The sequence below is a fragment of the Mytilus trossulus genome, chromosome 6 (assembly GCF_036588685.1).
Source record: "Mytilus trossulus isolate FHL-02 chromosome 6, PNRI_Mtr1.1.1.hap1, whole genome shotgun sequence".
In the NCBI taxonomy this organism is placed as follows: Eukaryota; Metazoa; Mollusca; class Bivalvia; order Mytilida; family Mytilidae; genus Mytilus; species Mytilus trossulus.
The window spans coordinates 82,760,721-82,904,899 of NC_086378.1; the positions used below are offsets into that span (position 1 = coordinate 82,760,721).

The 144,179-nt window shown below is 33.2% G+C and overlaps 3 protein-coding genes and 1 long non-coding RNA gene across 4 annotated transcripts; 3 read left to right on the forward strand and 1 right to left on the reverse strand.

Annotated features, from left to right (window-relative positions):
• Positions 1-35,820: 35,820 nt before the first annotated feature.
• LOC134723810 (zinc finger protein 568-like) lies at positions 35,821-37,276 on the forward strand. Its single transcript, XM_063587359.1, has 3 exons — positions 35,821-35,916; positions 36,338-36,502; positions 36,925-37,276. The coding sequence occupies exons 2-3, from the start codon at positions 36,345-36,347 to the stop codon at positions 37,196-37,198; spliced, it is 432 nt and encodes a 143-aa protein (XP_063443429.1). The 5' UTR covers positions 35,821-35,916; positions 36,338-36,344; the 3' UTR covers positions 37,199-37,276.
• LOC134723811 (uncharacterized) lies at positions 37,269-42,936 on the reverse strand. Its single transcript, XR_010108184.1, has 3 exons — positions 42,846-42,936; positions 37,728-37,865; positions 37,269-37,481 (listed from the first exon to the last, which is right to left on the reverse strand). It is a non-coding gene; the product is annotated as an uncharacterized LOC134723811 (long non-coding RNA).
• Positions 42,937-59,348: 16,412 nt separating this feature from the next.
• Positions 59,349-64,371, forward strand: LOC134723812 (GLIPR1-like protein 1). The gene is made up of 4 exons (XM_063587360.1): positions 59,349-59,464; positions 60,590-60,711; positions 62,352-62,464; positions 64,255-64,371. The coding sequence occupies exons 1-3, from the start codon at positions 59,354-59,356 to the stop codon at positions 62,449-62,451; spliced, it is 333 nt and encodes a 110-aa protein (XP_063443430.1). The 5' UTR covers positions 59,349-59,353; the 3' UTR covers positions 62,452-62,464; positions 64,255-64,371.
• Positions 64,372-85,273: 20,902 nt separating this feature from the next.
• On the forward strand, positions 85,274-96,983 carry LOC134723062 (GLIPR1-like protein 1). Its single transcript, XM_063586699.1, has 5 exons — positions 85,274-85,600; positions 89,005-89,134; positions 89,685-89,800; positions 91,896-92,017; positions 96,884-96,983. Exons 1-5 carry the CDS (start codon positions 85,274-85,276, stop codon positions 96,981-96,983), a joined length of 795 nt encoding a protein of 264 aa, XP_063442769.1.
• The last annotated feature ends 47,196 nt before the right edge of the window (positions 96,984-144,179 follow it).

Below are 144,179 nucleotides of genomic sequence, written 5' to 3' on the forward strand. Positions count from 1 at the left end.
ATTTACTGTAACCAATTTTTATGCACTGGAAGTATTTCAAAGAGTAACATTGAACTTTTTTTACCTTTATCAAAATCTTTCTTTTATTTTCTATTCTAAAAGTCTCTAGATATTCAACTGCCCTAAGGAAAAGGTTTTTGTGCAATTCTTAAAATCAAGAACAATTTTAAAAGACCTTAAATAAATATATATGAAATGTACCACGAATAATATTTCATTATTTAAAGACTCCATGACCACACAAATTAGGCATTCTGGCAATACAGATATCATCCTCAACTCTCATGAAGAACAGTTTCTCTTGTATTTTGTCCACCTCTACCACGACCTGATCTGTGTATTTTTCCACTTTAACAATGTGTCTTCCAATATTTTCTTTCAAAAAGCAGCTACTTGTAGGAACCATCTGGTTACCTACAGCAAATACAATGCCAGTTGTAGTGTTTAATACAAAGTATTCAATGCTAACAATGCTTCCTTCTTTAGTACACACTATGTAGCATACCCTCCTCTTCATTCTGGAATATTCCTTGCTGTAAAGTTTTTCACCGTTGACACGCACCCTAAGAACTACACACAACTCTGTTGCAGATATTGCACCTGAAGAACAAAGTAATTGTTCCATATTTCTGCGCTCTCCAATAACAGTTTTGCGACCTGTTATTTCACAGTTATTGACAGCAGTTTTTTTCCATGGTCTTGAGGAATTGGTTAGTTTACCGATAAATCTTTTATCACTTCCTGAAGGAATTAGGTTTAAATCAACACTTCTTAACCGCATTTCTACTTCCTTCATTCTTATGCATTGTTGTGTTACATCTCCAGTCCCGTGCACAGAGTTTAAGATGGCCGCATTTGCATCTTCAAATGGGAAAATCTCCATGCCCATAGAGGGCCCCATTGTCTTACAAAAGATGTTAGGTGTGAGCCAACATTGTGAAAATTGAGGCCACATGAACCCTTATTGTACAATAGTGGAAATGACTTATAGAATTCCTCAAGCAGACATTCTGCTCTGGTTATTTCCTCTTCAGTGATGGTTTGTCCTAGCAAAAGATATACTCCCTCAGAGAGCAGACACAGACGAGAGTGGTATTCCTCTGCAAGTATATCTTTCATGCATGGAATTGAGTAAAATAATAACCAGGTTTGCAGCTCTGTAGCCTTGAAATTAGAATAGTGTTTTTCAATGTCCCTTGGTAAACGTTCAACATAATCTGGAGGTTGATTGTTGTAAAGTCTTGCAGAAATTGTTTTCAAATGATTCCCAACGAAATATTGTTGTCTAGATGAAGTAGGTGAAAACCATAAATAAAGTAACTTCTTCGTTACCCCCATCAAAACACCATGCATGTAATCTGGTAAGATTCCCCAAACTACATCAAACCAAGGCATAGCATTTAATCCAGATATGCCACATATACCTTTCAGACGTTTACATTTCGTTGCATTTGGACCTTTAACATACTTCACATCCTCAGAGCTTCGTATTTGAGGTTTAACATTAGATTCTCTGTAAGGGTAAAACCTGGCATATCCTTTACCTTGCCTTTCTGTCACACCAGGTTCTTCACAAGTGGAACAACCATATTCTCCATTAAACATTGTCATGTTCAAAATATAGGCTTTAGCCTGTAAATCCACAAAACCAAAATTTGATGCCACACTTTATGACACCTTAGTGTCAATAGCTTTAAAAAAATACCAAAAAGCAACTAAATGTGAAGTAACAAAGAGAGTGCAAGCTGTTCAAAAAAAGTACTTGCTAAAAGAGAAAAAGATAGAGAAATAAAAAAATAATTGTTTATTTTTTTTTTCTTCTTTTCTTTAAGGTCTCTGAGACAACTGAATTTTGACTGTTAGAATCATGATGTTTCATATTTATCAATGCTATAACGAATGAATTGAGACTGTGGCAGACTAGCCAGTTTCCCTTGAGTGACGATGGCCTGGTAAACCAATATTTTCCACTTCTGAGTATGATCAAAGACTAGAGGGCTCAGAGTATGAATAACCATGGTTAACCCATCGATAGATACCATGGTTGTTACATCGTTGACCATGATTTGACAAAACTGTTCATTGGCTGACCATGGTTATTCTATCAATAACCATGGTTGTAACCATGGTTGTTACCACGGTTAACCATGTAAGCATGGTTGACCATGTTTCTTACCATGGTCATCAAAACCATGGTTAACCATGGTCGGCCAATTAACAATTTTGTCAAACCATGGTTAACCATGGTTATACCATGGTTAGAACTTGCACATTAACAGGGGTATAACCATGACCTTATTTTATGGTTCATTGGTTAATATTGAATTTCTCTGATTTTGGTCTGTTCTGAAGATACTGTAGTGATAGTAGAACTATATTTGGTGTATTGAATAATTTAAAGGTGTGTATGTAGCAGTTGTCATCTGACCTTGGCCTAATTTTCATGGTTCAAAACTTTACAACAAGGGCCTGGGTGAAAATTGTTTGAAAAAACACCAAAAAAAAACCAATATTAAATAAAAGGCTATTTATAGGGAATATACTCATGACTCTAATAGTGATCTTTTTGTTCAAACCAAATACAATTTTTTATGAAAAATCTATTCATTATTCTGCATTAAAGTTTTGAATAATTTACCACTCGAAATAAAAAAAAATGGCGTAATGTTGAATTATTCAAGAAACATTGTTATAATAATTTTCTTGAAATATGCGAGTCAAAAAATTTGTTTTCCTTTAACAAAACTTTATCAAATATTGCGATTTATTAATTTGAATGATTGAATTGTGTATATACTAGTAATATATATTGAATTTGAATGTATGAATGTTAACTGAATGCATGCATTTTGTTAGAGAGCCACAATGAAAATTAGACTATAGTCGCCGTCAGCTAAAATTCGTAGCGGTTATCGGTTAAAATAATCTAAACTATCAATCGCGTTCACTCGAGATATAGATTTTATCATTCCATTCATAAATCGCGAAAAGAAAAACCACTACTGACCTACCTTTTAAGTGATCACACTGTAATAATCCTGACCTTCACATTTTCTAGAATGTTTTACATTGTAATTCCGCCATCTTCGTTTCTATGAGGATCATTTGTTTACATGTGAAATTCGTCACTTGCGCAGTTTCCTGAAATGTTCTTTTCATTGATGTGATGCGGTTTCCCGCGCTTTATGCAAATGTTATGAAATTGAACTCCACGGAAACACTTCCGGGAAAAACAATAGCGGATTCCACCATTCAAAATAGTCGGAAAATGTGAAGGTCAGGATTATCACAGTGCAATCACTTAAAAGGTAGGTCAGTAGTGGTTTTTCTTTTGGCGATTTATGAATGGAATGTAAAAAACTATATCTCGAGCGAACGTGGTTGATAGTTTAGATTATTTTTACTGATAACCGCTACGAATTTCAGCTGACGGCGACTATAGTTCGAATTGAGTTACCCTCTTTAAATAAAGAATTTATACAAATCTTTGAATTTGTGAAAAAAAATAAGGATTTTTTTATCCCAGGCATAGATTACCTTCGCCGTATTTGGCACATTTTTTTCTCTCGGAATTTTGGATCCTCAATGCTCTTCAACTTTGTACTTATTCAGCTTTCAAAATATTTTGATTTGAGCGTCAATGATAAGTCTTATGTAGACGAAACGCGCGTCTGGCGTACTAAATTATAATCCCGGTACTGTTGATAACTATTATTATATTAATTATTATCAGTCACGCGCGAATCAAAACATGGTTATAAATGCCAAATTAATACAAAGTTGAGCATTGAGGACCAAAATTCCTAAAGGTTTTGCCAAATACAGCTAAGGTTATGTATTCCTGAGGTAGAAAAGCCTTAGTATTTCAAATATTCAAAACATATTATGACAATATCAAAGATATTCGTGACGGCACAGAAGTAATATTCAGTACAAAAATGTATATTATTCAAGATTATCATCAACTCTTCAGAGATGCCTCTTAGAATGCATATAACGTCACAGTTTCCATTGAAAAGGCATAAATAGTACGGACTCATAGACAATAGGCAATATTTATTAGCACAAACACATTTACTATACATGGTCATGTTATGGCATACAAAATTAAAGATAATAAATTGACAATAGTTAAATTGATTATAATAAGCGAGTTCGGAGTTCTGTAATGCGCAGGTGCGAAAAAATTCAAGGGAGATCACCCACTAAGGTCGAAAGGTCATTGCAGATAAACAAACGGCATAAACACACAACGGATATCGTGAACAGTATGCTTTAAAACGTTAGTAATCGTTGCGCAGGTAGAAAAATATTTATTGTTACGCAACAAACGGTAGTATTGAATGATGAACATAAGGTTTTTAAATGAGTTTCACGGAAAAAACTTCTAGAAAAATAAAAAACGGAGATACTGGACGGTCATGTCTATCGTCTACTCACTACTGGTCTACCGATGGCAATAATGCATCTTGTAAAGCTTTTTTCTTTATATTTTTTCATGACAAGTGTCAACTGTAAACGGAATGCATTTATTTGTCTTCCATGTTGAATGATTCTACGTTGGGTCCGGTTATGGCCTTTATCAGTCATATAACTAAGTCATAACTGGCTTATTTTAATTCAAAGTTCCAAAGGCGCTGTAGGCAGTTAAGTAAAAAAAGTAGAGGCAAACTTGGCAGAAGCTAAGACGAATATTGTGGAAAAATTGGTCAAAATATTTATCTCTGCTATTTCTCAATTATTGAATAATGTTTGTACCCAAAAGTTTTCACTATCTAATCCTGCCACTTTCAAAAGTTATGTCAAATTTTTTTTTTTAAATATTCAATATCTGTGATCATGCACATACATGTGCTGTACACTGTCCCATGTAAGGGGAGAGTTTGTGCATGTCCATATTGAGGACCTAGTAATTTGGTAATTGTTGCTTTTTATCATATCCATTTTTCATAATTGTTTTGTACATAAATCAGGCTGCTTTAGTTTTATTGTTTTACATTTGTAATTTCTTGGTCTTTTAAAGCTTACAATGCAGTATACATGTAGGTTTTGCTAATAGTTACAAGCTGCATGGAGGAATATTCTTTCAGAATAATAATTTCAATAATGGGGTCCAGCAGTGGTGTATGGTTTAATTCAACTATATTCTAGAGTATGAATATGCCATATAAGCAGTTTTAGTTGCATCAGCTGGTGCACCTACATTGTATGCAAGATCATCAAATCATAGCTGAAACTATCTGAAGTGGTGTAATTTTCTTGTAAGTTATATTACCATAAATGCAATTGTTGTTGTAATGGCCTAGCAATGATACAACATTTTTTGAAGCCTGTAAGATTGCCTAACCATAACTGCTTACTTTCTTCATTTGAATTTTGTCGGATATATAGTTGTCTCATAATGATGCATTGGCTATCATTCCACATCTTCTTATCTTTATAATAATTGTGCATGTCTTATCTATAAACAGCTGTTAATGCAGAGGCATGTTTTGTCTATTTGTTATTTTGATAATGCAAATAATACAATTAAAATAGAAATGCATTAACATGTAAAATATATTCAAAGACAATGATCCATGACTGATTGTACAGGGCTGAACAATCCCTATAGAAATAAGCTGCCAACACTTATACAACTGCTTACCAATGCAAATACCATTAACTTTTCATAAGTTGTCTCCTTTAAACAAACCTTAACACATATTTAATTTCTATGTTAATCAATGAACAATAATGAGAGGGTGGGGTTATACAAATGTATAATATCCATGGAAATGAAACTTTTAAATACGTTTGCATACCAAATGGCTTTGACTTAAGATTACTGGTATCTTAAACTGACATAATTATGATAATAACAAACTAATTCAAGTAAACTAGTTAAAAGTTCTAAGTCAATAGATCATGCATATGACTGAGGGGTAAGGACCAAATATCCTCTATGGAACTGAGATGTACAAAAAAGATGTACTAATGTAATTTCACTGGCATGGTAATCATCATTGACTTACGACGATTGGTTTCGATTCCCTCATAGTAAAATAATCAAAGGCTATATGAAATTTCAAAGTAACATAAGTTTCCAAGTGAAAAGAGAATAATTGAGGGGGCAGGGTCAAATATCCTCAATAGAAATTGAAAGTTTTATACAACTGCACACCAAAATATCATTGACCATTCACTAGTGGTTCCCAAATAACTGACCTAATCAAAAACTAATGCATGTTAACATGGTAAACTAAGTTTCAAAGTCAATAGACAATGTCAAAGGGGGTGGGGATAAATATTCTTGTAATGATATACCTATGCTAACACAACTGCTGACCAAATATCATAGACCTCCCATAAACTAGACCTAATCACAAAATCACAAACTATATTTTTATTAAACATAGTTGATGCTGCCAAAACAACACACCTTTATATATATATATATATATATATATATATATGCCTCTCTTTTTGACTGCCATCTTTGGCAAGACAAAAATTCAAACAAATTTAATACAAATATTTTGTCCATCTCTTTTTTAATATTTCTATATTCTCAATTTCTTAAATAAATTAATGCTGCATATGCATGATATGCATTTACACATAATTTTATATGAATTTGAATATTTAACATGTTTAATGTCTACTCCAATACATGTCAAAATCACTTCACTGTCCACATGAGTTTAATTTTTAACTCAATTAACAATATTCATTTATTGTAACTGCTGACAAGTTTATAAATAATTCCTGTCAGAAAGCTGAATCAAAACTTGTTGTACTAGTCAACATGATTACCCTGGCATAAACAATCTTCAAAATTATTCATATATGTAGATGAACTTGTAGGTATATGTAAATGTAAATAACTTCCTATCATCCTACATGTAGTAGTCTAGAGTTTCATTGTTGTTGTGAAACTACATTTATAGGGGTGAATAGACAATCCAATTGCTACAGAGAATCATGTATTGTACATATACCATGTACACGTATGCCTTGCCTCTTCTTGTATAAGCCATTGCCAAAGATTGGAATCAAGCTGAAATAAAAACAAATACAAATGCATGTAGGTGTAATATTATTGCTTTAAAATTTTAACATATATATGCAATGCAGCAAAAGGGCTTCATGTCTAAAATCTTTATAGTTTTGTCCATGTTCATTGAGGCCCTTATTCAGAAGAATATAGCTTCTTTGTGTCAGATCATTTAGATTAACATATTTGAATATATTTTTTTTATTAACTTCCTTACTTTAGTTATCATGGTTATAGTCTTACTACATGTAGATTTACCATTTTTTTTTTGGGGTGACATTTTCGATGTGTATGTAACTGCGTTTTGCTTACGGGTTGCTATGTAAGCCAAAAAAGTGTCCCATGAGATTGTGTCTTCTTGAACTATACTTCACAGTTCATCTGTGAAATTTCGTTCACGGGACAGAATATCACATTTGTAAACTATAAAATAGTGTCTCCCTTTGTGAAATATTGTCCCTAGTACATTGTAGTACTTGGACATAACTTCATGGATATTTTATATAAATATGTCACAAGGGACAATTTTTCATAGAGTAGCTATTTTTTTTCTGTCCCTAAAGAAGGAAAATAATTTAGCAATCATTGAAATGTTTTAATCAATTAGTTTAATCATAATTGACATTTAAATCAAGACAACACAGGTGTAAACAAACAAAAAAGTGGTGAATATAAACAGCTATATGACTTTTTGTGTTATGGTCAATACCCTCTAGAGTTACTCAAACCATAACACAAAAAGTCATATCCAGTTTAATAATAATGAAAGAAGATCATTTAGAAGGAAGGCCAAGCAATTTGAAATTAAAAACAATGAAATGTTTTATATACATTTCTAGCCTGGAGGAATTGGCTTGTTTTAATCTCGTGGCACTTAACTATATAATTGTCATATTGCACTTTTGAAATACCTTAGTAATTTAACATAAACATAATGAATCCTTAACAAACAGTTGTTATATATGTTAATGTAGTGTAGAGAGCATAGAGAAGGTCAGACGCAGTACCGAAATTTCTAAAAATTGCATATTATGTTTACTGTCATGAATCATTAAAAGAATACTATTGATTAAAAAAATGCAAGATATAAAACATAACTGTTATTTATTTACCATGTGGTTTTTTTCGATTTTAATTTAATGTTATTTCGCCATTCATTCTTCTGTCAATGTTTCTTCTATCTTTTCTTCAACTTCTGAAATAAAAATTAATTGATGTTATGTTGATGTATATTTAGATTTATATAGAATATTCGTAATTTGAAATATATACAACAAAACGCAAATTAATTTTAGGAAGTTTGTTATAAGTACTCATTCAGCTCTTTTTATCAATTTTTTTTTTCAATAAAAACAAATATATTTGTAAATAATTTGTCTTTAATTGCTATTTAGTTCTTCTTAGTTGATCACCACATATGCTGGTCTGTTGAAACTCAACTTCTAATTAATAGAAGCCTGCACATTTTTTTTCTCACTAAAAGAGAATGTCTACTAACAAGAATTTTTGCACGAGGAGCTGTTTGTTTCTTATTCAGAATCCTTCTTTACCAGACAATTCCAAATCTATTACAAAATAGTTAAAACAATAATGTATAAGTTCAGTATCCATGGAAACATAAAGGGTTAGTTTTCTGATTTTTTCTTCAAAAATGGAGTTGGGACCCTCTCATTCAAGCTATAAAACATATATGAACTATCAGATATACAATTTTTTAACACTGATGTTTAGCCCTTTAAAAAAATAGAAAAACAAAATTGGGGTCTTTCGCCTCATTTTCTCGCAAATTAACTTTCAAAAGTTCGTGCTAAAAGAGTAGGTTCAGCAAGGCCACTTTTAGGCCCAAAAATATAGCAGATATATTTCTATTATGAATTACTATATACGTTGAACCACAAACGTCAAAATCATTCGATGGCGTAGTGGAATTAACAATTTTTAGATTCTCATAAATTCTATGTATAACTTTTGGACTAGTTTGAATATCGGTCTATTTCTGTAATTTATTCTTACATACTTTTTGATTTTTTAACCCTGTAAGCGTATATTGCCTATGTAAATTTTAAAATTGTTTGTATGTACACTGAACGACAAATTTATGTGATGTATATAATTTTTCTGACGTCAGACACTCAAATCAATCCATGTGTTTGTAGATAGTAGATGTTTTTGTGTTCTGTTAAATTGATCCTGTTAAAAGTTTTGGATTCTCATAAATTCTATGTATAACTTTTGGACTAGTTTGAATCTCGGTCTATTTCTGTAATTTATTCTTACATACTTTTGATTTTTTAACCCTGTATGCGTACATTGCCTTTGTAAATTTTAAAATTGTTTGTATGCACATTGAACGACAAATTTATGTGACGTATACAATTTTTTCTCACGTCAGACACTCAAATCAATCCATGTGTTCGTAGATGGTAGATGTTTTTGTGTCCTGTTAAATTGTTCCTTTTAAAATTGTTATACGATGATGACTGATGTATTTTATTAATTGTGACTGTTTATTTAACGCATGATGTAAATGTAGCGGAATTTGATGAGACTGTTATTAAAGTGAGAGGGTTAGCGCTATAGAACCAGGGTTAATCCACCATTTTCTACATTTGAAAATGCCTGTACCAAGTCAGGAATATAACAGTTCTTGTCCATTCGTTTTTGATGCGTTATGTTTTTGATTTTGCCATGTGATTATGGACTTTACAAATTGATTTTCCTCTGAGTTCAGTATTTTTGTGATTTTACAATCTTTCACAGAAACTAATTGAATCAATTGAAATAGACATTTAAGTGTTTAAAAAGTGTCCAAAATATTTCGTTAGATGAACCTGAAATTTAGGGCCAAAATCAGCCCTTACTCCTTTACACCTTACCCAAATAGTCAACAAATGCTGATATAATTTTAAAGTCATTGCTGGAACGAACACTAATTTGAGCCCGAAATTTACACTTTTACTGAACACAACATGGCTCAATCTCTTCTTTGGAGTCATATCTTTCCATTAAAACCACTAATTTATTATTTGTTGTTACTAATTTTAACTGCATTTACCAAGTTTATTTGTTTTAGAAATAATTCCACAGGGGCCATAATGCGAAACTAACAATCCTAACTGTAGAGTGTGCTACCTTAAAGATTTATAAAACTTTTTTGTACTTAAATTAATGTCTTTCTATCAATGGTACAACGTTTCGAGCATTTTGGTGTTCTATTTTTCTAATTCGAGCGAAAATAGCCACAGCTATGCTAGTTTTAACATAACATGCTATTTGAAAATATTGTTGAAGTTTTTAAGGTAAAATTGTTGTGATTTTAGTTATTGATGACGTATAAAATCTAAGATAAAAGTAAATTGATCCAATGAGAGGAGGTTTGAAGTACTTGGTATTTATGCTAAGTGCATATACAAATTTTGAAGACAATTTTTTTTTCTGAAACAAATGTGTTGCTATGGGCAACAATAGGGGAAAAAAAAAATTGCAAAACTTTTGAAGATTTTTATATTTTCCAAGCTACACACTATGAGAGAAATACATTTTATTTTCCTTAAAGTGGATTTTCTAAGCTTTGGCTTATTCTTGTATGAAAATATACCAAGCTTTCTTGTAGAATTGTACCTTGATTTGAAAAAATACACTGCAAAGATTAAAGGTCAAAGGGCAGATAAGTCTCAAATAAAATAATTTTAAATGCTTTTCAATTGATTTTTTTTACCTGTACAGATGAGATAGTTAGCATCGATACTAATGTTAACATTCAAATTGGATCATTTACAAATGACTTTGTTGAAAATGTTTTTAAATATATTATGGTTTTATCTGCTCTTTCAATTATGATGACGTCATAAAGGGTATTGTGATGTCACAATTAATGATTAGCAACATCAAAGCTTAAAGCAACCATATGTTAACTAAATAAAATGGTTGGAACAAGAGAATCAACAAAAGGCAAGTGTACTTTTAAAAATGGAAACATACCATGGAATAAGGGTATAAAGGATGAAGTTCTTCAAAATGAGACTGCAATACCAGAATAACTCTTCTTTATGTCACGAACTTTCTTCTGATGTTTTTGCACTTAATTTACAATCCATTAATCTTTCAAGACCAGATAAGTCTATTTTGGTCGAAGCTTTACAAACAGAGGCTAAATTGGCCGGTTGTAAACCAGATGATGTAACGATACTGCCAACTAAACTGCGACCTGTTAAACAGGAGTCCCAGTATCATTTTGGAATAGATTTTGTCGATACAAATGATACTTTCTTGCGAATGTTACTCAAGTATCAAGTGCAATTGCTGACTTTTTACCACACATGAATATTAAATGTAGACCGCCAAAGCCTGCAGTTCACATAGCAGAAAGGATTGGTGTCTGTGTTTTCATTGCTGTGATGTGTGAAAACTGTACTTTTAAATCAGTAAATGTAGACATGATGTGTATGAAAAAATACAGAATAACAACATGCCTGAACCAAATCCTGGTGCATTGAATGAGGCCCTGGTTATTCCAGTTTTGAAGACAAAATGCGGACCGAGTGACATTGTTTTTTGTCTTTCATGTCTTAATTTAAGACCACCATCTCAAAGTCCTATTTATCCTTTGATCAGTAGCACCTGTGATAAAATGGTAAAAATTAATTGAAAATCAACATTTTGTTAAAAATGTAAATAATATGCTAGGTCATGATAACTTTATAGATGTTGAGACTGATACATCCTACAAAAACAGACCGCAGGCTGGTGGTAAAGCTAGTGCTCAACTCGCAAAAACAATCCGCGAAACTTCAGAAAATGTTGGCTACACCATACAGCATTATACCTGTTTTGTTCACAAGATGCTCACAGTTAAAAAAAAATGTAAAAAAATTGAAATTGACTCGCACTCCACCCCAAACAAACAGACATAGTTTTACAGAGATGAGCTACTTGTGTTCGAACAAGAGTGCGTTTAGAAATAGTGCACATTAAGAAATCCTTTCCCTTTGAGGAAACTTTTAATGAAAAAGCTTTGACAGCAATAGAAAATATAGCTTCATGTTTTAAAGGTAGACATACAAATTGTTAAAATATTTCAATGGTCTGCATCGCACATTTTGCAGCATATAACACAATTTTTTGCCGTATATGAGACATTTAGAATAAGGCATAGAAGACGAGCTTAAATTAAGAAACGCGATACAAAGTCTCTGTCTTTGGAAAACATGGATAAAATTTCTCGTCTATTTAAAACAAATAAGTCTGAGAACCTTCATCACAGATTTTTCTCTTATGCCCCCAAAAATACCTTACTAAGCAGAAATTTTTCGGCACTTTGACACTCGGCAGTATATTCAGCATCTGTTGACACAGGGAAATCTGCTTTTTTGATTGCAAGGCAAACTGGGATTAAATATACCAAATTTGATACATTCTTTAGGTTCATGGTGAAACGGGATGACAAAGGCCGTTATCATCTTGAAAGGAAAAAGACTCCTCGGTACAAAACAAATCGTTTTATAAACAGAAAAAGAAAATATATCCATACACCTCTGCCGAATGAAATGAACAATTAATAAACATATGATAAAAAAAATATTCTTACCGCATGCATAATGTTTATTTTTATAAAATGCATTTTTTTCGCCTGTATGTCCAGTACATTCACCATTCTTTTTACAAATATTTCTTGATTCATTGACCGCTTAGATTCAAATGATAAATGTTTAAAATTAATACAGATCTCGAGCTTTGTATTATTTTGGTTGCAAGTCGAACTGGTATTAAATATACCAAATTTGATACATTCTTTAGGTTCATGGTGAAACGGGATGACCAAGACCGTTATCACCTTGAAAGGAAAACGACTTCTCGGTACCAAAAAAAAATTTAATTATATATCCGTACACCTCTGCCGAATGAAATCAACAATTAATAAACATATGATCAAAAAAATATTCTTACCACATGCATAATGTGTATTTTTATAAAATGCATTTTATATAGCCTTTTTGGCCAGTACATTCACCTTTCTTTTTTTTACAAATATTTCTCGATTCATTGACCGGTTAAGATTCGTATGATAAATGTTTAAAATTAATACATTGCTTTGTATGAAAAACCATTCTTATTGTACCGTATCCATAAGTAGATACATTTCGACCAGTCCATATATGACACCAAGACTGAACTTCAAAATTAACTAATTTTGTTTCAATTTTTAATTGTTCACGAATAGTTTAGTCACACTCGTTTATTTCTGACATACTGCTGGCATGAAAGCTATAAGAAATATAATTCACAGTTAAACCTGCAAAAAATTATGAATACAATTATCAGTATACAATCATGATGGTTAATAACATTATATATCCCCTGTAAATAGGTCTTTTCTTTGTTATTTAATCAGTTTTTTTGTTGTTGTGCCAAACATAGAATTGTATAAACCTTCACAACTAATGACTTCTATATACTGTAGTTGACTTCATTGCAAAACAATAAGCTCTAAAACGCTATGTAAAAATCTCAATTATAGTATGATAAGCAAAATGTTGTGGAAAAGATAGGTCACATACACTATAGTAAACTTGGTCGGTAAAAATTTCTACCAAACATGTAGTGTTTTCAATTTTATGATCAGTACCTTGAGAAATTCCATAGTGCTATAAGGTAGCACTCCACAGTTAGAATCTAAAAGTAAAATTGCATCTAAAAGTGCAGGGACATGAACATGCATTTTGAAATGCTTAAAGCCACTTTTACATTGATACCCAAATATGTATACATATTTAGAATCCTTTTTTTTCAGACAATTCCAAATATGTTACAAAATAGTTAAAACAATAATGTATAAGTTCAGTATCAATGGAAACATAAAGGGTTTGTTTTCTGATTTTTTCTTCAAAAATGGCGTTGGGACCCTCTCATTCAAGCTATAAAATATATATAAACTAAAATTTCAATGCATATCAGATATACAATACTTCAACACTGATGTAAAGTCCTTTCAAAAACAAAATAAAAAAGTTTGGGGTCTTTCGCCTCATTTTCTCGCAAATTAACTTTTAAAAGTTCGTGCTAAATATTTACACCTTACCAAAATAGTCAACAAATGCTGATATAATTTTTGAGTCATTGCTGGAACGGACACTAATCTGATACTGTACAAAACATGGCTCAATCTCTTCTCTGGAGTCATTATCTATCCATTAAAACCACTTACAAAGCTGTATTATTTGTTTGTCCTAATTTTGAACTACTTTTACCAGGTTAATTTGTTTTAGAAAATAAATCCACAGGGGCCATAATGCGAACAATCCTAACTGTGGAGTGGTACCAAAATCTTCTCCTCTGAAACTATAGGGTCAAATTAAACCAAACTTGGATACAATCAACATTAAGGTATCTTGTTGAAAAAATGTGTCCGGTGACCCGGCCAACCAACCAAGATGGCCGCCATGGCTAAATATAGAACATAGGGGTAGAATGCAGTTTTTGGCTTATAACTCCAAAACCAAAGCATTTAGAGCAAATCTGACATGGGTTAAAATTGTTAATCAGGTCAAGATCTATATGCCCTTAAAATTTCAGATGAATCGGGTTGCTGCCCCTTAATTGGTAATTTAAAGGCAATTTTACTATTTTTGGTTATTATCTTAAATATTATTATAGATAGAGATAAACTGTAATCAGCAATAATGTTCAGCACAGTGAGATTTACAAATAAGTCAACCTGACCGAAATGGTTTCTTAAAATTTGTAATTTTCCACTAAAACAACTGAGCGAAGACCATTATATATAGAGTTAATTGTAAGCAGCAAGAATATTCAGTACAGTAAGATGTACAAACACATCACCAACACACATTTTTGTCATGAATCCATCTTCCTTTGTTTAATATTCACATAGACCAAGGTGAGCGACACAGGCACTTTTAATAGAGCCTCTTGTTTTTTTCTTCATGCATTTAAACATGCTGTAATATTGCACTCTTTAAACTAGATCTGCATAACTCAACACAAATAAATCAGTGAATGTTCAGTTCAATCTGAAGATATATATTACTTATATTGATTAGTTTGTGTTAGACTTGCTATTTCAACAAGGCAACATATACCAACATTCAATGCATTTGTTTTATGAGTTATAAATATCACAGATATTTATTTTCTAACTTTTTTTTTATACGAGAACCAATTAAACAATAATAATAATATAAAACAAATCAAGACGTGTAGCATGTTATGATATCGGAATTTACTATGAACATAAAGCTTGTCACGAACAAGTGATGGAATCATTCAACTTTATTTTCTGCTTGAGAACGGGGTATAATGTTTTGCGTCTATCTTCGATTCATTTTGTGAATGGTTCTCGTATTAAAAAATTCCTTCGTTTGAGCAAGAGCACTAATTTAAGATCTAACCTGACAATAACTTTTCGATGCGATCGTTCGATTGCCAGTTCTATCACACTTGCCGAATCTATGGACATTTACAAACTGTGTGCGTTCACTTATCCAAGTTCTTTGAAGAAGTAACGGATACCAAGTTCGGTACCCTCATTTTGTTGATATCCTATATCCGTGGAGATCAGACCATTTTTTCTATATAGAAAGCCACTTCAAGTCGGTCATGTCCTCTTCCAAGCGCATAACTTTTCAACACAATGAAATACTTTTTTTTTGGAATTGCAAAGTGTTCTAAAACGACTATTTGAGCTTTGTTATCAGAACATTTGTTTTAACTGACTTGACGATATGACCGATATCTTCAGCGCTTTTATTCAACCATTCTATTTACTGTGCTAACGAGTCTCGCTGGGACTTGATGGCCTTTGTTTTGCTGCATCTTTCTAGTGTTGAAACTATAATTAACTTTTGCATAACTTTGAAGTTTTGAAATACTAAACCTGCTCTTCCTCAGGGATAGATTACCAAGCTGTATTTGACAAAAACATTAGGGTTTTTTGGTCCTCAATGCTTCTCATCTTCGTCTTTATTAGGCCTTTAAACTTTTTTAGATTGTCTTTTTTTTTTTTTTTTTTTTCATATGATTTTGGTCTTTCACTTTTGAATTTTCTTCGAAGGTCAGTATTTTTGTGATTATACTTTTTATATAGGAATATAACTGGCCAAGTCTTTGCTTGGAGATAACCATTTGACGTGGCTCTGTACTCTAACATCCCGTCTTTGTGTTTGATTTAGTGAACTATCGTCAAATTTTGTATTATTTTCTCATATGTGCGAAATTAATGGTCCTTGAGTTTAAGAATTATTATGTTGTTTTTTTTTTTAGGTCACATATGACGTTGTTCTGTACATCCAATCATTGTGCTATGGTAATATCTTGTTTTCTTGTCTCATGTTTAGCAATGAGCTTACATGTTTTTTGCGTTTCTTAGCTACTAATATGTTTGTTTTTACAGTGATAAGTATATAGCACAATGTTGACTGCGTTACCCATATTTTTGAAATGTTAACCTATTATATCTGTTTGTTTTGGTCACAACGGATGGACAGAATAACACGCACTTGTAAAACGTTCAACGACTGTTTTATCACACCCTAGTATACAAGGTGTGTCAGCTATTGCCTTCACTTAGCTTCCACAATTCGTCTAATGACTATATTTATATTTTAATCTTGTTGAGAACCAGCTCATACAATATTTACTAAACAGATATATGTTCCTATCAAAGTCCTTTCTAAGTGCTGATACTTTGTTATTGATCGTGAGGTACCAAATAGAAAAAAGAGTTGAAGCTTCTCTTCATTCGGAGAACCCGACAAAGGTTCCGATCCTATCATAACACAAATGAGAAAAACACTGTCGCATAGGAGTAACGGACTAATGGACAATTAAATTGACCTTTTATTCGAATAAATGAAGTATAAAATTGAGAATGGAAATGGGGAATGCGTCAAAGAGACAACAACCTGACCAAATAAAAAACAACAGCAGAAGGTCACCAACAGGTCTTCAATGTAGCGCAGATTTCTTGTTTTGATATATAGTTTTATTGAATCTATTATAATAATTATTGATGTTTTGTTTTCATGTGTATATTAAAATTTAAAAGACCGTGCATAGCTCAGACACATATATTCTGTGCCACTGTGCACGACATCCATATGTATCTGCATAACTCAAGACACATGTATATTCTCTTGCCTCTGTGAACGACATCCATATGTATCTGCAGAGTTCAGACACATGTATATTCTCTTGCCACTGTGTACGACATCCATATGTATCTGCATAGCTCAGACACATATATATTCTCTTGCCACTGTGCACGACATCCATATGTATCTGCATAGCCCAGACACATATATATTCTCTTGCCACTGTGCACGACATCCATATGTATCTGCATAGCTCAGACACATATATATTCTGTTGCCACTGTGCACGACATCCATATGTATCTGCATAGCTCAGACACATATATATTCTGTTGCCACTGTGCACGACATCCATATGTATCTGCATAGCTCAGACACATATATATTCTGTTGGCACTGTGCACGACATCCATATGTATCTGCATAGCTCAGACACATATATTTTCTGTTGCCACTGTGCACGACATCCATATGTATCTGCATAGCTCAGACACATATATATTCTGTTGCCACTGTGCACGACATCCATATGAATCTGCATAGCTCAGACACATATATATTCTGTTGCCACTGGGCACGACATCCATATGTATCTGCATAGCTCAGACACATATATATTCTGTTGCCACTGTGCACGACATCCATATGTATCTGCATAGCTCAGACACATATATATTCTCTTGCCACTGTGCACGACATCCATATGTATCTGCATAGCTCAGACACATATATATTCTCTTGCCACTGTGTACGACATCCATATGTATCTGCATAGCTCAGACACATATATTCTGTTGCCACTGTGCACGACATCCATATGAATCTGCATAGCTCAGATACATATATATTCTCTTGCCACTGTGTACGACATCCATATGTATCTGCATAGCTTAGACACATATATATTATCTTTCCACTGTGCACGACATCCATATGTATCTGCATAGCTCAGACACATCCATATGTATCCTTACGGACTTTTGATAAGCAAATGTTTGACAGCATTTTTCACACGAAAAAACATTTTCACGATGCTGTGCAGTAATATGGTTTTCCAGGTCTTTTTTGTGTAAATATTCTATTCTACAATCTTTGCAGTTAATCCCCCCCCCTGAAATAATAATTAAAAACAAATGTAATTGACGTGTGAAGTATTCTCTGAAAGATGTTGTTCCACATGATTTAATTTTAGTCAAGATAATGCCTTCAAGATACCTGGGCAATCAATGTTTTAGTTTATAATTGTATGTTAAAAAGTAGACTAAATTCTTACTATATATACACGAGTCTAAATTTAAAACTAAATAAATGTCTCTTCAGTGAAGTTAGGGATCGAAACGATATTTGGAAGGCCATATAAAAAGTACTCTCATTTTTAGAAAAAGTACCCTCAGTGTTAGAAAGACTATTGAATTTAAGAGTCAATATAGGATGAACGGATCATATAAACCGGAGGGAAAATATGATACAAGCCCTAACGAAAAAATGTAAACGAGTCTAAATTGAAAACTACGTTCAAACCTATGATTGCGTTGGATAAAAACCGCAATTTTTATACGTGTTCATGTAAAACAAATTTCGTTGTAGAAGGGTCTAAAAACAGCACAAACAACATTTTGCAAAAGACCAAAAACGACCACCTGCCGTCTCCAGGAAGATTCCAATTTTTACGGCATGTTCTTATTGCATATCTTTTTTTCAAAAGTAACTAATAGTACATAATATGTTAACCTAGCAAGATGTGTGATTTAAATAATGCTTTGGACATAAAACCTTGATGACACTGCCCACATGCATAACCTTATTGCCCCATGTTCCCTCTGTTTGTTTCTGAGCCCAGACCTTGATATGAAAGTCTTGCTAGAATCATCACACACTGAAAGATTAATAGATGGTTTCTTACCTGCCCCAAGCTTAGTATTCACAGAGAAGCTTGGCATTTCCTTTGACCTTGGGTTTTCTTTGTGGGTTGACCCATATAGAATCCTGTTCAATTAATGCACGATATGCTCTTGATATATAGATAAACACCCAGTCCACATTTCATTTGTCCTTTTAGAGTGACAGTCTGATGGTTTAGTAAAAGAGGGCCGTTTAAACACATCGTACAAAATTTAAGATTATCTAGCAGCGTTCCCTATTCCACTAATCCTCTCTCCGAATGCCAAGAGGTAATGGTGTTTATCTTTGAACTCTCAAAAAGTTTGTCAATGCCGGGGCAGAAAATTGCACAGTCTGTTTCTCCGGCTAAAAATATGTGTCCCACACCATAACTGTGGTCAATTTCGATGTTTTCTATACAATCAAGTTCACTTTTTCTTCTATATCCCTGGAAAACCGCCCATGTTTATCCCGACAGACGACCGAGTCGGCCATTTTGTGTTATTGTTTACATTGGATATGATTATAACGTTACTTTCAAAACACATATCCGTACTAAACATTTTATATTTCAATTTAATGATTCAATTAAAATTAAATTATTGAAATCGCCGTACAAAACCGAGGTGAAAAGATAAAACTGAACTCGGTACACTTCGACTTATTTTAGTCACGTGGTCTATAATGGGTCCGATACCTTCATATCAAAATAGGGAGATGTTGCATGACTGCCACTGTCATAGTTACATCTCCAAGCGAGTTGAAATAACAAAATTCAACAATAGGAAACACATACCGTATAGTTGGCAATAAAAGGCCCTGACATAAAAAAAAATAAATATAAAATAATTCATACGAGAAAACTAACGGCCGAAGTAATAAATAGTACAGGCACGCACCAACAGCATGGACCCCCCTGACTTGATTGATAAGGAGTGCTCGACCCTTCCCCTGGGGTGGCTTCACTTCGTACAATTGTATTAAAGAACTTGATACAAACTCTAAAAAACAGTTGTAATTGGATGAACGCAAAATATTGGCACGACGGACAAAAACAGCTATGTGCTTAGTGAATTAGTTTTAAATTATCATAAACCCTATTCATAAAGCATCTATACTAGAGTAATAATTGTTTCTGAAAGCAAGTTCAAAGCCAATGTCATGTAAATTCGTATCGCTTTTAGACGTGGCACCGTACTTATCCATCCCAAATTAATTTGTTGTAATCGGATTTTTTCATGTTCAACTTTTGTTATTGTCATCGTTTTTTTTCTTCAAATGTTTTAACATTTGTAGTTGTAAATCTTTTTTTTTATGTATTATTGTGTTGTATTGGGGGATATTAACTACTCATCCAGTTAATTTGGTAGATTTAATTTTAGATCAACGAAATTTACACTATATATTTGGTTTGCAGTTTGATCAAAAGAAACAACCACAAAGTAAGATTATACAATTATTTATCCCAATTACTACTTCAATTAAATATTAATAAGTATTATAATTTTCACTGTTATTAGTATCAGTTAGATGAGTCATCCAAATTCGCTTAATTTTCGGCACACGTTTTAAAAGGTAAAAGGTTAAAAAAGTTTAAAGGTTATCCTAAATTTATGTGTTTGGTTTTGATGTTATATTTGTTATTCTCGTGGTGGTTTGTCTGTTGCTTGGTCCGTTTCGGTGTTGTGTCGTTGTTCTCCTCTTATATTTAATGCGTTTCCCTCGGTTTTAGTTTGTTACCCCCATTTTGTTTTTTGTCCATGGATTTATGAGTTTTGAACAGCGGTATACTACTGTTGCCTTTATTTAGAAAATAACATGCGACTTCACTTTGGGCGTTGCATTGACTATGGCTAACAGGGCTTTGATTTTGTAATGTAGTAGTCTATTTTATTTCATAGCTAGTCACCACTTCAGTTTAGTCATGTATATTTATTATATAGTAATTTTATAAAATTTACTGTTTGCAAAACTTTGTTTTATTCTTGATAATAATGATGTTTTTGTCCCCGGCGGATAACCCTGGCCTCAAAACTTTTTGGAACTTTTGGTCCTTTGCAATATTCAACTTGGAGTTGTTATGGCTGTCAAACTTTTTACATCTGAGCAAAGTTTTGGGTCGACGTAGCGCGTCTGGTGTATAAAAATATTTTTTAACCTTTTACCTTTGGATGGCTATTATTCGTTTGATTCTCTATTCTATATTTTCTCCATTTATCTGTTTATTTAGTGTAACCCTGTCGTGTAATGTTGTCATTTTAATGTTATTATTATTACTTCTATTACAGCGGGAGGTCTGGCATGCCACAAACCAGGTTCAACCCACCATTGCTTTTATAAAATGCCCTGTATCAAGTCGGGAAAATGGCCATTGTTTCATTATAGACCTTTTCTGCGTGTGTTACGTTTCGGTGTTGTGTCGTAGTTCTCTTATATTTGATATGTTTCCCTCAGTTTTAGTTTGTGACCCGGATTTGTTTTTTTTCGATCAATTTATTTATTATGAACAGCGGTTTACTACTGTTGCCTTTATTTACTACCGATAAAAATAATATTTAAAAATAACACTACTGTGTCAAATTGAAAACCTTTACAAAAAAGCGTTTTCAAAAGACCAATGATTGACAGTAACCGTAACTTATGTCGTGCTTCATAAACAACATTGCCTTCCTAATAAAGATGTTGTATTCCGTTTGTGTGTGTTTTATTTAAACAGCCATTTTTTGTATGAATGAAAGATTTTGGTCGAAGTGTTAGTAAATTGGTTGTATTACAATCTATACAATTCGTTGGAAGTGGCAAGATCAACATATCACCTTCCAAAAGTATAAATACGTAACAAATGGAAACGAAAAATCGAAAAAAAATCGTCTGTTTCGTCGTAACTGTTTTTATAATTTCTTGAACATTGATTCCATAACAGAGAAGACAACCACAGTCATGTCTTTTAAACGAGTTGATGTAACTGATAAATCGTCAGAAACTAAACATCCAACATAAAAATTCTTCTATATTTGACGCCTTCATTATAATGTATTTTATTGCTTTTTCTCCAGAATATCACCAGAAGATGTCCAGATTCAATTTGTTGGTTTTTACCGGTTTTGATGAACTACCGTCATTATTTACTAAAGAAAGCAAAAACTATTGTAGGATTGCATTTGATAATATCTAGTATGGTTTTTGTTTTATAGTTTTGAATATAGAAAAATAAAACGAAGAATAATATTGGCTATTTAGTAACTCTCGATTGTATTGTTATACATAGTTTCTGCTGCATTGTACTTTTGAAATAATCAATTAGGTAAATTTTTAACCATTTCCTGTCACATATTGCCCCTTTGTTTCCTATAAATTTTTATTGTAATAATGTCTTACAAATTACTCCTCATCACGACTTCTCTATTCTTAATGTCATTAGGCACTTCAGTATTACCTACATACCAAGTATAATACTCATATTATGCATCAATATAATACCAGTTTCCTTCTTCAACCGCTGTGTGTGTGATCCACAAAAAGACTTCACACGTTAGGAATATTTTTGATCAACATTTTGAAGATTTTAAAGATACATTCAAAAGTTTTTTTTTTGTTTTTTTTTTTATATATATTTCAAAATATAGACACAAAATATTGAGTCGATGTGCCCTAACAAGACAGAATGGATTAATGGATATGATCTGCCATATTTGGGAGGCGGATCACACCTTTCAGTCTTTCTAGAATATTCCTCCGGGATTTTAATGCTTGGAAGTTTTTTGGTAGCTATTGGCACAAATGTTTTGTTATTTAAACTGAATAAGAAGAAGTTTGAAAAGTGGAGACGTATAGAGCGTTTTATAGTGTACGAGGCCATCAATGACGTGCTGTACTATTTTTTACAGGTCTGTTACGTTATTCATGTCACAGTTATTCAGGAACATTTTCCAAAACCCAAAATATGTACGATATACGCATTTTTTTCTAATGCTTTTGGAATGTCACAGACATGTTTGACCGCCGCCACATCAACTATTGCGTTTATGTTGATTTTCCGAAACAAGGAACTGTCTCTAGGACCCAAGGATTGTATTTTACTAATTGTTACATTTGGTATTCCCGTTTTTATTTTCGCCATTGTTGCAGCATTTGGACAGTTTGGACCAAATGGTTTGTAGTAAGTCAGTTATATTAATTATTATGGTTTTCTTTTAATCCATAGCTATATTTTGGAAAGGATAATCACTTTAGAGTTGATATATCCCAGAGCTTGCACATCCTATCATGAATTTATTGATAAATGATTGCTGCTTACAAGTAAGCTATTAAACCAAAATGTTCAAGAGTTGAAACTGAAATCATACTGTTGAATTTAAGGACCCCATCGATAGTTATTTGACTGTTAGGCAGCTCAGGAAGGTGTCATAGATCACGACGGATATGTTCCAAAATGGCCATTGTTATTATAGTTCGTTTCGTGTCTGTGTTACATTTTATTGTTGTGTTTCGGTCCTGTCGTAGTTCTCTTATATGTGATATGTTTCCCTCAGTTTTAGTTTGTAACCCGGATTGGTTTATTCTCTCAATCGATTTATGGATTTCGAACAGCGGTATACTACTGTTTTACAACAATTCCCTTCCTCTTTTCATTGAATGTGACCTACCGAAGTAAACATATCACCAGCAAACCATTTGTTCATTAGTTGAGCAGAATCTGCTTACTCTTTTGGAGCATCTGATATCAACCCTCGTTTATTCTATAAAAGGGACGAAAGATACCAGAGAGACAATCAAACTCATCAATCGAAAATAAACTGACAACACTATGGTTAAAAATGAAAAAGACAAACACATTTTGGAACTCTTGGTATAAAATATTTCTTGGGAGCAATCGTATCAATTGGGTTATATATATATATATATACCCTGTATGCAAGTGTTGCTGGAATGTTGCGACTTAGAAATGGAAAGTTCATAATTGGAAAGCTGAAATCATTTCTTTTGTAGTTAGAATATATTTTTCAACCGACAGTCACCAAATTTTGAATTATTTAGTGAGAGAACATCATCTATGAAGGGGAAAATAAAGTAACCTTTGATAACTAACCAATTAAAAATGTTGCTAACTTTTTACCCTTCTTCCTAAAAAATTCCCGTATGAAGTCGGCCTCATAATAATAAAGAAACAAGTCGGCAAGAGGAGGGGCACTGATAAAGATGAGTTTATTTGTACGTTGGCCATTTTTTTTATGAAACAAAGCAATATCAACTCTTTTAATTTGTCTTTTAGTTAGGATGTGGAATACTTGTTTAAAATGTAGAAAAAGTCAAATAGTTTACTACTATTGTAAGATGAAAGAGAGTTAGATTGTTTGTAAGAGGGAGGAGTCGGCGTGTTCCGTCTTATGTCAGTGTTACTTAGGCTGAAGTGTTTTATTTTTTGTTTGAATGTCTTTTGCCTTTGATTTTTTTTTTCTCGATTTTTTGCTCTTACATTTTTAGTAAGGAGTAGACAAATGATCACTGCATGTCCTTTTCCGTTCATTAGCAATTACACCCATGCCACAGTTCAGCGTTCACTTGGTTGTGCGGGATGTATAAGAACACATACACGTCTGTTCAGAAAATAGACGTTAAAGTCTAAGCCACCTGGCAAGAATGTCGCGTTATCTGCACGTTTAGAACCTTTGCATCAAGTCTTTGAGGGGCCTTTGTTTGGTCTATTGCAATGTCACATGTCTTTCCCTATCCATAGATCCTGCATTTTCCATGTGCATTCTAAATTTTACCCGACATAGAGCATCTGTTAAAGGCCTACCTTTTGTATTTATTTTTAATTTGTTATCGTCCTGAAATGCAAAAAAAGATTTGTCACTGGACATTGCGCAACCAACAATCAATCATCTTGTGAATAAAGATTGATAAGAGGGGTTGAATCAACAAGATTAATAAACAGATCGACAAATTGTGTGAATTCTATTGTTTTATAAATTGATCATTATACTAGTGTGCTATGTAATGATAATTTTAATTCATTAGACCGCTCATTTAAACTGTTGATGACCTACATTGTATTTATAAATGCAATATCGGTAAATGCATTTAAAATAAGCCACTCCGGAGTAGTCGATATTTTCACATTTTAATTTCAAATACATTGTTATTCCCTATATACAAGTCCATTAGCATCTATAGCATGTATAATTAACTATGTTCTATTTGCTTAGAGTGTAATTATTTTCGCTATCATATTATGTATCATAAATAATATGACATCCGGTAATAATTTTAATTCATTGATGTCTCATACAAAGAAAAGATGTTATATTTGATTCCTAGGTTATACTTAAAAGTCAAAAATATTTTTGCTTGGCACACATAAAATCGAGTTTGTTGAGAATTTGAGATATAATATAAAAAAGAATATGTGGTATGATTGCTAATGAGACAACTCTTTTTGATTGCTAATGAGACAACTGTTTTTAAAGAGACCATATGACACAAAAAAAAAGTTAACAACCATAGGTCATCGTACGGCCTTCAACAATGATCAAAACACATACCGCATAATCAGCTATAAAAGTCCCCGAAATGACAAATATAAAACAATTCAAATTAGAAAAACAAGTCTCATTTATGTTTGACTCGGATAAAAAAGAATGCACATCTGGGCATTTGTTTTCTTAAGTTATATTAAAATATTGTTTTGACTTACGAGGATATCGACGTTGACAGCAATCAGCCAATGTTAAATATAGTCACAAGTGTTTTATATATTATTTTTATCTGTTATATGCGTCTGTCTATTCGTAGGACATTTATCTATGGTTAGTTACTGTTACGGCCAGAAATCGCCTATAAATTGTAGCCAACAAAAGACACAAATCAATAGTAAAATTTAACAATATTTAATATACAAAAGGTATTACACAAATATTATTGTCAACTTAACTGTAAATATGTATCCAATCTTTTATCTTTATCTGTATCCGGAAATCTTTCGGAATCCAATTTAAATATTACATTCACTACTAATGTCACAATCCAGTATGATGTTATTTGTAGAATAAAACTGTCAATCCAAATGCTGTGAATACTAATGTCTATCGATGTCTAAGTCCAAGTCAAATTCTAATTATGAGAGTTTAACTTTAGTGTCTGTATATATAGTGTTGTCATGGAAAATTCTAGAACACTCTATAATGGAACATTGTGGAAAGTCCTAGAAATTACAACGGAAGTTTCTAGTAAAATGTAGAAGTTTATATAACGCATCTTTTATTAGGATCATTCTGGAATCGTCAAATAGAAAGTTCCAATCATTCCATAAGTTTCTGTGATTGTTCCAGTGATTTCTAAACTGCACAGTTATAAAATTATTTGGTAAACAACTATCAGGCCATACAACACAAATTAGGCCAACATAAATAAATACAATAATTACAATATCATAACAGTTACTCTGTCGGTTGTTGCTTTCATATTTCGATTTCCCAAATTCCTCTCTGTATTTATCCATCACGAATAAATAAAAAAAAGGTAAAATAACAATAATACTAAACTCCGAGATAATTTTTTCTTCATTTCTTAAAATATGATATTGTCCCATACAACATCATCTGATAGCTACATTCCTATATGGTTGCCAGACTCGTGTAACAAAATTGAAAAGAATGACTATTTCTGATTTCAGCTGTAACTATGATGGTATTACAGGAAGTCTTTCCCACCTTATTATAACATCAATCATCGGAACAATGGTCATATTTGTTACATCATTACTTTATATTTTGATATGCATCAAGATATACAAACAGTCCAAAATTTTGGAAGTTGTCTTGGGAAGAAAAGCATTAGCCGAAAAAAGAGCACTTGCAATGACAAAGAACTTTTCACTCTTCATACTTGCATTTTTAGTGCAATTCGGAGTGTTTATTCTGGATGGAATATGGTTTGCCTTTGAAGTACCGCCACCAGAAGTTCATCATGTTATTGTATTTGTAAGTAGTTGTGGTGGCATTGTTACTGGAATCGTATCTTATATAATTCGCAAAAGGGAAAGAGTGATTCTGCCTACAAAATCGAGCTTTGAGAAATCAAAAAATAAAAACAAGACTGAAATCGTTACTGTCAGCCATTTATGAGTAAAAGTGAGCCAACAATTTAATTTGAAAAAATCAAATTAATTTAAATAAAACAATGACAGTGTTACAGAAATACAAAGGCAAAGTCGTCCCCTAAATCCTCAAAATAAAAACTGACTGTTGATATTGTAACTCTCTTGTTCATTACTTAGATCAATGTAGAATATTCCTTATTAATTTTTCTATATTGAGATATCCAAATAATTATCCATACAAATAGAATATTGGAATATAAAAAATGTGCACTGCAATACAATATAAAAACAGCGGTCTGAGGATATTCCACGGTATACAAAGTTACATACCAGTTAAAAATATTGACTACGAAACCTTTTTATACTAAAATGTATGAAAAGTTTTTTGTGGTGCATAAAATTTCACTATATGATACGGAGTTCATGTTCGATTAGCAAAAAAGTGAACAGAGTGACAGACAGTGTGATTTCTAATAGTGAAGGGTATTTTCATACAAACATTACACCAATTTTCTTGTATGGCTTTCAGTGTTGAACTTTTAGATCAGTAGCATGATGATCTAGAAGTCATACAGACATGTTTCTAACATTATCATTCTAGTCATTGATGTTAGCCAAATTAAGAATTTAATCCTAGTTGTCTGGTTAATGTTAACACTAATTGCAATACAAGAATTTGTTATTGTAAATCATTGTGTTGTATTTGAAAAAGAATTTAAAAATTATATATTTTGCGGAATTTTCACAGAACTCTCATAACACCAGATATCATTGATTAGGCAGTAGAGAACAAAGGAGTATTGTATGTTTCGCCACGTTCTTAAGCTCATGGATGTTGGTGGTTTCGTCTTTCGCAAGAATCTAAAATGTCATTAATTTCAACGTACCCATTTAGCAGTTATTATGAAATACAAGTTGTACTCTATTGCCTGAAAATCCTACAATTCTGCTAATTCTCTTTCAAATTTGCAGTCTGTTTTCAGTTAATCTGGTATTTACCCGTTAGATAGACATGCTTTAGACCAGTTATTGTTTTTAATTTCTGCTGCTATTCATAAACAAAAGCTAATCAGAGGGAAATATCAAATATGATGATATCCCTGCCGTTGAAAATTTAACAACAGAACTAGTTTGTGTAATGTCAAATTCAGAGATCAATGCCTATATTATAAAAAAAAAATAAAAAAAATAAAAACACCCCGATATGTATTGCAGAAAATTTAATGACGAAAACACAAATGAAAACATAACTATCTTCAAAGCAAAATCAACAAATTTGTCCATGAAAAACAGGATAGACGTTTCGTGGCATCTACAAGCTAGAAGCAGAAAAAGCAAGTTGAGAACCAGAGTCTAAAAATAATGGAGTATTAAGTATAGTCAAAGCCAAGGACTAAGTCTAAAACAACAATAATGAAACAAACTTACATTTTTTTTTTTATCAAAATGCTAAGAAACAACAACTAAGCGCTTCCAAAATTGTTATCTTCAAGTTCAACAACCACAAACAAGAAATTCAAACAGAACCAACAAGGTGTTTGTTTATTTTTGTACCTTCTGCAGAAAGGAAAAAAACTTTTGTATATCTAGTGGATGATAGACGTTACAACTTTCCAAACAGCACAGGTAAGTCTGTACACAGACTGTTTTTTTAGGTGAAAATACGGCCATATTTGTCCATTTGTTATGATGACCATATTGTAGTTATAAGCCTGGTGAAATACACGAGAGTATTCCCATGCCATGAAAGGTATTGTTTCCGTCGATGGAATTAATGTTGTAATCTATGTTGTCAGCGTTGTATTGGAAACAATGTGAAATATCAAATTTATTGGTTGTTTTTCTTGTTTCGAATTTCTGAACCTCTGAATACGATGAACAAAAGCCCATGTTGCGTAGTGTATCACTTAAAAATATCGAGCCAATCATATGATTCATTTACTTTTGGTGTTTTAACGCCACTCATTAGCACCGCGTTAAGGCTATTTCGTGGCGATCAGTTTTTTCACCCGACATTCAATAGGAAAACTGAAAACCCTAGTAAATTAAGATTTGAGACGAGAGCACCTGCATTTAAATTCAAATTTTCAAATTCAAATTCAAATTCAAATATTTTATTGGACAAAGCACATATGATACAATGCGTATTCCAAGATATAAACACATTAAACATGACAATTTATGCAAATACAACATAAAGAAAACATTTGAAGTACCAATTATATATATAATATCACAGTATTACATAGTATTATACTTATGGTAGACCAACTGACATTAGATTATTATTACGAGCTTCAAAAGCTTGACTTAAATAACTACATATTTGTCTGGTGTTAACTAGATTTACTGGATTAAGTAAATAGATCGTTGATTTAATATCATCATCATTATTAAGGTTTTTGAAAATATCAAACTTCTCTCGAAGGTCTTTATATAGAGGACAATGTAAAAGAAAATGAACTTCATCTTCCACTTTATCTTTACAAAGTTTGCAGTATCTTTCACTTGCTAAAATTTTTGGTTTGCTATACCTCCCAGTTTCAATTGCAAGTGAATGTGCACTTATTCTAATTTTTGTAAGCAGTGACCTATCATATTTTTTAATATCAAATCTGAAGTAAGCTTTCAAGTCAAATGATGAGCACATTTTACTATAAAATCTTAGTTTACCTGTGTTATTAGATTTAATATTCTCAAGTTGACCCAAAATCTTGCATTTATAAAAGTTTTTCAGTGAGTCCTCAAACATATTATGTGATATTTGAAGTGAATCAAAGTTGATTAACTTTTTTAGTTTATGTAAGGACTGTACCCAGCATTAGCAGGGTTCGAACTCACAACCCCAGTGTAAATTGCTAGTGATTACTACTTGCACCAGTCGGCCACCCCCTTTGGTGCATTTGTGAGTCGTGGTCTTGTTGTTTGCCAGTCCTATCGAGCGTCCTTTTCAACTTTGAACTTGAAATTAAAGATACTACCATTCTTGTCCACCGGCATAGATCTTTTTCGGTTTTAATGAGTGTTGCTGTTGTTTTCATTTAGAAAAGTTTGTCTTCGTCCGATAACTTGAGCATAGATTTTTTTGTAGAAGTTGTGTATAATAGATGACACAGTTTATCGGAATGTAACTACATTTTCTTTTCCATTGCGCTCTGTTATTTAAACGGGTGTCCCATAATGTTCTTGTACCTTCTGCTTCATGTATTGTTAAAATTGAGAATGGAAATGTGTCAAGGAGACAACAAACCGACCAAATTGAAGAGCAGACAACAGCCTAATGCCGCCTGTGGGTCTTCAATGCAGCGAGAAACTTCCGCACGCGAAGTCATAGCAACTCCAAAATATAAACAAGAAACTAAAATGAAAAATCATACTAACAAAAGCCAGAGGCATCTAACTTGGGATTGGCGCAAATAGTTTTGCGGGGTTAAACATGATTTGTAAGATCTCAACCATCCAACTAAGTCTGGTCAATCAAGCAAAAATTTGCAACAGAATATTGTTTTGCCCCACCTTATATATGCTTCACCTACGATAGTAGAGGGGCATTATGTTTTCTGGTCTGTTCGTCCCGCTTCAGGTGAAAGTTTTTGGTCAAGGTAGTTTTAGATGAAGCTGAAGTCCAATCAACTTAAAACTTAGTACACATGTTCCTTATGATATGATCTTTCTAATTTTAGGGCCAAAGTAGACTTTTGACCCCAATTTCACAGTCCACTGAACATAGAAAATGAAAGTGAGAGTTTCAGGTTAAAGTTTTTTGTCAAGGTAGTTTTTGATGAAGTTGGGAGTCCAATCTTTAAACTAAGAACACATATTCCCTGTGGTATGATCTTTCTAACTTTAATGCCAAATTAGATTGTTTATCTAATTTTACGGTCCATTGTTTTTGGAAAATGATAGTGCGAGTGGGACATCCGTGTTCTTTGAACACATTCTTGTACAGTTTTTAATCTTTAGCATTATACCTCAAATATACACAGAAAAAAGTTCCATTAAATAAAGACAACAGTAGTATACCGCTGTTCAAAACTCATAAATCCATGGACAAAAAACAAAATCGGAGTAACAAACCAAAACCGAGCGAAACGCATTAAATATAAGAGGGGAACAACGATACAACGCCGACACGCAACACACACAGGAACGGACAAAACACCACGAGAATAACAAATATAACATGAAAACCAAATACATGAATTTGGGATAGATAAGTACCGTGCCACGTCTTATCTCAAAAATAAGAGAAAACACAAACGACTCAACGTTAAAATGCAACACACAGAGAAACGAACAATAATATAACAATGACCATCTTCCTGACTTGGTACAGGACACTTTTAAAGGGGAATAAAAGTGGTGGGTTGAACCTGGTTTTATGGCATGCCAAACCGTACTTTAATGGCAAAGTTAAATATAACATTCAAATGACAACATAATATTACAGCACTACAATACAAATAAATAGGAGAACATGATTAATAGATAACAAAAAGCATCAGGTTTAAAATTCAATACGCCAAAAGCGCGCCTTGTCCACACAAGACTCACCAGTGACGCCCAGATATAAAAGATCGAAAGTGAAAATAGTACAAAGTTGTACAGCACTGAAGATCAAAAGTTGAAAAGGTTTCGCCAAATACGGCATTGTTTTTATGCCCGGGATAAGAACATTCTTATTATATAGAACAATTCATGCTATTGCAAACAGTAAATTTTATCAAATGGATATGAAAGAGATATACACAAAGAAACTGAAGTATTAACTAATTACAGAAAGATTCTTGAAAGGGTTAGAAACTCTTGTACTCATATTACATCTTAGTTTTTGTATGCGCCTCTGAATGCATGATCGAATAGCTTTGATCCATTCAGACAAAGTGTCCAGTTCGTTTCGTCTGGTTCGCGCTTTATCCATTTTCTTGCATAGTCATCAACTGCATCCATCAATTCTTTTTCCAGTTGATGGGCTGGGGGATTCTATACTTTGGTCCCTTGGCTAGCAACTCTCTTAGTTGTTTATTGGTAACAATACCAAGGTCACCAGTAATAATATGACCAGCTGGACTATAATTGTATTGAGAAGATGCACATGAGCAATCCGGAGGCTTGGATTTTGTATCTTTGAGGTTAAAATCCTCTAAAACTCTCTTGTGGTTGAAAATCTTTGATGCAATAGACTTGGTGTAAGTATAAGAAATAACAGGTGTAGCTTTATTTTTGAAGTAATCAGGTATAGTTTTTTGTACAGATTTTTGATGAAAAATATTGCCAATATTTACAGCATCTAAACCTTTATTGGCGAATTCTACCTTAAAAAAGTAACGCTTTTCCTCACTATTGGATGTAGTCAATACGGGTTTAAATAGTCTATGGTTAGCAATGTCCATGATAATTGCAACTAATCTATACAAAACAGAACGAGAATCAGTAACGGAAGTATTTTTGGCATCTTGAAATAGTAAAGAAAGTTTTTACAATGAAATGGAGTATAATTTAGTTCTAATATGATGAATTCCTAAAGGTTTTTGAACAGACGTTAATAGACTATCAATTTTCACGGTGTGTACAGCAGGTGGTACACATGTGACCATGACTGCTATTTCGTCGAGCAGAAGTATTAAATAATTTTAATGTATTGACAGTACTACACCTGGGACTAGATAAAATACCTACACCATCAATTTTGTCATTGCATCCATAGGGAATGGCTGTTCCCAACTCTCTAATCCAAAAGTCTTCTCTTTGTAAACGATATGGTGTACTCAATATGGGGTCATTTGTTGGATGACATATTTTCTCTATAATCCGGACTTTCATTGAAACAATAGAATGGTCAGGCTGATTAAAATGTTTATAGAGAAATTTGTTGTTATTAGGATCATTAACATTAGACCGAACTTGAGGAAGACTAAAATAAGCACCATTTAAAATTCCTTTGGAGATTTGCATTTAAAAGGGAGATAACTCTTGCGAATAAAGGCAGAAGTAGCAATAAAAATTATACAAAATTATACCTTTTCCGCTTCTATTCATCAGAATGTATTATTTCTTGATTAAAAAACAGCTCTAAAAATGTTTTATTATCTTTTATCAAGCTATAATCTAGACTTCGTAATTCATTAGTTGACCATTTATTGATTTTTTCAATATGTCAAGAATCTCAAATTTAATCAAAATAATTAAGCATGTATTCTTCTTTTTGTGGTTTAAAGTTTCTTTCGATAAGTTGCTGAAAAAATATAATATACAGATTTAAACAATACCAAATTTTCACATTATATTTTTGAAATGGTCACAAAGCTTCAAATTTGCTATTTTTTTAATGAAAAATGCATGACAAATATAAAACTACCCATAACACTTCGGTTTTGTACATTTCATGCGCAGTAGATTATATAATTTAGTCAAATACAAACTTATAACCCCATTAAAGTATCATACTTCACATAAACACCAAAACTGACCAAAAAAGACTAACTTTTGCAAGAGTTATCTCCCCTTCCAATGTAAATTTCCATAGGAAATTAAAAATGCTGATTTTGAGTTTTCCTCAAGTTAGATTTTATGGGAGTTTTTTTCTATGTATATAAAGGGCATAATGCTATAGATTATAACTAAAACATTTTCTGTTGCAATTAAGTTGAGGTTAAATCTTAGTTTGACTGGACTACTATACCTCTAGCCGAAGTAGAAAAAACAAACACATCAATACGCACAGTTAAACTCAGTTCAAAAGAAGTCCGAGTCCGACGTCAAAAAAGGTAACAAAAGAAAATGACAATGATACTATAACGCTGCCTCCCTGGTGTTAGAGTCGGACACCAGAGATAACAGGTTACAAATAAAAGGGATTTCTTTAACTGGTATGATTTATAATACTATAAAATGTACAGCCCGACGTCTAATCGGAATACCGTCGAACCAACACACTTTACAGCTTCATAAACCTAGACTCCAGAAGTCTATCAAATGTTATATAATTATCATTTATAAATAAAGACAAATCATATAATAGTTTTGATCATTTGTTTGACAATCTTAAAATGGCAGAGAGAATGGCTGTGAAGGCTCTAGCTGTAACTGGTTTGGTTGGGTTCCCGGTATGGTTGGTCTATCTTATTAAATATATGTATACACGTACATATATAGCAATCCAGAGTAACTACTCTGTAGATTCAGTCGACAAGTTTAAAAACTATCATTAGCATATAGCTCATTCAGGCTTACAAAGGGTCTCAATAAAAGAACACCTATAAAATTATGTAGCCTTAATTCAACAACATCTATTTAAAATAACTATCTGTATAAAAATACCGTAATGGTTATAACTGTGACCAAGACAATCTATTTCTTTAATACTTAAAGAAATATATTTACTCCCATATAGGCTCCCAACTTTATCTCCAAACTTTACTCCCACAGCTCCTTAAGCTCCTTAAGCTCCTAACTTTGCTCGCACAGCTCCTTAAGCTCCTAAAGCTCTTAACTGTGCTCCCACAGCTCCTTAGGCTCCCAACTTTGCTCCCACAGCTCCTTAAGCTCCTAACTTTACCCCCACAGCTCCTTAAGCTCCTAACTTTGCTCCCACAGCTCCTTAAGCTCCTAACTTTACTCCCACAGCTCCTTAAGCTCCTAACTTTGCTCCCACAGCTCCTTAATTTCCTCCTAAATTCTCCGAGCTTTCAAGTTTGGTGTTTCATAACATTCAATTCCAAACTACAACAATTACTGCTTTCCGTAGCTGATCATTTTAGTTTTATAAGAAAATCAGCCAATCACAGACTCTCTTATATAAGTCGGACCGATCAGCAACCATCTCTCTAATTAGGGAAATTCCCGAAATGGCAATTCAAAATGTAAACACTGGACATTTTATGTAAATAAAGATGTTTTCCAGCTTAAACTCATTAAGAACTAACATATATATTCATCATGAAGGTTATTACACCAACAGGATAACTTAGGAACACATGAAAAAGGTTAATATCTCAAATAAACAACAAAACTAAAGGTACCGGCACTCCGGGAACAAACTTTGTCACCGCGAGTAAATTAAACTCATAACATCACTTTAAACACAATAGAATTAAATCCATTTTAGTGTAATCAGCATATCAAATACATTCATATGTAAAGCATATCATCTCACAGACATCCTCGTATTATTATTTATACTTAATAACACAGCATATTCAAAAAGGGGGGTTGACGGTATTACAATACATTAAATTAACAAAGGTCTACTAGCAGTTACTTACATGCCAGCTCCAGACCGCAATTCAATGCTCTTCAACTTCGTACTTTATTTGGCCTTTTAAAGTTTTTGGGATTCGAGCGTCACTGAGGAGTTTTTTTGTAGAAGAAACGCGCGTCTGGCGTATATACTAAATTTAGTCCTGGTATCTATGATGAGTTTATTTACATGCCAGCTCCAGACCGCAATTCAACTGATTGAAAATAAACTCATCATAAATACCAGGGATAAAATTTCATATAAACGCCAGACGCGTGTTTCGTCTATAAAAGACTCATCAGTGACGCTTGAATAAAAAAATGGTTAAAAGGCCAAAATGAAGTAGATGCTGGATGGTGGTGTCACTTTTGTTAACGTCGTATGTTAACCTCAAAATCATGTTATATTGATGTTTTGTGATATTGACGTCCAGGAGATTCGTTAAAAACTTAAGTCACGGTCGCGAAACACGTGACTTGCTTGTGATAAGTTTCACGGAAAAATGGCGCCTGAATGAAAAAACAAGTTCGCTTGGTGGCAAATTTTGAACGTAAGTATTTACATATCATCGTATTCATACTATAGGACCCCCCTCATCATATGCAGCGTTTTGTACCGAATATTTTGATGCCCATTAAGTTATATTTCACTGTTGGTTTCATAGAGAACATTCACAGAATATTTCAGATCTGCCGAAGATTGATCAGGATTGTGTACACGATATGTCCGTAAAATCACTATAAATCCATTTATGTATCTTATTTTCGCCAATCGTGTACAGAAACTTGCCCACGTTTACTTATTCATTCATACAAACTAGCGTCAGTGTATATTTTTGACATTTTTGTCAGTTGAACGCAATAATATTTTTTTTTCAAAAAATGATCAGTATCCACGGTATGAAAATATATGATCAGTTCCACGGTATGAATCTGAAAGTTATAGATCATTTCCCATTACTTTATATTTAGGTTTTAAATGGATGCTGAGAAGGCAGAAAAGCTGTGTAAAATTTGTGGAAAGTCATTCCGGAGTATTTCAGCAGTGTATGATCACGAAAGGAGGCATGCCAAGAAGGGGCCATACAAGTGTTGTGGGAAAGATTTTTTCAGTAAAGCCAATATCAAAAGACACAGGTAAATTTTCATTTCATGGAATTCTTATCATATTACTGTCACTAAATTTTTGAAAATAACATAAGCCACGGAAATAGAGAAGTTGTCTATAAACAAAATCAGTAAAATGAAAATACGAACTAGGAATATATCATTTCTGTAATAATGCCTGTGTCCTCTGTGAATATGTACATTTATTCAAGGAACATTATGTATAATCAAATCAGCATTTAAAAATCTAGGGAATTGCAAAACCCGAAAACCAAGACAAATTTGTACAATCAATCAACACTAACACTTTAAAATACATAACCGCGATGGAACCCACCACAACATGGGCAAAATAGGTACCAGTAATCATGGCCTGCCTACGAGCCTTGTCTAGGAAATTACTTACTGGGCACTATTAACCATATGTTAATTCTTGATCTTTAAACATTCAGGTGTGCAGTGCATGGTGAAGAAAAAACATTTGCATGTGAACAGTGTGATAAAAGATTTTCAATTATGGCTGATCTCACCCGTCACCTCAAGATTCACGAGGAACACCCTGTAAAATTTAAATGTACAGTATGTGGTTTAGAGTTTAAGAAAGCACATGATTGTGGTGATCACGAGGCTAGTCACAGGGGTGACAAACAGCATAGGTGCACATGTGGAAAGGCATACATCCACCAGACAAACCTTTACAGACATAAGAGAAAATGTAATCATTGACAATCAGGATTCATCTTGAATTTATTATTTATTTTACGTTTGGTACTTTGATCTCAAAGATGAGATACATACTGGTTTTGACAAATAAAGATTTATTTCTATGAAAAATATTTATTCAATGCCCATTTTAACAGTTGGTAGAAGTTTGGCCTGGTTGCATCTAGCTTTTTCCCAACGAATTCCAAGTTCCCCTTTACATAGAGCATTTCTGTCAGTTGAAATCGTTGCCTCTCGCTTTCGTCCATTCAACCGTTTCCTCCCGGCAGAGTCGAATGTATGATTTCTGAAAATAAAGGAAAATACAAAGTGTACAAATTTATTCTACACTGGGGAAAACCTGGAGACCGTAATTCGATTCATGGTCAGCCGTAGGGCCATATGCATATAAGAAATTGCTGTGAGGATGAAAATATTTTTCATAGACGAAATTCTTAGCACAAAATGTATCTTGCGTTACATGTGGAAACTACCATTGTCACATATCAGTACCGAAACGTTCATTATACAAGTGCAAATTAACTAAATTTACCTGAATGCTTTATCCAAAGGCAGTTCATTTACCAAACCTAGGCAAACCCTGCAGTTCACATGGTGAGTATCAATATCTGTAAATGTCTCTTCAACCAGATTGTACATGCTTTTCCTTTTAGTGCTGTACGAAAACTGCCTGAAACAAGAATAGTGTACGCATAAAATATTATCAAACTATACGAAGTTTATGTTATATATATAGTATATATTTACTGCAAAACCGTATAATACCTTTCGGGATCCAGTCGGATCTGAACTTGTTCAATGGTATTTCCAATAAATTGTCCAAACTCTTGGCACGACACAGTACCATGGCCCCTGCGATCATTCTGAGTGACTTCTGAGAAAAAAGTTTCTCCAACCATACTTCTAAACGCCCTGACGTTGTACGTGCTTCCATGACATAGGGCATAAAGCCAAATCTTAGCATCGATACTTGCAAGTAGGGCTTCCCATAACTGTGATGGCCAACCGTTGACATACATGGTCTTTGGTGGAAACATGCGAAAGTCTATGTAGCTCAAGAGACGTCTTCTTAAGCCCTCGCGTCTTTCTTGAGATCCAATTCCAGGTGTATCATCAGCTTGCCACCAAGATCTTATGTCATGACAAAGATTTGCACTATCGATATCACCGTTCGACCTCATCATATTTTCGACTTCTGGTGAAAAATGCGTTATTGCCATTGACATTGACATCGGATCGATGATTTCCTGTATCATTGCTGGTGTCAAAAGTGTTTTCCCCGACCCAGCTACCTTTAACCAGCTCTCGTTAGTCAATCCTTCTATTCCTCCTTTGCATACTTTTGTTCTAGTTCTTGTCAATAAATGGGTAGCATCAATGCATCTTTTTTCGTATTGATTCCGTATCTCACTAAAATCAGGCTTATAAAACCAGTCGTGTTTCATACCATTGACAGTAACCGTTCTTATCTTGGATATCCAATTGTCGTAACGATTTTCCCATATCAATTCAGCGTGTATTACATTTAAAGTCAATTTTGGTAACTTCTGAATGGTTTGGGTTGCAAGTTCTGACAACAATTTTACCTGTTGTGGCTTCTTTTTTCTTTTTACCAGTCCAGATATTTCCATATCAAAATTAATGTTTAACAGAGCGGCTAGTTCTTCTAACTTTTTACCCTTCGTTGATGATTCTTTTATTTTGCATGCCTTTGTTTTCTTTAAATATCTGACTACACTACGCAGTTCAACATCAAGAAAAGACCGAAGCTTGTCAATTGATGAAAATTGTAAAAGTAAATCTTCTGGTGAAGTGTTGTCCCATTTACCTTTTTTATTGCAGTCGTTTGTTGTTTTGAACATGGCAAGCAAACAATTCATGTCGTTAATACTTAGCTGGATGACACTACTTGGCATTCCCTGAGAAATCTTTCGCTTTGAACTATTGTCGTTTGACTCGCACTGTATTTCCTTGTTTTCGGATGTTAACTGTTGGTTAGAATCTGATTCTTGTTCGACGTGCGATTCTATATCAACACTTTCAAGGTCATCCTGACACTTATCCAATTCATTTTCCCATTCGTCATCAAACACATTTATTGCAAATGCCTCTATTTCTATCTGGTCTTCTACTGATGTTAAAGCTAAAACTCTGTCATCTAAATTATTTGCACTTTTAACACTTTCAGGAATCACATCTGCAAGAGTGGCTTGTGTGATACTTTCAACCGTTGCTACTTCATCTAAAACAATACGTTTTGAATTGAGATGTACCGGGAATCGAGGTAAACGGATATTTCCATTGGATAATTCGATTATTCTACCACTTGGTCCTATCTGTGAACTGTTATGAACTACCTTATTCATTGTACGTAACAGAGAAACTATATCAGCTTTTTTCATTTGTTCAGTCTCTTTCCATGTGTCCTTCTGTAGTTGGAAAACGGTTAGTGGTTGTCCATTTTTGTTTCTGGTTACAATTCCGTGCCATTGACCATCAAATGACTGGCAAGGTATATGTATCCCCTCCCTGTGGCAAAGTGTATGTACTTGTTCTGTTATATTCCGAAGATTTTCTGTTGATAAACTATGACCTCGAGGGAACCATGACACAGGCGCACATCGTAACTGATCCTTTTCCCAACTTCTGTCCAAATCAGCAACAAGGAACACCATAGCCTCAGATGCTCTCTCCCTTTTTAATTGATAATGTGTGTTTATCAAATTTTTGACTTTACTAAGTAAGTTTTGGGTTTCATTTACATTAATAGTACTTCGGTGATAAACATTTTGTACTTGCTCAAAAACTAGTGACGGAAACCTTCCAATTAACTCTATTTCTTTGCTTTTCTTTATTATTTTCTTTTTCAGTTCTTTTTGATCATCACTAAGCTTCGTTGGCTTTTTAGGCTTTGCCTCACCATACAGGTTCATAGCAATATTCATTGCTTCTCCAAATAAATCTTGATCCCTATCAACTTTAAACACTGTAGTGTCTTCTTTTGTCCAACTAATGTACAACAAGCTGTCAACATCCATCGATTCAATTTCGCTTAGACACTGAAGTAAATATCTGGGAGGAAACCTAGTGTGAACTTGATTTATAGGACATTTTATTTCAATGGCAATTTCAGAAGACTCGAGTGAATTTCCTTTTCTCAGACTTCCATCCGGAGAAACTATCATAAATGGCAAATCTCCACCACTTGAAATAATTATAAACCCTTCCTCATAAAATTTGAGGTCTGGATATAACACGGGAAGTAGTATTCCAACTATTGTAGCAACCCCGTTATTTTCTTTATCTGTACCATGCTGCATAGCTTTTTTGGTGAAATCACTTGGTTCTTTTCCTTCGATTCCACATATAACTTTTTCAAAATGATCTTTTTGACGATTAAGACCATCACATCCAACTGCAGAATAAAATGTACTGCCAGTTATTCTAGCCTTTTTTCTAAGGGCGAACCATTCAACACTTTTTTGTTTCAAATATCTTGAATTTTCACCCGTGTTAGAAAAAGAATCATCATCTAAACATTGGTGAAGTGGACTTGTTTCAAGATTTATGGAATTTCCTTTATTTTGGTCAACCCCATTTATGTATGATATGAAAATTGATAACGTTTGGGTCAATTCTCTTCCGGCTGACAAGAAGTTATCAACGTCATAAATAAACGCTATGACTGCGCTTATAGCGTAGACATATCTTCCTTTCCTCCAGTCTGTGTCACCCCCTCGTTCAATCAGCTTTGCTTTGCAGTATTCTTTCTTTGTCTTTATTTCTTTCAACTGAAAGATATTAATAGACAGCTCTTTCAATGCATGAAGTAAAACCTCTTTCAGTTCCGCTTTCAAAAGTTCTGGCAATTTTTGTATATTTCCTCCATATAACCCAATACTTGTCATGATTTCATTAATTGAGGTTTCTCTTTTCAAAAGATGTTCCCTTTTCTCTTTTAATGATTCTCCCTCTTCAAATCCCATCAGATCGACGTCACCTGAACCTTTTGAAAGTCCTTGTTTCAGTTTTTTACCATCGTAGGTTAAACATGATGATTTCTTTAACAAATTCTTTCCTAAAACTGATATTATGTCTTCGAAAATACCCGGCTCACGTTCTCCATTTACTCGATATGGATCGTAGTAACTCAAAATGTTTTCGTCAGGTACTGCAAAATTTATTTCAGATTGTTCAGGAATATAAGTAGATAAGCCGTGTTTTACTTTATCACCTTGGTTTTTGTACCCACTCATGAAGTGTGTAAATCTGCCACCAAACAGTCGCCACCCTAATTTCCAGAAAAGTTTAGTTTGTTCTGAATAACGCATATTGACAGTTGTTTTACAGTTGTACCATTTGACAACGTCACACCACAAAAGGAATGACGTGTTTGAAAGGGGGAACTTTTTCTCGACAACTAATTTGAAAAACTGAACTAACACGTCTGCTCCTACATCAGATTCAGACATTTCCTCCATTACATATGGGGCAAGATTGATGAGTTCGTTAGTTAGTTTATCAAAATTTTCCTTCTCTGTTGAAGTGGATGCATCGCTAGTTACACATTTATGACTATCACCAAGGTGAGTATCTAAGGAAGTAGTATCCGGTTGCATTGACATATGTGTGTACAATGGCAAGGTGCCGACATTCATTTCAAAGTCGGAATTTTCGATATTTTGTATCAAAGGTATATCACTGTTAAAAACTTGCCATTCATCATATTTTTGTTGTTGTAATTTTGCTGGACTGTGTTGACTGTACAGTGCACGTTTTGTTTTCCCTTTTTTAGGTGAAGGAGAGTATGTTATTTTAAACGGACTTTTTGTTGGGCTGAAAAGTGTGAGCTTTGAGTGCCCTTTTACCTTCCCACGTTTTGGAGAAGGAGAATACTTTACTGTGTATGGCGATTTCGAAAATACCCTCTTTATTCCTGTCTCTAAGGTTGGGATTTCCTTATTTGGCTGCCTGACAGTAGAATTTTTCCGATATTTTGGCAGTTGCAGGGAAAGCCTGGTTTTTTTCCGCATGACGGGACCTATAATAAGATAAAAATAACTGAATTAGAATTTAACTGTGTCGAAAAAAAGGACAGGTAGTTTAATTCCAAATAGGGTCGAAAATATATTGTAAAAGTCTGACAGAAAGTATATTATTTATGTGTCAGGCAGTACTACTTTTGCATAAAATTATAAATTATATTCTGCATGTATTTTCTGTCCATAAAAACCGTTTTTGGGATCTTATATATAATTATTATATCGATTCAGATTCATACCGTGGAACTGATCATATAATGTTCATACCGTGGATACTGATCATTTTTTGAAAAAAAAATATTATTGCGTTCAGCTGACAAAAATGTCAAAAATATACACTGACGCTAGTTTGTGTGAATGAATAAGTAAACGTGGGCAAGTTTCTGTACACGATTGGCGAAAATAAGATACATAAATGGATTTATAGTGATTTTACGGACATATCGTGTACACAATCCTGATCAATCTTCGGCAGATCTGAAATATTCTGTGAATGTTCTCTATGAAACCAACAGTGAAATATAACTTAATGGGCATCAAAATATTCGAAACGCTGCATATGATGAGGGGGTCCTATAGTATGAATACGATGATATGTAAATACTTACGTTCAAAATTTGCCACCAAGCGAACTTGTTTTTTCATTCAGGCGCCATTTTTCCGTGAAACTGATCACAAGCAAGTCACGTGTTTCGCGACCGTGTAAGTTTTCTGTTAATAATTACATTAGATGTATGTTTCATTATAATACGTTATTCTGATTGGCTAACAGAACATCACATGTTATTCCGTAAACAATTGCATTAGACAATAACATTTATCATGCATGATGACACGAGGTCCCACAATAAAGTGCACAGGTGAATTAAATAAAACTGGATAAAAAAAAAAAAGCGTTGACCGTGCGTACATTTTTAGAATGAAGCGCTTCCGCGCTTCATACAAAATGTACTTCGGTCAACGCTTTTACACCCCAATAAATTTACAAAAAGAAGCATTCAATTCTTAAATGAAAGGAGATATGGGTGTATTCAAGGTGACATATAGATTAACTGGACCCCTGCTGTTGTTTCAATCTTATCTACACAAACTTTTGTGTCGAAGTATCAATCAGTGGGTGGCCAGTTAAACATATAGACAAATGGAAATATAAGATAAATGCGTATGGTGTTTTGTGAAAATGACGGAAATTGCGGGATTTACGTTACATTCAAATACACGCGTATGCATTCATGCACAATTTGTTTTAAAATAATGTTTATCGGTTGAAAAAAACCTTAAGATTCTTTTTATTATGAAAATCGTACTGTCAGAAGAGGAGATACGCCTTACAATTTTAGATTTTTTAAAACTTAATTTAAATATGACTGTAGGGAGGCCCGGTTTAATTTTTTTATATCAACCTTTAACAAATCAACTTTTGCGTATTTTCAATGATTTTAAGATTTTAAGGTTTGTCAAAATTCTGCGATGACAATATTCGATTGTCAAGTTTGATTTTTTGGGGAATGGGGTGGTTATAAAAGGTCGCCTCCGGTTGAAGGATTTTCTCGCTGCATGTATGGCCTTCGGCTGCTGTCTGCTCTTTAATTTGGTCGGGTTGTTTTCTATTTGACATATTACCCGTATCCATTCTCAATATTATATTTTATGTTTACTTTGTTCTGTATTTGTGTTGCTGTTATTTTAAGCTCTCTCTCTCTCTCTCTCTCTCTCTCTCTCTCTCTCATTTTCCTGTTTTTGTTGTTGAAGGTATCTTATTTTTAAATTGTTCTTATTTGGCGCATTCCTTATTTCTCAACGAAATGATTTTCTGTTCCTTAGAATACAATTTTAGTAAAGATGTACTTTCTTAGAGTCATGTGATTTTCTCCCGAGTAAAGTTTTTAATTTTCAATTTTGCATTTCTCTAAAATATACTCATTGTTTAATGCAAGATTTATCTAACGCGAGAAAAAAAAGATGAATTACGCATCATACATATCCATATTATTTTTTTTTTATATCAATGGGAGAAATAAAATAATAATAAAAAAAACCTTCAATGTAACAGATATTATTGCTTTGGACAATATGGATACAATATTGAGAAAGTTCTATAGTCCTTGCCGTGACACAATATAAATGTCAACTGAAAATCGATGAAGCAGTTTACATAAATTAACACATTCCAAAATATCTATACTCTCTTCTTCGGTTAAAATGAGCGTATTTCTTTTCAAAATATTGTCTTTGCATACATACAACATGGAAGCGCTTGGAACAATTGCTTTTTGATTTTTCAAAAGACTGTACTGTAAAACGTGATGCTTTTTCTTTATGAAATACTGTCCATTGATTACAGATGTTCCTTCAGGGAAAGTCAACCCCGACTCATCAGTTTCTCCTCCTGTTAACACAATTATGACTCCCTGGTGTAGCTTTAAGGAGGAAGAAACAATTTTCCTCATCATCACATAAAACTGAAAAAAAATTGACAGGTCTACTTTGACTTCCAACGAAATGCCAACTAGACCAGTAAACAAACAATAGTCACGCTCAAGGCACCCGTCGCAATAACACGACACGGGTCGAAATAGTACTGGTTGTAGATTTTTTGTTTGTACTCGATGAATGGTATCGTATTCCCTTTATTGGTTTAAACGATTTTCTATCTCTAGGAGTTCTACATATCTAAAAATTCTTCGTTTGCAAGCATATTACCATGGTGTTGTTAATCGTGACTGCGCGAATTGAAATAGTTATACAGCCGAACGTATCTGAAATTTTCCGTGTATAACGGCAATATCTGCTTGATTTTTGACAACTTTTATATTTTGGTAGACACCCTTCCAACGCATCAGTAATCGACATAAATTGACAAAAACATTAACGAATGCATATTACCTATTCTTTTTTATTAGGAATTTATCATCTTGGCTTCATTTCTGCATTCTGAAATGCACAATCCTTTTTTTCTTCGTTTTCTTTAAAAAAAAAAAAAAATCAACATCGAAATTACTAACGTTAAACGTTTTAACGTTAGTAAAAGGTTTTGTGACGGGAGCCCAGTGGGGACTCGTATACATAATATGATTTTATGTAATGCTAACAAAGAGACTGCGATATGAATAAATGCCGTTCAGATGTTCTAGATTGCCGGACATGTAGTATTTTGTGACTTGATAACATGCTTTACATATTTTCACTCGGTATTGATAATTTCAAGAAGAGCATGTTTGTTTAAACGTTGTTGTGACAGTGTTTTTTGGGGCTTTGATTTTGATTATGATGTCGAAGTTCTCATTGAATTCGTTCTTTTAAATTGAGAATCAATGTTTTAAAGCATTTTCCAATAAAATTGAGAATGCAAATTGGGAATGTGTCAAAGAGACAACAACCCGACCAAATAAAAAAACAACAGCAGAAGGTCACCAACAGGTGTTTTACATAATGATATTTGATATAAAGACTTTGATGACAAATAATCTCGCTATCGATGGATTCTCACCTGTTATGCCGTAAAGGGCTTATATTTTTCGTTCAGTGTCTACAAGCTGAAATTAAGACTTCCAAGGTATTCTCGATTCGAAAATGGTGTCAATTACATCACAAAGCCCTAACGTTCCTCTTCTAAATAGTATACAATTTTTATATTTTATTTACTTGTGGGTATCCGCAATTAGGAGGAACCCTCAAAAACATTATTAGTATGTTACCCGTCTACATATTATTTGTCTCGTTTCTTTTTGGAAAGCTTATTGATAAAAGTTAAGAAATACTAATAAGCCACCGTAAAAGTAATGTTCTAAGTGCTCCAAAGATTTATAGACAAAAAAAACATTTGATCTTCCCGGTATTTTTCTTATTTTAAGCCGATTATTGGTCAGAGGTACATGAAATCAGAAAACGTCACCAACATCGAATTTGTACGAATTTGAAGAGCATTGAGGACCAAAAATTACTTTAAATTTTGCCAAATATTTAAGGTAATCTATTCTTGTGGTAGATTTATTTCTTCATCATATGAATATCAAGTACAATCCCTAGCGTTAATATGTGTCTAGTATTATACTATCATAAAATGAATGAGAATATAATTGTCTAGTATATGCTTTACCACCACACAAATATTTCATTCGATCCACTACAAATGTAGGTCTTTGGTGGTTATTTATCATCGTCATTATCTCCCAAAAACAATCAAGCACTTTACAGAAATGTTGACATTATTTGGATTGAATTGAAGTGATAGAAATTAATGCTGCTTAAGGAAAATGGTCCGTGTAACACTTATCAATTCAAAGTTTTAAAAAGTTTTGAAATTTTAGATTTTTGGAATTTTGATCAAAGTTTTAAAATATCAAAATTTCAAATTGTGTTAAAGTTTTGAAATTTTGAAATTTTAACCAAATTATTAAAATATCAAAATTCTAAATATCGTTTATAAATTTGATATTTTAGAAACTTGATCAAACTTTTAAAATACTAAACCTAATGTGCAATTTTGATTATTTCACTTTTTGAAAGTTTAATTTTTTAAATGTTTGCTTAAAATATCAAAAATATAAAGGGGCGACAAGAGGGGTACCTGTAATCACTGATGTAAACACGGCTCTGATAAGAACTATTCTTAGTTATAAATAAATAGCATGAAATATATCAAATCATTCTTAATAACAAAATAAATAATGAAAAGAAAAAGTCGGGTTTTTTTTATGAAACATATTAGACATCACATGGGATAACAGTATCCTGAAATTTTAAGGTTGTGCATCTATCAAAAAAAAATATAATTAAACCTATTTAAACCGGAATCAACTACGTTGATTTAAATCTCTTATATAAGGTTAGCGTTTGAGATAAATAATTCAAAGCTATTTTGTGTTCCCAGTGCCCAACATTTAGAAGTATCAGTGAAAAATGACCAACTCGCAGTAAACCATATAGTATTATTCGCCTTTTTGACGTTCCTGATGAAGGTAGATCCAGAAAAAGCGCCTCGGTGGGCTGGCATACAACTTAAAACGTTTTCCTTTCTTGTTTATTGATTGCATGATGATAATATATTGCCTTTTATGATGTATTTCAGTTCCAAGAAATGATACGGAAGGAATACTTAAATAAAGCGTCGCAATAAAAGTTGTGCTAGGCGTATTTCAGCTGGCCCCTCGACAAAAAAGTGTAATGGTTCAGCGATTATAGACGTAATACTAAACTCCGAAACATAACAATGAACTAAAATCAAAATCATACAAGTAACGTAGAAGGACAGAGGCTCCTGGATTGGGACAGGCGCACAAATGCGGCGGGGTTTAACATGTTTCGTGAGATCACAACCCTCCCCTATACCTCTAGCCAATAAAGAATGAAAAACACATAGTAATACGAACAGTAAAACGCACTTCAATAGGAAATACAAGTCCTATGTCAGAATAGGAAACAAACTAAGAAACTAATTAACATGCATGACAATGATAATAAAATAACAAAGGACTACTATACATAAGGCTAGCAGTTACTGTCATACGCCAGCTCCAGACCTCAAATAAACTAATTGAAAGGTTTTATATGTCCTCATTATGCACTCTCTTCCTGTTGCATTTATTGCTAATTTGTTCCAGAACATTCATGAAATATTTGTCACTGACAACAACAAAAAATCGATAATTTAATATAGGTTGTTTACATACAAATTACGAGGAAACGTAAGATTCAACTTCCGAGGACAAAGTTGCCCTTATAGATGGATTTAAATATGTTTTAACTTCACTTTGGTCAAACACCTCTTTAGTTGTTTCGTTCTTATTTTGCTTGAATTTCAAATTTCAGTTTCAGCGTTCCGTATGTGAATTCTTTACTTCAAATTCTGCGTTTAACCTTGTACTGGTTTTTCGAGAGTGACATTGGTGTACGGCCAAAAATGGAAAAAATCCATCATGCAGCTGACAGTTAGGCTTTTCTTTGCACGCCCCATTCTGACTGGGTGTACATGTGAACTTTTAGTTTGCTAAAAGTCGATTGTCGTACGATAACTTCAAATATAAATAACAAAATAACAAAATGCAAATACGGGACAGTAATATCCTTTAATACAAAAAAATCTATTCCTTTTGTTTACTATAATAAAACAGTGGTTGTTTAAGAACCTATAATGGAGCTACGTGTATGATAACCAGTCCAAACGTTTAAGGTAGCAACCATGTATAACTTTAAAAGTGGGGTGAGGTTGCTTTGTCGAAGCGCTAACAATTTTATTAAGTTTTTCATCACCATTAATCAACTTGTCTGGTTCAAATTTAACACTAAAAGGCATGGATAATTTTTCTTTTGTCCTCTTCTGGCACAGAATATTATATCATCAAATTAGGGATCAGAATATTTTAATGTACCATTATCGAAGCCCCTAGTGGTAGTATCAAGTAAAAAACAGGGACATTCTAAATATTGGTTCCCCAGACGATTACCATTTATCGCTGATAAAAACTTTTGAAGACAATTTTCAACTTTCAAAATGCCGACACCTACAACTGGATAGATGGGTGCTTAATGTAGTACAGCGGCAACTATTACATAAACATGAATGCAAGTTGGGTGCTTAATGTAGTACAGCGGTAATTATTACATAAATATAAATGCTCGTGAAAATAATGTTTATGGCATACGTTTATATATGGTATGAAAGGTTTCAACTTTTACAAAACCAGAGCTATACGTTGGATTTAAAAGTTTATTTTATTTGGCCTTTTCAATTTTATTTGACTTTATTTGCCTTTTTAACTTAATTTGGTTCGAGTGTCAATGATAAGTCTTTTGTATTAACGAAACGCGCGTCTGGCGCAAAAACCGGCAAAATTTATATTCCGGTATCCATCTATGATGATTTTTTGTAGATACCTTGTAACAGTATCTTGGCTCCAATTTGCTGATATTGGATCCTATTACCGTCTTAATTTCAGCGTAAAAAAGATTATATTAAAAACCTCCCATACTGTGGACTAGCACAACCTTAAACCATGCATTCAGTATCATGAAGCGCTTTTCTTGATCGACCTCCTTACGGAACGCTTTAAGCTGAATATTTAGGGCAAACAACTTACAAAGAACAGATAAAAACGTTTAAGATGATCTGAAATTCTGTACATGAAATGATATATTCTTTAGCCAACATGATTGCAGAAAGTAAGAAGTCGTAAAGCAAAACAGAAAAAAATGAAATCAAAAGAGATAATACATCGTGTATTGGGCCTTTTTATGGCTTAGAGTTTAGTAGAAAATGTATATACATGCTCAACATAACCATACTATTTGACCTACTGCGAGTTGTTCAGTTTTTACTGTTACTCCTGTTTCTCCTAAAATATGGGTGCTAGAAAAACCAGCAGGTAAAATGGTCAATATCAGAGCCGTACGTCTGGTTTTTAAATGAATTATCTTCTTTTAAGAAATATTAATTTTGTCATCCAATTTTTCACCGCTTTCAACTGTCCGTTTTATTTCATACATAAACTTTTAAGTGTCAGTATGTTTTTAATTCATATTGTTTCGTTTCGTTCCGCTTTTATTTCGTTTCGCTTTTTCATGTATCCCTCTTATTGCCCCTTTTCTATTTTGATATTTTAAGCAAACATTTAAAAAATCAAACTTTCAAAAAGTGAAATAATAAAAATTGCGCGTTAGGTTTAGTATTTTAATAGTTTGGTCAAATTTCTAAACTATCAAATTTATAAACGATATTGAGAATTTTGATATTTTAATAATTTGGTTAAAATTTCAAAATTTCAAAACGTTAACACAATTTGAAATTTTGATATTTTAAAACTTTGATCAAAATTCCAAAAATCTAAAATTTCAAAACTTTTTAAAACTTTGAATTGATAAGTCTTACACGGACCGAAAATCTATCAGTATTGTTATAATAAGTGAAGGTCGGCAATCCGATTACGGTGTACATTTTCTAAAATATATGTTATACATTTGCATATACAAAAACGAAACTTAAACATAAAAGAAAAAAACCTCATGTTAATCTTGTGGTTAAGGCCAGTCAAACTCATAAATCATAAATCAAATATGTCTCAATATATACTAACATAAAGGAAAATCACAAAAATTCCGAACTCCGAGAAAAATTCAAAACGGAAAGTCCCTAATCAAATAATAGAACACATCATATTCCTGACTTGATACATGCATTTTCAAATGTAAAATCTGGTTTTAAGGTTTAGCACTTTGCTCCAAGTCAGGAATTTGACAGTTGTATTCTATTCGTTTGATGTGTAGAGCTTTAAATTTTGCCATTTGATGAAAATTCTGATTTTGATTTTTTTTCCGTTTCCAAGGCACTATTGTCTTAAATCGTTGAAATTTTTAGCAATAATTAGTTTCATTATAAAAATAAGAAGATGCGATCTGATTGCCAATGAGACAGTGATCAACAGAGATCAAACAGAATGACGAAGATGCTAACACCAACCTCGCACAGTAAGATCCCAAAGGGACCGCGATGACATATATAAATTCAAACTAGAAACTTAAAAGCTTAATTTAAAATCAATATACCTTTTTGCAATTCTGATTACACCAATTTTGTTTGTCTGCTCTACATAAAAACTTTGTCCACTTTTAAAAATAATTTATTTTTAATCATGACATAGCTTAAAAGCTATAATTAATTCGACACTAACAACTGGTGATCAACGCACTGCATGTTATATTTGCTTAACCCTGGAATTTGTGCAATTTTGAAAAAGGCGTGGCCGGCTTTATTGTCTATTTAAGATTTAATTGTCAATTTAAGTTGAAGAAAACCGTGAGAACTATAACGTATTTTTTTAATAATAACTAAAAAGTGCAATTGGTTAGGTTGACGTTAAATTGATGAACGTCAGTTTATAAAGAATCTTATACTTCTAATGTATTCGTCAGTGCATTATCAGACAAACGTGACATAGTGTTAAAAAAGGAAAGTTTAGATTTAATTTCACTTTTTTTAATTACTATTTGAATAAACGAAATGAAATATAAACTAGCAATGCATTGAAGACCTATTGATGACCTTCTGCTGTTGTCTGTTCTATGGTCGAGTTGTTGTCTCTTTGACACATTTCCCATTTCCATTCTCAATTCTATTTTATATTCGATGCGAGAAAGCAAATACATGAAAACGGAAAAAAGCGCAATCAGCATAAATTCCTTTCACAACATATGGTATAAATATTCCAATTTTAACCTACTTTTAATAGAACATACAGAGCAAGCTTAGACGGTTGTTTGCCATACTATTAAGATGAAGTTGTATGCCTCTGCAATCGTCATTTCCATATGTTTAATGCCAGCGTTAAGTGTATCCAATAATACGTTTGTTAGAAAATTAGGAAATCCTATTTTGCGATTAGAAAAAGAGAACAAACCTACGACAAATGGTGAAGTTATAAAAACCGGAGAAGGGGTTAAGCACACAGGCCCAGCAGTCAACGTACCACGTCTACTAAAGTTGTATCGTAGAAGTACCGGGAGTGGTTTGTCTGTATCACAAAGCGAGCAAATCGTGAATCTTCACAATGTTGCACGACAACAGGTTCAACCTCCAGCTTCGAATATGGCAAACATGGTAAGTAATTATTGTATCTCAGTAAAGTAGGAATAGTAACCACATGGACACAAACAATGATACATGTGCTGCTGAAAAAATATAATGAAGACCAACAATATCAGAAACTAAAGACCATTAAAAACTGTCCCCCTACAATAAATGTTGTAAAATATCAGCTGCTTGTCAATATGTAGACAACTTGATAATTGGTACTTATATGTACTTCATATTGTCCCAACATAGTAAGTTTACAACTTACAAGACTCGCGATAGATTGCAGGAAATAAATAACGATGCATAATACGAGCTATTTATTCCGACCATTTCTTGTAAGTCAAATATATGTACATGTAGTATTATTTTAAGTTTAATAAATTCGATGGTCAGTCTACTTGTAATATAAATTGAGGCCATCGTTGTCAGGGGATTATTTGAGTGAATTATAATGCTAATGACAAATACATTTTCAGCATGCATGAACAGTGCCCATCTTAAAAAAGATTTGATTGTGACTGTCATTAAAGTGAGCGGGTTCTCGCTATAGAACCAGGTTTAATCCACCATTTTCTACATTTGAAAATGCCTGTACCAAGTCAGGAATATGACAGTTATTGTCCATTCGTTTTTGATGCGTTTAGTTATTTCATTTTGCCATGTGATTATGGACTTTCCGAATTGATTTTCCTCTAAGTTCAGTATTTTTGTGATTTTACTTTTTAAACACATTTCTAATAAAATCTGGTAAAAATTTAATTATGTCATATAACAATGACAAAATTTGGGTTACAAATTCAGCTACTAAATCTTGATATGAATTAATTGTAATTTAATTCTTACGAGTTATAGGGATAAAGAGCTAGTGGAACAGTTGTTTTTAATAATTATTCAAGCGTAAAAAATGTGATCATTAATTTTTCATTTTCAGACCAAAAATCATCAAGGCATTCAAATTAGACTGCACGCACGACATTACTAAATGTGTCATTATTCAAAGTATTATACGTACTGCGCGTTACGTTTGCGCGAAATAGCCCTTCATTCGACATCAATGCAACTTCCCACCTTTGGGCTTATAAATACATTACGATTGATTTACCCTTTATCAAATTTAAAATATCATAGAATTTTTGGAATGACAAATATGAAAACTGCAAAGATATAATTAAGACAAAATGCATTTTTTTTTAATCTCCGCGAGCGGATATTCTACCTTGCAACAGGCAACCTAGGGACATATAAAGGATTAACACTCCCTATACCCGTTATAATCGTACGTAGCTGCGTACTTATACATTTTTTTTTTTGTACATCCCGCACAATATCGTTCACAATATTTCAATGTTTATTACAGGGATAATGAACAATGTTATGATAGAGTAGTTGAGTTGATTTGATAAAAATCCCTTTAGTGCTCTTGAATAATATAAAGGTATACTTAAAAGTTAAAATAGGTCCGTATTTATGGTACATGGGCATATAGGAAAGGATCAAAATTTCAGGACTGTTTCTTGTTGTTTTGGACTTCTGAAACCGATTTTGGCGAATCAGAAGTCTTCATAGCTTTAATGAACATTACATTGAATAAAAAACCGCAAGAAATAACCCATTTGTAATGGGTATCTAAGCTTCACACTTTTCCGTACAAACAACGGTACATTGCCGATTCATCTAAAGAGTTGTCCATTTGAATGACAAAATGTCTGTCTGCAGTGAAAGAGGGTCTTCAGAAATACAACGAAACTGTTTACTTGCGTAGTGGTATTCCCCTTATATTGATTAAAAAAAAAGACAGCTCAAAAAGCATTTCTGGATAATTTTAAATCTTGATCCTTTTCTGACATAAGTTCAATCAAACTTAACATTTTTCAAAGTGTATACCACTTTTTACATTAAAGCGGGAGGTTCGCTAAAAAAAACACCCCAGATTCAACCCACATTTCTTCCCTGAAATGTCCAGTACTATGTGAGGAAAATGGCAATTGTTATCTTATAGCTCGTTTATGTTTATGTGTGTGTTGCATTGTCGTTCGTAAGGAAAGGTGATTTCTTGTACTGTTGACATCTTTTTCGACAGACACATTTTTGTTGCTGTGTATTAGAGCACGGTTCAAAGCATGTGCCTAACAGCGGTTATAATTTGCTTCTGGATTTCGTTGAAAGGTCCTCGTTTGTACTCCGCTGTACTTGCCTGCCTTGTTTGCAACCCCGTCATAGTACACGAATTTTGTTAATATCAAGGTCGAGATCTGCTTAAAATCGAATAGCATCAGAGATCGAAGTCCCCTTTACAGATTCGACATGTGACCGGAGCCTACAAATTCCAATCTTATTATACCCGTGTTGTTATTTTAGAGATCTACAAAAAACGGAAGGATATATAATGACATTTGTTCATTGGTTGCCTTGTCTGAACACTCTTGCACTCGGTGACAGCAAAGCAGGATACACGCTCACGCATGCATCAATAACTTGACTAAAAAAAACCTCTCCACCACTAACGCATTGTGAATGTCTGGTCCTTAACGCAACACTTAAAGATGAAGGATGTGATAATGTGTCGTCTCCTTTCAGTTTACTCTAACACAATTGCCATGAAATTGCTCCGGAGCACCTGAGATCACCCACAGTTTTTTTTTGTTGGGTTTGTGTTGCTTAGTCTTAAGTTTTCTATGTTGTGTCTTCTGTACTATTATTTAGATATAGGAAGATGTGGTGTGAGTGCCAATGAGACAACTCTCCATCCAAATAACAATTTAAAAAGTAAATTGTCGGCATGTCTTATTACTTTTAGCCATGGGGATGTCAATTTAATTTCAGTATACGAGTTTGACGGTCTCTCTGTTATCTTTCTCCCTCTTTAGTTCCTTTCTGCAACGTGTACTCGCATATGTACATTCTACCTTCCACATAACAAAATAACTTCAATTTTATTTCTAGTACATGTTTATTTATTGCTATTTTATTTAAATGACCTCCATATATCATACTGGCAATCCGGAATTTTACCATGATGCGGAGAAAATTTAGCAGTGCCTACTACACATCGCTTAGCTCTCGTGTCTTTTTTTCACAAGTAACAGAAGATCCCTCAAGCCCCCGAGTTATACAAAACTTTTGAGTATTTTCGAAAAATAAGTATTTTCTTATCCCAGGAATCTAGGAATAGATTCAGCAGCAACTATTTGATTTTATTTTTGGGGGAGGGACTGGCTGGCTATGGATTTTCTTCCGGACAGACTTTTTTTTTGTTTTCCGCCATAGTCATAGCCACTCCCTAGAGTGTTTTTGCCTTACCTAGGCCGTATTAGGCACAACTTTTTTGGAATTTTGGGTTCTAAATGCTCTTCAAATTTGTACTTTTTCGGCTTTATATCTATTTTGATCTCAGCGTCACTGATGAGTCTTGTGTAGACGAAACGCGCGTCTTGCGTATTGAAATAATCCTGGTACCTTTAAGAACGACTTTTCCCTACTGTCTTTTTACGAGAATAACAAATATGCACAGTAAAGTGCATACCAAAATAGCGCATCCATAAATCATTTTGAAGCAAGGAACTTTGTGAAGTTTTCTCTGATTTAGTCCGATCACCATGAGCGTATGATTTGTTTTAAACAAGATATGGTTTTAAAGTCGCCAATAAAACAAATATATGTTTGATTGTCCATTTGGTATCTTTCGTCCCTTTTCCATAACAGAAGTATTTTCTCTATAAGTGAAAATACTGATACTTACTGTACTTCTAATAGATAAATATTTTCTTAAACACCCTTCAATCATCATTATTTAAACACTAGATACTTTTCGGCAGTGTACATTTCATAGTGATATCTAACATACATGTTTAACCCCGCCGCAATATTGCGCCTGTCCCAATTAAAGTCCGGAGCCTCTGACCTTTGTAAGTCTTGTATTATTTTAACTTTAAGTTTCTTGTGTACAAATTGGAGTTTATTATGCTGTTCATTATCACTGAACTAGTAAACATATTTGTTCAGGGGCCAGCTGAAGGACGCCTCCGGGTGCGTGAATTTCTCGCTGCATTAAAGACCTGTTGGTGACCCTCTGCTGTTGTCGGGTTGTTGTCTCTTTGACACATTCCCTATTTCCATTCTCAATTTTATTTTTATTAGTATGGTTGCGAATTATTTGGTTTAATAAAATTGAGAATGGAAATGGGGAATGTGTCAAAGAGACAACAACCCGACCAAATAAAAAAACAACAGCAGAAGGTCACCAACAGGTCTTCAATGAAGCGAGAAATTCCCGCACCCGGAGGCGTCCTTCAGCTGACCCCTAAACAATTGTATTCTAGTTCAGTGATAATGAACGCCATACTAATTTCCAAATTGTATATACACAAGAAACTAAAATTAAAATAATACAAGACTAACAAAGGCCAGAGGCTCCTGACTTGGGACAGGCGCAAAAATGCGGCGGGGTTAAACATGTTTGTGAGATCTCAACCCTCCCCCTATACCTCTAACCAATGTAGAAAAATAAACGCATAACAATACGCACATTAAAATTCAGTTGAAGAGAAGTCCGAGTCTGATGTCAGAAGATGTAACCAAAGAAAATAAACAAAATGACAATAATACATAAATAACAACAGACTACTAGCAGTTAACTGACATGCCAGCTCCAGACTTCAATTAAACTGACTGAAAGATTATGATTTCATCATATGAACATCAGGCACAATCCTTCCCGTTAGGGGTTTAGTATCATACCATCATAACATATATGAGAAGAACATAACCCGTGTCATGCCAACAACTGTTTTTAGAATAAATGTGTTTAGTTCCGACGCAAAGACCTTATCAGTGACTCAATATTAACGCCAAAATATGCAATCTTTAATGACTTGACAACAGTATCGTAATTATATCCCTTCTTAATAAGTCTATTCAAAGGTTTTGTAAGTTTCTGAGGTGAATACTGACACCTTTGTGCTTTATAAAGAATATTTCCATAAAAAAATGGATGTGAAATACCTGAACGTATAAGAAGTCTGCATGTTGAGCTATATTTACGAATGATGTCTTTATACCGATGATAAAATTTAGTAAATGTTTTGACTAGTTTGTGATATCGAAAACCCTGGTGTAATAATTTTTCAGTAATACATACATTTCTCTCGTTAAAATCTAAAACATTGTTACATACACGAGCGAATCGTACAAGTTGAGATATATAAACACCGTAAGATGGTGACAAGGGAACGTCACCATCTAAAAACGGATAAATAACGATAGGAAATGAAAAATCATCCCTTTTAACATAAATTTTAGTATTCAGCTTTCCGTTAGTGATAAAGATATCAAGATCGAGAAAAGGGCAGTGGCCATTGTTAGTATTAGCTTTATTTTAAGTAAGTTCACTAGGATAAATTTCATTAATATACATACTGAAGTCGTCATTATTGAGAGCCAAAATATCATCCAATTATCTAAAAGTATTATTAAATTTGTTTATCAGATGTTGTTTTGATGGGTCTTTGCTTATTTTTGTCATAAATTGTAACTCATTCCAAATATCTAAAAGTATAATTAAATTTGTTTATCAGATGTTGTTTTTCCAAATATCTAAAAGTATTTTTAAATTTAAGTATTAGTAATTTCAGGAACGATTCATTTTAATAAAGGCAACAGTAGTATACCGCTGTTCAAAACTCACAAATCCATGGACAAAAAACAAAATCGGGGTAATAAACTAAAACCGAGGGAAACGCATTAAATATAAGAGGAGAACAACGACACAACACCGAAACGGACCAAGCATCAGACAAAATCCCACGAGAATAACACATATAACATCTAAACCAAATACATGAATATGGGACAAACAAGTACCGTGTCACGTCTTATCTTAATATCTCAAAAATAAAAGAAAACAAACGACACAACATCAAAATGCAACACACACAGAAACGAACAATAATATAACAATGGCCATCTACCTGACTTGGACATTTTAAAGGGGAATAACCTGGTTTGGTGGCATGCCAAACTGGGTTTACTTGATTGTTATCTGCAATTACATTCATTAAAATAAATTCATATGGGATGGTTGATATTTGCAACAGATGCGATACGTCTACAAAAGACACGTCAGTGACGCTCGTAGACATTCTTTTTAAAAAAAAAAAAGGTGGAATAGCTTTACTCTAAGATACGAATCCGTCGAACTGCAAATAAATTCAAAGCAATAATAACAATGTATAATGAAAATCTCCGCCTTAACATATCAGACATGTTTGTTTTTTTTATGTTATAGCACTGGGATAATGAGTTGGCAGCAAAAGCACAAGCATATGCCAACCAATGTATCTGGGGACACAACTCGGCTAGATCAAACTCACCTTCGACATTTTCTTATGTCGGGGAGAACATTTACGTCCAAACCAGTATGTAAGAAAGGCATTCTAAAGCTACTAATATATAAAATTACATTCACATGTATTTATCTGCAAATAATGAAACACGAGGATTTACCGAACAAATCATTTTTAATTTATTTATTTTTATATCTCAAAACTAGTGTTCCTCAAAGCAAAATGATCATACAAACTATGTGCTCACGTTATACAGGTTTACACACCGCTTAAAAAAAAAAAGGAACATTCAAGTCTTATATTACATTTTCGTCATGCAAACAATAATAGATAATACGGTTAAGATAAAAAAAAATAAATAAAGGAAATGTGGTGCGATTTTAAAGGAGACAGTTGAAAAAGGCATTTACAGTAAGAATGCAAATAGAAATACATTTAATAAAATGACGTGAGCGGGTACTTGAACATCACAACAACAAAAAAGGATATACAGAGAACCGAGTTCAAAGTCACTTACAACAGTTAATAAAAAAATTCTGTAGATTAAGCCTTTCGAATATGTTATTGTTAATTGTTTAATGTCGTCACGGAGAGCACCTTATGTTAACGAGGTTGCAAACTATTTTGGAACGCATCGGCCGATTCGGAATAAACTGCTATGGTATTTAGTTAGATATTATTACATTTACGTTTATATAATAAAACAAGATGTAGTTAGATTGCCAATGAAACAACTCTCCACAAGCGACAAAAATGACACAGAAAAGGCAGCTATAAAAGGTCCCGAAACAATTTAAACTAGAAAACTGTCGGCCTTATTTCTGTACAAAAAAATGAACGAAAAACAAATATATAACACAGGCAAACGACAACAACTGAATTACAGGCTTTTAACTTCGGACAGGCCCTTACATACACAATGTTGCGGGGTTAAACATGTAAGTGGGATCCCAACCCCCTAATCATGGCTTGGGACAGTGGTATAACAGTACAACATTAGAACGAACCATTAAAATCCGTTGAAAAAGGCGAAACTCATCAGATGGACAAAAATATGATTGGACGTGGCCGGGTACTTGTACATCAAACAACAAAAAAGACACTAGGTAAAATTCTGAGAGTACACGTAGTCAACCGACTGCTAGTTCAAAGCCCCTTACAACAAAACAAAAAATGATGCATCTATGACTAAATATTTTCAGATACAATGAACACGGATGTCCTTGAAAGTGGTTTCACAGCGTGGGACGATGAGAAGAATGGATTTCACTTCGATACAAATATTTGTTCTAATGCACCATGTGGACATTATACACAAGTAAATGCTTCCAAAAAACCAAACGTACATACACACAAGCAAGTTGTGTATGTACACTATATGCACAATGTCACGTGGACAATATACACAAGTTGGTCCTTTCAAATTTTAAAATACTTTTCATCACTTGATATATACATGTCCTGTGCATAGGAGTACATTTGTTGATACACGAAGCTGACTATACGTTATTGCATTTTCACATCGGCAAGACCATTCGGTAACTAATAATTGTTTCGATCTCCCTCATTTAAACTTTTTTCGATAGCGGGGGTTTATCTGGGTATTTTGGGAAAAAGGCCCCTGGCTACTTTTGGGAATTTTTTTACGCGATTTATATAGAAATTGGGAAAACTACAATTAAACCAGAAGTCAGTTTTAGTATGTATCATACTATTATTCATTAGAAATTATCTTTTTTTTTTGTGAAAATAAAGAAAAACTATTTTGTTACACAGTAGGCTTACTAGTTGTTTTCTTGTATGCAAAACTGATATTGGCCTCAGCATATTTTTCAGATGACAGCTGGTGTTTATTGCTCATCTCATGTTTTTGTTATTGCCTGGTAGGATGATTCCCTAAAATTACCCCCTTAGTACTAAAGTCAGTTCTACCAAACGGAAATAACTCACAATATTTGCAGACGTATCTCTCTAAGGATTCATTATAGTATAACCATTTATATGTCATTTCGAACCTCCTTGCATCAAAAAGTCTTCTGTCTGATACATCATATACTTTTAATTTATCATTACGAGCCGTTTTACTGTCAGTACGACCCAACACAGTCATGACTTTACTACTACTAGGTTTCATTGTTGATATTTCATTATTTGGTTTACAGATTTCAGTTTGAGTTCAGAATTTACAAGCTTGGTCCTCAGGTTGTATCAGTAGCGAATCGGTATTGGTTTGACTTTGATCATCATTTGAAACTAAATTGTCATTGGAAGAAACATCAACAACATCGGTAACATTTTCAATTGATTCAGTCTCAGATAACGTAATATTGTAGATGTTTCAAAGCAGTGATTTTATGCACTCGAAATCTGATCACAACCGTCGCTTAACTGCATCTATATTACTTTATACGTTTGACACATTAGTATAATTTTCGTGTTTTAGATAATCTGGGCAGAGAGTACTGCATTAGGATGCGGAGTTTCTAATTGTCCCTCCATGACAAACCTTCCGGAATACGACTTCGTTGATTATTGGGTATTTTTAGTGTGTAATTATGGACCAGGGTAGGTACAATACAAACTAAATGTCTAATAATCATTTTAAAAGGTGTTTCTATGGCGAGTATTTATTATATTAAGGATTATTTTTTGTTGATGGGCAGAATGTAGAATGTAAAAACGATTACAAATACTTACTTGGAGACACTGAAGAATATGTATCACTCACCTAATTAATATACTTTAATGAAATATTTCAAACATTGAAGACTACCATATCCAATTAAAAAAAATGTTGATCTTGTATTGGTGCTATTTTTTCCATTTCCGTTTTTCTTTATCTGTTAAGCCTCGGTCACACCTTACCGGATAGCTTGACCGAACGCCTAACTTTTTACTAATCCCTTCATGTCCGTTAGACGTCCGTTCTTATCCGTTAGTCGTCCGTCCATATCCGTTAGGCGTCCGTTCTGTCCGGTGGAAAATTTTGAGCATTTTCAAAACTTTGAACGGACGTCCAACGGATATAATGTCCGTTGGACGTCCGTTTTGTATCCGTTATACATCTGTTGGAGGTCTGGCAGATAAATTCACCAACGGAATTCTAACGGACGTCCAACGGATGTTGAACGAATGTAAAACTGACTTCTACCGGACGTATAACGGATAATGAACCGATCTATGCCAATTGAAAATTTCTTGTCAGAAATGCCAATTAGATTTCTTAAGGTTCATGAATTCTTATTATTCTTAATCGATCTTAGAATAAGGGCACATCTTCACAATCAATCAGCTGTAATTCAGGTCAGACACTTCCCTTTAGCAGCATTTTGAAGAACAAACCAAAACCAGTTACACAGAACATTTTCAATATTAATGCCATTTACATGTATTATTATTGTCGCTTTTATTTGTTTTATCCGGTACGCTTCCGTTAGGTGTCCGTTTTATGCGGTACTCGTCCGTTGGATGTACGTTCGACATCCGTTCTGTCCGGTACGTCTCCGTTTCTCGTCCTAGAGTGATGGTTAAAGCTCACTTGGCCCTGTTGGCTATCTGATCTGAGAATGAGGAGGACCCGAAACGTGTTTGACATTAGTGTGATAGAATAAAAGACACGACAGGTCTTCTTCCCATCAGTAGTAAAACCCTTGCTAAAAGTGTGATGTCCTTTGGCTATGCGGGACGGGATGTAGAAGTAAGCAGCCTGTGTGGCCATATCGGGGGACGTTAGATCAGAAGCCTCGTGTCTCTGAACGTTAAGAACACCTGTATAAACTCTTTGAGAGATCTGTAGGTGGGATTTTGCACGACTCAAATTCCTCATTTACCAAAGGCAGTCTTAATTTCTTTGACCTACGAGACTTCTCGGGCGGCTTACATTACAGAACGTACCTTTTGTATTATTTGTTGAATTGTTCTCGTCCTGACTATTGATGGAATATTTGTTACAGGACGTTAAGAAAGTAACAATCAATCTCAGCCAAATATTTGTACTTTTTAAGGTTCTAACAATAAAATGGCTTACTTAATACTGATAAAAACAACAATTTCACCAGAATTAAGCAATTTTTAGTATTTGTCCTAAACTGTACTAGGACAAAATAATTTCTACACAAATACCGGCCTATATTCTCAAAATTTACTTAAATAGTTAATAGTAGTTCTAGTAATGATACATTATTTCCCCCTATTATTAATTGTAGAGGTAATATAAATGGGAGATTACCGTACGTTGAAGATACGTCAGGACGTAGCGATGGAACTGGTGGAGAACCTGCAACAAGTAATGGATGCCGGAAATGAAAATTTTGAACAAGTAAGTAGCTTTTCCCTGCACGGTGTATTAAGTAGCAGTTGCCTTTATATTTTTGAAAAAATATGAATGATAAAAGTTAAATAAGTTAATAACTTTTACAGATAACAGTGAAAATAAAAGAAATGAATATAAAACAGGCTTTGAAATAATATAGTTGAAAATCATAGAATTGTATTGCAAATGTTTTCGTTAAAAATTTAAACATGTATAAAAATAAATATGCGTTCATAGTAATTAGTTTATCAATTCACCAACAGTGTTCCAATTGATGTCATCATATTGAAATTTGCAATCTAAAACGATGCTCTCTATAGAAGAAAGATGTGATATGATTGCCATTGAGACAACTCTCCACAATAGACCAAATGACACAGAATTAACAACTTTATGTCACTATACGGCCTTCAATAATTAGTAAAACCCATACCGCATAGTCAGCTATTAAAGGCCTTAAAAGTACAAATGTAAATCAATTCAAACGAAAAACTAACGGCCTGATGTAAGTACCAAAACAAAACCAATCATGTAACACAACAAACGACAATCACTGAATTACAAGCTCCTGACATCAGACAGGCACATACATACAGAATGTGGCTGGGTAAAACATATTAGCGGGATCACAACCTCCCCAACATGGGCCAATGGTGTGACAGTACAACACAAGAACGAACTATGTAAATCAGTTACAAAAAACTCAACTTATCAAATGGATACAATAAGAAATACCACACAGTGTACGTGGTACTTGTATATCCCCAAAACAAAAAGACACATAGTACAGATCTGAGTTACTGACAGCTAGTCAAAAGGCACTAACAACTAATAAAACAAAACAGAAATATTGCGAAATTTATTGTTATACTTTTTGGAGATTATTTATTGGTAAAGCAAAGCAAAAATGGTTGGCAAAAAGAGCACACTTAAAACTTTTAGACTTTCTATTTTCCATCACTGCTATGTTCCCTAGGGTAACATCATGTAAGTTATATCATCTCAGTCATGTGATATTTTTATGTTCTGAATTTGAATAACTATTTATTCGTTACAGACAGACAGGCACATACATACAGAATGTGGCTGGGTAAAACATGTTGGCGGGATTCCAACCCCTTTTAACTCTTAGTATGGTAAACAATCCAATATTGTCGATTTTGTGGTCCATGAATAAGAAGTTACAAATAATGTAACAAAAAGTCGGCATGATTAGTAGGACAGCGTGTAGTATATAAATAAAGGCAACAGTATACCGCTGCTCAAAACTCATAAATCCATGGACAAAAAACAAAACCGGGGTTACAAACTAAAACCGAGGGAAACGCATTACATATAAAAGGAGAACAACGACATAACACTAAAATGAAACACACACAGAAACGGACCGAACATCAGACAAAATCCCACGAGAATAACAAATATGACATCAAAACCAAATACATGAATTTGGGATAGACAAGTACCGTGACACGTCTAATCGCAATGTGAATTTACACTAAAAAATAAGAGAAAACAAACGACACAACGTTAAAATGTAATACACATTGAAACGAAATATAATATAACAATGGCCATATTTCTGACTTGGTACATGGTATTTTTAAAGGAAAAAATGGTAGGTTGAACCTAATAAAAACATGTCTTTTTGTAAAAGCCCGAAATGTGGTCGTGTTTAGAATAAATAAATATAAAATATCAACAAATGCAAGTCATGAATCTGGTTTTTTTTTATTCCAATTTTTTAACAACTGTAGAATTCAAATGGCGATTTACTCTTTGCTAATATGTTTCAGATCCTGAACAAACGAACAAGCCTGGGAATATGCCTACTGTATTTCTTCTACTGAATCTTTGACTGTTTGACGTTTGTTGTTAATGTTATAGTGTGTATTTCATGAACTGAATCTTTGACTGTATGGCTTTTAGTGTAACCAGTTATTAATGTTAAAGTGTTTATTAACACTTCACAACTCGGGCACTGATCAATGTCGTACATTAGTTGTTTACTAGATGCGTTCAATGTAACTAGTCTTTCTAATGTAAACATGTTTTACTGCTCTTCTCTTTGATTAAATAATTAGCATTGACGCATCACTTATTTTTGCCAGTTCAAACCAAAGTGCCAAGTGAGCTTTTCTCATCACTTGGCGTCCGTCGTTAACTTTTACAAAAATCTTCTCCTCTGAAACTACATGGCCAAACTAAACCAAACTTCGTCACAATCATTATTGGGGTATCTAGTTTAAAAAATGTTATTCAGTGCCACAATATATATGTACTGATACACTGATCCTCCTTTTAATGGGGTTTATAAACTTAAATTATTCACAACTCGTCTTTTTAAAGTTTTTACATGGTATTTATAAACAATGACTGCTCATTTATGAATTATAATAACATATACAAGTAGAGTTACATGTCTTTATTTCCACAAACTACTGCATGTATCTTGTGAAAAGCATATCAATATACTCAGTGTGCTGATCTTATACAAAGTCCAAAGCAGGTAAGGTATGTGTTGTCTTATTAAAATAACATGTTAATGTAATAAATGTGCAATTAGATATTTGCCACTGGACGACAAGTAAATATCAGTACTTATAATTGCCTGTTGCAGCTTTTGTGTTGATGTCAGAAATTGCAGGTCCTTTTGTTTCGTAATGTGTTTTATTTGTTAAAATGATGTTAAGCATATTACAGTTCAAGCAACGAATTGAGAGATAGCTCCCAAATCCTTGCAGTTTTTCTTTTTCCACGTTGAGTAGATTCAGCTGGGCAGTGCAGTTAACGTTTTGACAGCTATCCAGTGCTTTTGCCAGACTGAAAAGCTCCACAATTCTTCAACCATTCTTCCATGTTATCCCGTCGGTACTTTCCTCTGTGTCTATAACCTTTTCTTCATTTTCGTCAGGCAAAGTTGTATTTAATTTGTTGTTGTTCATTTCCAGTATTTCTTTTGATCTACCAGCTCTTCGGCGGGTTTCTCTGTCTTTAAGAAACGGCATGGCCGCTTTTATAGCTGGTACTTTTTTGAATTTCGCGCAACCGGATTTATGACGTCAGTGTATATTCCGCGAAATTATGACTTCATTTGAAGCGACGTCGCGAAACAATGACGTTCTTATTAGAAACATCGCGAAATTACAACGTTCTGGTTACCAACGTCGCGACAACACGAACAGTTTTGAAAACGTTATTATATGCCCCTGCTACTGTATCGTATTCCCTTCAGATCCTCTAATTATATATACAGTTGGAAAGCAAGTCCTTCGATACGGCCGTTGTCTCCAAGCTCTATCAGCAACAATAGCAGGGGGAATTAATTGGGTGGCGCTTCAGTCGTCCGTAACGTCAAAATCAATCGGCTAAAAGATTGACGTTTAAAATTTGTAGGTTTCGTGACCAATATAATTTCTTTAAAACATATAAACATTACAAAAAATAGCTTGTTATTTTTATTCCTTTATCCTGTCCATTCTAAAAAAAAATAGCCATCTTTTTTGTTCGCCAAATTTGACGTTTGCGTATCCAAATACAGAAAAGAACGGATATAATCTTAAGTGAAACCGGGAAACCTATTTCAAATTTATTCACTTTTTTGAAGCCATCATTTTTGACTTTTATACATCAATTTTAGTGACCACTAGCCATGTCAATTTGTATCTGGTTTTAGCTACGTTTCTACTTGAAAACAGTGAAGTTTAGCTTCTTTTCATTGTACCTGTTTCAAAGTGCTCTAAAATACTGACTTTAAGACGTGAATGAAATTTTGATTAAAAGTTGTGGATTTTCACAATTCCATACGATACTTGTATTTTAAACCGGATTTTTGTGACAAAAATGTCGGTTATTGATTTGGGGATGGTTAGCGGGCGGCAATCAAATGTTGTCCGTGCATTAACTCATGAACCGTTTAACCAAAGCTTTTCAAATTCTAATATGCTGTTACTGATGACAAAATAGAGGTCAAGTTAAATAATGATGATTTTGACTTTTACTGTGCAGTAGTTATGGTTCTTGAAAGATTGAAAAATGGCGTTTCCAGTCGTGTCCGTGCATTTACGCACGAACTGTTCTACCAAAGCTTCCCAAATTTTAATATGATGTTACTGGTGACAAAATGGAGTTCAAGTTCAATAATGACGATTTTGACTTTTACCGTTCAGGAGTTGTGGTTCTTGAAAGATTGAAAAATGTTGTTTCCAGTCATGTCTGTGCATTTTCTCATGAACCATTCAACCAAAGCTTTTCAAATTCTAATATGCTGTTACTGATGACAAAATAGAGGTCAAGTTCAATAATGATGATTTTGACTTTTACTGTGCAGTAGTTATGGTTCTTGAAAGATTGAAAAATGGTGTTTCCAGTCGTGTCCGTGCATTTACACATGAACTGTTATTCCAAAGCTTCCCAAATTTTAATATGTTGATACTGATGACTAAATGGAGGACAAGTTCAATAATGACGATTTTGACTTTTACCGTTCAAGAGTTATGGTTCTTGAAAGATTGAAAAATGGTGTTTCAAGACGTGTCCGTGCATTTTCTCATGAACCATTCAACCAAAGCTTTTCAAATTTTAATATGTTGTTACTGATGACAAAACAGAGGTCAAGTTCAATAATGACGATTTTGACTTTTACCGTTCAGGAGTTATGGTTCTTGAAAGATCGTAAAATGGTGTTTCCATTCATGTTGTTGCATTTACTCACGAACCATTCAATCTAAGCTTTTCAAATTTTAATATGTTGATACTGATTACAAAATAGAGGTCAAATTTGATATTGACGATTTTCACTTTCACCAATCATCAGTAATGGTTCTTGTGATATTGCCAGGACAAGTTAAAATTCCATCAAAAATAATTTTTATCGAATGTCCAGTCATTTTATGTGAATTACGTTACAGACATGTATAATTCATGTCTACCATCTAATACTGCCGATAACATGTGTCTAAATAGAACAAAATAATAGCCATATACCCTTTTGAAAACAGGTTTATCATTTAATTTGCAATATAGATATGTGTCTTAATATAAACAAACTTATTTTAACATTTTTTATTTATTTATTTAAGAATGTGAACTACGTTACGCCAATATTTCATAATAATGTATTCACAAGGCATAAAACGAACACAGTATTTTAACAATACCATAAGCCTAATAAAAAATATGTATGGTTGACATTGTTGGAGGCAATTGTTCATGGAAAAAATCTTGTTCCATCATAAAATGTGAAATACGTGATGTGAACTTCGTTACCATGGCAAAACTAAATCTTTCTTTTAACCTTGTGTTTGGTGCAAAAGTCTTTCCTTTATTCATAACTCAAAATCGGAAACTGTATCAGACGAATTTTGTGCTTTGGGAAAATGCAAAAACACACAATTAAACAAAAGTGTATGAACTTTTTATGGTAGGTAAATATTAAAATTGACATAAACAAGTCATAATTTTGACATGAAAGCTTCAAACCGTATTATAGGGGATGAAAAATATGTTGAACTTACATGCATTAAAAATCAAAGCACTGAAAGTTCTGTAAGGTGATCATATTCATTTATCGAGAAACACTTCTTGTAACGTAATTCACATAAAATAAGTAAGGATATTCAGCGATTTTATTTATTAGAAAATGTTATTGTAATGAAACGGGAGTATCGAAATAAAAGAAACAACGGTTTTGCTATCCCCATTCATTGAAAACACAATTGTTTACACACAATGATTAATAAAAAAGGGTGCATATGCAAGTCATATACAATGGCGGATACTTTCAATTTATTACACCTTGTTCTTTTCATAATAAAGCTGGAATATTGCCCACTTCAAAGTAAATATCATATGTATACATACATACATACACATATACAATACAATACCTACGTGATATGAAAATAAGTGCACATTTTTTTTATACATTAACGATAAGTTTTTCATGAGTATTTATTGGTAAGATATAGACAGAAAATAACTATATATAAATGTTTTTCCTTTTAGATTTGCTTGAAATGGGAAAAAGCAGAGCCGAAATCCAAAAACCCTACAGAGATCACAAAAAGGAAAAGGATGGAAATGCGTATCTTTAGAAAGAGAGAGATGATGTAAAAAAAAATATAGAAAGTCTACTATAAAAACAATAAAATTGAGAATGGAAATGGGGAATGTGTCAAAGAGACAACAACCCGACCATAGAAAGAAAACAAAAAAACCCAGCAGAACGTCACCAACAGGTCTTCAATGCAGCGAGAAACTCCCGCACCCGGAGGCGTCCTTCAGCTGGCCCCTAAAAAAATATACAATTGTTCGGTGATAATGAACGCCATAATAATTTCCAAATTGTACACAAAACACTAAAATAAAAATGATACAATACTAACAAAGCCAGAGGCTCCTGACTTGGGACAGGCGCAAAAATGCGGCGGGTTGAAACATGTTTGTGAGATCTCAACCCTCCCCCTATACCTCTAAACATTCCCTGTGCTTTATTCATGTAATTGTGGTAACGTAATTCACAACAAGTGAATGTTGATGATTATCTGTTCATTAATGAATGTTAAATTAATTGTAATATCAACCATTTATCAAATTTATCCCTAAATGCATTGAGATATTTGGCGTTTTTGCTGAAAATCTTACTATTTTGTCTAATTGAAATTTAGTGAATTACGTTACCACTGACTCATGAATATTGTTTCTGTGCATTTGTCATGTAATATAGATTATATATATGTTAAATGGTTTAAATTTTCAAATTCTATCTCATTACGTTATGAATTTCAGATTTTAATTGTTGATATAAAGTTTGTTTCTTGAAATTTGCTTATTCATATATGATACTGTAAAACCAAAACACATTCCAGACACCCACCATTCATTATGTATTTATAAAACACAGAATCAAACTTCATAATATATTGCCACACACATATATATATATACTTCATTTATGACTCAAACATCGCATTTTAATAAAATTTTAGTATTCGTGTGAATTACGTTACCTGATTGATGCTTTTCCAATGCAGAATAGTTCAGTTAATGCAATGAAATTATGGACAATTTTTTTTTTAAAGGAAAAAAAAATGTATTGATATTGATTTGAAAAATATTTCTAGCATTCAATTGTGATTATATATTATATAATCAAACGTGAAAAATATGTATTTCAATTTCTAGAAAAACATCAGAAGATAATTTATTATGATGTCGGAAAAACTCCTGGAAAAAAAAACCGAGATGCAAAATGTCTTTAAAGATCGATGTTTTTCGAAAACTTATATGTGATTGAAGTTTTCAATCTCTCGATTTATGATTATCTCGGATTGTCATATTGGTAATTTCTTTACAAAGATTAGAGCAGAGCAGGTAACGTAATTCACAACACGTAATAACGTGGTTCAAATGAATTGCTGAAAAAAATATAAAATAAGACTATTTGGTGCTCATAATAAAAAAAATTAAGAAGTTGAAATATACCACTTTGAAAAAAATTAAGTGATTACTGTGAAAGTGTTAGGATGATTCTCGCCGTTTTGGTAATTGCTATGGTCCCATTTAACTGATGTTGGCTGCTAAGTAGAGAAGTAGAAGTACAGTACCAGTCAACATAGTTGTATCAAACAGCCTCTTGTAAAGTATTTAAAACCCTTTTTGATCCCCTACACAAAATGACGGTGGCATTGTTTTCTTTTTTCAACATACGTCATGTAACGCTTATAACAAAATATGTGTCAGGGTCGTGTGCAAAGTAAAAATTTACACAGTGGAAAAGTGAAACAACAAACAAAGATCTTCTTTATTGTGTTTAAAGCTAAACGCCTTGGAAAATTCTGACATATCTGACAAATTATTGATAGCCTACTGTATGGATGGACAAAAGCACAAACATAGCAATAGAAAATGCATTGCAAAGAAAATTCTGTAGGAAAAAAACATATGAAAAACCCGTACAGACTATGCTCACCTCAGCACACGAGATTCACATGAGCAAGTTCTGTGCAGCAACTGAGAAACGTATTCCAATTAGATACTTTAGGTGAGCGGTTTGGTAGTTAACATGTGCAAACATTTTCTCACCTAAGCTGATCAGGTGAGAACAAAAATCAGCTGAGAAATATAGCTGCTCAGCTGAGCAGATGGTGAGAAATTTGAACATAGAATGTTTAAATGGATTTTTACAGTAAAAATTCTGAGTCCTTCTCATCTGAGCATTTTGTGAGCAGTTTTGACTTTCACAAAAGTTGGACTTGAACTGTTCATCACAAAATGTTTACATGTTCAATAAATGTTTAATTTATTTACTGTACATAAACAATGATAAAGTATATCTATAAAATGACAATTACTTCAATTCTAAAAAGATAAATGATATGATGACATTTAGGAAACAGCCCTAGTGTGAGATTAGTGTTTAATTGCAGATTAACGGCAAATTTACGATGATAAAAGCAAATTTAAAGTAGTATTTTTTCACAAAGCTTGTTTTTTACAACGTGTAAGCCATGCATTTTCTTTTCGGTTAGGATGGTGATTGTTCAAGTATACCTCGATGGACTTTGATGTTCAAAGCGTCGCAATGAAACCGACATTTTTGTTTTTATATACTTCTCTATGTTTTTTCTTATTTAAACAAATCCATTCTATTTTTTGTAGGGTTATTATCCACTAATGACCACTGATTAGTATATATTGTGTGCTCAAAATTATTTAATATGCATATCAAATAAATTGCCGTTTAAACAATTGCATAATAAAAATTTCTAAGGACTAATGATTAATGATTAGCATTTGATCTACTTTGATATATTTGAAACAAATGTGGTTGCATCATAATTTAGCAATGATCGTTTTTTTATTCATATGTTGCTATATTATGATATGTGGAAGAAAGTAACAACTATTATGTACATAAATAATATCAAATAAATCATGGGTACGAGTTGGTAAAAATAGGGTACGAGTTGCCGAAAGTACGCGTTGTCGTGTACCCAAGTATTTATAGAAATTCAAAATTTGAAAAGGGAACTTACGTTGAAATTATTTGCGAATTGTTCGATATCCTATCCGTTTTTGCTGGTGCACTGCCAGTGTTAATTTTATCTGTAGAAGATGTTTTCTGAATCTCTCTCCAAGTTCTTAAATATGCCTTACTTAATTGTATTTCGGCATAAAAAAAGAACTAAGAAAATTATCAGATTAGTCAATCGTTGTTGTAAACTAAACAATGCAGTGTTATTTACAAGCATTGATAGTACAGTCAGTTGTATTCAAAGTTAAAAGGTCCACATGATCTGATAAGCTGGTCCCTTGCTGGCTACTACACTATGTTCATTGAAAGTAGGTTATTACAAGCGGATACCAGTTTAATAATGTGAAACCTTTCAGAACCGGAAACACATAATAAATAACGTCAGCAAAAAACTATTTAGGCACCCAAAATACGATTTGTGAAATGAGGGCTATATTTATCAGATAAGTATATTACAGTTTCAACTGAAATGTTTATTGCTAATTTTTAATAAAATTTGAAGGTAAAAGTTTATTGAGACAATCAAGGATTTGTATAGTAACTATACAAATCCTTGAGACAATCTTGAAATACCATTTTTGAGAAAGACAACACCAGATAAAAAAAAAAATGAAGAAAATCCTTGAAATTAGGCAGCAACCATTTCATTTTCTGGGGGGGGGGGGGGGGGGGGGGGCTATGGATTTTTTTGGAAAAAAAGTGTTTCCAGTTTTTGGAGAAAAAAATATTTTGTTTTTGACCCTGTGAAAAGAAAAATGTTTGCTAATTCACCCTCAGCTGCCATCATATGTAATGCTATAATTGAAAGAAAAAAAATGTTTTCGATTTGTCGCCAAAAAAATAGTTTGTCCGACAAAAAAAATCCATAGCCTCCCCCAGAAAATCAAATGGTTGCTGCCTTATGTATTGAATTTGCAGGCGCATAGCAACCTGTACGCAAACACGCAGTAGCGTACACATCGAAAATTTGACAAAAATAAAAATATGGTAAATCTAGTAAGAATAAAACTGAAGTAATAAAATAAATCAAAAAGTATTATACAAATATACTAATAGTCACTTTGTAGCTATGACTCCGTTCTGGAAACCAGCATCATGATTGTGTTGCTGATGCAAACAATTAAAATAGCTGAGTTTTCGGGGTGTCAGAACACAATTGTTACGTATACTATGCATCCTTACCCTGACATCGTTTCTGAAGATTTCGAAATAACTGATGAAATGAAATCTGACGTTCTCAGTAAAGAGACCATGGGCAACGATTCATTCTTATGATGTTCCTGTGAGGTATGTATAGTCTAACATATGTCGTCATAACAGATTTTTTTATTAAACAGTCCAGTCAAACTTAAGTTTAAAGGGGATTGTTAAGGGTAATTTTTGTGCAACGTCTTCGCCGTTTTTTTTTATTCGAAGGCAACGGCAGAACGGTCTTTTAGTACCATGAGAAGACTTGAAAAATGCGATGAAAATCAAGCGTTTATCTGGCTTTGTCTATTGAACATATACCGTGAAAAAACAAATTTCAGCTAAAAATAACTGAAAATAAATAACAAAATATCTAATTTATTTGACTTTTTTTTTTTGGCATTCCTCATTGATCACAATATTGCTCACAACAGTGCAAGAGTTTTGATGAAACATTTGGTTGTGAAATGAACTTTTTAGTGGCAGACATGGCTTACTCATCTATTCTAATTTTTTACATACATAAGTGTTTATTTTCGGTTGTCAGTCTAGCTAGCTCTATTTTGTCATTGTCCTGTCAATTTTACGAGCAACCGATTGCCTCTGGGTATTTTTTCCCTTTGTTTAGAGAAAATCGTCAGAGCAGATAACCTTCGTAAAGAGAAATTATAAAAAAGGTAATTTTTTCTATTGTTTAAACTATCCTGATTGTGATATTTTTAGGACGTAATCAGCTCATGGTTAAAAAAGAGAAATGCTTACAGCCTATAAACAAAGATGTAAATACATGTCTGAACTTTGCTCCTGTGGATTCAAGTTTAGAAGCTGAAAAAATTCACACCAGGAGAAAACAAGGTAAATATATTTTGATTAATTTTTATACACTAGTCTATGACAGACATATTATGGTATACAAATGCTCGACTGTCTGCCCATCTGTCATATATACAGTATGCATTGATCAATTTTTTGGCCAAATTTCACTAGTGAAAATCGGGTTTTAAAATGGTGAATGTTGGGCGTGCGGGGAAAAAATTTCTGTAACACTTTTCTCAGAAACTACTAATCGTAGCCTCTTGATATTTGGTATGCATCATCAGGTAGGGGTCCCATATCATGGAATGCGATTTCAGACCTGTCTGACATCTACTTCCTGTTTAACGAAATTCGGTTATTTTTGTCTTTGACCCATTTTTTGTTTGAGTTCTAGTAATTAATCAAAAAAGGAGCTATATATAATTGAGTATGCATTGATAAATTTTTCATTTGAATTGTAATGGGAATTAAGGTGGCTCCTCCATTAAAGGAAAGAAAAAAATCAAACTTCAATAAATAAGAAATTCAATGATTGAAAAGTCTATATGTGTATGAAAAAGTGTTATCAAGTTAAATTTCTCAAAAAATTCTTTCTAAAGTATGAAAATAAGTTAAAATAATAAAGGGTTATTACTCCCAATTTCTGGACATAATAAAATAAGGAAAATGGGACTTTATTCTCTGTGTATCATGATAGTATTCACAAAAAACATTTTTAATTCACACTGAGCTTGCATTTACTTTGAGATGTTATGTTGTGTATAGATTGTTTCAAGTTGATTTAAATTAAACAACTTGGTTTTTATATAAATATATATTAACCAACTGGCGGTTATAAAACATATCTCGGGACAGACAGACAGGACAAAAACATCTTTTCCACAAATCGAGGGAGACATTCTGATCAGATCTTGATGAACTTTTTATGTCATGACATGTGATTCTATTTTTTTTTTTTTAAGGTCAAACTTCTTGAAGGTAGTGATTTTCGCATTTATGCTACAAAACTGAAAGCGATGAAGAATAGTTCAAAGGATCAGCCATCCAGATTGGTAGGGGACCTGTTATCGTACTTATTCAAGGACGAATATCTCAGCACACATTCCATGAGAGGATTGAAGACGGTTAAACCATCTCTGCCGGAGGAAATAGTTCCAATTTCAGGTAATATTTGGGAACCTGAATTTTAATACCCCAGTCATGGTGAAATTAATTTTTGAATAGCCGGACCGAATTACAATTTGGGACTTTTCCCATTTATTTTCAGCTAGCTAAAAATTCTGAAATTTTCTGCTGGACCGAAGGAAAAAAATACCAGACAAAAAGTCATTCAGTCTGCACCGTTAGCCACTAGTCCGATGCCCCAGACAGGTAAAATTTCATTTGGACTAGTAAGATTTTACAAAACTTGGACACATAGTAAAAATATTTTAATTATTTGTGTTCAGACTAGTAGTTAAAAAAGTGTTTAGATGGTGCAGACTGGACATTGCCTTCGGTCCAGTGAATTTCGCCATGACTGATACACCTGCTCTGAAGGATAGGGAGTATACTGTTTTGTGTCACCCTTGTCGGCCGTCCGTAACAAAATATTTCTGTCACACTTTTCTCAGCAACTACTAATCACAGCCACTTGATACTTGGAATATGTTTTATGTCTGCTGCACTTCTCCTTCCTGTTTGCAGACTCAGTAAATTTTTCTGCTTTTCGGTAAATTGCATAAATTTTGGTCACATTTGTTCTCAGCAACGACTTATTACAGCCTATTGAAACTTTGTATGATGTATCTATAAGTAGTCCAATATGGTGGGATATGTTTTCAGGTTGGCTGCTCTTCTACTTTCTGTTTTCCAACTTGGTGATTTTTTTTAATAAATTTTGTAGATTTTCGTCACGCTTTTCTCAGTAACTACAAATTCTCTCCTATAATACCATTTGGGATCTGAAGAAATGCTGGGTTTTTTATTCACCAGGATAAGGATCTAAATCGAGCAATTCCCTAGTTTGCACTTGAGGGAATGCAATCTATACATAAATATACATTTAATAACAACAATCTTTTTCATATTTTGTAGAATACCTTGTCACGTGACCATGAACAAATTAAAGAGGCAGGATGTGAACAGTATAATAAACAGAAAATGCATGGACTCAAAAAGAAAGGGAAAGATCCAACAGAAACAATGAACATTTTAATTGCTACACCAAAATGAACATTATAAATAAAGTGCAAATTTATTTTAAACAAGCGTTAAACTAGTTTTCTTGATGGCCAACATCAACCTATAACCCCGAAAATCAAATTTAATATGCAAATTAGGTGAGAAATTGAGCTATGCTCACCTGAGAAATACCTAATTTGCATGTTAAAAAGCACATGTGCAGCAAAAATGCTCACCGGAGCAGCTTAGGTGAGCATTTTTGCTGCACACGTGCTTTTTAACATGCAAATTGGGTATTTCTCAGGTGAGCATAGTGATGCTCACCTCAATTTCTCACCTAATTTGCATGTTAAAAATCACATGTGCAGCTCACCTGAGCAGCACATCATAATCTTACCTGAGCATCTCGTGTGCAAATTGTGAGAAACAATTGGTAAGGGAAGGAAATGAAGGTCAGTTAATAAAATCTTGCTTATATTATTACCATTTTACTTAGTAAGCTATAGTAATAAGAGCAAAAACTAGCTTATCAAGCCAAGTCAGCCAAACAAGAAGGTAATTCATAGAGATGTGTTCTTACAAAATTGAATTTATTCAAATGACAAATTCTTGTCAAATTTAAGCATCATTGATCATTATTGAAGTAAAATGCACAAAATTTGTCCCACCAGTTTCATTTCATTTCCTATTGCTAGTATCCAGGTAAAGTATATATACAATACTTTGTTTATAAATATGTAATTAAAGCAGCTGATACAGCAACCTGTTCAAGAGAAGAAGTCCCATTTTTTCCAAAAAGTTTACTTTCCTAATCCATAAAATACCCTGAGAAATAAAAAAAAAAGGGGCTACTGTGCAAGCCAATCTAATAGTTTAATTTTACAATAATAATGATTCTGAAATTCAAAGTTGTGACACTTTCACTTATAATTTAAAGCATATTTTATTTACAGAATTTCTGTCAATATTTTTGGTATAAAACTTATAAATCCCTTTTTTGTATGTTACTGTTCAACTAAGAAACATAGGGTTGAGTTTAAAGTATCTCTTAATTTGAAGAAATTTGTTGTGACTCTTGATCACACTTTATAGAATATAAAATATATATGATCAGTACTATTTATATAATAATTATATCAATTTTCAGAAAGATTATTGAAATTGTATAAACTATGTTTTATTGCATTAAATATACTCAAAAGTTTAAAAAAAATCTTCTAGGAATGATCCCACATATAAAAATTACATGTAGTATATTTCATCCGCCAGATCTAATTTCTTTCAATATAGAGCTCTAGGTTTTAAATTTTACACGTAGGAGTCATTATCCATTTCTGTATTGTTTTTTCTTACTATGTACAGTAATATTTTGTCTTTTAGTTTCTACATTTAGTCCTTCTCTGAAAATCAGGAAAGTATATCTTCTTTATATTATCATAACATAGTTATAAATCGAGTTTCGTTTATTTTTTTTCTAAGATTTGTAAAGTCAACTCCTTTTTTAATTTTTATGCATTTTGCTGGTTTTTTTTTTTTGGACTGGTGATATTAAGGAGAGATAACCACTTGCACAAATCGGCATAAAAACCACTGCTTCGTTTTGAAATCAATTTGACGTTTGCGTATCCAACATTCTATTGCCGAGATATTCATATCGAGTGTTTGTCTTAATGAGATGCTTTATTAAATTTAAATTCAGCCCATCATTTTTAGTTTCCTCGTAAATGTTAAGATTTTTCGATCAGAAGACTTGACAATTTTCACCCAAACTCCAAGTTTGCAGATAAAAGAAAGAATAAAGGACTTTGATTTGATGTTTGAGCTTTGACGATAATGAACTATGGATACTCAAGATTAGTTAGGTCAATAAATTTTTATTACGACAATAGTAATTTAGTGAGTTAATAGTTATCAAAAGTACCAGGATTATAATTTTATACGTCAGACGCGCGTTTCGTCTACATAAGACTCACCAGTGACGCTCAGATCAAAATAGTTAAAAAGCCAAACAAATACAAAGTTGAAGAGCATTGAGGACTTAAAATGAGGTTAGTCTCGTCCGTTATTTTTCCTGAATGTTCACGGTCACGTGACTCTATTGTTGCTGATAAACTTGGGGTCAAACCGTGACCTGCTTTCCAACTGTATAGATTAACTATTTCGATATGAGCGTCACTGATGAGTCTTATACAGACGAAACGCGCGTCTGGCGTACTAAATTATAATCCTGGTATCTTTGATAACTAAATAGACCGTTGGTATTCTTGTTTAAATGGTTTTACACTAGTCATTTCTGGGACCTTGTATAGCTTGCTCATCGGTGTGTGCCAAGGCTCCATGTTGTAGATCGTACTTTGACCTATAATGGTTTACTTTTACAAAGAGCGACTTTGAGGGAGAATTGTCTCCCTGGCACTCGTACCACATCTTTTAATGTCTATTAGATCTTTTCTAAACATATCTTAAGATTAAAACTTATGCAAATGATGTTTATTATTATTTTGAGGACTCTCATGAAGTTTTAAGTAATTAAGGCGAGAATATCTTTTATTTATTCATTCAGGTTTTAAACAAGACCTAGTTTGATTAAAAATATGTAAACATATTCATAAAACTAGCACATACTACTTCTCCCTCCATAGAAAGACTTAAAATGAAGCAGATGTATTCCTTGGTGGGAATTTAGATGTATGAACAATTCAGTCGCATTGCGAAACTTTCAAAGTGTTATAATATCAAAACAACAAAAAATTATTAGGGTTTATGACCCCTTCTGTAGCAAGTTGAGTAAGAACTTTACAAACTGCAATAGTACCAACAACCACAAGTATAATGAATAATAGAGATGGGCCATTTTGTACATATACCAAGGGGAAACTTCGTGCAAAGCATTATTATTTAATGTTTTATTGCATTTAAGGGTAATGACCCCTTCTGTAGTCATTTATTTACGAACTTTTCAAACTAAATTGTATAAACACTACAGATATAATGAATAATAGAGATATGCCATATTGTACATATACCAAGGGGAAACTTGATGCAAAGCATTATTATTTACTGTCTCATTCCGTTTAATAGTAAAATAGTACTTTGTGGCAAATAAACGAAGATTTTTATCCTGGCGTATAAAATTATAATCCTGGTACGTTTGATAACTATTTATAGAAAATCCACAGCCTTTAAAACCGGAATTTTTGTAATAAAATTTGAATCATATATTACCCACTTGTTTTTCTATGATGTGCTAGTGTTTATTTCTTACAAAAAGTTCTAATCAATCTGTAAAGTCCAAAACTGCTCGTGCTGATTCACTGAAGTCGAGTGCACCCTAAAAAGTCTACTTGATTTGGTCCATATTTTTATTTGTTTAAACCAATAACTACATCAATAAACTTGTTCTAAGATAATCAATGCTAACAATGCATGAATAAACTCATCATATATACCAAGACTAAAATTCATATATACTCCAGACGCGCGTTTCGTCTACAAAAGACTCATAATTGACGCTCGAATCCCAAAAAGTTAAATAGGCCAAATAAAGTACGAAGTTGAAGAGCTTTGAGGACCAAAAGTTCCTAAAAGTTTTGCCAAATGCAGTAATCCTATACCTATCAGTCATCAAATTGCAAAATATGAGAGTAAAAGGATAAAGGCTGTGGATTTTCTATAAAATTGCCATATGCTTAGCATTGTATTTGTGTTATATTTTTACATCACCAGAAAGAGTACATGTAGTTCGTGTAGTTATCAACTATAAGAGTTGGACCATTGCAAGTGTTATGATGTAAACACCTGTATGTATATATACCTTTAATAACCTAATTCGACACCCTGTAGCTGTCTTGTTAAATCATTGAATAATATGAAAAATAATTATGTTAGTGCCATGTGACCAATGGATCACTACTTACAATAACTTAGCCTTCGATCCTTCTATACTTGTGATTTTCGTTCTTTTTTTTTTTAGACAATGTATGTACCAACATGGAACCATCAATGTGAGGATTGTTGTAAAAGATTCCCAAACACAACTTAGTTACATTAGCACAGACGCGACAATCATGGAACCAAAATACAATGCCGATACTGCCCCCTGGACCTGTTGTGCTGATGATAAGTACTACCATCGTCAACATGAGACATCCAGACACAGTTATCATCAGTTCTATCCAGGGGACAGACCAAGACACAGACAGCTTAAATTCATCAGTGGAAAGAGAGGAAAGGACTTTTCCGTCACGAAGTCAACCTACTCATACCTATCCATCAACCAGTACTAGTCCAAGGCATTCAGAAGCAACCATTCGGCAAATTACTGAACTTCTGGATGATCAGATGCCGGATTTTGCCGAGTTTCTGAATGAGCCGAGGACACCTTCACCAATTAAAAAGGCTGAAAAATGAAGAAACTACACCCACTCTCTCACCTTCACGTTTTGTACCATCAGACATCCTTTTCAGTAAATACCTTGAACCTATATCTCCAGCACCATTTAATGACCCTACATGTATGACATATTCTCCTTCGGACCAGCCTTTTATTTCCAGATCAGAAACACCCTCAGAACCCTGGATTTAACCAATACCATTACACCAGTTATTATAGAGTCGACTAATTAGGAACCCATGGATTTATCTAAGAGCAGCACAACTTTGTTACCAACAACCTCACCAGTACTACTACTACTACCATAAACATTACTTTCACCATCACCAGTATCCTCATCATTACCCTCACAGCCATCTGAAACACCTTTGGACCTTTCGATAAATTTAGACAAAACTATCCTACCAGCAGAAATAGATTGTACCCTACCAACAAACCAGTGGAACAAACCTATTGGAAGAAATTAAAGTGGATCTTTCAGATTATAACGATATGTCGCTCGATCCAAGGCTGTTTTTCGCCGGAGCACCATCATCTTATCTGAAACACTCCCTGGCTAAGACTCTGCAAGAACAAATTAACCTATGCAGGAAAACCCGCATCTTGTTCTTAACTGCCAGTATGCGCAAAAATTAGCAAAGGGGCTAAACTCTGTAAAAGGATGTCAAATGAAGACCTATCTTACCTTACCAGGAAATCGTTTTCCGTCCACTTTAGGACAACCTCATTTGAGTAGTTCATATTCCTCAACCACATCTATTTACACTATGTTACACACAATATAGGTTATTCACTTTAGTACGGAGATATCAATGTTTCATTTTATCCTCCATGCATCACGTAATTGGCCATATTTGCAATAATTTCAACATTATACGAGTATATATATACAGTACACTATATAAAAGGTATGCTTTCGGCACAACAACAGTATACATACGGGAGTATCGATGTTCGGAACATATTTTTATCAGTTCACAACAATAAAATATCCTCATTTTCTTTTAATGTCTCGGGATCGGTATCTTGCTATATGTAACACATACGACATTTACCTGCATATTGCATCTTATTTAACAATATTTTCACTATTTTCTTTTCGTCCAGGATAATGAAATGAGCAGTTCAGAATTATTTGGATTTTATCATGACTGAAAAGTGTTCTAAATTTTTCTTCCGATATTAATTGTAATATTTCATCAATCTGGTGAAAATATTTTCGTCGGATAGGTTCTAGAATTTGACAGTCCAACAAGAAGGGACAGAGTTTCATCGCCTTGATCGCAAAATTTTCAGATTGGTGTTTTGTTTTCTGTATATCTAAATCTTTTATTCGGTAAGATGTAAGTGCCGGTTACTAATTTTAATTTAATTGCCAGTCGCGTTGTTTCTCTGGTAGGATCATTAGTTGTATTTATGTCCAATAGATGGTGAAATTTCCCAGGATTGTATGCGTCTATAGTAAGATGTCGTAGTGACGTATAGCGTTTTCCGGTATTGATGAATCGCAATTTGAACAGTTCTCTTCCATTGAAACTTTTTGGTGCAGTTTAGAAGTTGTAAGGGAGATGGTAGTCCATATTTGAATATCATTTTCGTAATTGAAATAAATCAGCTGTTGCTTGATTGATCTTTGATGGATAATTGTCTAATGGCCAATTTCTGTTCTAAATTTGAGTTGTCTTGTCTACATATGTTGTTAAATAATATCAGTGCTTTTTGATCGATTTGTGCTTCTATAGGTAAAAATCCGGATAAGATGTAAGCACTTGGATCTGGTGAACATACCGGTTATGACATAATTCTTTTCAGCAACTGTTTTTGGAACTTTTCTAATTTTAGTATCAATACTGAAATGTAGGCGAAATCCTTTGGTGCAAATATAGAAACAGTAATTTCTGCAGAGTTCTTAATTATTGGCACCTCTTCTCTTGGTAATATTTAAGATATAAAGGATATCAAATCTTTAATCATATTACAAATTTGAACACAAACTTGTTCATAATCATTGTCAAAAAAACCCCAGCTGCTACATCAATATCGTCCATTTTGATAGTCAACTAAATTGAAGAGTTTTGACTTCGATTCGGAAAGGTTGCACACATGTGCAGTAGAACTGATCTTTGACTCGAGTCAACCCGAGTTGGACGAATCGAAGTAGGCCATAATGACGGGATCTTCAAAAGTAGAGAGTCACGTTATAAGAACCAAAGAAACAGAAAAGGTCGCAAATAAAAAACACACCAGCAAAAATGAATGACAATACAAAAACACGTCAAATGAATATCACTTAAAACAAACCAAACAGTATAAAATAAATATTAATTATTGAACAAAGACAAATAGAAGAACAATATAACAATAAGTTCAGATGATAAACAACGTCAGCGCGCAGAATCTATACATCAAGACCATCATGTATTATTTTGAAGTTGATACGTAATATGTATCAACTAGGTCTTGGTACCTTTCAAGGACCTATTTAAGAAAAAGGAAAATACTTTCTTTGACATACCCCTGGTTCATCAACTTTCTACTCAGACACCGGTGGCGTTTTACAAAGTTCTTGCATATGAAATAAGTTGAAAAATGTATACAAATGTATACAAAATTATCAAGAATACAGACAACAATGTATCAAAAAAGGTGGTTTGAAAAAGTGATTGTGGGTAGTTGTTTAAAGGGGTACTACAACAGTCAGATTAAAATGGAATTTGTTTTAATGGTTCTATGATTATTTACAGACTTATAAAATAATATATTGGATAAATAACATAAAACTTTGAATTTAATTGAAGCGAGAAGCCTTATATAAGCGCTAACGACAAGTCATGGTCTGGTCAGGTGCCTATTGCTCAAAATACATTTTATAAATGGTGGGAATATATTTGAAACTTGTATAGAAAACTAACTTTTTGTTAATTGTTAAAAACTATCTGCTAGAATAACAGACTGATATAGCACCACACATTGCTAGTTAACAAATTACACTGCGAATTTTTAATATTTATTTTTTTCTGAAAATATTTTACCGATCGTAATAATTTTTGGTCGCGATATCTTTTATTTCAGACTTCAGTTTTAAATTCAGAAAACAAAGTTAACAAGTAAAATATGTCAATGGACTTAAAAATTCCCGATTTGTTGCTATCAATTATGCTATTTGCAATTGAGGATACATAAAAAATAATAATATATACCCCTTGGAACTTAGAAGCTCGGCCAAAGTTAGCATGTGACCATACTATATATACCAACGGTTAAAATCTTAACTTTTATAATAAGATGTTTATTTAGGACTAATTTATCAATAAGATAAAAACAAGCACAAACAAAATGTGTTTTGTTTTTCAATAGATATAGGAAGATGTGGTGTGAGTGCCAATGATACAACTCTCCATCCAAATAACAATTTAAAAATTAAACCATTATAGGTTAAAGTACGGCCTTCAACACGGAGCCTTGGCTCACACCGAACAACAAGCTATAAAGGGCCCCAAAATTACTAGTGTAAAACCATTCAAACGGGAAAACCAACGGTCTAATCTATATAACTTCATTAATAATTTAAACTTTTAAACATCACAAGACATTTCTGATTTACTTTTGAATATGTTTTCATTACGCGCGTCTTGTGTATTAAATTCTAAACATGGTACCTTTGATTTACAGGCATACATAATTTTTTTAACTTGATTTATGTACTAAACATACAATAATATGTGTTTTACACAGTTTTCAAGTATACCCATAAACTGATTGTATTTATTATAAGCAAGATAACCTAAATATAAAATACAATGGTGAATTTCAACAAAACTTATGGCAGATGATGCATCACCCACCCTTTCAAAAGCAGAAATGAACGAATAAAAATTGAGAATACCAAAGCCTAACTATCTCTTTAATTAGTCATTTTTGCCAACAGGTAAACAAATATATCATTATCAAACGAAACATAAATACACCATTAACCAAATAAAATCAAGCTCAGGTTATTTAAAAAAAAAAAATCTCGACCTGTAGCTATAGGCTAATACATGATTATAATGTAATCAAAAGAGTCTCATAGCTGTTTCAGATTAAATTAAAATTATTTTTAATAAATATTTAAAAACATTACAAATAACTAACTATAGTTGACTAAAAACTCAATATTTACAGCTCCTACTAATCAAGAACAAATTCGGTTGACGTTTTTTGGATTTATTTTGATTAGTGATAGAATGTTATAAGCGAGGTTCGGCAATCCGATTACTGTCTACATTTTTAAAAATATACCGTATGCTTACAAAAACAAAACGTAAATGAAAAAGAAAAAAAAAACACCCCCATGTTAATCTTGTGGTTAAGCCTTAGCACTCAAACTCATAAATTTCTTTTAAAATATACGTCCTATTGTAAGAAGTAAATAATGAGCAACAATACGTTTCATTATAAAAATAAGAAGATGCGATCTCATTGCCAATGAGACAGTGATCAACAGAGATCAAATCGAATGACGTAGAAGCTAATAACTATCAGCAAAGCCAATACCGCACAGTAAGCTCTCAAATTACATCGAGATGACAGATATAAATTCAAACTAGAAAATTAAAGCTTAATTTTAAATCAGTAAACCTTTTTTGCAATACTGTTTACACCTATTTTGTATAAATCCCGTCTGCTCTACATCAAAACTAAGTGTTCTTTTAAAAGTAATTTATTTTTAATAATACCATAGCTAAACAGCTATTATAAATTCGACACATTGCATGTTATATTTTCTTAAACCTGGAATTCGTGTTTATTTTTAAAGAAAACATGCCCGGCTTCATTTAATTGTCAATTAAAATCGACGAAAACCGTGAGAATTATCACGTATAAAATAAAAAAAATACCCTAAAAAAGCGAATGGTTAGATTGACGTTCTTAATTGATGAACGTCAATTTATGTAGAATCTTATTCTTCTATTGTATTATTCATTGCAACATCCGACAATCGTGACATCGTGTAAAAGAAAAATAAGATGTAATTTTACAACTTTTAATTAATATTTGATTTAACTAAATCAAATGTTAACTTACTATGTAATATTTAATGAGAGAAAGTACTAAGCAAATACATGAAAATGTAAAAAAGAACGATTTGCGTAATCGGCAACGCAAATGTATGGTATAAATATCAAAGTATTGTTTATAACACCTAGCTAAGACAGTTGTTTGCCATATTTTTAAGATGAAGTTTTATGCTTCTGCAGTTATTTTTTCCATGTGTCTGATGTTAGCGTTTGGTGTATCTGATAATCTGTTTGTTAGAAAATTAGAGAATCTTATTTCGCGATTAGAAAAAGATACAGATAAACCTACGACAAATGGTGACATTTTCAAAAATGGAGAAGGGATAAAGCACACAGGCCCAGCTGTCAACGCACCACGTTCACTAAAAATGCATCGTAGAAGTACTGGAAGTGATTTGTCTGTTGCAGAAAGCGACCATATCTTGAATCTACACATTGTTGCTCGACAACAGGTCCAACCTCCTGCTTCAAATATGGCAAACATGGTAAGTAACTATTAATTTAGAAGGGATTGACCGAACCCGTTCGTTGACACCTGTTGGTACTCGAAACAAATTTAAATGAATACAAACAATATTCAAGGAAATAAATCAACAATCATATAGTGTTGTTTATATCAGTATTATACATCCAGCTACATTATTGACTTCATACAGAAACTTCTTATGACAAATGATAAGAAGTTAGCACTATCCTTTAACTTTACATTCCGCTACAAAGATGATGTTCTCTCACTAAATAATTCAAAATTTGGTGACTATGTTGAAAGAATCTATACCATCGAACTAGAGATAAAGAATACTACAGATACGGTTAAGTCTGCCTCATATCTTGACTTACATACAGAAATTGACAATGAGGGGCGTTTGAAAACACAACTTTAAGACACAAGAGATGATTTCAGCTTCCAAGATTTGAATTTTCCATTTCTATGTAGCAACATTCCAGCAGCGCCTGAATATGGAGTTTATATCTCACAATTGATAAGATGTTCCAGGGTTTGTGTTTCCAATGATGATTCCCTCGATAGAAGATTACTGCTCACTTTTATTCCCCTTTAAAAGTGTCCTGTACCAATTCAGGAAGATGGTCATTGTTATAATATTGTTCGTTTCTCTTTGTGTTGCATTTTAACGTTGAGTCGTTTGTGTTTTCTCTTATTTTTGAGATATTGAGATAAGACGTGGCACGGTACTTGTCTATCCCAAATTCATGTATTTGGTTTTCATGTTACATTTGTTATTCTCGTGGTGTTTTGTCTGATGATTGGTCTGTTTCTGTGTGTGTTGCGTTTCGGTGTTGTGTCGTTGTTCTCTTATATTTAATGCGTTTCGCTCGGTTTTGGTTTGTTACCCCGATTTTGTTTTTTGTCCATGGATTTATGAGTTTTGAACAGCGGTATACTACTGTTGCCTTTATTTAAACCAAGAGTTCCAACTGGTGAAGTTGATATCCCTTCGTAAATTAACTGAATTAACTATAAACCGGATTTGAAATAACATTAGCAACACGACTGGTGTCACACGTGGAGCAGGATCTGCATACTTACCCTTCCTGAGCATCCGATATCACCCCAGTTTTTGATGGGGTTCGTGTTGCTTATTCTTTATTTTTCTATGTTGTGTTCCCTCTACTATTATTTGTCTTTTTATGTTTTTAGGCATGGCGTTGTCAGTTTATTTTCCAGTTATGAGTTTGACTATCCCTCTGGTATTTTTCGTCCCACGTTTATGGATATTAAAGTAGATGATAAGTGTTCTACATGTGCAATAATGACATATATTTTAAGGTTTTGTACTTAATTTGTGCCATAAAACTAGGTATGATTGTTATTAAACTTACAGAAAATGGAAAAAATTTAACGATTTCATTCTCAATTCAAACTATGAGCTATAAATTTTGCAATCACACATGGTATTTGCATTTTTAATCATTTTAACTTAGCTGGATTTGTCAAAACTTTTAGGAATTTTGGTCCTTAATGCTCTTCAACTTCGTACTTTATTTGGCTTTTTTCATATTTTTGGATTCGAGCGTCACTGATGAGTCTTTTGTAGACGAAACGCGCGTCTGGTGTATATACAAAATTTAGTCCTGGTATCTATGATGAGTTTATTTATTTAGACGTTATAGATCTTTTTAAAATATCTAAAGAAATCGTAAAAGAATTTTTTAAAATTATCATTTTGAGAAAATGTTAAATCGGCCTGCTCATATGCATGTGTTTAAAAGAATGCTTCATTTTAAAATTACAGAAAATCAAACCAAATCCTTTCAACTGATCAACACTAACCGGTGCCATTGCTTACATTTTTGAGTAATGTTGCACGTTACGTTTTGCATAACTAGCTATATATTTATATAGTCCTACATCTGCTCAAAGAAACTCCTCCGTTTGAGCCGCAAAACACGTTACTTCTTTTCGGCGAAATTTAACTGGGGAAAAGTTGCTATGTTTCCCCTGATTTATGATTTACATCTCGTATATCGTTACACATAATGATATCTGAAAGGATAAAAAATATCGTCTACTTTAATTTAATTATGACTCCGAGACCTTAAATTATTGCAACAAAGAATCCTACGAACCCTTAAGGCGTTCATGCGCTCAGCCGTTCTGATAGGACGTAGCTGTGTATCTATACATCCCACACATCAGTTAGTGGTTCAACATGGTTTTTTTCAGGATTAAACAAACTGAGCAAAGTTAAATATGATCACTTTGTTTTACTATTGACAATTAATTATATATATATAAAGAATGTTCTTTGACAGGGAATACGGAACATGCGATGTTAAATCAAATGGCTGATTTTAACGATAATCCCATTAATTCTCTGGCCGATCTGCCTATTCCCACACATCATTGAATATGAACAAAAGTAAAAATAGAAATTGAAAAAAGGGCTGTTACTTTTGGCAAAGGTAATACCACATTTATGTAATAAAGTCTTCATACTTAAAACGAAAATGGAATGGGTTAAAGTTTAAATTGATTGACAAGTTTCCATAGTACTAGAATGCATGGCAGGTCTGAGGTAGAAAAATTGGAGAAAGTAATACAACCTATTTGTTTTAAAGAAATTAATTCACAAGTGTAATAGCAAAAATGGTAAAACTATATGCATTCTTTGTGGATCTCAGTAAAACAGAAAAAAACCATTCTACTCAGTTATTCATACAGTTATACAATTTTAACTTCTTCAACACAACAAAGCAGGACATTTGTATTCTATAGTGAAAGTAATGTATAGCACAAGTAGTTATGTGTCAAAATTGAAAACAAAGACAAGGGCATATTTTAAGCCCCAATTTATTCATTTTTTTTATTAATGATTACCCTGATGTTTTGTCTTTTGCTAACCATGTCAATATTAATAATCAAAGGGTTGATTGTTTAATGTATGCTGATGACAATGTATTTCTCTCAGATTCATCAGAGATATTGCAAATGAGGGACGAAAGATACCAGATGGACAGTCCAACTCATAATTCGAAAAACAACAGACAACGCCATGGCTTAAAATGAAAAAGACAAACAATTGTACACATGACACAACATAGAAAACAAAAGAATGAACCCCTCCATAGAGAGGGGAACGAAATTGCAAACGATTAACGATACTTTATAAGTCCTGTTCTAAATAGTGTCTAAAAGAGAATAAGACAAAAAATATATTTTTTTATAAAACGGTGAGACATTTTAATCTTCCTTTTTACTAGGGTGAAAAAGCTACTCGTACTATTATTTCTATGTTGGTCTGTTTTTCTAGCTATTGCATACTAGTTTGAATGTCCCCCCTGGTATATTTCGCCCGTCTTGTATAGCAATGATAATCTTAAATAATAAAAAATGTCTGCTTTAACATACAGTAACTTTCTATTTCAGCACTGGGACAATGAGTTGGCAGCAACGGCACAAGAATACGCCAACAAATGTATCTGGGGACACAATTCGGCAAGATCAAACCCACCTACATCGTTCTCTTACGTCGGGGAGAACATTTACGTTCAAACAAGTATGTAGGAAAAGGGATCCCAAAACTTTGATAATGTATAGTGTAGTGGTTTATCTGGCAATTACCAAATACGAAGAAGATTATTTTAAATTTCAAACATATTTCCTTTACAGGAAACCTATCATATTTATTCAATTTTTATCACATCATGAAAAAGAGAGCTAAATCAAGCCTTTCGTGTGTGTCTTTATGCATTGTTTATTGTCGCTACGGAGTGCACGTACTGTTAAAGAGGATTTGTACGTCCACACAATTATGTTGGAAAAAAGGGATACTATAGTTGTGGAATGCTTTATGTATTTTACTTCGTCAATTTTATGGTCGCCATCACGTATTGCTTGACCGTTTTGGAACATCCGTTTTCCATATGGTATCAGATATGTTGTCCGTGTCGCAACTACAATCAACTATTTTCTACATTTGAAAATGTTTGTACCAAGTCAGGAATATGACAGTTGTCAATTTTATTTTTATGTGTTATATCATTTGAATTTGCAATTTCGAAATTTCTTCGGAGTTCAGTAGTTTTGTGATTTTACTCTTTTTTCAGACACAATGAACACAGATGTCCTTGAAAATGGTTTCACAGCGTGGGACGACGAGAAAAATGGGTTTCATTACGATACAAATACTTGTTCTAACGCGCCCTGTGGACATTACACACAAGTAAGTGTTTTCAATACATCATGTATACTTTTCAACCAAACATGTCCTGCAAATACACTGTGAACATTTCAAATACACTAGAACACACCCGTGATATCGCGGGTCCGTGACTGAATTAAAGTATATAACAATGCGTAAGCTTCATTGTAGTATTGGTATTATCATTTGCTAAAGTCATACCGATTATAAGATACACAGTTTTCTCTGCTTTTGCAAGATATTTCTGTTTGAACCCGTAGACCTGGAACTTGTGAATTATTGGTATTTATAATTATTTGGAAAACAAAAGGTCCTGGAATGGATTATTTTTTAATCAACAGCATTGTAAATAAAGTTGAATTATTGTATTCGCTGTTTACGTCATGCCCGCTAACAAATTGAAAACTGTACCTATGTATACGCTTTATTTTAAGTCCAGATTTTTAGTATTCGTATTGTTATCTTAGAAAGTCTTACTGATTACAATAGGGAACAATTTGACAATCATTATGATTGAATTTAGGAGTGTCAACCCTGTGATTATGACCGGTTTGCCTAATACATCTTTTGGTGGTGCGCCAGTCAAATGCGGAACGTACAGATAAGGTTATAGGTAACAGCCAGGTGAATATGATATTGGTATCGGTATCGGACACGACCCGGAACTTGTTAATTATTGGCAATATTAATTATGTGGAAAACAAAAGGGTCTGGAGTGGTATAATTTTTAATCTACACCATTGCCCTATATTAGTTATATTTAAAGTTGAATTCTTTGATTTGTCGTTTTAACCTGATGACGGCTGACAAATTGGACCTCGTAATTTTAGTATTATAGATATGTTCTTTACAAACCTCTGTGAAAATTCCGAACACGTATGTCCTTTCCATACACCAAGTGGACATTCCACCATAAATAGCTAACGCATGCATATTACATACATAATGGCAAATGGACAATATACACAAAATGGTTCTTTTTAGAAACAATTCCAAATAGCAATTAGTGAACGAGTGATAAATGCATGTACTGTTCTGCAACTTACCTTAAGCGTGTAGCGGACTTTACGATATTGAATATTCTCATTGTTGAAGGCTTTGCGGTTACTGATAATTATACCCCTGCATTAAAAAAGGGGGTATTCTATTTTACAGTTGTCTGTCCATCCTTCCATCCACAAATTATTCAAATTTTCAAACATGTTCAAAATTTCTTATGCCTTGATAGAGCGTTATTATTACTGACACGGAACGCCATCGTTGTTATCAAATCACAAATCATCGTCACAGAATTATACGATTTTTCAAACTTTCTTTTTCTCTTATTACTTTCTCTCCTCTTTGTTTACCTATGAAAGTTAGTATTATATTGTATAACCTGTTTGTTTTATATGCATGTCTATTATATTATACTATTATTGTTACTTTATATTTTATTATGGAGAAGACTTCATAAGTATGATTTACTTGTGTCTAATCCATTTTGCTTCAATTCAACAAATAAAATACGTTTAAACTAAACTTCGAAATTGGTAAACTCAATAAACGGTCGGCGCTACATACTGTGTGATGCGTTTTCAGATTCATCACTCGGCAACTTCCTGTTTACTGAACACTTGTATTATTTGAAATAGTCAAGTTGAAAAAATTTCGTCACATTTTACTCAGGAACTACAATAGAAGGATTTAAGAAATTTGGTTTCAGGGTTTATTAAAGTCACCTTTTACCATGTGATGCGTTTTTACGTTCATCAATCAAAAACTTCCTGTTTACCGACCACTTACATATTTTTACACTTTTGAGATTATCCACTTGCAGCGGGGTATCATCAGTGAGCAGTAGCTCACAGTTTTACTTGTTGCTTTTATATCTCCGGCATTCGAACTCTGGTGGAAAGTTATCTCATTGAAAACGTACTTCTTATTTTTAATATCTTACTTACTATTCTGTACATATTCATTGACTGATTGAGTACGGCGGAGGTTATTTGAAAGTCGTTTAAAAGAAGCATTTTAAATATATGCACTGGAAGTCATAATCATCGAGATCGGCTAACTGCATCAGCATCCACTAATATATTTGTTTGATCTGTTAGTTTCATTTTGATGTTTTTAGATAATCTGGGCAGAGAGTACTGCATTAGGATGCGGAGTTTCACATTGTCCCTCCATGGCCAACCTACCGGACTACAGCTTCATTGATTATTGGGAATTTTTAGTGTGTAATTATGGACCAGGGTAAGTATAGTGCAAACATAGCTTCATTTTATACGGTGTTTTTATGGCCAGTAAACATTGAGCTTTATTGTACAACATTCGGCTGTATAATTAGTTACGCATGTTAATGACAATAAAAAGCAGAAGCATTAACTAGAGCCTCTACATGTTGCACTTTGTAAATACAGCTGATTTATCAAAACACGCCTCTTTTGGGGAGAACTTGAATATTCATAGAAAATTAATTTGTTGACATACTGGCTCCCAGTAATGCTCGCGGTGTTCCATCTCGCAGAAACATTACATGACAATGTTACCAGTAAATAAACATGTGCATATTGTTTAAATTGATATATGTGGTAACCTTTCATTCGAGGTAGGGGTAGTTAAGAAAATTAGTGTTAGTTTAATCTCTGAGAAGTTCAGGGCAATTAAACGTTGAAAGTATGCCGCACAGCTCCATATGTTGACCTTTGAAAAAAATGTAGTTCATATGAACATTCAACATATACAGTTAAGTCGGCTTCCTATCTTGACTTACATCTAGAAATTGACAATGAGGGTCGGTTGAAGACAAAACTTTACGACAACAGAGATGATTTCAGCTTTCCAATTGTGAACTTTCCATTTCTAAGTAGCAACATTCCAGCAGCACCTGCATACGGGGTATATATCTCCCAATTGATACGATATTCCCGTGCTTGCATTTCCTATCATGAATTTTTTGATAGAGGGTTACTGCTCACATGGAAGCTATTAAACCAAGAGTTCCGAATGGTGAAGTTGCAATCATCCCTTCGTAAATTTTACAGACGCCATCACGAGTTGGTTGACCGTTATGGAATAACCGTTTCACAAATGATATCGGATATGTTCCTTACGTCGTAACTACAATTCCCTTCCCTTTCATGAATTTGACCTACTGAATTAAGACTATTTACCGGATTTGTAATCACATAAGCAACACGACGGGTGCCGCATGTGGAGCAGGATCTGCTTACCCTTCGGGAGCACCTGAGATCACCCCTAGTTTTTGGTGGGGTTCGTGTTGTTTATTCTTTAGTTTTCTATGTTGTGTCATGTGTACTATTGCTATCAACAAAAAAAATGTATAAAAAAATAATTCCTCAAATTAAGAGTGCTAATTAACGTATCTATCTATAATAGCTTTCAAAATAATAGGCAAAACTCAAAATTTAAAGTGAAGTATTTTTTGATGAAGTCGCCTGACAGTTTTGATGTAAATGAACACCCTTTCAAGTAGCTGCTCTCACCTTTTTGAACCGTTGTGTCTCCCGTCATATTTGTTCTTTATTTAACTGTATCCTAGATAATGGACAAAACTTAAATATACCCCCTTTGGTCTTAAAAAGGCAATGTTGGAATATTTTTGTAAAAAAAACCTCCGGACTACTACATACATGTATGTGTCAATTGATTATATATAAAGCTCACTTGGCCCTGTGGGCTATGATTGAGTAGGACCAGGAACGTGTTTTACCCAGTGTCATAGAAAATTGGTCAATAAGGCTTTTCTGACCGGTAGTAAACCCCTTGCTTAAGTCGGAGGCCCGTTTGCCTGTGCAACATGTAGAAGTACGCAGTCACTAAATTATCCGACCTTAATCTCGTACGGCTTCAGTCACAGAAAACAATTTGTTTTCATTGTTGAATTGTTTCCGTCCTTAGCATGCATGAATTATTTCCGCCGGACGTAAAGAATTTAATTTTCAATTATAGCAAAATAAGTGTACTTACGGTTCTAACAATAGTATTGGCTCACTAAACACCTATATGTGACGAAAACAACTATTTTTACTAGATTTAAAATGTAACAAGTGAACTCGTCATAGATACCAAGATTTATATTTTATTTTTATACCAGACGCGCGTTTCGTCTTCAAATGACTCATCAGTGACGCTTTAATAATAATAAAATATGTTAAAAAGCCAAATACAGCTAAGGTAATCTATTGTTGTGGTTGAAAAGTCCAAGTTTTGTAATCATCATTACAGTTAATTTATAAATATGAAAATATTAATGATAACGCAAGTCAACACAGAAGTGCTTCGACCCAGTGAGTGAAAATTAACTCATCATAGATAGTACCAGGATTGAAATTTATATTTAAATAGCTGCCGTGTTAAACATGTTTTTAGTCTTTTTTAAAAGCCAAAGTAGAAATAGCCAATACCCTATATGCCTACAAAGTATCTGCCTGTATTTTGAATATTACCAAACATTGTTTACTCTAGCCAAAAATCCATATTAGTTCTAGTTATTATACCCCACGCAACGGGTTGCGGAGGGTATAATGTTTTTGACCCGTCCGTCCGTCAGTCCTGTTTCTTGTCATCCCAACTCCTCTCAAACCACAGAACAGAATTTCACGAAACCTTTTCAGATAATAAGGACATACTATGTAGTTGTGCATATCGACGGGAAATTGCGATTCAATTTTTTTTCTAGGAGTTACGCCCATTTGAACTTATTTATTTTATTGTACTACTGCAACAGATTGTCATCGCAACTCCTCTCAAACCACACAACAGAATTTCACGAAACCTTTTCAGATGATAAGGGCATACTATGTAGTTGTGCATATCGACGGGAAATTGCGATTCAATTTTTTATTCTAGGAGTTGCGCCTCTTTGAACTTATTAACTTTAATGTACTACTGCAACAGTTTGTCATCGCAACTCCTCTAAAACTACACAACAGAATTTCACGAAACCTTTTAAGAGAATAAGGACATACTATGTAGATGTGCATATCGACAGGAAATTACAAATAATTTTTTTTCTAGGAGTTACACCTCTTTGAACTTATTTGCTGTAAGGCACTACTTCAACAGTTTATCATCTTAACTCCTCTGAAACCACACAAGAGTTTCATGAAACTTTGTAGATAATAAGGACATACTACGTAGATGTGCATATCGACAAGATATAAACATTCATGTTTTTTTAGCTCACCTGGCCCAAAGGGCCAAGTGAGCTTTTCTCATCACTTGGCGTCCGGCGTCCGTCGTCGTCCGTCGTCGTCCTGCGTTAACTTTTACAAAAATCTTCTCCTCTGAAACTACTAGGCCAAATTTAACCAAACTTGGCCACAATCATCATTGGGGTATCTAGTTTAAAAATTGTGTCCGGTGACCCCGCCAACTAACCAAGATGGCCGCCATGGCTATAAATAGAACATAGGGGTAAAATGCAGTTTTTGGCTTATAACTAAAAAACCAAAGCATTTAGGGCAAATCTGGCATGGGGGTAATATTGTTAATCAGGTTAAGATCTATCTGCCCTGAAATTTTCAGATGAATCTGACATTCCGTTGTTAGGTTGCTGCCCCTGAATTGGTAATTTTAAGGAAATTTTGTTGTTTTTGGTTATTATCTTGAATATTATTTCATATAAAGATAAACTGTAAAAAGCAATAATGTTCAGCAAAGTAAGATCTACAAATAAGTCAACATGACCAAAATGATCAGTTGACCACTTTAGGAGTTATTGCCCTTTATAGTCAATTTTTAACCATTTTTCGTAAATCTTAGTAATCTTTTAGAAAAATCTTCTCCTCTGAAACTGCTGGGCCAAATTATTTGAAACTTGGCCACAATCATCATTGGGGTATCTAGTTTAAAAATTGTGTCCGATGACCCCGCCAACTAACCAAGATGACCGCCATGGCTATAAATAGAACATAGCGGTAAAATGCAGTTTTTGGCTTATAACTCAAAAACCAAAGCATTTAGAGCAAATCTGACATTGGGTAAAATTGTTAATCAGGTGAAGATGTATCTGCCCTGAAATTTTCAGATGAATTGGACAACCTGTTTTTGGGTTGCGGCCCCTGAATTGGTAATTTTAAGGAAATTTTGCTGTTTTTGGTTATTATATTGAATATTATTATAGATATAGGTAAACTGTAAACAGCAATTATGTTCAGCAAGGTCAGATTTACAAATAAGTCAACATGACCAAAATGGTCAGTTGACCTCTTTAGGAGTTATTGCCCTTTAAAGTCAATTTTTAACCATTTTTCGTAAATTTTATATATCTTTTACTAAAATCTTCTTCTCTGAAACTGCTGTGCCAAATTGATCCAAACTTGGCCACAATCATCTTTGGGGTTTCTTGTTTAAAAAATGTGTCCGGTGACCTGGCCATCAAACGAAGATGGCCGCCACGGCTAAAAATAGAACATAGGGGTAAAATGCAGTTTTTGGCTTATAACTCAAAAACCAAATAATTTAGAGAAAATCTGATATGAAGTAAAATTGTTAATCAGGTCAAGATCTATCTGCCCTGAAATTTTCAGATGAATTGGACAACCTGTTTTTGGGTTGCGGCCCCTGAATTGGTAATTTTAAGGAAATTTTGCTGTTTTTGGTTATTATATTGAATATTATTATAGATATAGGTAAACTGTTAACAGCAATAATGTTCAGCAAAGTAAGATCTACAAATAAGTCAACATGAACGAAATGGTCAATTGACCCCTGTAGGAGTTATTGACCTTTGTAGTCAATTTTCAATCTGCTTCCTTTGTTAAATATTCACATAGACCAAGGTGAGCGACACAGGCTCTTTAGAGCCTCTAGTTTAGGAGTAACACCCCTTTGAACTTATTTGCTTCAATGTACTTCTGCAACAGTTTGTTATCTCAACTCCTCTGAAACCATACAACAGAATTTCATGAAATTTTGTAGATAATAAGGACATACTATTAAGATGTGCATATTGGCAGGAAATTATTTTTCTTACAATTTTTCTTCTTACACTTATTTAATTTCTCCAATGACAATGTGGGGACGTGGGGTATGTGAGCGTGCTCACTAAGGTTCTTTAATTATACAAGTATTTCCCTCTATTATTGATTGTAGAGGTAATGTAAATGGGAGATTGCCGTACGTTGAGTCCTCATCAGGCAGTAGCGATGGAGCTGGCGGAGAATCTGCAATAAGTAATGGATGCCGGAAATGAAAATTTCAAACAAGTAAGTAGCCCATCACGATGTATTTAGTATAAGTTTCCTTTATTTTCGTGTTAAAAATTATTGAAGTTTTATATGTTGGTAACTCTGTCGGATAAGAGGTTGAAGACCCGGCGTGAAATAAATAATGCCTAACTCTCATTACACACACTAACACAAATATATTAAAAAAAACCAACAATAGTCAATTTTTCCGCTTTAAAATTGAACACGGGACAACTTAAAAGTAAAATCACAAAATTACTGAACTCAGGAAAATCTAACCGGAAAATTCATAATCAAATGACAAAACACATTAAAAAACGAATGGACAACAACCATATTTTTGACTTTGTTCAGGCATTTTCAAATGTAGATAATGGTGGATTAAACTTTGTTTTATAGCTCCAAAACTCTCACTTTGTACGACAGTCTCATCAAATTCCGTTATATTTACAATGATGCGTTACCTAAACAGACGTAAAAAATAAAACAGTCAAAATATGGGTATCGTGTTACAATTTTAAAAGAAACAATTTCGCGTGTCTGACGTTTGAAAATGTATACGTCACGTATTTTTGGCGTTCAGTGGTTCGTTTTTGATGCGTTTTGTTATTTGATTTTGCCATGTGATTATTGACTTTCCGTATTGATTTTCCTCTGAGTTCAGAATTTTTGTGATTTTACTTTTTTCAGAGCTCTTCAACTTCGTACTTTATTCGGCCATTTTAACTTCTTTGGATTAAGAAAAATCATGCGTTAAAAGTTACTAATTAATCAATTCACGACATCCACTCAGCAGTGTTCCAATTGATAATATCATTTCGAAATTTGAAATCTCAAACGATGCCCTATAAAATATATAACCGAAATATTGCGAGACCAAACATTATTGCAAGACTATTGACTATTATTTCTTGGAATCGCAAAGCCAAAAGGGTGGTAAAAAGACACTTAAACCTTTGACAAATATTGCCTATCACTGCAAAGTTTTCCAGGGTAGGAACAGGCTCTGTCATCGTCACATCTATGATATTTTTATGCAATAAAATTGGATAATTATGTATTCCTAATAATTTCAAACTCTTAACATGATAAACAACCCAATGTTTTTTAGTTCTATAAGTATGACTACAATAAGAGTAACAGAAAGTCATTGCTTTATTAGAAGGACTGTGTGTAGTGTAAAAAATAGTCTTTTTTTGAAAAGGAAGCAGTTGGTCTTGTTTTTATTCTTCTATAATACATAATATTAAATCGAGTCATAAACTCGTTTTTATAAGGCATTTTTTACAACTTCGCATTCAATTTATGATTTACTCTTTTCTAATTAGTTTCAGATCCTGAACTAAAAAATGGACAAGCCTGAGAATATGCCTTACTGTATTTCTTGTACTGAATGTCGACTGTATGGGTTTTAGTGTAACCAGTTATTAATATACCATCGTGTATTTACCATTTACAACCTAGACTCTCTATGACAATAATCAATGTCGTACATTTCTCGTTTACTTTGTATTTAAAAGAACTAATCTTTCTCATGTTATATTGTTTTACTGCTCTTCTCTTTGATTACATAATTAGCAATGGCTCATAGTTTTTGTCAGTTCCTTCTAGAGTAATGCAAATGATGTTTGTTATCTTGGTGTATGTCAGGGATAAACATAATTTTACAACGTTGTGGAAAATTCATACTCTAAGGCGCAGCCGAAAAAGAAAAAAAACTTTACAAAAATGATAGTTTTGTAAAGATATTATTGTTCATAACTCAATTGAATTTTGAAACGGAACACTATATAAATAACACATAGCTGAGAGGGTGATAGAGCAGATTGGTTCCCCGAGAAAACATTGTCAACCGCGGCGAAGCCAAGGTTGACAATGCCTTTTCGAGGGGTTCCAATCTGCTCTATCACCCTCTCAGCTATGTTTTTTTTAAATTTATTATACTGAATGTTCTGTTATTACTGTCGATTATTTAAAATTCAAAGTATTAAACTGTTACATCTTGTACATAACCATCCGTATATAATAAATCGCACACTTGATCAAACGTCTCAATAGTGAAAAGTAAAATCACAAAAATACTGAACTCAGAGGAAAATCAATTTGGAAAGTCCATAATCACATGGCAAAATCAAAAAACAAAACGCATCAAAAACGAATGGACAAGAACTGTCATATTCCTGACTTGGTACAGGCATTTTCAAATGTAGAAACGCGTTCATAATAGTTTGAATAAATTCCACTTTTTTTTTTTAACTATATTTGCTTACTTATCCAAATCTAAAATAATTTACAATTATAATACTTTACGTTATAAGTTTTCAGATGAAAATTTAAGTGCTACGCTGTTTCTTCATTTCAATTTGTCCTGGTAAAATTCTTGTCCACACCATAAACACACATCCACAATTTGGAACATTCCGCCTCAGATAGCGTGTGTTTTCGAAAATATTGACAGGTTCGCTTACAAATCTATACACTTTTCATTTATACTTTAGTTAGTAAACTAGAGGATGGGTATTCAATCCATATTAACTGCCAAACTAGATATATTAAAGGAGAACCCAATCTGACAAACCGGATACAAACACAATTGAATATTTAAAAGATGATGCCACTGGACAAACGGGTGATTCTTAAATTTAAATGTCTAGTAAAGTTTGATCCGTAGGAGAACGTCTTGTAACACACGGAGCAACTGTACATCATCCCAGTGTGTGCACTTCTTGGATTGCGTTGAATGCCAGACTCTAATGTGTAAGCTTTCCCACAATTGTCACATTTGAAAATAGACTCCTGATGTACGGCTTTTTCCTGGGATTCGAGGTCTTTTTTGTGGCAATATCTCTTCTGGCATTTGGCCAAAAAATACTACGAGAATCGGCCTAAGTCGTCATTTTGAAGAGGCCATGCTAGTTCACGCCCAAAAGAGTGTGATATTTGCCATCAACGGTTTTACGATAACGCACATTTTGAAGGTCATCGCAACAGTAAACATTTAAACTACAAACCGTTGAAATGTACCGTATGCAGCACGGCTATCGCTTACAGACAACCAACGGCAAGAGATGCCAAAGAATGTCAAGGGAATGAGTCCTACAACTGTATGGAATGTAATGCTGTGTTGAACAAGCGTTCACTAGATTAGCACCATAGTGGGAAACACGGGCAGAAATAGCATACATGTATGTGTGGAAAGTCCTTCCGTTGGGTTCGATCATTCACCAGACATAGTAAAATATGTAAAACAAAATAATAAGTATTTAATAAGTTTAAAAGTTGATTTTTGATTCATTTTAAGCATTCATAAAATTTAAATGATATCTTGTCTCATTTTCAAGATAATGACATTTTAGATATCATAACATGCTCTTTTATGAGGAAGGATTTTTTCTTCAACTTTCCTATGGTACTGACGAATTACTTGAGCACCATGTGCAAATCCAACATATGGGTTCACGATTGCACTTTTACGTTTAGCAGTAGATCTTCGGTATTGGTCAAACATTGCATCGCTTCTGAAATAAATAAACGTAGTATTGTTTAATTAGTTCTCTTGGATTCAAGTTTATAATATGACTGCGGAAATAAAAGATTTAAAAACTAAGAAAAATAATGTTTCATATAATGCTATTAAATGAAACTATAGTGTTAAACATATATCGTTATTCATTGCTAGACATAATTCAAAGATGCACGTACAATATATGTAGATAAACACAGATTTGGCGAAGAACAGGTTGGGGAGCCCACAAACATGTTTTACTCCGTAATATTTTGTATACACTGTCTCAAGTTAAGTGTCTGTAATGCCGTGAATATCATATGTAACTGTGTATCATATTTTGCTATTTATTTTGGACAGAAACTAGGCTGATGGATTTCTAATTGGAATTTCTATACATTGAATTTTGTCGCAGCCGTTTATATCTTGCTAAGAATATGTTTTTTCTCAAGGTTGAATGTTGAAGGCCTCTTGATGACAAATAGCTGCTAACATCTACGTCATTTGATCTCAGGTGGATAGTTATTTTATTGGCAATCATATTGCATCTACTTATATCATATTACTACATTGTATGTGCGTTTTATGTCCTTTTGTGTTTCAAATGGAACGATTTTTGTTAATTTTGATAGTAAATCTTCATTATACACCACAAGAATTACATAACTGAACCATGTCGAACATGAACTTAACCATGACACGAATGAACAAAACCATGACACAGATATATCAGTAATTTTGAACTGATTGCAAAAGTAGGTATTTTTCAGAATAATTGACAGCAGTGTTATATCACGAAGATATATATGTGATGTAACAGACTGTAAGAAAATAACTTTTTTAAGTCACGATAAACCAATTGGCAAGTTTTAAATTTTGACATACGTAACCAGCTTGAAATTTTGACCAGAAGTTCCGTTCCGAACTTTTCTGTTTGGGTTCCATTAATATATCCCCCAGAACTAGAGATTAAAGAAAAAAACAGACACGGCTTCCTCCGCCTCATTTTTAGACTTATATCTCGAATTTGACTTGCCTAGTCATCTCAGTACCAGAATCTATGACAAACGAGACGATTTTTATTTTGAAATTATAAATTTCCCCCTCCTTAGTAGTAATATACCAACTATACCTGCATATGGGATACAAATATCCCAACTTATTCGATATTCAAGAGCTTGCAGCACCTTCTCAGACTTTGTAAAACGTCATCAGTGTCTGAGTGGAAATTTGATGAACCAGGGGTATGTCAAAGAACGTCTCGTCCTTTTTCTAAAAAAGTTCATCGGAAGGTACCAAGACCTTGTTCATAAATATTCCGTATCAACTTCTCAAATAATACACGATGGTCTTGATGTATAGATTCTGCGTACTTATTTTGTTTATCATCTTAACAACGTGTTTTATTGTTCTTTCATTTGTTTTTGTTCTATTATTAATATTACCTTTACTGTTGAATGGTTTTATGTGACATCCGTTTGACGTGGCTCGGTACTTATACATATCGTCAATGTGTGTTGTATTGGCTTTAATTTTTTGGTGGTTTGTTTTGTATATGCGACTTTTTGTATTTCTTTTGTTCTTATAACGTGACTCTGTAATTTAAAAGATCCCGTCAGTAGGATATTGTTCTATTATATCATTATGATATATATCTATTATGAATTACTATATACGTTGAACCACAAACGTCAAAATCATTCAATCCCGTAGTGGAATGAACTTTTTTTGGATTTTTATAAATTCTATATATAACTTTTGGACTAGTTTAAATCTCGGTCTATTTCTGAAATTTATTCTTACATACTTTTGATTTTTTAACCCTGTATGCTAACATTGAAATTGTTTGTATGCACATTGAACGACAAATTTATGTGACGTATAAAAAATTTCTGACGTCAGACGCTCAAATTAATCAATGTGTATATTGTATATGTTTTTGTGTTCTGTTAAATTCTTCCTTTAAAAATTGTTATACGATGATGATTGATGTACCCATATTTTATTTATTGTGTCTGTTTATATAACGCATCAATGTAAATATAACGGAATTTGATGAGACTGTCATTAAAGTGAGAGGGTTAGCGCTATAGAACCAGGTTTAATCAACCATTTTCTGCATTTAAAAATGCCTGTACCAAGTCAGGAATATGACATTCGTTTTTGATGCGTTTTGTTATTTGATTTTGACATGTGATTATGGGCTTTCCGAATTGATTTTCCTCTAAGTTCAGTATTTTTGTGATTTTACTTTTTACAAAATATCCCAATGTTTACATGTTTGCATTGATTGTCATCAAAAAGACTTAACACCGTCATGTCAAACTTATCCAAACTATGACAAAATCACTACTAAATGCTCCTCGATATGACGACCTTACTACCCGTGATGCCACAACATAGAAAACTCAAGAATAAACAACACGAACCCCACCAAAAACTAGGGGTGTTAAGAATTGCATACTGTAAATTCAGAAATTATTGCGTGATTTTATTATTGCGATTTTGTCATTTTACACTTGAATGCGATTTTAATTTTTACGATTTTGAGAAAAGTCATGCTTAATTCAGTTAAAATATTACAAAATGCGAGTTTTAATTATTGCGTTTACAACTCTGTCGCATTATTCGCAATAATAAAAACCTCGCAATAATTTCTGAATTTACAGTACATGTATGAGGTGTTTCCGCTACCGCTCTCTATGTACACGACGTCACCGTTGTTATAACGTTATATATTCAGAGTTCCAAAACAAGTATCATTGCAAGTAGACGTTCTTATTTCTAAGCCTTAATTTTTGTCCGATAAAACCACTCTACGATATTGGTGCCAAGACCAGGATGAATCTGAAGCTACGTTCGATACGAGCAGGACATAGAAGTGCAGTTTCCAGACTGATTAAGAAATTTTTAGACGTTCAACAGGAAGAAAATGGACCGTGGACACGGAGGATTTGTCAAACATATTGGATAGTCTGAAACGGAAGCAAAAAATATTACGCAAGTTATATGAGGACATAGTACAGGAAATGGACGACGGAGATATTGAAACAGAGATCGTTGAAGCAGATGAGTATGCATTTAACTTAAAAGGTAAAATTCGTCAAGTCAACAAATTTATCTTAGTCTAAATTACATCGTTGAATACACACGCAGAAAGTTTTACTCCACGCATAGAAACTGCCCAACCCGTTCATACTATAAACTCTTCATATACAGAACACCAGAACAACTCAAATTACCGTTTGTCAGATTTTCGCCCATCCTTTAGCTCAACTAGTGAATACAACAAACTACCCAAGTTTAATCTCCCCACTTTCAAACGAGATATACTTCAATGGCAATCATTTTGGGACTCATTTGAGACAGCCGTGCATACGAACCCAACCTTAAGCAACATCCAAAAATTCAAGTATTCGAAATCGTTACTTCACGATGAAGCTCTGAAATCAGTGACAGGTTTTGCGCTCACTAATGCAAAGAAAAGAGAGACAAAAGATACCAAAGGGCCAGCCAAACTCATAAATCTAAAACAAACTGACAACGCCATGGCTAAAAATGAAAAAGACAAACAGAGAAACAATAGTACATATGACACAACATAGAAAACTAAAAAATAAACAACACGAACCCAATCAGAAGGCAAACTATGAAAAGGCAATTTCTCTATTACAAGAAAGATATGGTCAGCAAACATAAGATTACACAGAGGTAAATGCAGGAACTTATTGATATAACGTGGCCTAGGTACAACCTTTTCAACCTCCAACATTTTTATGACAACATTGAAATTTACATAAGAGGTTTAGAATCACTAGGACAAACTGACGATTCATACGGAGCGCTGTTAGTGCCAATAATATTGAACAAACTACCGGGAGAATAAAAAAAAAAACTTGCAATAGAATTTGGGTCCACAAACATACGTTTGACAGACTTACGAAAAGGCATATTTAATGAAATAAACATCAAGGAAGCCGGTAACTCAACAGACAGCCATGAAGAACCTACCACTACTGCAGCATTTCACACTAATGCAAAATTACATACAAAACAAGCCAACAGACAAATGCATGTAAAGTCGTGCGTATTTTGTAAAGAATCGCACGTCTCGGTAAACTGTACCAAAGTTAATAAATATCAAGACCGGATGTCAATAGTCGAAAGAGACCGCTTGTGTTTCAACTGTTTATGACATCACAATTTGGTTGATTGTGACTCATTCAAATCATGCAAAAAGTCAGACAAGCGTCATCACACGAGCTTAGGTAAAGAGAATACACATTATGATTATCTAGACAGTGTCAACGTTAGTACCATACAACACAACGCGAAGGAACCGGACACAATTTCACATTCACAGGCAACCATAAATGTTTTGCTCAAAACTGCAAATAATCCTGTAAGATCGGGACGACACTGTTCAGATGCCAACATTCGTTTTGATGAAGGAGCACACAGATCGTTCATCACAGAGGACCTAGCTGCTAAATTACAGTTATCAAAAGTTATCAATAACTGGCAGAGAGATTTTAAACTTATCCGTATTTGGGGACAGTGCATAAAGTACAACAACTAGACACTTAGTCGATGCCTGTTGGTGGACTGTTAGTCCCCGAGGGTATCACCAGCCCAGTAGCCAGTACTCCGGTACTGGCATGAAAATACGGATGTTTTTGTGTTATTAAATTTGCTGTTACTAAATGATGACAATTATTATAAATTAAGGAATGTATCTCCCTCAGGCAAAGCTCTGATTCCTTTTACGGATTTGGCTAAATTTTTTTGAACTTTTTAATTATAGCTCTTCAACTTTTATATAAGCTTTCGATTTTACATATTTTCGCCACGAGCATCACTGCAGAGACATGTATTGTCGAAATGCGCATCTGGTGCAAAAAAATGGTAACGTTAATTTTATTAAACACTAGTATTATTTATTTGATGAAGGACAATTGCCGATCAGAGTATTGATCGTACGGGAAATCGCCGCACCGCTCAAAACGTACATCCGTAAAGCCGCAAAATTGCCGTATTTATCAGGAATAGAACTCGCTCATCCAGTTACCGCGAACGACAATTTTCACATCTCAGTACTCGTAGGAGCCGACTATTATTAGTCAATTGTACAAAACCATATCATTAGAGGCATAGGACCTACTGCCGTGCAATCAAGAATTGGATATTTTTTATCGGGACCACTTCACGGTAAACCAAGCTGCAACAACCAGCAATTATCTACAATTAATGTTACAATATAAAAAAAACCAGAAGAACGCAACCCGGACAAGTTACGTAAGACAGAATAATTTGGTATTGAACATATTGACGAGAATACAGGGAGAAAGAGTGTTTCTCAAGTATTAGATTCATATCAGAAGACATGTATAAGTAACCATTACAACAAACATTTCGATACTTTATCTCGGAAAGATGACCACACACCTTCACCAGTGAACAAAGAGATTTCAAAGTGGAGAAAAGAAAATGTTATTAAAAGACTTAAAAAGGAACCGCAATTATTATATCCGCTAGAATGACAACTAAAGAACATGTAGGACCGTGATGAAATACTGCCCGCAGGACGACCGATGCAAAAGTAAAGATAAAAATGTGGACCAAATGAGACTATCGTATATAGCAGGATCTGCTTACCCTTCCGAAGCACCTGATATCACCCCTAGTTTTTGGTGGGGTTCGTGTTGTTTATTCATTAGTTTTCTATGTTGTGTCATGTGTACTTTTGTTTTCCTGTTTGTGTTTTTCATTTTTAGCCATGGCGTTGTCAGTTTGTTTTAGATTTATGGAAGTTTGACTGTCCCTTTGGTATCTTTCGTCCCTCTTTTATTCGTGCTAATTATCAAATACAGTTAAACATATTCAAAATTTTATATCTTTTAACAGAGACAGTAATTCAAAGTGAAAATTTAATAATTTATTTTCATTGTATTGAAATTAAATTCAATTGCAGGCCCCCAAAATGTTAAGAATTGCACATGAGGTGTTCCCGCTACCGCTCTTAATGTACACGACATCACCGTTGTTATGACGTTATCTATTCAGAGTTCCAATACAAGTATCATTGCAGGTAGACGTTCTTAATTCTAAGCCTTAATTTGTGTCCGATAAAACCACTCTACGATAATGGGCGATCTCAGGTACTCCGGAAGGGTAAACAGAGTGTATTTGAAATTTAAAAGAGCCGAGGAATGCAAAGACATATTCGAACTTTTTTAAATTTTTAGGTCCGCAATGCTCTTCAACTTTGTACTGGTTTGGCTTTATAACTACTTTGATCTGAGAGTGACTGATGAGTCTTATGTAGACGAAACGCGCGTCTGGCGTATTAAATTATAAGCCTGCAGCCGCTGTTACGAACGTTTCATTATAGTTAACGGCTCATTAACCCTTTCATTGCCATGGCAAAATCTTTTTTTTCATCCAGACTGGCTGTGCATCTTCCTATATCTATATATTCAAATAACATCTTCAACATGCATGTAAACGTTACCTTCCAATTCAGAAAGAGATGTGACCTGAAAAATAGGTAGCTGTCAAAAAATCTTGTCTATACTGTGACAACTTGCAAAGAATTTGATGAATCATTAAGCTAATGACACTTTCTTACAACCGATTGATGAGTCTTATGTAGAAGAAATGCGCCTCTTGCGTATCAAAATGATATGCACTTGATATATATGATTGAACAGATTAATTTTCAGCTTTTTCTTACATTACTGCATTGATTATTACGGTTAAAATAAAAATTCATCACAAATGCTGCTCACAGATCATCCGGATATATGCACTGAATTTGAAGATGTGTAAAATACTCTCGTGATCTTTTTGTCCTTTATAGATATTTAAGAAACAAAATACACTTTTATTTAGATTTCAATTGTCTTTCCTTGAACTTAACTTCATATAACAATGTTTTCCTTCCGTATATATTCTAGATATTCTAATGTTTTATTTAAATTTTAACCAATGATGCTAAGGGTGAATTTTGGTATTTTTCAATGGCATACCCCATTAGTAGCACCAGTCTTTTTAAATGAAATATCATCTACTGACTTAATTATAAATTTTGATGGTTAAAACGTGCTGAGGGCGGTTGAGGCGCCAAAAAATGTTGCAATGTTGTTAAAATATATTTTTAGATGGCAAAGAGACTCCGACATAATAAGGTACCACTGTGTTAAGAAGAAAATTAAAATAAAAAGTGGATACTTTAAGCTTTTTTTTTTTTTTATATATAAATACAGATGACTATAAACATAACTATGTCCAGTAGTTTTGTTCACACATCGTTTTCAATATATTGGAATTTTATGCGACTGTCATACCAGTGAGAGGTTACGCTAGCTATACAATCAGGTTTAATCCACCATTTCTACATAAGAAAAATAAAGTAGCGAATCAGAAATGTTTAAAACTGTTATCAATTTGAGCGTTTGATTTTGCCATTTGATTATGGACTCTTCGTTAACAATTTTCTTAGGAGTTCGATATTTTTGTAAAACAAAGTCATCACATCAAACGAATGATTAACAACTGTCGCGTACTGCGTGAACTGTATTAGGCTTACACTTTGGTATGATTTAGCCCCATCATCTTTGGAACATGGGAATAATATAATCTGTTTGAAAATCTGGAAGTAATATGATAAAATACAGAACGAATAAATGGTACGTAATTTGTCGTAGTGTATTTTTTACTTCGTGCATGCTGGGACAAATTAATAAGACTGGCAAGCGATACGTTATGTTAAATTCATAAGTAAAAATGTTATTTTTTTTAGCGTAGACAGAAGTGGGGTCTTCTTACTCTTTATTTCGAATCAACAAAACACTCCATGAGTGATTAAAAATACATGCCGTTATCCCATTATAAACTATGGATCAACATTCAAGCCGCACGGAATAAATGGAAAAAATGACGTTCTCATTCCCGGTTTTATCAGGCGGTCGGACGAAAAATCTATAGCAACAATTGTTTCTAATCTCAAATCCCCCTTTAACTTTTAACTTGTAAACGTTCCACATTTATAAAATTTGAAATACAAAGGGTATTGTTAATGTTATTCTTAATTGAATAATTGTTATTTGTTCGCGTCCAGTGGAAAATGTTTCATTCATTTCAGGACAAGCAAATATAACAATAAATCCTATTGGTATGTCCTGTAATAAAGAAAGTATTGTGAGTGAAGGTCGGGGATATTTAGACTGCCACTGAAAAATGAGGATAAAGATGGAGAAAATAGTTGGGTCTTGAGACAAGCTACCTACATTGTTTGTTATCCCGATTTCGTTTTTTGTCCAATTAAATTTACGTCGCAAAGTTCCCTCCAAAATTTCCTCTCTACAGCCAGACGTAAAAAAATATTTGAACTAGTGAAATAATAACTATATAAGTATTACATTTGAATCAGACAAACAGTATTTTTAAATCAATATGTTCGAAATGAGTAATCATCTAGTGACCACTGGCTCGTTCTCAGATTTCTTGAATCTGCAAAATTAAAACCTAGTTCTGCAATATGCAACTGCTCGTTGTCCTGTTTGAAATGCCTGCATTTGAGGTCAACAGATATATAACTTATATTTTTTCTAATGTTAGTGTATCCTTCTCAAAGTCGTCTTTCCTTTTCAAAGCATGATCGTTGTTTTCGCAAACTGAATCAGCTGCTTTGAATCGTCATCTTCCATAGATGGACCAATTGGAGTAAAATTTGTAGTAGTCGAGTTCTACTACTAGCACCACTGATTGATGCTTCTGAAATTTCATTAAATTAATAATGACAATCATTTTTATAGACATGCATGAGAAGAAAAACTTTCTATTAACACCTTTATTTTGGTGATAAATGTATCAAATAGTTGAAACGAAAACAGATGACTTTTAGATCTGTTTAAAATATTTGGAAAAGACGGGAAGTAGTTACCTCCTACTTCTCACAATTTGAACAAACTTAATCTTTGATGCATGATTATATATTTTGTATTAGCTGTTAGTGACAATGAACTAGCTGTCAGTACCCGTGGAGACTCTCAGATCGGTCCATAGTGTCTCTGTATATATTTGGATATACAAGTACCCAGGCACGTTCACTCTGTGTTTTAGTTCGATGCATTTCTATTAATTCCATCTGACAAGTTCATCCTTTTTCAACTGATTTTTGTAGTTCTTTCTTATATTATAAGGTTACGCTATTGTCCCATGTTAGGAGGGGGATTGGGATCTCGTTAACATGTTAATACCCACTTGTATTTTTGTCCATCTGATGAGTTGAGCCTTTTTCAACTGATTTTTGTAGTTCGTTCTTTTGTTGTAATGTTATACCGCTGTCCAAGGTTAGAGGGGCGTTGTGATGCCACTAACGTGTTTAACCCCGCCACATTATGTATGTATGTGCCTGTCCCAAGTTAGGAGCTTGTAATTCAGTGGTTGTTGTTTGTTTGTGTTGTATATTTTCGTTCATTTTCTTTTATATAAATAAGGCCGTTAGTTTTCTCGTTTGCATTTGTTAACCTTGTCATTTCGGGGCCTTTTATTATAGCTGACTATGGGGTATGGGCTTTGCTCATTGTTGACGGCCGTACGGTGACCAGGGTTGTTAATTTCTGTGTCATGTTTGTCTCTAATGAACGGTTGTCTCATTAGTAATCACACCACATCTTCTTTTTTTTTATATTAATCCCGCTACATTTTCGTTTGAATTGTTTACGTTTATCTTTTCGGGGCCCTTTAGAGCCGACTAGGCGGTATGCGTTTGCTCGTTGTTAATGGCCGTATGTGTAATATTTGGTGACTTATATTAATTTCTTCGTCATTTGGTCTTTTGTTTAGTATTGTCTCAATAGCAATCATACTACATTTTGTTTTCATAATAAGAGATTAAATAACATTTGTACTATCACATGACATGTGCTTAACTGAAATACTTATATCTTCATAATAATTCGATTTTCTTCTATTGAATTCTGAACTGTCATGTATTATTTATCGGTGCATTTTCTACATTATTCATAGTTTCACCATTGTCAAATCTCGGGTTAGATTATTTTCTGTCTTTTGTTTGACTGTGTCAATCTTATTTACTTCTGTGTAAATTGTTTTCAATTTATCACATGGAACTGAATAAATCGTAATTCGTGGACTATGTTTTGCCACAGACGGGAAATGTGATGCTTAATTGTTTAATGAATCTTCCGCCGGTTCAAATAAACGATGATTTTTATTGATTGGTCCTTTTATCAGTTTTTTTAATTGTATTACGTAATCGATCACTTCTTCCGGATACTGCTGTTTCTTTTTTAATATACTATTAATTATTTTATCTTTTATTGCGTAACATTTCTGTGCTCGTAATGGTGATTATCATTTACGCTAAATAAACGTATATTTTATTACACGTCTGTTGAATGGTGTCTTCCATATTCATCTCTTTCAAATTCGTAAAAGAATACAAAAGAAAGTTTGTGCCAGTGAAATTACCATGACCAGTATCTAAAAGATGATGAATATATTTTGAATAAATTTCGCAACCAGTTTGTTTAATATAGTGCAAAACTGTGTCTAGTGGCTCATTGTCATTTTATAAAGGACTTTATGAAGCATTTTATAAGTATTTAACAACCTCTTGTTGCATCATCATTTCTTACCGGTGAAGCCTTTGATGTCTGGAAATATGAGCAACGTTATCCGACTTTGAGTTGATGTATTAAAACAAATGTCTATGGTCGATTGCAAAATTTCAGATCTACGGCAAACCCTATGCCAAATAACGCGCATAGGGACGTCAGAACAGGGGAAGGGAAGATAACAGGATGTTGTTTTTTATTACTTTTAACGTATATAAATTTGCTCTCTTGAATTTTAAAGTCAATATTTTTTTTTTATCTTTACCGCTAATTCTGAAGGCTTATTCAACATTGGAAACCTTTTTAATTATCCCTTTTTGTCGATCAAAACAGAATTGCCAGTGAAATGGCGAAAGACAAATTCAAAAAATTGATTTTGAATTTATAGATGCCAACCAGGCGACATCAACCCTTTAGTTTCATATGCTGGTAATGGTCAAAGTTATTTTGAAATCATTCTATTCTACTAGTATTCTCATTTTGTATATAATCTAGATTAGTATCGTATGACGGTTCCTGTTAGTGATCATCATCATGATGCATGAATGTCACAGACAGGTTTACTGTCAAAAAGAACACATGCTACCATATTACAAGAAAAGAAAAGCGGCATAAATGTTTTATAATAAGTTACTTTCAAGGAGATGTTTTCTTATTATTTCCACAATCAAAGAGTTGATTTAAAAATGCATATAAATATGCAATTATTCTGAATTTTGTTATCTTTGATAATCAACAATAAAGCATTACTTCAGGTCTTTTTTTTTTTTTTTTTTTTTTTATATCTTTTATCAGAAGTGGTCTACATTTACACTCTTTCACTCATTTTGCAAAACCCATCCATTATATTAAAATAAATGTGATGTTGTTAGAAAAGGTATGGATTATTTGCATTGACGCAAATCATTTAATCAAATGTATGACATGAAGCATTATAAATTAAATGCTGCTTTAATTATCGAATTGTGTATGGCGAAAATAAATAAAATCTATGACTTCCGACCAAATATTTTAGACGATATACTTGCATCTGCAAGACCACGAGCTGGTGGTATAGACATTTATAAGTATATTTAATTCAAAAATCAGTCATTTAAAACTTCAATAAAAATGATGAGGTGAATGAAATTCAACAACAAAACCAATTACATTTCTTTTTAAGCCTTTATTTTTCAGACGACGGGAAATATGATAACCTATGTAAAACAAATATGCGTTTTATAGTACAAAAGACATAAAGGACATTTTCCTTCGACTGAACCGGACCTTGTAGTCAGTTAACTAGCTAACTTTGATTAATTAACATCCACGATACTTCCGTAGATTTCCTAATAAAACAAAAATCGTGGGATGTTTCCTTTCTAGCATTCCAGATAGTGTAAGTAGGAAAAATCTTAATACTTATTCTTTATCATGCGGAAGTGTCTGCTTTTAAATTACGTTTTCTCAACGTAGACGATGTATGATCTTTAACTTTAAGAACACCCATTTCAGTGCTCGACGTGACCAATCCTAATACATTTTGAAGAAGAAGGTAAGTAAGGTGATGACTATTGATTCGGTAACTATATTCATAGGAACGTAACAATAAAAACAATATATCAAATGAACATTGTCTAGTGCTAGTATGCACAATACAATCTCTACAGTGGAGAAACGAACAGTTAATAATTGAAAGCAGAACTTACGTAGGTCGTCATCTTGTGTGGACGAACAGCACGTCTGGCGTATTGGATTTTAAACCTGGTACCGTTTGTTAGCCATTATTCGTGTGTTTCTTTGTCCTATATGATCTCCGATTGATTTGTATTGTAGTCCTGTCATGTAATGTCATTTTAATGTTTTATCTAACATTGCCATAAAAGTGGAAGGTTTGGCATGCCCGGAAACTAGATTCAACCCACCATTTTTTTTCTTAAAATGTCCTGTACCAAGTCAGTAAAATGGACATTGTTATATTGTAGTTCATTGCTGTGTGTGTTACATTTTGATCTTGTGTTTCTGGTGTGTCGTAGTTCTCCTCTTATATTTGATGCGTTTCCCTCAGTGTTAGTTTGTAACCCGAATTTGTTTTTTTCTCAATCGATCTATGAATTTCGAATGGTGGTATACCACTGTTGCCTTTATTTAGGAGAATAGTCCGCGCCGTGTAAGCGTATTTAATTTTAGTTGCATATACTTTTTTAGCGTGTAGCTTTTGCTCTTTCCAACCTATGGTTCATAAACATTTCTAAATTTATCAATTGGGGAATTTCCATTGCATTACTGACACTTAGTTTCGTTATCAGTATCAATGAAAAATACAAGAAAGCAATATTGTAAATCATCTCCGACTACTTTTTGATATGTAATTTGCAGTTTACCGAGTTCCATGAAAATGTCAATTATACTTCAAGTTGAGTATTTTTACCACAAGCCACTTTTTACAACTGTCATATTGCTCGGTTACTAGACCAATTGTGACATTAAACAAAAAAATGTTTTTACTTCACGAAAAATGAAATGCAAAAATAGTTTTCTCATTGAAAAATTAATGAACATCATTAAACCAATCATGTTTTTTTCACTAACATGACTCCTATAATTATGTAATTGCCGACATAACAGTACTAACGAAGTAATTACAAGATCCGTACATTTACATACCGTGAAGCAAGTAGTGACTGTAGTGATATAAAACACCGATCGTGACACTAAGGTACTGCAAAATGTACATATAACAAACTGGAGGCCCTTAAAACCGACCAGTCACTTAGAAACAAATTGTCATTTAAATATAAATATATGTATGTACTTGTGAATGCTCATACGCTTTAATCTAGAAAGGAAACATTATTTAATAGTATCTCGTGCAGGGTTTTAATGGATGAAATTGATATTCTTTACGGATAACGTTTCATGGCAATTATGTAATTTTGTTGTTGACTATGAACAGGTTTAAACCTCCTATTAATAGGTTTTTCCACTGGCACTGATTCTGCTACATCTAGATTTGTACATATCTTATTCAGATCCTCATCATCATGGTTGGGAACCAAAGATCATCAAGTTCAAACATTTCCTCATCATGTTGTGATAAATTTCGATGGTCAAACATTGATTCAGACTGGGCCTGTTTAGTAGCTGTACATTTATAAGTAGCTGGAATCACTGGTTGCACACTTTGTTTTTTTGAAGAAGAGACAAAAATGCCGATGAGAACCTAAACACTTTCTGTGTTTGGCAAGTTTCATAGAACTGTATAATATACTATCTCGCATATGTATTTGGCTTTTGGTGGTTAATAATCTCAGAGATATCAGGATTAAAACTAGTCTGCCATTATGTTCTTCTTTTGTTCCAATCTTTAATGGTGACGCTTGTGTGTGCGCCATATTTACCTTTTGCAGACGTCAAGATACAACGAGGAATAGCGTAGAGATTAATAGTAACATCCATGTTTATGTATGTTTCGAAGTCTGCGCTAAGTATAGATATATCAAGAATTTCATCACGGCGTTGTTAACAAAGAACGAAGTAATAGTATTTAATTTTAGTGAACTAGTGCTCTTATGTTAAGTAACAACTATTAAACAGAAGGCCGTACTTTAACCTATAATGGTTTACTTTTTAAATTGTTATTTGGATGGAGAGTTGTCTCATTGGCACTCACACCACATCTTCCTATATCTATGTGTGATAAAATGTTCACTTTAGATCTTGCCCAAAGCTTGTGTAACACAGGTTGTCTTGTTCTTCAATATTTTATTTTTATAAAGTTTGAATGTTTTCAAAGTCAACAGTAGAAATCAATATACTGGACTATTGATCTATTAAATAATGTACTATGACGACCATTCAAAAGTATCAAAATGTATTAGTGATTTCAATACATCTGTTAAATTTGAAAAAAAAACACCAGTTAACCGGTTAAAGGTTTTGATATTCAATGTTCGGTCTTTCAGGTATTACCCATCTATTTTTGACAACACAAGTTTTAATGTTGCTGTTCATTGCAGTCTTATTAGAATTATATTATGAAAGTATTCCAGAGCACTAGTTATACGTATACAATTTATTAAATTATTTTGATTCCTACCAAACATTCTGTGGGGTTAGAGAAGCGGCATTTGATCCGCAGGATACTTGCAAATTGATGCTTCTCTTCCATGACAATATTTCACCCATTTCATATTATTCTTGTCATCAATATTAATCAATTTAATGTTAAAAAATTCTAATTTGCCTGTTGTCAAGTTTGTTGAGTATTTTTGATTCTTCAATGTTTAAATTTCAAAACAAAATGACAAAAGTCATATGAAAGTTTGACTAAAAGTAGTTAATGGAGCTTTTTCACTTCCTGGTTGTTAAGTATTCAAATAATTTCTAACTTCAATTGATTTATCTGGTTTCTTTTGTAAAAACGACAGACGAAAGAATATTCACAGTACTTACATTTGATATTTTAAAAGCATTCGATCACATTTATATCCTTATTATGGAATACGAAAAATGATTTAGTTTAATGATTTTAAGTGTGTTAAAGTCTTTGCAATATTACATCATGAACTGCGAAATATACAATTATATTTCATTCAGATAATTCAATTCGTCTTTTCATATTTCGCCGCTGCACTATAAAGGTTAAATGAGTTAAATTGTCACAATTTGTAATTTACTGTTATAAATTAAATGTCAGTAAAGAAAAAAATTATAAATTTAAAGAAAGGGTTAAGCTTTCAATTTATTCAATATAAAATTTGATAATAAATCAGAGATACATTCCAATTACCTGAAAAGTACAATAATTATGCCAACGAGGTATCCTTATCCTAGTGTTATTTCTGCATTTTAGAAAATGCCAAAAAAAAATAAAAAAATCGTAAAGGTTCTGTCTTGAAAATTTATATAAAAAAACGTGTGCAACATCTTTAAACAATTTGTCGTAGTAGAATTTCTACAAAGAGAGCATTAATACAACAGAACCTTGAAAAAAAAAGTAAAATCACAAAAATACTGAACTCAGAGGAAAATCAATTTGGAAAGTCCATAATCACAGGAAATGATATAGTTGAAAATCAATGTTTCCATTTGGAGAATCGACTACTTGATATTTTAACTTGAGTATGTATTGATGTATTTCGGTAGTTGTTGTTGGGTTTCGCATAGTGAGTTTATTTTTTTACTTATAATTTTAAATTTTCTTTTGTATCATCCAACTTTCTAAGTTCACTAAGTGACTTTTGATATCTACATTTTATCGTTTTATACATGTTGTATCTGAGTGTTTCTTGTTTAACAGTTTCAACTGATAATGTCCATGATATCAGTTTATATAGTGAAGTTTTGTATAAACGAATTTTAAAACATTTTTCTTAACTCGCATAAACTAATTTTAATTTTATTTTTAATAGTAAATAAAAGTTATCCGCTTGATATTCGAAGTAAATACTAAATGTTCACCTGATAAGGGACCGAAGGAAACGGAGGTACATACCTGACTGAACAGAATTGGATTCACAAAGCAATTATACTATTTTAAAGGATAATACTGAAGACGAACTATCGATTGGTGTTAAAAAAAAAAAACTTTTTTGAAATATTTACCTTCGTCTTAACAGCTCTAAAAAGATTAAACGATATACTGTAAAGGTTGTTGACTCCAATTATGTATCAAAAGTTTGGTTTCGACAACGGCCTCAGATAAAAAGCACATAGTTTTCTGTTCTGAGCTTAAGTGAAATAGTGCAATTCTGATGAAGTATTTCGATTCTCCTTAGTTTTTCGAAAAATTCAAATCTTTGTAATCAGGAAATTTATAAAAATGACATGTCAACACCGAAAAGTTGATTACTGGGCTGGTGATACCCTCGGTGACGAAACGTACACCAGCAGTGGCATCGACCCAGTGGTTTAAATGGTCATCAAAAGAACCAGGATTTTAATTTGTCGATTAACTGTGTCGATTACTGGATACTGTCACATAAAATTCCTCTCTGCCACTAAAATTGTTTTTCAACAACAAACACTTTTGGATTATTTTCGTGTGTAACTCTAAACCAGGAGAAGCAATAAGTTCCATAGTATAATCCGAGTAAATTTGTCTTTCAACATCAACAATTTGTGAAGCATTTCCCCCTTTTATTTTGATGCTTTCGAATATATTCAGATTTCAAATAATGTCGTACCTGGATAATCTTAACTATTTTCTTTAATAACTTCACAAATAAACATGGACAATAAATAACAAACTGAAGTCATTTATTCACGATCTGGTAGGATACAATTATATTCTCGTCTTATTTGTCGGTTTTTTTTTTTTTTAAATATTTTACCTGTATAATGTTATTTAAAAAGAAACTAAGTTAACAGTGGATACCCCTCATTTAAAGGTATGATAAAAAAAGACTACATTCTTTTTAAATTTTTTGTCCATCATGTTTTAAGGCAAATTATATAACTACAATTAGTATTTATTATTTTTGACACCATGGTGATACATTGAAATGTATTGATATATTGCTCATATGTTTATAATGTATTGATACATTCGAGTTTATTATATTGTCTAAAAGATCTAGATCCAGTGGATATTGCTTCCATATGTTTGGTATCCAGTGATTGTCTAGTCATGCAGAAGAAGTGTACCGTACGCTACACAGATAGGTTACCCTTTATAAAGTCATTTCAATCAAAAATAAGTCTACAACAGTTTCTTTAGTCCTGAACCATCACATCAAAAACGCAAAAGTTTAAACCCCTCATTTAAAGAAACGATCAAAAGACCACATTCTTTTTAAATTCTGTGTCCATCATGTTTAAAGGCAAATTATTTAACTGCAATCAGTATTTATTTTTATTGACACCAAGGTAAAACATTGAAATGTATTGATATATTGCTCATATGTTTATAATGTATTGATACATTCGAGTTTATTATATTGTCTAAAAGATCCAGATCCAGTGGATATTGCTTCTATATGATTGGTATCCAGTGATTGTCTAGTCATGCAGAAGAAGTGTACCGTACGCTTCTCAGAGATATGTACCCCTTTATAAAGTCATTTCACTCAACAATAACAGTCTACAACAGATTCTTTAGTCCTGAACCATCACATCAAAAACGCAAATGAAGTTTCTTCAGGCAATTCCACTTGAAAAAGTGTAAAGCAATTTGATTCTAGTATTTGGAAAAACAAGAATGTGTCCACAGAACACGGATGCCCAACTCGCACTATCATTTTCTGTGTCTTATATGTTCAAAACTAATTTGAAAGATCATGTCATATGGACCATGTTGGACTACCATGACAAAATATTTAACATGAAGCAGAACGGATGAACGGACACAGACCAGTAGATATAATGCCCTTAAATGGGGCCAACAAATAGCCTTTGATAATTTTGATAATAAAAGTGCGGAGTATAAAGTTATTTTAATTTTTTTAAAATAAAATTATTTATATGGGGAAAAGTGTTACTGTCAATTCCGTATGTCGCCGCAAATAAGATTGCAAGGACCATTAGGAGTTAAAATGTTTTTTGAAACGTTTATTTGTGCCGTACTGATGCCAATTTAAAAGCATACCTCAGTGTATTGGTTCCTTTATTATTATTAAGTACCGAACATCATGTAAATAACCTCGATTGAAAAAAAAAACGTCCATCATTTTTCGTTACGGTACAGGGTTGTAAAACAATGTTAAAAAAGTATAATCACAAAAATACTGAACTTAGAGGAAAATCAATTCGGAAAGTACCTAAACACATGGCAAAATCAAATAACAAAACGCATCAAAAACAATGAACAAGAACTGTCATATTCCTGACTTGGTACAGGCATTTTCAAATTTTCAAAAAGACGCCTGGATTATAATTAACTACAAAAGACGCATTTGTTGTCGACTTAAACATTAAAATAATCATGTATAGTTGCGATTATGTGAATTTAACTATCATAGTGTGGTTCTAACATTTCTAAATAAACATGCTTCCCGGCCTTCAAATAATATGGTTTCAGCAATTAATAAGGCAAATATAAATATCAGTATCTTTTAGATATAAATTTATTCTTTGTAGATACCTATTTGTGTGTTGGCAAAATATATAAAAATCTGCAGTATTGTAGCGCTGAAATAATATTTACTGATAATGTTCGATGAACTGAACCGGTTAACTTTTCTATATAGAGATTGTTTACAACTTATCTGTCAAACATAGTATAAGCAAAATTCAACTAAACGAACGCCTGTACCTAAATGAGAGCATTTGAAAGTTCTAGGATTATGATCTAAATATAAAGTATATCTCATTACGACTGTCGCTTATATCAATCACCAAGCAATTATCCATAGAAAATTTGACTTGTTGATCGGTAAGAAGCTTTATACGAAAGGCTGAGAAACGGATTAGGAAATCAACATCATTATTCTTCAATTTGATATGTTTGATAATTTCCGGTTATTGTCAGTATAATATCATCTCAACTTAAAACACATTGACACATTTCGTAACCTATATAATAAATGACACAGTACGAGCTAAAATTGCTTTGAAGATTAGACAGGGAAATTACATCCAACTATATTGTACTGCAAGCACAATTTTGTTTTTAACATAACAAGAAAACATGTAAATTGAAAAATCCTTAAGTGATTATCTCCTCACCAGAGTTATAACAATTAATTCTATCTTCATTTGATATTATGCAGCTTACTGTTCCGTTCATTAAAAAGTCATTTGCAGTGAGGGGAGTGGACACAACGCCTGCATAAATATTACTGTTTTATCACTTTATATATGATGTTTAATATGTTAATTTTTCTATTGTGTATATTGTATTGTATTGTTATACCCCCGCTTTAAAAAGGGGGGTATACTGTTTTACCTCTGCCCGTCCGTCCGTCCGTCAGTCAGTCCGTCCCATGAAACTTTCGTCACATTTTTCTCAGGAACTACACATCCACCCTTTCTGTAATTTGGTATCAACATTTATAAATGTCAGCCATACCGTGTGATGCGTTTTCAGATATTCATCACTTGACAACTTCCTGTTTATCGAACACTTGTATGATTTTACACATGATAGCCAAGTTGAAAATTTTCGTCACATTTTTCATAAGGAACTACAATACAAGGATTTCTGAAATTTGGTTTCAGGATTTATATAAGTCAGCTTTACCGTGTGATGCATTTTCAGATTCATCACTTGACAACTTCCTGTTTACCGAACACTTGTATGATTTTACACATGATAGCCAAGTTGAAAATTTTCGTCACATTTTTCTCAAGAACTACAATACAAGGATTTCTGAAATTTGGTTTCAGGATTTATATAAATCAGCTATACCGTGTGATGCGTTTTCAGATTCATCACTCAACAAATTCCTGTTTACCGAACACTTGCATATTTTTACACTATTAATATTATCCACTTGCGGCGGGGGTATCATCAGTGAGTAGTAGCTCGCAGTTTCACTTGTTTGTATATGCCTTCAACCCCCAGGGGTATAAATGTGCATTTCATTAATAAATATAACCGATGTCTACAAATAATTTGTCGAATTTTAATTAAACAGTCAAATATTTATGATCTTTTCTGAATTTCCAAATAACGTTATAAAAAAAGGAACCATATAAAAAAGAACAGGTGGTATGAATGCCAATGAGACAACTCTCCACAGGAGACGAAATGGCACAGAAATTGACAGCTATAGGTCACCGTACGGCCTTGAAAAATGAGCAAAGCTAATATAACATAGGCAGCTTTACAAAGCCCCGAAATCACAAATGTAAAACCATGTCCGATCACGTAACCTATGAGGAACACAACTTTCTGCAGATTTTCGAAAAGGAAGAATAAAAATCGTTAGAGAAATTAATTCTGACACTATAACCTGTACCAAGTCATGATCAGGCATATGATAGTAGGTATCCATTCGTTTGATGTTTTTGAGTTCTGATTTTTGCCTTTTGATTTAGGACTTTTCGTTTTGAATTTTCGTCGGAGTTAAGTTTTTTTGTGATTTTACTTTTACAATAAAATAGTACTCGTAGCATGCCCAAGCATGTATATTTTGTTAATGACTTAAGTTCACTATACCCTTTCAGATAACTAATTAAAACAATATTTAGTCCACTAATTGTTTTTACATACTGATATGACTATATTAAGTCAGAAATATGAGAGTTGTTATCCATTCGTTTTGAAAATGTGTTTGAGCTTTTGATTTTGTCTTTTGATAAGGGACTTTCCGTTTTGAATTTGCCTCGTAGTTCGTATTTTTGTAATTTTTTATATGAAGCTTGTAGCGATAAGTAATGAAATTCTGTACGTCAGGTGTTTTTTTTTTTACTAATTTGGAAAATTACCTTACTAATCAATGTACATGCATTCCTGTTAGGTTTCCAATAGCGGTTTTTAATGCGGATGTGTATGAGATATTTATTATAAATTTATACAATAGACAACAAAAATCAGATATTACAAAGTGTTTATTAACCAACTAAGTACATTATTGCAAAAAATCACTGTAAATTAAAACCCCCTAACTGGGCTTAATACAGATTTAAAACTGGAGCTGGCATGTCAGTTAACTGCTAGTAGTCTGATGTTATTTATGTATTATTGTCTTTTTGTTTACTTTCTTTGGTTACATCTTTTGACATCAGACTCGGACTTCTCTTGAACTGAATTTTAATGTTCGTATTGTTATGCACTACTTTTCTGCATTGGCTAGAGGTATAGGAGGGGGGGGGGGGTTGAGATCTCACAAACATGTTTAACCGAGCCGCATTTCTGTTCCTGTCCAAAGTCAAGAGCCTCTGGCCTTTGTTAGTCTTGTATTATTATAAATTTTAGTTTTTTTTGTACAATTTGGAGTTTAGTATGGCGTTCAATATCACTGAACTGGTGTATATATTTGTTTAGGGGCCAACTGAATGGCGCCTCCGGGTACGGGAATTTCCCGCTCCATTGTAGACCTGTTGGTGACCTTCTGCTGTTGTCTGCTATATGGTCGGGTTGTTGTCTCTTTGACACATTCCCCATTTCCATTTTCCATTTCATCAATACAGGACCATTACAAAAAAACAGTGTTAATATCAAATATAATAAATTTTACATGGCCGCCGATTTTCAAAACGGATCACCTAAAAAAAAAGTCCTAATAATTTGATCCTGTAAAAAACGGTAAAGCAATGGTTTTCGTAAAATCAATAATTCAGAAATGGACAATAATTTGAAATACCTAGTTGCATTGATCTTAAACCGGAAGTTGACATTTTGCAGACGATCATGGCAGAAGTAGGAAATTCGTCTGCTCTCCAATCTAAGTTTCCAACAATGACGCCTAAAAAATCGGACAGGTAGTTAAAATCAGACGCAGAAATGATAGATTTTTTAGTTATTGACATAATACGGTCTGAAAGTCTAGCTGAAATGATGGTATTGGACGCCTTGATTCATGGCGACAAAGTCGAAAACACTGATAATGTCGTAGAACTTGACTAGAAGTTATGCCTATCAAGGAAGTTCCTGTTAGCGATGCACATGGAATGGTACCTACGAAAGAGGATGAAGTCTTGCCACAAGTGTCAGATACAGATCATAACCCCACGTCATAGTATCTCCATCAATAAATATCGCTAAAATAATAATAAGGCAAACTCTCCGACTTTCTGTACAATGTCAACACTCAGGAGAATTGAAAGTCTTGTATTGTCAACTTCTGAGAAAGATTTAAATGTAAATGATGCCCTTAACTGTCATATTGACTCGTCAAACAATCAATTTCAAGAGATGAAAGACAAATTTGCATCATTAACTAATACCAATTCAGCTTTAACCTCCGTCCAAGAAGTTTTTACACAAACACAGCTTATTAAATCGGATATCGATGTAAACAATAAGGCATTTATAAATAAATCCAACAGTTTGTGGGACAAATTAAATGCCGTTTCAAATGAGATTAAATCTGTAAATTTAAATTCATCTCACGTCAACGATTTAACAAAATCTGTGACAGAAACACCAAACAGCAAAAGAGAGGAAAGAATTTCAGATTCAAATAAACCAACACCTGGAACATACAGCAACGCTGTAAAGAGTGGTTTACCAAGTAGCTCTAATAAACCAGTTTCTTTAAATAGGACAAATCTAGGTAACAACCATAATGATCAAAGTCGTACCTATGTGAAAAGACAAAGGTCACCAATAAATACAAAATACAGGGACCGTGAAGTCAACTCTACTTATCCGCATTTCCATCGGTCTTTTGACAAGAAAACTTATTTCTTATTGGGAGTTCGATCTTAAAAAAGATGTCTCCTAGGAAAATGTCAACTCAACAAATCAATGCCAAAGTAAAGACTATCCGGGGAGGACGGATCAGAGACATTGAATCTTACTTTATTTGCAGACCATGTTAACACAAATGTTGCTGGTGTCAAAGTTTTAAGCCACAGCATTATCTCGTGCGTGAACACTTTGTTTGAATTCTCAAATTGTACATCAGACACTGAATCAAATTTTCAATCGGTGAGGTTAACAGGAGGAGATTTATACCATACAACAACTCAACAACAAAATGTGCCCAGTCAAACGTACTGGAGATAAATTTAACCAATAACTTTTCTACTACCACAACATAAAATTCTGTTTTAGGAAATCTTGTCAGTATTGTTATTTTGTATAAATGTACTGCAACACATATTCTATTAACTAATTCCAAATCATCTCTGTTTACAAACCCTTTTATATTTCCACACAAGTCACTTAATATATGTGACTTAGACATAAATCATATATTGCCAAAATCTTTTTGAAATTAAATATTTGCTATCAAAATCTAACACAGATTTGCTGTGTTTAAGTGAAACATTTTTGTCAGATTCTGTCCAAAATAAAGATATAGATATTAAGGGTTATGATACAAACAGAAAAGACAGAATTGGAAAATCTGGCGGTGGGTTTTTAATTTATATTTCTTGTTAACCACAATAAGACGATATGATTTAAAAAAATGATGATATAGAATCAATGTGGATCGAAATTATTTTTGTTCATCAAAACCATATTACTTGGTAACATGTTTAGACCACAGAATAGTAATGCAGAGTGGATTACAAAATTTGAATCAATGTTAACAAATGTCGATATTGAAGACAAGGAAATGATTATTTTGGGTGACTTTAATATTATTTTTTTTAAGACTTGAAATACATTTATTGAAAATCGCCTAAATATAATTTACCTTGTATAACCCAGGGAGGTATACACAAGGGGTGACTTAATATTAATTTGGCGTCGAGAAAGATTCCAGCTAAATGGTAACATTTAAAAAAAACATTTTAACTTGTCTCAAATATTATAATCCTGGTACCTTTGATAACTATTTACACCACTGGGTCGATGCCACTGCTGCTGGACGTTTCGTCCCCGAGGGTATCACCAGCCCAGTAGTCAACACTTCGGTGTTGACATGAATTTCAATAATGTGGTCATTTTAATAAATTTCCTGTTTACCAATTTTTAAAATTTTCGAAAAACTAAGGATTTTCTCCATGCATAGATTACCTTAGCCGTATTTGGCACAACTTTTTGGAATTTTGGATCCTCAATGCTCTTCAACTTTGTACATATTTTGATATGAGCGTCACTGATGAGTCCTTTGTAGACGAAACGCGCGTCTTGCGTGCTAAATTATAATCCTGGTACCTTTGATTACTATTCCTACTCGAGTCACACAAACATCTTCCTCCTTGGTAGACCATATTTATAGCAATGAATCAGATAATATTCATTTTATATCTGTTCCGAAGTTTTCTATCAGTGACCATTATCCAGTATGCATTTCTCACAAAAGAGGGTTAAAATCGAAAAAGAAAATTCATTAATATATTACGTTCAAATCTTCGCATATCGATTATATAATCAAAAAAGTTTTGATAAAAAAGATAAAGAAATATTTAAATCACACAGCTAGACAAATGTACTATAACGCTTACGTTATACCTCACTTAGATTATTGTTGTTCAATATGGGGAAACTGTAATAACTTTCTATTAGATAGTTTACTAAAAGGGCCGCAAGAATAGACGAACATGATTACACCAAACCTTCAAAAGAGCTATTTTACGAATGTAACATTGTGCCAAACACACAAAGAATACTTTATCAGAAATCATTACTAATGTATAAGGCAAAACATGGCTTAGCTCCAGAATGTATGTCCAGTCTTATTGTATCAGCTTCTGCAAATCAAAAATATAATACGAGATTTTCATCCTCAGATAATTTTATTATTCCAAAACCAAATACAGACTTGTATAAGTCTAGTTTCTCGTACACTGGACCAAAAGTGAGGAATGCTCTTCCTAAGTCAATCAAAAAATCAAAAACAGTATCCGAATTTAAACATAAATACAAATCTATGTACTTTTAACATTATCATCATATTTTCATATTAAGTTTTTATGTAATTATTATTGTATTAAGAGAGCCTTATTGAAAATTAGTGTAATCCAAATGAGTTACTCTCTCTAAATAAAGATATTATTATTATTATTATTACTACAATCCCCTTCCCTTTCATGAATGTGACCTACCGAATTAGACTATTTAACGGATTTGTTATCACATAAGCAACACGACGGGTGCGACATGAGGAGCAGGATTTGCTTACCCGTCCGGAGCACCTATGATCACCCTTAGTTTTTGGTGGGGTTCGTGTTGTTTATTCTTTAGTTTTCTATGTTGTGTCATGTGTACTATTGTTTGTCTGTTTGTCTTTTTCATTTTTAACCATGGCATTGTCAGTTCGTTTTAGAGATTTATGAGTTTGACTGTCCCTTTGGTATCGTTCGTCCCTCTTTTATAAAGTTAGAAAAGTACATGGAATAACATTTGTGTTTTACTGATTTATTTGAATTGAATTTCCATTTAAAAAAAAGCTTAGATATGATATTTTTTTTATATTCTACACATATTTAAAAAAATTTCTCTCAAGCTGTTGATTAAATTTTGTAATCATAACATGTTTATTACACTTTTATACATACATATTTGTATTGTTTTTCTAAATTTTTTTTTAGCTAATCCAACATCCTTAATGAATAGGTAGAAAAGTAAACCACTCAACAAGGAAAACATTTGCCTCTTCGTTACTGCAGTCGGAACGGCCAATTGCAGAAGTGGCACAGTTAGGAGGATGGAAAAGTGTTTTTACCCTCACTCATTACAATTATTTAATTATATTAAACATCAAAATATGGCTTCCAAAATCATAGCACAAGCTGCTATTCTAGATTTGAATGAAGAATCAAACAGTATAATTGAACACTCTTCAGATAAAGAAAATGCTGATGTTACATGTAATACTGCTGTCAGAGATGAAAACTTAAACATAACTTATGATGCTACAGTTGAAAGGTACTGTACACCTGCTTCACAATTCTACAAATAATTAATTCTATTATACAACAAAATATGGCTTCCAAAATCATACACAAACTGCTATCCCAGATTTTGCCATAAACTCTAATATGTGAGCAGTAAAAAAATTAACAGGAAACAAACCCATTTAATATTCTTTGTGGTGTTTCTGTAACTGGTGGAACTATAAACATTAACATTTTTCAGGAAAAAGTAAATTTGTATCTACATATTTTAAACCAAAAATGTTATAATTTAATATTGTTAATGTTTTATTAAATTTAATTATATTTTGAAAACAACAAAATTACAAGACTTTTTTGTATTTTATTTAATTTAGTGACCAGCAACCAACATTAAAGGAACCATATATAGGTATCACTGTTCATCCGGTTTTTCAGCACATAACTTCTTTCGACTTAATATCTTGGATATTTAGTATATTAAAAGCTTTATTATGGTGAAGTACAAATTAATTTTTTTCAAACTAAACTGTCATTTGAGAGTACACCAAGTTGGCAGCAACACTTACACTTTTGTACAGATGGTTATTAAATGTAATAAGAAGTGGGTGTTTTTATAATGGCCCTGTTATATGTCCTCGGTCAGTAATAATGGCCTCGGATGTATGTAATGGCCCTCGGCGTTGCCTCCGCTCATTACAGACTTCCTCTGCCATTATTACAGGCCATTATAAAAACACTCATTCACTGATACTATATTAATTTTCGATAAGATGAGAAACATATTTAAAAAGCAAAGCTGCATATAAAAGAAAACGGAGAGATGAAAAGCAGCGAGTGAAGTCCGGAAAGGTAATAAAAATTAACCTTACAGTTATAGCTCAGCAAATTCCAGTATAAAAGAGTGTACAAAATCCCCGGACTAGCTTTTGAAAAATGCAATTAATTTACATTTGACTGTTTATTGTGTTTTACCTTTTTGTTTTGCCATTTGATCCGGAAATTTCCGTTTTGAATCTTCCTCGAAGTTCGATATATTTGTTATTTTACTTTTTTTGTGACAGAACTTGAAATCTAGTTGCATTGAAAATCAACGGCACTGTTTCAACTCCCAAAAATAATTATTAGTGCAATTGAAAATCACCGGCCCTGTTTCAACTCCAAAAATAAGTATGGACACTGAAAACAAATCCAATCACTTAATTATTGTACTGGTTCTCAGATTGTGATAGGCACATATAAGAATGGGGATAAAATTGATTATATGCACACTATATTAACTATAAAATACCCTGCAACAGAGAAACAAATTGAAAAACTAATTTAAAAGAAGTTTACTTATCAGATTGGTACGTATCAAAAATAAGGAAAAAAAGACCTGCAAGTTCCAACTCCAACTTTAAGTCTACTACATATTAATATTGAAAATACACCTCGAATGGAATCCAAATTCCTAAATATCAATTCTAAAATCACTTCTTTTCGTAGACATATGAAAATAATAAATGTGTTTTAAGGTGTTACCTAACACTACAGGGAGATAAATCTGTGAAATCAGCTGAACGTTATAATTACGTTGCATTATTAAGAGAATATTAGGCGTCTTAATGATCAAAATAAGTGTTTGTCTAACTGCTATATAACCAGTGTAATTTTTCTGATAAATTGATTAGGTCAAATTTTTTGATTTTTTTATATTTTTGTCAAAGAGTAAAAATTAATACTGTGTCAAAATTTTATGAAAATTAAACCAGCCAAATTGATTGTAGTGAAAGTGTAAAGTACCATCTTAATCAGTGTACATTTTATGGGCTTAACATAATTAAAAGTGAAAGAATATATTATTACAGGAATATGTTCTGACATGACCGAGAGCACTGTTGTATTTTGGGTGAAAAAAAAATCATAGTCAATCCGTTATGACACTACTGCATTATAGCGCCAGCTGCGTAAAACGCAATACGCTAAAGAAGATAAGGAATTATGCTAACATGAATTAAAAAATAGAACCACAAAAAATTAGACTAGAATGTGTTAATGATGTATTGTGAATCATAATAAAAAAACAAATACCCCAGGTCCACACAAGTCACTTGGCAAAGAATGTCTTCTTAGATTCTTCATATTGTGTGTATTCAGAAGAGTAGTATATTTTTGCCAACATTCTTTTTTCAACGTGTCATAACAACATTTTAATGATTATTTCTGTTAATTGTTGATTCGCACATCTACATAGTATGTTTTATTAACTATCTGCATAGCTTCATGAAATTTAGTGACATTTTTAGACGATTTGTGGTAACAAACGGTTTCAGTTTTACATAACGGCTACAGTTCTATGCCAAAAGGGACATAACTCTTTGACAAAATAGATTATTTTATATTGTCATGTCCTTGTTTTCTGCAGTTTCAGGAAATTCTGTTGTTTGGTTTCAAAGAGTCAAAAACAGGCCTGAGAGACTGACAGATAGACCAGTCAACAACATTATACCGACAGATAGACCGGTCAACAACACTATACCGACAGATAGACCGGTCAACAACACTATACCGACAGATAGACCGGTCAACAACTCTATACCGACAGATAGACCGGTCAACAACTTTTTATTCTTATCCCGGGCATAAAAACAATGCCGTATTTGGCAAAACCTTTTCAACTTTTGATCTTCAGTGCTGTACAACTTTGTACCTTTTTCACTTTCGATCTTTTATATCTTGGCGTTAAGTATTCGGGTTTAGTTTTCTGTAATTAGTTAATGCTTCAGTTTCTCAATGTAAACTCTTTCATATACATTGGATAAAATTTACTGTTTGCAATAGCATGAATTGTTCTATATAATAAGAATGTTCTTATCCCGGGCATACAAACAATGCCGTATTTGGCGAAACCTTTTCAAATTTTGATCTTCAGTGCTGTACAACTTTGTACTTTTTTCACTTTCGATCTTGTATATCTGAGTCACTGTTGATTTTTGTGTGGACAAGGCGCGTTTTTGGCGTATTGAATTTTAAACCCGATGCTTTTTGTTATCTATTAATCATGTTTTTCTTTGTCTAATATGTTCTCCTATTTATTTGTAATGTAGTCCTGTAATATTATGTTGTCATCTCAATGTTATATTTAACTTTGCCATTAAAGTGCGAGGTTTGGCATGCCATAAAACCAGGTTCAATCCACCACTTTTATTCCCCTTTAAAAGTGTCCTGTACCAAGTCAGGAAGATGGCCATTGTTATATTATTGTTCGTTTGTGTGTGTGTTGCATTTCAACGTTGAGTCGTTTGTGTTTTCTCTTATTTTTGAGATATTGAGATAAGACGTGGCACGGTACTTGTCTATCCCAAATTCATGTATTTGGTTTTCATGTTATATTTGTTATTCTCGTGGTGTTTTGTCTGATGCTTGGTCCGTTTCTGTGTGTGTTACGTTTCTGTGTTATGTCGTTGTTCTCCTCTTATATTTAATGCGTTTCCCTCGGTTTTAGTTTGTTACCCCGATTTTGTTTGTTTGTCCATGGATTTATGAGTTTTGAACAGCGGTATACTACTGTTGCCTTTATTTAAACCCTGCAGAACTTTGTCTAAATAATCAACAACAAAAAAAACCACCAAAAGTCATCCTGTATCTTTGAATAGATAAAAGAATATTACTAAAAGGAAAAACGGCATAAAACCTACTTAGTTACTATGAAACTCTTCAATACATCGTCAGAAGGTATCCGGAACTTAATACTATAAGGTAAAGCTATTAAATAAAACTTGAAAAGTTGCATTTGCCTAAAAGAATGTCAATCATGTCTTAATTAGTATAAACGACTATATTTGTTAAACAAAAACACACAAATAAATTGAGCTTAATAGACAAATCCCAGAAACTTTTTTTGAGATTGAAACTACCAGGTCTAAAACGTCCTAGTCATATAATGATTGATAATACTCAAAGCGACTAAATTTGCTATCCGATCATGATGCTGATCTCAGACCTAATGTAGCACAGTAAAGTCGTTATCAGATGAAACCGCAATATTAAATAGCTGGTTAGAATTAAATAATAAAGTCTGCGTATTCTGTCCAGGATTTGGCGATACTAAAAATTTAATTGCTGTCAATAATCTCAATTTGTATAGATGATTTGTTGAGGTTCTAACAACGACACCGCTCGAATTTTAAATATTATGAATAGTGCACAACTGCTCCACCTCTTAGCACTCGTAATTACTGGATTTCATTAACGATTAGTATAGTGTCATAATGAAATTTAAACAGACATACAGCTAGAATTAATTGGTGTCAATTTAATTCCGCAGTACAAACATGACAAATTGCTATCACTGAACGTATCATAATAATATTAGTGTCGAACAGTAGACAAATCTTTATTAATAAATATAACAAATCCTTTAGGAAATGTAAACAATAGTCGAATCATGATCGATTGTAAAACTTACAAAAAAAGAAAAAAAAAGTGTCGTGTTCTTCACACGTTTAAGAGATTTCAGTTGGAGGTCTGATAAAAGACAACATTTCTGATCCTGTAAACTATTCCTTTTTCTCAAATGGCAGTCAACATTATTATGTAGAAGATCATGTTAATGGGATCTTCAGCAAACAACAATCAATCCATGACATTTCTGTCACAAAGATCCGGTTAAAATGTATACCTTTTCTCATATTGCGTAGGTAAACATATTACCTTTTCCCATATTGTTTGGTGTGTTATGTACTTTTGGAATCTCAGTGCTAAAAGAGAGAAAATTGGTTGATCATATCATTTATTCTTGATAGTTTCTCGACTTATTCATATATTTCAAGTTTTATAGGTGACCTAGGCCTATTCCATCGGCATGTCCTATCAACTTGTTTATAGGAAGTGGACCCCCGAGCTCAGCTACAACCACGTAATTATATATAGGAAGATGTGGTATGAGTGCTAATGAAGCAACTACCCATCCAAATCACAATTTAAAAAAGTAAACCATTGTAGGTCAATGTACGGCCTTCAACACGGAACATTTGCTCACACCGAACAAGCTTTAAAGGGCCCCAAAATGATCATATAATGGTTTTAGTGACAATGCTTGGCATAGATACGTCATTTTCCTAATCGTGTTTGCCGTTATGAAACCAGTTTTTCTACAACAGTAATGATGTACTGCAGTTACGAGACTTTTCAGTGCTCAGAGGATAATACCCTATTGCTATATATGCTTACGATTTAGCAGTAAACAAGATCCAAAGCTATTACTTTTTCATAATTGTGCATTGATGATTTCTTGATTTTAATAAATAATTACACCAAATTTCCGATGAAATTAGTTTCTCGTAGCAAGAACACTAATTTATCATTTTGTTTTATCAATTTCTTATACGGAAGTTTATATGGTATTGACGTAAAAAAATCAGTGTTATCCAAAGATTTGTTGAGGAACGTAATATTGCATTTTAAACACAATGAGAAAATCGGAAGGAAAAAAATATACATCATGTTTAAATGACCCATTTTATGCAGTCAACAATATTTCTAAACCAAATTTTAATAGGAAATGTGAAATATTATTGTAAGATTTCTTTGATATTTTAATCTCTCTTTGCAATTAATTTACTAAAATTTTTAAGAAAGGAGTAGCTGGTGATATGTAGGATGTATAAAAGTTAAATGCAGTAGATGTTGGCAACTTAGTACTGTAATACTCAGAAATGGAATCACATATTAAATAGATGCAAACAATATGCAACTCCATGTTAGAAAAGTGCATTGAATCCTTCATTATACATGTACCTAATCACTGCGGTCGTGTTTCCGGAAATGAAACGGAGTTCACGTCTTTGTTTTTTATCTTCTTGATGTATACATTTATTTTAAACCTTTTTAAGTCCGTTTGGAAAATTGGTTCAAGCAAAATTTTGTACAATTTCTCATGAAATTTGTAACTTCACGACACCAAAGCGTAAGTTTACATGTAGCATATTTTTCTTTATATATGTATAAACCTTTTCTGACAAGTATATTATTTTTAAGTCGTCCTAAACAGGTGACAAACCACAGGCACTTGTTTCTATCCATACGAAGGTCGACTATCCATAAAAATAGAAGAAGGTGGCTAACGATTTTTTTTTTAGGTCACGACAGTCTCCGTTTGGGACGCTTTGTCTACCCTTCAACTTAATGGTAAAAATCCCTACCTTATATGAATCGATTCAGTGAATATTTTCCTTTAACACTAAACTAATTTCATAATCCCCACAGTGTTCCTCTTCACGGTAATCGACTCTCAATTCACTAAACCATGTCCAAAAGTTCAACTATCATCTTTTCAATGTATCTACTTCCGGTTGACATCGCAGTAAATTTATTTTGTTTTCATTGACTCAGTTTCTTTCCCCTAATTCTTATGAATCTGAATACGTTTTTTACCTCCTAATTAAAAGATCGATGAAATTCTTTAGAGTTACCATATACATTCGGAATTCTCTAGTATTATCGAATTCATTCAAATTAGTTTCTGACTTTTTGATTTTTTTAATCACAACGATAATTGTACTTATTTCGGTGAAATTCCATCTTTAAAAATATATTGATAAGGAAAATAACTGGTAATTTTACAGAATCATTTCGTTTTTAAAAAGATAACATTCTGCCCACAACCGGAAGTAGATACATTTAGATGTTTTCTCTTGAAAAGTATTTAATTTGCGGTTTTTCTTATTTGTTAACTACTCACTTCGATTCGTGAAAAAAGGCGACTATTTTCTACTGTAAACCACAAGCACGTGTGCTACTGTTTTTTTTTTAATGTAACATTATTATTTAATTGCATCTATTATGAACTTTGAATTTGCTTAGACTATTATGACAATCATTGTATAACACAAGTTGAATATTGAACATTTCATTTGACAAAAAGAAAAAAAATGATTTAAAACCAAATATTGTGGTTTAGGATTGATACTTTATTGTGTACTGTTATGCTAAATTTTTGTAATGCTAATTGTTAGTAAGAATTGCTTATTTTGTATTTTTCAGTTTTTCACCCTCTCCGGAGGTTTGTTTATCAAGTAAAAAAATTGAAGTCTTATTAGTCTTTCTTGTGAGCCATAACAATTGCCATGAAAATATAATTTAAGTAGAATATAGACTAAGATATGTAGAGTATGAATAAAATGAAATAAGGGGTGGGGCGGAAAGTCCATAATCAAATGGCAAAATCAGATAATAATCAACCCACTCATAAAAAATTACAATTACAAAATTAAACTCGCCTGCCTTTTTGTTATGTTAAGATTGTACTCTGTGTGGGTCTAAACCGTTGACTGTATTATTTAAAGTTTGTTTAAGGGTTTTGCTTGTCCACATTTGCTGTGGTTCTTTGTTTGGAAAATTTATACGATTTGTCTGCATGAGATCGTTACAGTAAAAAAATACTAAATATGAGGTCTTGAAACATTATATATATTTCCTCATATGTTTGTCTTGCAATGAAGTGCGTCCAATTTGTCACCACGAACATGTGGACTCTTACACAATTCTATACATTACGTGACTCAGGATTGTGTGAGAATGTATTTCATATGAATTCACAAACTTGCCCAGAGTTGGTTGGGTTTAGATGGGGAATACGCTACAACATTTCTTATATGAGCCTCGTATTCAAAATACATCTGTTATTTAATCATCCAATACTCCCATGGGTATACCTCAAGCGACAACAATTTAATGACAAAAATTATATTTAGACAATTAAATCTGCATTTACTTTTCTATATTGGTTAGAGGTATAGGGGGAGGGTTGAGATCTCACAAACATGTTTAACCCTGCCGCATTTTTGCGCCTGTCCCAAGTCAGAAGCCTCTGGCCTTTGTTAGTCTTGTATTATTTTAATTTTAGTTTCTTGTGTACAATTTGGAAATTAGTATGGCGTTCATTATCACTGGACTAGTATATATTTGTTCAGGGGCCAGCTGAAGGACGCCTCCGGGTGCGGGAATTTCTCGCTACATTGAAACCTGATGGTGACCTGCTGTTATTTAGTCAGGTTGTTGTCTCTGTGACACATTCCCCATTTCCATTCTTAATTTTATTCAATATGACAAGCTCTTTTTAAATCTTCCCGAGTCTATGCAAGTTAAAATAGATTTAAGGTTGTATATGGGAGTCTTCCGCCGTCTTTGATTGTAAAAAAAACAGAACTTTAGGTATAGATTTTTAATCAAGTTAGCAAAATAGTATGCAGGATGCAGATATTGAACATAAAATTTCAGTTTAAAAAAACTAATTTATAAGAATATAACTTTTAAATATTAATATTTTTACAAGTGTCAATTATTTTTTGTTTGTTTTAATTGGCATTTTAAGGGGAGGTAAATCTAAAACAGTGCATTTTTTCTGAAGGACTGGAGACACTATTTTTACTTTTGATATTCTCAAAGCTATGTCTGGAAGCTATTCTTTCCTAATTTATTTTACAATTCTATCATTTTGTTTAGTTTCTAATCACAAAATGGTGTTTTCCCCTGTAAAATCCATACAAAATGTGTCATTTTGTCGCAACCTGTAACTTGAGAAAATCCGTGGTTATCAATTTTTTTTTTAAACATATATTCATAGATACTACGTTTTGGCAAAGTATGAACAAATTCTATCACTTTTTTTTATTTTAGCCTCCCATACCATCTAAAGAGAAATAATTAACAACACTTTTAAGGTGGTATGTTGCAAGGCATTATCTCGCTACTATCTCCCTAATTTCACATGCCAGTCAAAAATTTTACCAAACTGCAACCAAGTGGACCTACATATTTTGTATATAAATTATACTCCCCCCGGGGTATACTGTTTTACTTCTGTCTGTCCTTCAATCAGACCGTCAGTCCGTCCGTCCCATGAACTATATAACAGGGTTTTATGAAATTTGGTTTCAGGCTTTTAAGGGTTTATATAAGTCAGTTATACCGTGTGATGCGTTTTCAGATTCATCACTTGACAACTTCCTGTTTACCGTACACTTGTATGATTTTACCCAAGATAGCCAAGAGAAAAAAAAATCGTCACCATTTTCTTAGGAACTACAATGCAAGGATTTCTGAAATTTTGTTTTAAGGTTTATATAAGTCAGCTATACCGTGGAATGCGTTTTCCGAGTCATCACACGATAACGTCCTGTTTACCGAACACTTGCATATTTTTACACTATTAATATTATCCACTTGCGGTGGGAATATCATCAGTGGGCAGTAGCTCGCAGTTTCACTTGGTTATTCTCGTCTTGAATGTCGATGACATATTTGCTTATGGACATAAAGCGAAAAAAACTAATTAATAATTAGCACAAATAATGCAGGTTAATACAATGTAAGTCAAAATAATATCTCCTTGTATTGAGAAGAAATCCCCAAGGATTACAATTAGGAATGAAATAAATCTTCTATCGACCAGCAGTATGAACCTAAACATTTGGGACGTCTTTTTTGTCTGTACGGGATGTACAAGTACGCAGCCCCGTTTGGTAAGTATGGGGACATTAACCCGGCTGTCATGTGTAAAACAAATAGTCACATTCCATTGCATCAAACTCTTTGAGTGGTCCGTAGGTGGCTTGTTGCAAGGCTTAATTTATGTCCCTATCCCCATCTTGATAATGCAAGAAAAAATTGCTACTAAACGTTACACAATACTTAATAATTGACAAGAGACTTGAAAAAAGTAGGATACATTATCGTCATCACAAATTACAACAACCCAAAATGAATTCTCTTACACCCACGCCTCAATCATCGTTGGTGTCCATTTTAAGAGTTTCGGGACACGCACCTGCTTTAAAAAGATACTAATAGAATTTGCTTGATCAGTTAACACTGTCAGTATTGTGCCCATTGTCAGTAAGTCTGCTATATCGTGTGATGCGTTTTCAGATTCATCACTCGCCATCTTCCTGATTACTGAACACTTGTATGATTTTACACATGATAGCAAAGTTGAAAATTTTCGTCACGATTTTCTCAGGAATACAATACAAGGATTTCTAAGATTTGATTTAAGGGTTTATAAAAGTCGATCTATACTGTGTGATGCGTTTTCAGATTCATCACTTGACAACTTATAGTTTACCGAACACCTTTATGATATTACCCAAGATAGTAAGTAAAACATTTTCGTAAGAATTTTTTCAGGAGCTATATTACAAGGATTTCTGAAATTTTGTTAAAAGGTTTATATAAGTCAGCTATACCGTGTGATACGTTTTCAGAGTCATCACTTGATAACTTCCTGTTTACCAAACACGTGCATATTTTTACACTATTAATATTATCCACTTGCGATGGGGATATCATCAGTGAGCAGTAGCTCGCAGTTTCACTTGTTTATTCTCGTCTTGAATGTCGATGACATATTTGCTTATGGACATAAAGCGAAAAAAACTAATCAATCATTTGCACAAATAATGCAGGTTAATACTAGGGAGGTCAAAATAATATCTCTTTATATTGAGAAGAAATCCCCAAGGATTACAAATAATATTAATATAGGTCTTCCATCGACCAGCAGTATAACCCTGAACAAATGGGACGTCTTTTTTGTCTTTACTGAATGTACAAGTACGCAGCCACGTTTGGTTAGCATGGGGGCATTAACCCGACAGTCTTTGGTAGAAAAATTGCCACATTCCATTGCAACAACTCTTTGAATGGTCCGTTGGTGACATGTTGCAAGGTTTAATTTCTGTCCCTATCCCCATCTTGATAATGCAAGAAGAAATTGCTACTGAACGTTACACAATACTTAGACGTTACGCACGATATTTGTAACGTCCCTATTGGTTACGTCAAAATTTGACGTTTTACGTCGATAATCGAGTATACTTTGTTCGTTTTGTTTGTAATCATTTTTGATCGATATGGATACTTCAAAGTCTTGAATATGATGAAATGTTTGCTACTGGTAGATAAGCAAGCAAAAGAACTTTTCGGACTTCTGATTCGGCTTGTGTTGTATTTTTCTTTATATTTATTGTAACTTTTATTTTTTGGCTCTTTTCTTATTAGTTTCAGTGTATATAAAGTGCGAATCCAGCTAGTTCATTTTTACTGTTATATGCGGGTATGTCTATTGTAGAATAAAGGATCATGGGAAAACTGTATTTGTTTACGTTTTGAAAATATCAAGTTAAAGGATTTTAAGTTAAGTTTTAACATATTTTCATTGTGATATGTCTTTATAATATACAAACATAGCATTAAAGTTCAAATAAGTGTTATAAAAGCATCATAATATAGCATATCGATTATTGAAAGCGATCCATTTTAACTATAGATGCGATGAATTATCACTGTTAGTGCAGTCATTATTAATGTAGAATTTTCAAAGATGCGAGGAATTTTTATTGTAGAATTATGTGATAAATGCACTTGCAACAAATGAAAAAAACTTAGTTGATGACTTTAGAATTTATGATACATGTATTTTCAAATTGAAATACAAACTCCTCATTCATTCCTCATCAAATATATAGCTTTTCAAACTTGTAACAAAAGCGATTCTCAAAATGTCATATTGTATTCTTCAGATTACGTTTCTCCTTGATTTTAACTTATAAAATTAAGGGAATCACTGGAGCGTGACAGCAGCGGGCCCTCTTAGGCAGTCAGTGGGTCCCTACTTATGAAAAATTCTAGATCCGAGAATGGATACTACCGCAGAGGTAAAACCATGCACATTTGGGTTATTGTACACGAAATGCATGCTACAATTCATTTTTGTTGATTTTATACCCTTTGGAACTCTATGTGGGCTATTTCAGCAACTAGGCAAAAAAACCCCAAACTAGATACACGGTTAGATTCAGCATGTCAACGAATTCCAAATATCTATATTAAAGGACTTTTGTCTATAAATTTGGACCCCACAAAATTGAAAAAGGGACCAAAAATATAAAAAAATGCATGCATCGGATACATTTGTTATTTAAGGCATGACTGTAACAACAGGATGAATATACAAAAATGTCTTATTCTGTGGTCTCATTGGGGGGTTCTGATCCCGGATCCCGCTTACTGTTTTGGCAGATTCCCGTATTCCGCTTATTGTTTTGTCAGATTCCCGTATCCCGCTTATACTATGCAGTTCTAATACTTTGTAATTATCTGTGTCCCGCTAGACTTCATTTCCCGTTTTCCACTACACAATCATTTGACTTTCACATGTCACGCTTGCAAAAAATCAGCAATCCGGCGTGACGCTTATACCCAAATGCGATCTACTATTTTACTCTATTTTGACTCATATTAAGCCCATTATAAATATATTAAAAAAGTAGCGTAGATTTTTTTTATCCTTTTTTATCCCGTCTCATTTCGTTTTTGAGCCATATATAGATGTCGTATGTGACAATGAGACAACTCTCCATCCGAGTCACAATTTATAAAAGTAGACCATTATACGTCAAAATACGGTCTTCAACATGGAGTCTTGGCTCACACCGAACAGCAAGCTATAAAGGGCTCCAGTGTAAAACCTTTTAAACGAAAACAAAGGTGCAATCTATATCAAGATGTACGTAATTAGTGGTGAAGTGTCATGGAAATGGATAAAAAAAAATAAGGATAAAGATCCCTATACGCTTTATAAGAACTAACTGGAATACATTTGAAATAAATGTTATTTCTATTGAATTTATTAGAGTGTTTTAAAACCAAACTTTCCTCCGTAAGTTAAATTTTATCAAATCTTTCTCTTACTTTATCTATTGTTTGAGCAAGTCGGCTAAATTAAGGCTTTACAGCTAATTTCCTAATGCATGTAAAGCAAAACTTTGGTTGGCTTGCTTGCTTTGTTTGTATAATTGTTTATACAAACTTTGTAAATAAGATTGACAATTTTAAACAATATGAATAGGCATAGTTTAACCTGTATTTTTAATATTTGAATTAAATTGGGTGTTATCATAATGATTATCCAATAAAAAAAAGCAAGCAAATCAACTAAAGTCTTGCTCTACATGTCTAAAGAAATGAGCTGTAATAGATAAAAAAAAATAATTATACAGTGATAATGCACCGCATATACAATAATAATGATTCGCTCCACAGTGAAAATGAAAGAATAGTATCATTATTCGACAGTAAACATGACTAGCATTACGAAATCATCATAGTGGAATTTAGTTAAATATGAAGAAACTGAATGAAAAAACATATTCTACGTTATACAACTTTAATAATTGTATTAAATTGAATATTTTTTACTGCAACAACATCTCACCTGTTAGTTATAAAGCACCTGCACGATCTGTTCGTGAAATGTCCTAAATATTCACCTATTTTGGTATATATTTCACAGCTGGATGGCTTTAGGCGCGATAAAACCCCGCTCGCATCTCTAACATTGTTTTATTAGTATTATGTATTTCTAAACATATACATTTTAACTAATTTTCTTCATTTTCTTCAAAAATTAAAAAAAGTTCGTCTGTTTATTTATCATTCTACATTAGACATTTATTGCATATACAGTAAAAATGATATTTTAGGATCCGCACTTTACATACACTGAGTTTCTCTACAATATTTAATTATCTCTGTCTCGGATTTGAAAATCTTCTGTTCTGTAATTAATATTTTACCTATTTATTGACAAATTACCTTGTTTTTATTTTATTTTAGATAATTATTCATTTTCTATTTGATTATAACTACTTTTATATATTGCAGTTCTTATCGTGGTTTCTATGATTTTATCTATTTTCGAAATTTGTAATTTGGTTATTTTGTTTTGTCCTCTGATCTTAAAACATAAAATCGAACCGTTATTTCAAAACAATGGAATATCGTTCATATATCATATGATAATACAAACTGCTTTCAAATTCGATGGCCTAGGAGGATGAATGGCCTTATGAAAAGTGATAAAAACATGGTAATTTAAAGTGATAAAAACATGGTAATTTTAAGATACACTCGTGGCAAAATTTGTTCGACTCAGATACTAATCGACAGTTATTGCAACTATTTTAACTTAAGGTCGCCTGATGTCCGGCTTATCCTACCTTTGATGTCAGGTAAAAAAAATACAACAAATGTCGCTTATGCACGTAGTGGTGTTTAACACCATAATAAAGAACAAACTTTTAGAAAGAAAACACATATATGTATAGCGTCCCGAATCGAAAACGTTCAAAACGTAAGAAAATTGCTCAGTGGACAAACTTGCAAGACATTTGATTTGTTAAAAAACGGAGTCATTTTGACTTAACAGCTTATCAAAAAGTATGTTATCGTATTGTTGGGTGAAAGCATAATTACGAAAAAGCACTATTGTATATGATACAAGTTGAATATTTAATATAATAACGTTGAAACTGACAGTATTTTTTGTAAAAAGCAGCGGAATTCGACATTGGACAATCTTGCAAGACATTTTCCCGAAGCCAATGAGTTTTTATTTGTGGTGCGAGTGCTGTAGAATTCCGGATTTGAAATGGTCTATCTAAGCACATTTGTAGAAATAATTTATAATTATTTTTTTTATATCATCTGATATTTTAATAAGCAATAAATTTTGATAACTTACCATTTTCAGAAACCTGACCATGGCGAGAATTAATCATTTTCAGCTTTTACCGTTCGAACAACACAAAAACAGTAATGGCGTCATAAATTATATTAGACATTTATCATTCATGCGCATTTTCGCGGATTTTAAACTTTTTATTAGACCACAAAAATTCCCGCAAAACTTATTTTGCAAATAATTTGTTACGTCTGACACGCATATTTTTGACGTTTTGGTAATATTTGTATCATTATTTGAAACTATTATGAAAAGTTAAAGAATATTTTATTTTATTTTTGGGAACAGTAATACCTGCCTAATCTATGGATATAAATTTCATAAAGCTGAATTATTTAGTTTTCATAGAAGAGCTATTTATCAAATTGCTCTGTCGCATTTCACGGCATTTACGCAATAACGTGCTTAACGTCTTAATAATTGACAAGAAACTGATACATCATAGTCATCATAAATTACAACAACCCAAAATGAAAACTCTTACACCCACGCCCCAATCATCGTTGGTGTCCTTTTTAAGAGTTTCGTGACACGCATCTGCTTTAAAAGGTACTAATAGAATTTGCTTAATCAGTTTACACTGCCAGTTTTGTGCCCATAGCAATGAGGTCTTCCATTTCGTAATTTCCCGTAGATTCTGCGGGTTCGGTTGTTCTCTACAAATATCGGTATGGTCGCCTTACTTCCAATGGACTTATCTATGCAGTCTTTATAGGTACCGACCAAACAGTTTTCACAAGAATAACATGACAGGTATCTCACTGTCAAATTAGCATCGTCCAAAGAAGAAAAAACCTGACGGAGACTTCTAACACAGGGAATGGGTTTAAAATACATTGTGTCACGATCTATACTCTCGACATATCAAATTATCGACGCTTACAATACAGTGACTTAAAACTTCAAATGTTTCCCGCAATATTTAAAACAAATCTGCTGCAAATTGTAATATTTAGTTCCCGCGAAAAATAGCCATGTCTTCTTGATTCTTTTAAAAGCCTCCGGCTGCGTCCTGATGTCCCTTTGCGTGAGAAGTTTCGAAATCATTTCGAATGAAAATTGTGTATCCGGTTAACATTCCAAAACAATTTCGTGACTAATTCTGAACCGTTCAACCGTCAGTAAACTCACGACTAACTTTAACACCATATCGAATCGAATCTAAACACTCCTTGACAAGGGTTTGAACTTTTCGGGTAAACACAAGGTCATGTTTCTCATCCGGGCTTATTACAAACAAATTCGCAGTGATAATACATGGAATATCCGGCAACTTTTCTATTCAGTCTACCTCCAGAATTGCACATGTCGATTAATTACCTACACATGGATAAATACCTCGATGCGCTGAAAAAAAGTTTGTTGAAGTTCAAACTTTTCTTTGCAACCGTAGTTTTCGGAGTAGTCATGCATAATAATTCAGTGATTAGGTAATTAGTTTTCTTTCAAACATTTTTTAAGTTGTACATTTTGCCACTGTGTACGGAACTGATGTCTAGCGAATTTGTTTAAAAGTTATTTAAAGTTATTAAACATATCACCCGGTTTTCATTTTCTGACAAGTTTTATAAGTTTTTTCTTAGAATTCACAGTTATAGATTCGTACCGTTTCCAATTAAGATACATTAGGAGCAGCATCCGGAAAAAAATCAGTCCTTCGTCCGTATTTTTTTTTTAGTCCACATTTGCTGTATTCACGAACTAAACACGCCTTCGAGTAAAAATTATAACATAGAGTAGAAACGGCGATATCAGTCAGGTGTTCATAATTAGGGTACAACTTTTGCTCGAAATCTAAAATTCTATGAATTGTGCATCATTTCTTTTTCATTTTTCAAGTACAATGATGTAAGACAGAGCCTTCTTGATTCCATTAACTCCATTGCCGATAATGTTGATATAAATATTGAATTATTACTTTTTGGAAACAAATTATTTTCATTTGATATTGCTATTTTTAAATCTGTTCATAAATATATCAGCGACACTCAGCGTTTTGTTTAAAACTTATTTATTTTTTGTTTCATTTATTTTTATTTATTTTTCTCCTCCACTTAAACATTAATTCATTTTATCCACTAAGCAAGCTACGTGTCTCTTTCAAGCCATATATATATATATACACGAGTCTAAATTGAAAACTACGTTCAAACCTATGACTGCGTTGGATAAAAACCGCAATTTTTATACGTGTGCATGTCAAACAAATTTCGTTGTAGAAGGGTCTAAAAACAGCACAAACAACATTTTCCAAAAGAGTGAAAAAGTATATTTAAACAAAACGCATTTGACTAACAGGTCGAACAACTGATGTTCTTTAACCCTGCTGACTGCCATTGGCGATTGCCAAATAAAATTGATCACAGGTTGTAACAAAATGGATCTTATTATAAATTTAATACGTCACAGAAAAAAAAAATTGTTAACTTGTGGACAGGATGTTGTGCCACAAACATTCGGTGTCAATATTTCTTTAGTACACCATATCCGGATTTCGACAATAAATGTCTCTTCAGTGATGTTAGGGATCGAAACGGTATTTGGAAGGCCATATAAAAAGCACCCTCATTTTTAGATTTAACTTTTGAATTTTAAGAGTCAATATATAGGATGAACGGATCATATAAACCACGTTCAAACTTGCGTTGGATAAAAACCGCAATTTATACGTGTGCTTGTCAAACAAATTTCGTTGTAGAAGGGTCTAAAAACAGCACAAACAACATTTTCCAAAAGACCAAAAAAGTGAAAAAGTATATTTAAACAAAACGCATTTGACTATCAGGTCGAACAACTGATATTCTTTAACCCTGCTGACTGCCATTGTCGATTGCCAAATAAAATTGATCAAAAGATGTAACAAAATGGATCTTAATATAAATTTAATACTAAACAGAAAAAAAAATTGTTGACTTGTGGCCACGATGTTGTGCCACAAACATTCGGTGTCAATATTTCTTTAGTATACCAGATCCGGATTTCGACAATAAATGTCTCTCCAGTGATGTTAGGGATCGAGAAGGTATTTGGAAGGCCATATAAAAAGCACCCTCATTTTTAGAGAAAGTACCCTCATTTTTAGATTTAACTTTTGAATTTTAAGAGTCAATAT

What these genes read in the sequence shown, in the direction of transcription:
- LOC134723810 (XM_063587359.1), top strand. Translation starts at nt 36,345, where the DNA reads ATGGATGCTGAGAAGGCAGAAAAGCTGTGTAAAATTTGTGGAAAGTCA. An exon ending in GCCAATATCAAAAGACACAG is followed by an intron (nt 36,503 to 36,924) that starts GTAAATTTTCAT and finishes TTAAACATTCAG; the next exon opens with GTGTGCAGTGCATGGTGAAG.
- LOC134723062 (XM_063586699.1), top strand. Translation starts at nt 85,274, where the DNA reads ATGAAGTTTTATGCTTCTGCAGTTATTTTTTCCATGTGTCTGATGTTA. An exon ending in CTTCAAATATGGCAAACATG is followed by an intron (nt 85,601 to 89,004) that starts GTAAGTAACTAT and finishes TTTCTATTTCAG; the next exon opens with CACTGGGACAATGAGTTGGC. An exon ending in GAACATTTACGTTCAAACAA is followed by an intron (nt 89,135 to 89,684) that starts GTATGTAGGAAA and finishes CTCTTTTTTCAG; the next exon opens with ACACAATGAACACAGATGTC.
- LOC134723812 (XM_063587360.1), top strand. Translation starts at nt 59,354, where the DNA reads ATGAACACGGATGTCCTTGAAAGTGGTTTCACAGCGTGGGACGATGAG. An exon ending in CATGTGGACATTATACACAA is followed by an intron (nt 59,465 to 60,589) that starts GTAAATGCTTCC and finishes TTCGTGTTTTAG; the next exon opens with ATAATCTGGGCAGAGAGTAC. An exon ending in GTGTGTAATTATGGACCAGG is followed by an intron (nt 60,712 to 62,351) that starts GTAGGTACAATA and finishes TATTAATTGTAG; the next exon opens with AGGTAATATAAATGGGAGAT.